At 39.9% G+C, this 144,179-nt stretch overlaps 5 protein-coding genes and 2 long non-coding RNA genes across 13 annotated transcripts in view; 2 read left to right on the forward strand and 5 right to left on the reverse strand.

Moving 5' to 3' along the window:
- Positions 1–4,453: 4,453 nt before the first annotated feature.
- LOC110674563 lies at positions 4,454–4,845 on the reverse strand. The gene is made up of 3 exons (XR_002498988.1): positions 4,793–4,845; positions 4,654–4,716; positions 4,454–4,583 (listed from the first exon to the last, which is right to left on the reverse strand). It is a non-coding gene; the product is annotated as an uncharacterized LOC110674563 (long non-coding RNA).
- A 7,237-nt stretch (positions 4,846–12,082) lies between these two features.
- Positions 12,083–13,059, reverse strand: LOC110674564. Its single transcript, XR_002498989.1, has 4 exons — positions 12,752–13,059; positions 12,620–12,688; positions 12,481–12,543; positions 12,083–12,410 (listed from the first exon to the last, which is right to left on the reverse strand). It is a non-coding gene; the product is annotated as an uncharacterized LOC110674564 (long non-coding RNA).
- A 1,733-nt stretch (positions 13,060–14,792) lies between these two features.
- On the reverse strand, positions 14,793–18,483 carry LOC5573866 (alpha-2-macroglobulin receptor-associated protein). The gene is made up of 2 exons (XM_001654856.2): positions 18,141–18,483; positions 14,793–16,811 (listed from the first exon to the last, which is right to left on the reverse strand). Exons 1-2 carry the CDS (start codon positions 18,333–18,335, stop codon positions 15,873–15,875), a joined length of 1,134 nt encoding a protein of 377 aa, XP_001654906.1. The 5' UTR covers positions 18,336–18,483; the 3' UTR covers positions 14,793–15,872.
- A 15,302-nt stretch (positions 18,484–33,785) lies between these two features.
- Positions 33,786–82,559, forward strand: LOC5573867 (F-box/LRR-repeat protein 7). Of its 7 annotated transcripts, XM_021854321.1 has the most exons (6): positions 40,003–40,143; positions 49,516–49,634; positions 49,837–49,863; positions 50,601–50,925; positions 69,274–70,264; positions 82,217–82,559. In XM_021854321.1, the coding sequence occupies exons 2-6, from the start codon at positions 49,539–49,541 to the stop codon at positions 82,350–82,352; spliced, it is 1,575 nt and encodes a 524-aa protein (XP_021710013.1). In that variant the 5' UTR covers positions 40,003–40,143; positions 49,516–49,538; the 3' UTR covers positions 82,353–82,559. The 7 variants fall into 7 exon arrangements, with proteins under 7 accessions (XP_021710041.1, XP_021710024.1, XP_021709999.1 ...); XM_021854307.1 differs by lacking the exons at positions 40,003–40,143; positions 49,516–49,634 and adding an exon at positions 38,793–38,996; XM_021854315.1 differs by lacking the exon at positions 40,003–40,143 and having other exon boundaries at positions 49,308–49,634.
- Positions 82,560–85,518: 2,959 nt separating this feature from the next.
- Positions 85,519–104,350, reverse strand: LOC5573868 (prenylated Rab acceptor protein 1). Its single transcript, XM_001654854.2, has 3 exons — positions 104,132–104,350; positions 103,826–104,032; positions 85,519–86,096 (listed from the first exon to the last, which is right to left on the reverse strand). The coding sequence occupies exons 1-3, from the start codon at positions 104,215–104,217 to the stop codon at positions 85,805–85,807; spliced, it is 585 nt and encodes a 194-aa protein (XP_001654904.1). The 5' UTR covers positions 104,218–104,350; the 3' UTR covers positions 85,519–85,804.
- A 126-nt stretch (positions 104,351–104,476) lies between these two features.
- On the forward strand, positions 104,477–106,293 carry LOC5573869. The gene is made up of 2 exons (XM_001654853.2): positions 104,477–104,661; positions 104,732–106,293. Exons 1-2 carry the CDS (start codon positions 104,617–104,619, stop codon positions 106,217–106,219), a joined length of 1,533 nt encoding a protein of 510 aa, XP_001654903.2. The 5' UTR covers positions 104,477–104,616; the 3' UTR covers positions 106,220–106,293.
- Positions 106,294–134,580: 28,287 nt separating this feature from the next.
- LOC5573870 (WD repeat domain phosphoinositide-interacting protein 3) overlaps positions 134,581–144,179 on the reverse strand; it is a 19,020-nt gene continuing 9,421 nt past the window's right edge. The window contains exons 2-4 of the mRNA XM_001654852.2: positions 135,328–135,950; positions 135,044–135,266; positions 134,581–134,983 (exon numbers count right to left, since the gene is read on the reverse strand). Of these exons, the coding sequence (XP_001654902.2) occupies positions 134,877–134,983; positions 135,044–135,266; positions 135,328–135,950 (953 nt within the window). The 3' untranslated portion in view covers positions 134,581–134,876. The remainder of the gene's footprint in view (positions 134,984–135,043; positions 135,267–135,327; positions 135,951–144,179) is intronic.

Raw genomic sequence — 144,179 nt, forward strand, 5'->3', positions numbered from 1 at the left:
CTATCGATGAAGCTGTCCAATTGTCACTTGATGTACGAGCGATCAACCAGAAAGCTGGATTTGAGCTTAGGAATTGGCAATCCAACTCCAAAGAAATTTTACGACGTATTGGAGAGAAGTGTCATGATTCGGTGAAGAATTTTGCTGCTGAAAAGTCGACTCCAACGGAACGTGTTCTTGGAATGACCTGGATGACAGATAATGACGTATTTGTGTTTTCAACTCAATTTCGAGAAGATCTACTCCCTCTTCTATCATGTGATACCGTACCAACCAAACGTCAAGTTTTGAGAGTGGTAATGAGTTATTTTGATCCGCTTGGAATCATTTCCAACTATACCATACATGGGCGAATACTTCTTCAGGACATTTGGCGTTCCAAAGCCAACTGGGACGACCCTATCACCAATGAAGACTTTGTGAGTTGGCAGAGATGGGTATTGCTTGCGCCACAGCTTACCAAAGTTAAAATTCCCCGATGTTACTTCCCTGCATATGATCCAAACAGCTTTGAGACGTTACAACTCCATGTTTTCGTAGACGCTGGAGATCAGGCTTACGGTGCCGTTGCTTATTTTCGTATTGTGGATAGGGGGATACCAAGATGCGCCCTGGTAGCTGCAAAAGCTAAAGTTGCGCCACTCAAGCCTCTCTCTACCCCACGAAGTGAGCTAAATGCTAGCGTCATCGGAATTCGACTCATGAAGATGATTGAGAAGAACCATTCATTCACAATCAACAAACGCTTTCTGTGGACGGATTCAACAACTGTTTTATCCTGGCTTCACGCAGATCCTCGTAAATATCGCCAATACGTAGCACTGAGAGTTTCAGAAATACTATCGGAGAGCGAAATTAGTGAATGGTATTGGATTGCTACATCTAAAAATGTTGCTGATAAGACAACCAAGTGGGGTCACGGGCCTGATTTCGATTCTGAAAGTGAATGGTATAGTGGACCAAGCTTTCTACTTCGGCCGGAAACCGAATGGACTATCAAACAGCCCCATATTATGGATCCACCAGAAGAACTCAAAGCCATCAACGTTCATCGAGAAACTGGCTATGAGTCGATAATTGACTTCGCCGAATTTTCCCAATTAGATTCGTTGCTGAGAAAACTTGCATATCTTCACCATTTTCGACGATGTTGTGTCAGCAAACCAAGGTCCCCATCGGCTACAGGCAAGGTGATGTTAAATCAAGAGGATTATGATGCAGCTGAAAAGAGTTTATGGAAAATCGTTCAAGCGCAAGAGTTCCACAACGAAATTTACACGCTGAAGAAAAACGCTTCTTTGCCGTTGAACGAACGAGTTCGTCTAGGAAAATCGAGTCCGTTGACGAAATTATCACCTTTTATCGATGAGGACGGAGTGCTTAGATTGCAGAGCCGCATTGACCCAAATGCAATCTACTATGCTTTCATCCTCCGTAATCCTATCGTTTTGCCCAAACAAGGCCACGTTACAGAACTTCTAGTATTGAAGTATCATCAACGGTTCGGTCACGCTAATGTAGAAACCGTTGTTAATGAGCTGCGACAAAGATATTACATACCAAATCTTCGGGCTGTCGTAAAGAGCTTAGTAAAGCGATGCATGTGGTGCCGAGTGTATCGTGCAGTTCCAAGTCCACCGAAGATGGCAGCGCTGCCTGAACCACGAGTGCAACCTTACATACGACCGTTTTCTTTCGTTGGACTGGACTACTTTGGTCCAATGCTCGTAAAAAGAGGTCGCACAAATGTTAAACGTTGGGTAGCATTGTTTACTTGCCTCACCGTGAGAGCAGTGCATTTAGAGGTGGTGCACTCCTTGTCCACGGAATCCTGCAAAATGGCCATTCGTCGCTTCATAGCTCGCAGAGGAGCGCCACGAGAGATTTTCAGCGACAACGGCACTAACTTTCGAGGGGCCGCTCGAGAATTGGCAGAAGAGATCAAAAATATCAATGCTGAAGTTGCAGTCACTTTCACAAATGTGGATACGAAATGGACCTTTACTCCCCCGTCCGCACCCCACATGGGAGGAGTGTGGGAGCGGAAGGTCCGTTCTATAAAAGAAGCGTTTAAATCATTGTGCCATCGTGATAAACTTGATGACGAGGAGTTTTCAACATTTCTAATGGAAGCGGAAATGATTGTCAATTCACACCCACTGACATTTGTTCCGCTAGATGAACCCAACCAAGAAGTACTGACACCAAATTGTTTCTTGCTGATGGATTCCAATGGGGCAAATAATGCTCCCAAAATAGCTCTTGAAAACTCTGGGGCACTGAGAAGGAACTGGAAACTTTTAAATCATCTACTAAATCAATTTTGGAAGACCTGGATAAAAGCATATCTACCGACCATCGCACGAAGGACCAAATGGTTTAATGAGGTACGTCCCCTACAAGCCGGAGACTTAGTTATCATCGTCGATGAAGGTGTCCGCAACGGGTGGCTACGTGGACGTGTGATCAAAGTGTATCCAGGAGGAGATGGACAGGTCAGGAAGGTGGATGTTCAAACAGATTCAGAGATTCTTAAAAGAGCTGCAACTAAGGTGGCCTTAATTGACGTCCAAGATAATAGTAAGACCATTCTGCAATAGGTATTACGGGGGGGACTGTTACGACGTACAAGCGATAGGCCCTGTAGGTAGTTAGATCACATCAAAGCCAAACGAGGTGATAATGTTTATGGTTGAGAAGCTGGAAGGAAAGATATATGACTCAGCGTGCATACAAATTGAATTATTACGTGCTATAGTGTAATGTATGAATTCCCTAAATTGCCTTATAAATTGTATTCCTAAAGAAACCTACATCGAAGAACTTTGTGGCAGTGACTGAATTAGTATTTTCATTTATTTTTTATAATTATGTTCTACCTATAGCAAATAGTACCGAGAGAAGAAATCATCCGTAGGTGCGTTTACACCGGTTGAGTTGGAAACCAATTTGTAAGAATTCGTTAGTTTGTAAGCATTGTCAAAATCTAATATCGCAATATATTTCAGTCGAGTTGCTAGTTAAACACAACTACGGGAAGTTTTCACAAGGTCTAAGCCCTCAAAAACGCCCTTTGAGTAAGAATTGATCGCCGTTTTTACGAAATATGATGACATATTTCAGTGAAACATTTCAACAACATCTCCATACAAAATACGTGTGTTTAGAAAATGGATCTGTTCGGAATTCAGGACAAAGCGGTATTTGATTTACGCAAAATAATGGGACAACATTTTGCTTTAAAATTTTGAACACTGTGCTCATTTTGTCTCATATTCCGAACATGTTGTTTCATCTCGAACAAATAATTTCGTAGACGTGAGAGAATTAGAATTTTATTTGAAAGTTGAAAACAAATTGCACTGTAATTAGTTTTAAACAAGATCAATCGAAATACACTATATTCTATGTAAAATAAACCATCTGAGCTGGTTTTACTGACCATAAATTAAAGAATCATTACAACTCCCAGAGCGTAATTTATCGAAGAGGATTAACGCCGAAAAGAAGAAGATTGTAGTGAAGATACATGTAAACATTTATCTGACACAACTTTGCCGAAGACCATTCAGAAGTTTCAGTAATAAGTTAATGCTTTCTATCCAAACGAAGAATCTCACAAAGTTCGACGAATCTGTGATATATCAAACATTATCTAAGTAGAACTAAGCCTCAAGAGCGCACGGGAAAACATTATAACCGTTTGAATAAAATACTTGCTTTTTTACATACTTATTCCCATACAAACCTTGGAGGGCTCATGTAGTCCTAGTTTTCATCCAAATGAGTTCAATTTTGGGAAAACATTCAAAATTAGACCTAGAAGTAAATAAGCGGTATGAAGCCAAAACGATATGATAAATCGGCCAAGTACACACTTTTATTTGAAAATCGACCTCGGTAAACGGATTGACATCCGCTATTTTGTAAATACTTTTACCGAGATTTCGAATCTCAGTTACATTTTCCAAAATTTCAGAACAACATTGTCGGCATATCAATAAAACAAACACCAAAAATCGGTATGGAAAATCAACAAATAATTATAAATTTAATGTTCTGCAAACAATTTCAAAAATAATGATACACAAAATCGGGCTCTTCTGGACTGACATACCATTTTGCTTAATTTCACACATCCTGAAAAATCGAATTCTGTTTCATTTTTCAAAACCTCTTAGAAATGGTTAGTATTGCGGAGCTTATATATTTTTGCTCGGACCTAGTTGATCCATCTCGCTTAAGGAGAAGATTAATCGAAGCCAAACTTGTAATTTTCAAGAGCACGGATCTGGAGAACCAAACTTCCGTTTGAGCTGAAAACTTAATCGGTTGGTCACTAGCTGCTGGTGACCAATCGATTAGGGTTTCCGTGCTCTTGAAAATTTGAACTTTGGCTTCGATTCATCTTCACCTTAAAGCTTCTTTATGCGTCATTCTTCTTCTTTCTGGCGTTACGTCCCAACTGGGAGAAACTATGCTTCTCGGTTTAAGGACAATGTTGGCTCACCATACAACAAAGAGCAGATTCCGTTTTTATAAACCGTTTATTTGAGTTCAATGTGGGGGCGGTTATAAAATTCCTGGATGAGAGGAGAGTAGCTATGTAATAAAGAGTTTTCATAAAACAATGCATCTACAAATTTTACTCACGTTTACTACGCGCTCGGAGTCAGACAACAATTGATACTCTGACGGTTATTGTTGCATGGATACCTAAAGTTAATTTTAAGTTAATATCTTTTATGGTTGATTCAATTATACTGTACAAACGAAAATAATAATCACTCACCAACTAATTATTTGTGTGATTTTAGATTTAACTGCCGTAATGAATTGCTCGCCATTCGTTTAGGTTAAGCTAATAGATAAGTAGTTTAGAATAGAAATTCAGCATGTTCAGTTCATAATAATTCACTCTTACCGTACTAATAGAAAATAGCTTATTAACTTTTATCATTAACTAACAATAGATTAAGATTTTACTAACTTTAGACATAAGTTTGTTTTAGATTAAAGAATTGTGCCAATTTGTCTTTGTTCACGCCTCGTTATTCTAATTTCTTGCCATCTCATCTCCTTGACAGTTTGCCAAGTCCATATAAGTACTACAGTTTCCCTTTGTAATAGTATTCGTAGAAGCGTTGCCAGTCCGGTGGAACTGCGCGTTGACAACACTCCCCCGGGGTACGCCAACTTCCGGTTGGCTTATAATGCTTCGCGGTGAACATCAAGGACTGCCAGCTTCGTAGCAGGCCGTTCGTACACTCCGTTAGCTGTTTGAACGGTGGCAGATCGGATGCATCCATCTCGTCCTTTGTTGGTCAGAATGATTCGTCCCTTTGGCCAACAATTTCTGGAAAGTCTTGGGTCAGCGATGACGACTATGTCGCCGATCGAAAGCGGCTTCGTGTGCGCAAACCATTTTGTCCGCCTGGATATTTCTGGGAGATAATCACTTACCCAGCGTCTCCAGAACTGATTGGCGAGTATCTGAGAGGTTCGGTAATTGCGCTGTAATGTAGAACCACTATCATCTAGGGTTGAAAGAGGTTTAGACCCATTCGATGACCCGAGAATAAAATGATTTGGGGTCAACGCTGGAGCAGAATCGTTGTCGATTGGTACATGGGTCAGGGGCCGAGCATTCACGATATTCTCTATTTCCGTGAGTGTGTTCCTTAGTTCTTCGTCCGTGAGCTTTGATGCAGGACGAATTGCCATTAGGTTAGTCTTCACCGTACGGATCAATCTCTCCCAGCAACCACCCATATGAGGTGCAGCAGGGGGGTTGAAAATCCATTCTGTATCAGGACTCACAAATTCGGCCATCACAGGTTGGTTGATTGCAGACACAGCTTCACTTAATTCTCGGTTTGCACCGATGAAATTTGTACCTCGGTCACTATAGATTCTCCTCGGAGTACCCCTGCGAGAAATGAAGTTTCGTAGACCCATAATACATGAGTTAGTACTGAGGGAACAGACCAGCTCAATGTGGATCGCTCGGACGGTCAAGCTGGTAATCAGCATTTCCCAACGTTTTTCCGTCCTCCTACCGACGACCACCTCCAGAGGACCAAAGTAGTCTACCCCGACATATGTGAAGGGGCGCGTGAACGCTGCAAGTCTTGCTGCTGGAAGGTCCGCCATGAATGGCGGTTGTGGAGCCGCATTTTCGTTTTTGCAACGCTGACAACCTTTGCGTGCCTTGGTGAAGGCGACTCGAATGCGGGGGATGTGAAACTTTTGTCTCAGTTCGTTTATAACAGTTTCGTGATTACAATGATGGTATTTGTAGTGATAGTGCATAATTACTAGCGTCGTGATGTGGTGAGTACGTGGCAAAATAATTGGCTGCTTGGTGTCGTGACTGACAAATTGACAAGCGCCGATTCTGCTTCGCATCCTCAGAACTCCCTGTTCATCTAACCATGGGCTCATTTGATACAGCGGACTAGATTTTGGAAGAAGTTTTACAGAAGAAATTGAGCGTTGTTGCTGCAGAGTAGTTACTTCGTCAGGGAAACCTTCTTGTTGAGCAACACGAAATAGATACGCTTCAGCTTTTCTGAGTTCCATCATTGTCAGCGGTCCTAGAAAAATTTGTTGCTGTTTCGCTTTCAGTCGTAAGTTAGAGATGTAACGAAAAACAAATGCCATGCTGTTTCGTATGCGCTGCCAGTTCGAGAAGTTGTTGTACCGAATAAGTGAAATGTGTGGAGCCGTGCGATGTACCATCAAGTGTGGACGAAGCTCTGTAGTGGGCGGTGAAACTAGACGAGGGGTTTGAGGCCATTTTGTTTCTGAACACCATAGAAAATCCGGACCGGTGAACCATCTGCTGTCTGATGAAAGATCCGGCTTTCCGTCCCACTTAGTCCCATCGTCGGCCGCGTTAAGCCTGGTCGGTACCCATCGCCATTCCTCTGGCTCAGATGTTTCGAGAATCTCACTTACTCGGAAGGCTACAAATTGTGAGTAGCGACGATGATCTGAATTGATCCAGTGAAGCACGTCCCAAGAATCTGTCCAATACACTCGTCGAGTAATCCGAAGCGTTAGAGAGGAGATGATGGTCTGCGCTAGTCTTGCTCCAAGAACGGCACCTTGAAGTTCCAACCGAGGTATGGAAAGGAACTTTAATGGAGCTACACGAGCTTTCGAAGCTACAATAGAGCACTGCGTAGATCCGTTGTAGTCGAATCGAAGGAACGCTATCGCAGCAAACCCGTTTTCGCTTGCGTCGACGAACGTGTGGAGTTGGATGTCGGTACAGCTGCTTACTGCTAACGGAGAGCTGTAACAGCGTGGAAGGCGGACGTTTTCTACTTGGGGAAGAACGCTTGTCCACAGCTGCCATTTCCTGTACACATCTCCTGAGACTTCTTCGTCCCACTGCACCTTCGATCTCCACACTTCCTGTAGCAAAATTTTGAGGAATATTAGGAAGTGTGCGATAAGTCCTAAAGGATCAAAGATCGTCATTAAGACCCGGAGCATTTCTCTTTTGGTGGGCGGTCTTTGGCCCGTTAGAAGAAGTGAATCGTATCGGTTCCACCCTACTTTGAATAAGAATTCATCTGTTTCCGTACTCCACCACATTCCGAGGACTTTCTCGACGGCAATTTCGGAGGAAAGATCCATATCCTTCTCAGCCGTATCACCTTCGTGCAGTGCCGTAAGAACAGTTCTGGAATTGCACATCCAATTGCGGATCTCAAAGCCACCTTGAGAATGCACATATTTAACCTCTTCCGCTAACCGTATTGCTTGATTTTCCTCATCGACGCTCACTAACATGTCGTCTACATAATGGCGCTTTGTTATTGCTTCCACAGCAATTGGATGGGTGGCCCGAAAACGTTCTGCATTTACGTTTTTGACGTATTGGGCACAGCTAGGAGAACAGCTGGCCCCAAAACTCATTACTTGCAACACGTAGACAGCCAATTCGCCGTTCTCGTCTGTCCAGAAGAATCTGTGACAATGTTGGTCCTCGGTTCGCATCAAAATCTGATGGAACATTTCACGGATGTCTCCGGATAATCCAATTCGACCTTGGCGAAATTGTAGGAGTATCGCCAACAGTGAGCATAGCAGATCGGGGCCCTTTAACAAGGCGGAATTCAATGAAACGTTGAATGATTTGGCGGCTGCGTCCCACACCAATCTTATCTTTCCTGGCTTGTTGGGGTTCGTAACAGGGAATATGGGCAGGTACCAGGTGCGCGGGTACGACTGTTCAAGTTCCTCTGGTGTCAGCTTTCTGGCGTATCCTTTGACAACATATTCAGCAATTTTTCCGTTGAGAGTCTCTGCTAAGTCAATATCTCTGTCCATTCGCTTTCTGAGCTGTTGATGCCTACGCAAAGCCATCGCTTGATTGTTTGGCAGTCGTACGTTGTCGTGTCTCCAGAGCAATCCTACTTCGTAACGATTATCGAGAAGTTTTGTCGTCGATTCGAGCAGATATTTGGCGCGTTGATCTTCGGAGGAAAGGAGAAGATTCCCATTAGGCTTCGCGACACCAAGACTGTCCAGCGCAAAGTATGCCTTCATAGCCTGGTGAAGCTGGTCGCCTGAATCTTGATATTCAGAGCATACGTGGACCATGCACTGGGCGGACCCTCCGGCGTCACGACTCAACCTTCCACAAACCGTCCAGCCAATACGGGTCTTGACACCAACAGGGTCCTCGAAATTTCCTTCTTTGCATTTGAGTACTACTCCGACAGAAACATGCTTCATTCCTATCAGAATACGTGGTCTAGCCTCACGATATGATTGGATTGGCAGCCCACGCAGATGGGGATACAGTCGCTTCAATTCTGCAGCCTCCAATGTTTGAAATGGTAATAGCAGTTCCTTGACGGTCCTAACAGATGTAAGGGGGAACCTTTTGTGTTGACTATGAACTCCAGCGATGTCCAGATCGACAACTCGGGAGCTACCTTCGTTTCGTTCCGCACCGCCGGTCCATCGAAGGCAAAGTGGTAGAACGCCACCTTCAAGTTGTAGTTCTTCTGCCAACTCCTCATCTAATAGTGTAAGCTCCGATCCTTCATCAAAGAACGCATACGTTTCGACTTTTTCCATAAAGTATTACCGGTAGGTAACGAAAAAGAACGGAACTAGAAGTTGTACGGTGGACGTTGCAATCATGTGTCTGGGTACCGATTTTTATTTCGGATGACTGCTGTCCGGACGGCTGTGTGCACACGTTTGCACTCGTGGTCGCTACCTTTTTATCATTGTGAAGTAGCTGATGATGCTTCAGTTCACACCCATCCTTTCCACATGGTTTCACCTTACATACTCCTTTGTGACTGCGGAGACATTTTCGGCAAAGTCCGCTTTCTCTAACTGCAGCCCATCTTGATTCTCTGGATAGTTCTAGAAAACGCCTGCATTTTTCAACTGCCTTGCACCCGCCTTTGCATATAGGACACGTCTCGTGATCCATTCGACCCGATGCTGGCTTGAATTTACCCGATGAAGGGTGAACGCTCGATGATTCAGAATGGGCGTTTAGGAAAGCATTTCCTTTCTTGTTTCCACGAGAATCGCCCCGAGTCGACTTTGACTCTAAACCAACTGGAGGAATAGCAATTGTGCTTGCTGCTTCGGCTAAAGAGTAAACCCAGTTTCCAAACGCTGCTAAATTCACCGCTGGTAGAGTTTGGCGGTAGCGTGCCCAGTCCAGCTTGATGGTTGGTGGAAGCTTGGCAACGAGCTGATGTAACAGAGAGATGTTGTATAAATACTCTTCCATCCCACATGCGTCGACCGTCGCACAAAAGTTACGGACGTTCACAGCAAACTCAACGATAGTTTCAAATTTATCCTCTCTCATAGCCGGCAGATGGTTAATTTTTGAGATTAACGAATGTACAATCGACTCCGGCTGACCAAAGAGCATACGCAGAGTATCGATTACACGCTGAACGTTTGACGGATGCATGAGCAAACTTTTCACCGCCTCATACGCTTTACCCTTCATGCACTTCTGCAGTCTGATAATATTCTCATCATCAGTAAATCCGCACATCGCAGTAGTATTAGTGAAAGTTGATAAGAATATCGGCCATTCTTCGGGTTGTCCGGAGAACGGAGGCAAATCTTTCGATATCGCTTGTCGGGCAGCGAGTTGTTGGCTGTTCGGTGCTTGATACTGGTGCGGATTTGGGTGGGAAACGATTATCGGAGATGGCATACGGTTGCGTTCAGGTGGCGGGTATACTGAAGTACCCTGAGGCAGTGGCAGGTACGATGGACGATAAGCAGGAATTCCGACTTCACGTGGTAGACTGGCGGACGACCTATTAGCATCGCTGAAAAGTTGGCTAGCATGGCTGGGTGTGCACCTAGGGCCTGGTCTCATGCTGTACTGAGGCGAATTTGGTTGTTGAACGGACAGGTTCGTAAAAGGTAATTCTTCTACATCCTCTGCTACTCTTACTGAATTGGAGTATTTCGTATGAAGCTTGCCATCCTGAAGCAGGGTATTCGTCTTTTTTATCCAACTCTCGACTCTACTGGAACCTGTGCCATACGACGAACCAGAGCGGCTGCTCATTTGCTCGAGAATGCTATACTTCTTCTGTATGTATTCTCGCTGTAGTGCATTTTCTTCATCAAGTCTCTGAAGTTGCAGCATCAGTGACTTTTGTGTAGAACTCGACCTTATGGTCCCGGCCGGAGTTCCCTTCGGCTGGTTTTCGCGTTCTGCATTGGATTTCTGTAAAGAATCAAAGGCTGACACATCTGCGGTTTCTTCTACAGCTGGCGGTAAATCGGAAATGGGAGCTTCCTTTCGTGAAGCGCTCCTTGTGGTTACTCGTAACGTGTTCGTGGGTCGTCTTATCTCCGAAGAAGACGCCTTTCCATCGCTAGGTTTGCGTTGCTTATTCTGACTGCCGGTTACACCACTCGTTGATGGTGTGGTGTATAGAATGTGCGTTACACAAAGTGAAATAAAACACTTCTCCGTGTATGTTCACAAAATAAAATGAGATCGCCCAAACCTATTTGTTATGAGCTTTCATTTGACGTTTCAACAGTGAAAGCTCACCTTCGGTATCGTTTCGTTCGTGTTGGGCCGAAATGATGCGATGGGAACATACGCAGTGTTCATTTGTATTGGTGACTATGAGCATGAAATGAGCGTTCAATCATCTGCTCAATACCATACCTCAATGAGAAAGAATGGGAAGGAATGAAATCGCATCCAGTAGCAGATGCGAGAAAGCAGGACTAGCAGGGCTGACTGCTGTATGTATGTATGAGTATTGAGAATGAAATGCGGTTGAAATGTTCGTCGGCTGGGATTTAGCAAATCAGTTTGTAAACGGATTTTGCGGCGGATAGACGCTTTTAGATTTACGGTGCGGCCATAGTAACGCGTCTGCGTCCGCGAACGCGATGCGATCAAAGGATTTCCTGTTGTTGATATTCTGCTTTGCGGGCTCGCACACGCGGACGCAGACGCGTTACTATGGCCGCACCGTAAATCTAAAAGCGTCTATCCGCCGCAAAATCCGTTTACAAACTGATTTGCTAAATCCCAGCCGACGAACATTTCAACCGCATTTCATTCTCAATACTCATACATACATACAGCAGTCAGCCCTGCTAGTCCTGCTTTCTCGCATCTGCTACTGGATGCGATTTCATTCCTTCCCATTCTTTCTCATTGAGGTATGGTATTGAGCAGATGATTGAACGCTCATTTCATGCTCATAGTCACCAATACAAATGAACACTGCGTATGTTCCCATCGCATCATTTCGGCCCAACACGAACGAAACGATATCGAAGGTGAGCTTTCACTGTTGAAACGTCAAATGAAAGCTCATAACAAATAGGTTTGGGCGATCTCATTTTATTTTGTGAACATACACGGAGAAGTGTTTTATTTCACTTTGTGTAACGCACATTCTATACACCACAGATGGGAGTTGTTGACCACTTGTCAAGGTTGTTTGCTGGAGCCCGGTTGCATCGGCGCATTCGGGACAACACCAGCTCACCTTCTCAACATCTTCTGTCACTCCCACGCATGAAAAATGATGCCATTCATGGCAGAGATCGCACTGCACCATAGCACTATCGTCGGGTTCTCTACAAGATTTACAAGACCATCCTGGGCGAGTCTGCACCACTTCTTCCGTCGTAATTGTCACCACTGGTAAGCTTCCTACTCCGGCGGGAGTATCACTTCTATCCTTATCCGATCTATCGCCTTTCGATCCACCGTATGCGCCTGATTTGCTGGTATTGCGGCTAGACATTTTGTTCGGCTGAACTAAACGAATTTTATAATTTGTTGGCTCACCATACAACAAAGAGCAGATTCCGTTTTTATAAACCGTTTATTTGAGTTCAATGTGGGGGCGGTTATAAAATTCCTGGATGAGAGGAGAGTAGCTATGTAATAAAGAGTTTTCATAAAACAATGCATCTACAAATTTTACTCACGTTTACTACGCGCTCGGAGTCAGACAACAATTGATACTCTGACGGTTATTGTTGCATGGATACCTAAAGTTAATTTTAAGTTAATATCTTTTATGGTTGATTCAATTATACTGTACAAACGAAAAAAATAATCACTCACCAACTAATTATTTGTGTGATTTTAGATTTAACTGCAGTAATGAATTGCTCGCCGTTCGTTTAGGTTAAGCTAATAGATAAGTAGTTTAGAATAGAAATTCAGCATGTTCAGTTTATAATAATTCACTCTTACCGTACTAATAGAAAATAGCTTATTAACTTTTATCATTAACTAACAATAGATTAAGATTTTACTAACTTTAGACATAAGTTTGTTTTAGATTAAAGAATTGTGCCAATTTGTCTTTGTTCACGCCTCGTTATTCTAATTTCTTGCCATCTCATCTCCTTGACAGTTTGCCAAGTCCATATAGGTACTACAGTTTCCCTTTGTAATAGTATTCGTAGAAGCGTTGCCAGTCCGGTGGAACTGCGCGTTGACAACAGACAAAATGTCGAAAGACAAAACGTCGAAAGACAAAATGTCGAATGCCAAAATGTCGAATCCCAAAACGTCGAAAGGGATAAAACATCAGGTGATCTCGGTCTCTAGTAGCAATGGACGTCACACTAACATTCCTTCCCCTCCCCGATGACCGTAAGGACGTGGCCGGAGCCGTTATTGACATCACTAAGTTTGGAATTCTCGAAATTGTACATTGAAGATGGTATGCTACTCTCAACCTGCATCTATTGGTTCTCTGTACAATGTTGATTATTCCGGTCAATCACGGAGTAGCAACTACGAATTGTACGGTCTCAATGCTTATTATGCTTAAATGTGAGACAAAAAAAAGTATTATAAGTTCATACATTTTACTATTGGGTAATTCAAAATGTCTTCGATTAGTAGTAGGATAGAAGCACTGGTTTTGGCCATACGTCAGTTGCAGCTACAGTAGATTATAAACTGTTTTGCATAGCCAATCAGCATGCAACCTTTTTTTGTTCAGTGGATCACATTCACATGATAGAGTTACATTCATTTAATCGTCCTAATTAATTCGAAACATAAGAAAACAATTCATTTTTCTTATAATTTCAACTCTCGTACACCTAATACTCCTCATTTGACCACTCTCATAAGAAATCAATGTGATTGACCAATTTAGAAACCGAAATTAAATCACTGGCCGAAACTGGTTCTGGTGGCCTATATAGACCAACAAGATTTTCAAAGCGAAAAAATGGTTTTAGCTCTGTTTCGATATTCTACATACATAACATGGATTGAAAGCGTGCATTTGACATATTATTAGTATAAATGCGGCTCCTCGTATAATTTTTATTGACATCTTCTCTTAGGCTGGTCAAAACCGGTGCTTTTACCCTAATACAATTTTACTTTTATTTTATCAATAATACACAATGATAGCAATCGCAATAACAAAACACCTTAAGTGTCTAAGGTTGCATAAAGCTTAATGTTTCATAGCATTAAATATAAGGTGACCTACATCTGAATCGTATCATCATTTTTACATTTATTGTTTCACTTTTCTCCAAAAAGTGGGGAATGGGAAAGATGTACATTTAGTTAAAACCTACAACTTTGCTAAAGTTAGCACGCCAATCAGTTGAAAATCTTTTGAGTGACATTTTGAGTTTTTTAAATCTATTTTTTAAGTTAATTTTCCTAATTTACAAAAATGTCATCCTCTCGGTTTTGCCAGCAAATTTTTCTAATGTATGGCCTTTCGAATGCTGCTGAAAGAAAAAAAAATTACGAACCAACTCCATGAGTAGTGGGCATCTAAAGATGTCACAGTTTTCACTGAACTTTGCTTAAAATTTCAAAATAGTTACAAACTTGCAATGTTCAGTAAAAATGTGTATTATCACTTCCTCTACAATTCTTCTGAAGACCACATTCACGTAAAGTTAGATCAGGGTCCACCCTAAGTTAAAACTTTCAGAATCGATTTACTTAACTCAAATGAAGAGTTAGAACAAAAGTGTCTTCGGCAAAGTTGTTCACAATAACATACAAGTTTGCAGAAAAGCGCAGCCACAAATTTCATTAAACAAAAAGTTTGAGTAGAAATTTATACCTAAATAAGGGGCACCCTATTATTTTTTCTTTAAAGATGCATAATTCAATTACAAATAACTTCTCTGAAGACATCGAACGTCTAAAATCGACGAGAACATAGAAAACACTTTTTTCCTGCTAAAATGTCGAGTCGGATCATTGTGCAGTGGGCATTCTTTCAAACATAAATAAGCACGAAATGTGAACATTAATATAGAAAAGTTATTAGAAGATCAGCTGCTCGCTCTAGAAAAAGTTAAACTAGTACACAAATCTGGACAAACAATAGGAAAGGTTTCTTCGGCATTAGTATACATGGCTTTGCAGGTCGCAGGTAACCTCTATTACTCAATTACGCCCATCAAAATAACTAACTGAAACCCAAATGTGATGGGCTTTTCCGATTTTTTTTCCTACACATAATACTCCTTGGATTTTGATTGTTTTGTGCTTTTGCCTAGTTGAGAATGACATTCGATACATACAGTCTAATCTCCATGAACCGATATTGAAAGGACAGTCGATTCATGACACCAAAAATATAATTTTTAGTAGTAGAACGCTAGCGGCGCTGTTGTCCCTAAATTGAATCAATTTATTATGACATTTAATTGTAGTTTTTTATGCGTTGCTCAGTGCCATGGCGTAGAGGGTGATTTCTTCTAATATTTAAAATTTATGTGACACTTTGAGAGCCGGTACTCACGCTATCACTTCGAGGAAAATTCGAGGTTGGTAACACGAAAAGTCGTGACATTAGCATACTCAGGTTTTAATGATTCTACTAACATAATTCTTTTGAAAGTTGTTTCGAACTTTACTAACGAGTCAAGGAACATCGACTCATGGAGATTTAACTGTGTTCATAATGCGAGCTTACCTTTTATGCTATTTTACCGTAATAAACCATATGCATAACAATTAGTTTGTTTTTTCTTTTCTGATTTATTTTGGCACATAAATGCTAGTCAATTTGTTCTTGGATGGCTGAGTCCGAGATAAGTCCGCTGCCAAAATGATTCACCTCCTATTCTAAACAACTTATGCCAGAATGATGTCTCTACCTCCCTTAATATATTGCTTCAATAATTCGAGTGTAAATATCTTTATATCAAATTTGATGCCATTACTGTAGATCATGTCAAACAAACATTTTTTATTAACATCATAACTGCCCACATTCGCATAGCATTCTCATGTTTAACGAAAATTCCAAAGAACATGGGACTGTTATGCGAATATGGGCAGGTAATCATTCTAAAGCTCAAATTCGGAACATAATCTATAGCTCTGCATGCTTCAATATGCGCTTTTCAACCTCTTCCTGTAGTTTCTCAACTTTCCTTGTCTGCTTTTTAATATTCTCCTCCATCATTTTGTGCGTATCAGCTTTATCGCCGTGTTTCGCGTTTTTGTGTTTCTCCATGCTCAAGGCGTGCTCCGCATGCATGTGTCGCAATTTCAGCAGCCGGCGCTCATAATGCAATAGTTCTACTTTCAACGAAGCCAGTTCGTCTGCTGTAAAATTCGAGTGCACAGCGATCTTCCACAGCCCTTGCACTTTCGGTTCAATGAAATCCTGACTATCGGGTCCCTTTGCGGCGATTCGTTCCAATCTATCGAAGTTATCTTTGATATCTCGGTGCTTCTCTCTCAGTTGATTAGATTTGTGCAGGTAAGAGTTTTGCTTCTCCTCATTTTTCTGTTGAGCCATGATATCGTTGCTATCCTCCTCAGCCGTACCTATTTCATTGAATTTATCGTGCTCATCTTCATTCACAGCGTTCTCGTGCACTTTGCCAGACTTGCCGTCATCATGGTCTAATTTTTCCAGCAAGTTGTAATAGATATCAATCTTCTCTTGATGGTGTTCAAATTCCTCTTTTAAGGCATCTAGTTCTTCCTTGGTAAAACCTGACGTTTCAGCCTTTTCCCAAAGTTTATTGAGTTTTTTATCTTTGAATAAACTTTTGTTCATATAGTTGTCCACTTTTCCGGAGAATGCCTTGTATGGTTTGTACTTTTCTGGATCCTGAGTATCATCGAAGTATTCCAACAATCCATAGGTGCTCATGATTCCGATCAACTTTTTTCGTAGCTCGGCTTCCTTCAAACCTTCTTTGTCTTTGTGCTGGGAATTCAGTTGTTTCCATGCTATTTCTTCTTTGTCGTGTATTTTTAGTTCCGTGTACAAAGATTTCAGCTTTGGTTCAGTTAAGCGCTACAATTGAAAAGAAATTTGATAGAGTCATATTATGACGAGCTAAATATTTAAAATAAATGCCATTTGTAAAAATGTAAAAAAAGTAAAGGACATAATGCAATGCACAATTATCGATGGTTGAAACTAGTTCATCGAAGACATGCCTTATCTTAATATATTATTTTGTGTTAGTATTGTTTCAGATAATCGATTACTCACATACTATGTATCTTTTTAGAACTATTCATTGTTGTCCATGATTTTAATTGAAATTCTATCAAATTTGAAGGGAAACACAATTTTTATTTGAAGTTGATCGAGTTTAATCAAATTTTGTAAGAAAATATATTATTAAAATTTTCAAACAGCTGTTAAAATCAAACTAACAAGCTCTCTTCCAGGCTAGTCCATATTGGTACAGCATACAACATGGCTGTCCTGAAAATTTGTTTGCATATTTATTACATTTGGCTTAAATGCCCTCAACGTGGTTTTTGGAAGTAAAATTTGTATCTAGCATGAGTCCTACATACTTAACTTCATTCAATAATGTTATTAAGCATGTCTACTAGAAGGTTTCAAAGTAAGAAGAAAACATATCCAAACTTTTCTGCGATCTACTACAGATGACACGCAGGCTTCGTCCTTTGTGCCATCCTCAAAATTTTCGACATCCCTGAGGTAACTCAGGCAGGTCAGATGTGAAAATATTTATTCATAAGTTGAAACACATATTAGATACTTTCTAATTATTTTTGTTTTTTGTTGAGAGATTGTTGTACAGAAAATCCATAATTTCACTCCAAACAACATACACTCCCTTAAAAAAGCTTGGGGACACCCAAAAAATTAAATTTTAAAAGGGAAATTAAATGGCTATTTGTGCGTTTTGAAAAATGTAACAAATTCAAGTAAAAATTTGATAAAAAAAAAATTCGAAAATCATTATGGTTGAGAACCCAACAAAGTAAGGGGCTGTCCATTAATTATGTAAGGGTTTATGGGGGGAGGGGGGGTTTGAGATTTGTTACGTGCCATACAATTTATTTTTTATTTTCATACAAAAAATCTTACCGTGAGGGGAGGGGGGGTTGAAAAACCCCGAAAATTGTTTTACGTTATTAATGGATCGCCCCTAAGAATAACTCCTCACCTTCCAAATGAGCCATAGAGAGTCTCAATCAGACGAGTAATTACAGAAATATTGATAGTTAAAATCTCAATATTCTTTGGGAGTTACCAAAAACTTTCGTATGGAAGTGTATATTATATCTACTGTTAGTGATTCTATCATTTCAAATTAAAATTATTTTTTTAGTATATAAACAGCAAAAAATCAGAACTTACATGCTGTGCCTTCGACCAGACCAGATTAAGTTTGGCCATTCGATAAGGACGCTGAATGTTGCGAAAATCCGGCTGATAAACTTCCGAATCTGGCAGTGTATTTGCCTTTTTGGAATACTTCTCTGCGGCTTTCTCCGCTTCAATCCAAGCGGGCATTAAATTTACACATATTAGAGCTACTACTAGAAACTTCATTATAATCACAACTTTGCGACTATATTTGATATAGTTCGCAGTTAATTTTGATAAAATATAAAAATTTAGAAATCCTACTTGGAAGTTATGACTGGAATCGACTCCAGAGTTTCGATGTCGGCATTTATACGTGACGATAATTTTGCATTCATCTGGATTGACAGCAGTTGTAAGAAAGAAAGCAGATAAAATCCAGTTAGACTCTAATTCACTCATCTGATCACAGCGCCAAATAATACAGCAGTGGGCTTGGTAAGAAATCTTATTCTAATAGGAAATGAAAGGTAAAGGAAAATGGGGCAAGATAACCACTTCAAGAAATTTATTTATTTATTTATTTTCCTACTTTTTCATCCAAAGTCATTGTTGATGGAAGTTGCACGATTTGAGTTTAGTTTTAACGTAACTGAAAAAATTATTTGGACATGACTTTATTTCATTTTCAGTTTTTATGTTGTACTCGGTAAGTGCTGTAAAAATGGCTAAATTGAGTTGGTCGCAAATAACCAAATATTTTTCTAAATCGTCTGGTTTTTTATATCTTCTGTAAACTTTGTGAGCTTTTTGTTTTAGATTTTTCAAATTTATGATTTGCTTGTTGAACCAAATTGGATTTTTTGAGTTGTGATTCCTTCGTTTCTTCTTAACAGGTACTTCCTCCCTAATGGTTTCCCACAATAAATTGTAAAAGATCTCTATTGCACATTCAATATTATTTTGATTTCTCAAAACAGATTGCCAATTTGCTAATATTAGTTATATCTAATATTAGTATAATTGGCTCTACTATAATCGAAAATATTCTCATACACATATTCGTGAGGAGTATGATAAATATGCATAAACATAGAATATTCTATTGCCGAGTGAAACGCTTCATTTTTCCATAATGGTGAAATTGACTCACTTAAACAGAAATCTTCATGCATATTTGTCAATAAAAAATCTAGGTAACAGTTTTGTTTATTTTTTACGTGATTTATTTGATTAAAGCCTAAGGATGCAGTTATGTCAAAAATAAATTGCAAAGTTTCGTTATCGCCAACAACAGGGAGTAGAATACTCTCGTTTTCAAAATCAGGAATGAAATCTGCATTACGTTGATTGAAATCGCCATAAATATGCACCTTGTTTTCGGGAGGAAGTTGAGTTATGATTTCTTCTGCTATCAGGAAAAAACTCTCGTATGTTGACTTACAAGCCTGATCTGGGGGAAAGTAAACTGATACAAAAATATGAGTTTCATTACCAATATTTGATTTAACCCACACATGCTCAAATTCTTTAAATTTAGGTGAATCAATGATTTCAGAACTGAAATTTGATGATATTGCAACGACGACTCCTCCGCCCGATCTTCTTTGTGTCAAAAGTAAGTCACGATCATTGCGAAATACGTTGTAATTGCTACCAAAAATTTCTTCACTTTTCACATCATCATTCCAACTTGTTTCTGTTCCCAAAATAATTGAGTACTATGAACTTAGTATATTTTTATGAATTTCATTAATTTTAAAAGCACTTTTCATGCGATTAAAGTTCTGACAATAGATTAAAATTTCAGTTGACTGTGTTTCAGAAGAAATTATTGGTAGTTCGTTATTTAAGTCTGTTAAACCACATGGTGAATTGTCATTATTATTTGTTACCAAGTGATGATTAGCTTCACCGGGTTGAATTGAATTATTTTCTGCCTCTGAAGGGGTCCGTCAATTCCGTAGAAAACACGAATGCCGGCATGCACCACATGCTTCACAAGATCCACCAGTTGAAGATCCTTCCGTCGTCCAGTTCGGGGGTGGTACTGCAACGGACTGCCAGGGCGCCTCCCTCGCCGGATATGGGTTTAAAATTTCTCCTCTTTTAAACTGCATGGTTGGTCGATAATTTGTTGGCGGTCTTGAGAAATGATGTTTCGCTGCTGCAAGAAGCTCTCTGTCAGGAGGAAGTTGATGACTCCTTTCCTGGCTATTGTTGAAGGCGAAATTTCCGTGATTCTTATTCTGTTGTTTGCTTACTTTGTGATGAATTTTGGATGGGACATTATTATGGCAATAGTGATTAATGTTCACGTCGTTGTTGTTAATGTTGTTCTTATTACAATTTTTGTTAGCGTTCCTGATTCTCCGCTTTCTACGCTTTTTCGCTTTATCGGCCATATTTTGCTGCCTTTTGTGAAAGCTTTTGCGCATGTCATATTGCGTCCAATCGGCTTTCCAAACTTTTCTGTTTCCAAATAGGCGCCTTCCTGACACTTCAGCAATTTTGTTATTCAATTCGGCTTCCAAACTTGGATATTCTATTGATGGTGGAGCCGACGTATTTTTATTTATTTATTTATTTATTTATTTATTTACAGTCTTCGATATTTTAACATCGCACAGACTAAAACTTAATTACTTATTCTAGATTTGAACGCAGATTTACGCAAATTAAAATCATACATGGGATACACATCATTAAAAACTTGGCAGCAAACATCGAGTGGGTTGTGTTGTCCATACTGTGTGCGATGTGCCGATCGTCGAAAGAAGTCAGTACGCCGTATCGTTCTACCTGGAGCATTGAAACGAAGCTTTTCCAAAATATCCGGACAGTCAACGTTGTTCTCCAGTAGGTCGAACACGAAAAGCCTCTGAAGATATGTTCTCCTAGTTGCCAACGTCGGAAGACTGATGAGTGCGCATCGGTTTTCATAAGCAGGGAGTCGAAATCTATTACGCCATGGTAGTCTACGAAGCGCAAACCTGACAAAGCATTTCTGAACACGTTCGATGCGGTCAATCTGCACAGCGTGATACGGGCTCCAGACCACAACGCCGTATTCCAAAAGGCTGCGAACCAACGAGATGTATAATGTTTTCAGGCAGTAAATATCATTGAAATCCCGAGTGTTCCTGATGATTACACCGAGTACTGCGTAGGCCTTAGCTATCACCGACGATATGTGCTCGTTGAAACGCAGTTTGTTGTCCAGGGTGATACCTAGATCTTTAATGGTTGAGACTCTTTTCAACGTACAGCTTTGCATCGAATACTCAAAAAGAATTGGAGCGCGGATTCGTGAAAAGGTAATGATGTTGCATTTTTGTATGTTAACCTCTATTCCGTTTCTCTCGCACCAGATCAGAACTTTGTCCACATCTGCCTGTAGTGCACATCAATCCACTGGAGAGGACACCACACGAAAAATTTTCATGTCGTCAGCGTACATGCTTTTCAGGGATTCTAATTCGCTGCAAAGATCATTCACGAAGAGTACGAAGAGAAGAGGACCGAGATGGCTTCCCTGAGGAACACCCGACGAAATGCAAAACGGATCCGATTTAACTGTTCCAAGCTTTACGGAAGCAGAGCGTTTATTGAGATACGAAGAAAACCATTTGGTCAGCCAATCAGGAAATCCAATCCGCTTAAGTTTATTATATATTTGTCAATATATTTGCGGACAAAGACTTCAATTCATCGAGGATGTCCAGCCCCAGCATTGGATTTGAATTCATCGCGCAACTTGCCGCTGTGTCAATTGATAATTGATTTAATTGACTAATTTCGTCGTTTATGTTGCGCAGGTCAGTAGATATATCGGATGTCACCGTTTTTAGCGTGGAGTACATATTTTCAGTAGTTGCCGTTATTGCGGTATCAAGAAGGCCGGTAATATGATTCTTGATGGCAACGACACTCCCAGCCGAGCTACTGTTTTTATTTATTGCTGCCAGTTCATTTCTCACGCTAGTAAGCAAAATCTCCATACCTTCAATAGCTTCGTGGACAACATTTGGTTTTTCTTGATGAAGCGAGAGTCTGTGCATCACTTCCGTATTGGCATTCAGCTGTTTTTCGAGAACTTTTTGTTGCTCCAATAGTCCGTTAAAATCCAACTTCGCCTGGATTAGCTCTTGACAGGATTCACAGCATGGAAGTACGTAAGAGTTAAAGTCCACTACCTTCCTGTCTCTTCTCCGCAGTGAACCCCTCTGCACGGTGACACCAATGCAGTTTGCATGAAACTTCCGCGGGCAGCCTACGCATGACCACAAGACCGAGTCGACAGAAGTGTCGCAAGCACAAATTTCGCAACTCATTACGCGTGACAAAAAAAAAATGATTCGATTATAAACAATATCGCGCACGGCACCTGTAGCTACTTAAAGCTGATGTAATAAAAATTTAATGACGAATGAAAATGCGCACAGGTGGGCTGGAGAGGGCTGGAGCAATTAACAAACGCGTCCGAACTGGTTGACGACTTAAACAGAATGCATATGTCATATGTATTTTAAAATCAGCAGTACAACACGACGTTTTTATGGGAAAGGTTTATCACAAAAAGTAGGCATCGCTAAATCTTTCACCATTCGAAAATATAGGTTTTTAGCTTCCATTTGACGTGTTCCTCAAAAAAATCCACCGAGGGATCCCGAACATTTTTTTTTTATTTAAAATGTTTGTTCTTCAGAGTACAGTATTTTTAAATGTAATCATTGTGAAAGACAGTTTCGTTGGTCTTAAGCTCGATGAAAGTTTCATTTCCATGTGAAAGCTCACAAAATAAATATACATACATATATATTAAATTCCATTTAGTAAAAAACAAAACTGTTCTATGCGATTTTGAAGATTTAATGAGCTATAGGACACGATTAGATATGATGGAAGTTTTATTATTCACTTATTCGTACTGTGAAAGTACATCGAACCGAGCCCTGCTCCCTTTCATGGTTAGAATACATTATATTTCTTCTTCTTCTGCCTGGCATTACACCTCTGCTGGGACATAGCCTGCTTTCAAGCTTAGAGTTCGTTGAGTAACACAACCGTAATTATTATGAGATTCATAAAAAGTAGAATGGATCAACATTACAACAGCGCGACTTAAGCTGAGTATAGCAAAAACCACAGCACAAGTAGGTAAGTAAATATCTTTAAATATAAAATTATAAAAGTATTCTTGTTCACACTTCATTCGCAGCGTTTCGGTTCTTAGTTACATACCCCGGATAATAATTCAACACAGTTTTCAACAAACTGAAGGATTCATCTCCTCTCGCTTATTATCTCACTACCAAACTATTAAATTAAGCATCTTTGTATATCATATTAATTGTGAAAAAGACGAATATATTAACACAGCAGCAAGTGTTATTAATTTGTAAACATGATTTAAAAGAGCTCTATTTCGTAACAATTTTCTTCAGCTTGAATTTAACCCTGACATATGTAATTACCCCCGAATGGGTCATTACCCCGAACACCACTACCCCAAATGAGTCATTACCCCGAATAGAATAAAATATATTGCAGTATCTTGTTTTTCTGACAAAAAATGATGACGATACTGAAATAATGCAAACTATTAATTAATGGGGCGTAAAATTCGTCGGTAAAATTTTCATCGTGTGTTGTTCTTCTTCCATATGTTAGCTTTTCTTTCGGAATGTCTTATTGGCAAATTATCTTCTTTTTCTTTCTGAGCCAGGGCCTATTTCTCAGCTCATTCTCATTCAAATGATTCAAATATTACGTAACGCAACATTTTAGACCCACTCCCTTCCTCCCCCACGTAACAGCTTTTGTGTGGAAAATTTAAAAATGTTTGTATGGACCGTAACACTAAGGAAGACCCCCTCCCTCCCCCTGTTGTGTTACGCGTTGCGTTGCGTTTAAACGACACATAAGCACTTTCACAGTTATTGACTGAGAGATTTCCTTGCCAATTGACCAGTTTTGTATTTGTGCCTCTATGCCCAAAAACATCAACACCTCAATATGTTCTTTCTGGACAGCTGCCCGTTGACCGCTATCCCATACTTCAATTTTATTTATCCAATATTTTCGTTTCTTATGAATAATGGTTCTATAAGTTGTTACAGTGATTATTCGCGTCATAGTTGCATGCATTTCATCCCAATTTTGCCTTCTTTAAAGTTGTCATTGGAAAAGTTAGTCATTAATATTTTCATATGAAACAACTAATTCATTTAATATCTTTACAGCTTTCATTGAAATATTGCGGCGCTTATATTAAATCCACATCCAGCAGCGGCGGTAACGCGCTGAAGATATGCGCGGAATTCAAACGCAACGTCAAAATTCAAGTAGGCTTGGATTTTTTCGTCCTTCAAGGACACAAATGTTTCAAATTTGCTAAATTTGAAACATTTGGTGATTTTCATTATCACTGCGACGGTATATCGACATTTTCAGATAATCGCATTACGTGGATATGGTCTTATCCACTGGTGTACTAAACTGACTCGGTCGAAGAATTTTGACACTAGAGCGGGTCCAGATCACGTGGGGATCATACGGGAGCGTGCCCCGCTCAAGTGTCACAATTCTCAGACCGAGTGAATTTAGTACACCGGTGGATTAGACCATATCTTGTAGAGCACAATAAAGGCTCTAGTAGAAATGGATTATTGGTCAAAACTTGAAAAGTAGGTTTTGTTTCTGAACAAATCAAGAAAAACAAGAACGTCCGTGTATCAGAATTGACAATATGAAGAAACGAACGTTTTTATTTTCCTAGAAATTTGTATGCTCGAGAGAAAACTGCGTTAATCCGTCAGGCGCCGTCCACAAATTACGCTCTAGGGGGAGGGCGTTATGGTTCATACGAATTTTTATTTATTTTTTTTTTTTCATGCTAGATGGTCAGATATTTTCAATTTTAGCGTTATGTAATAAATGGACGCTGGTCTTTAAGTGGGTCTCGTAGAACAACTCTTGCAGCGATAATATCAGGATGGTCATCCATTGTCATCGTAAAAAACCATTTTTTTTTTTTGGATGATCTTCATGCTGGTAGATATCCAAATATTGCGAGTGAAAGAAGTGGGTAGCAAAAGAAGACTGTACTCCATCTTAATTTTGCGTAGCTAAACTTTTCATAATAAATTCAGCCATCTTTTTGAAATAAGCAGTTCTTCAGAGCATTGCATTGTATTTGTGTGAATCTCACAAATATTGAAGGACAAAATCAAACAAAACTTAGTATGTAAGAGTTATTTGCTGAAAACTTAGCTCTTTTTTTATCTTTTAATATTTTGTTTTCGTTTAAGGCTCAAAAGGAACTTTACAATGATCTCCATACTTTCTAATCAGAATTAATCTCAAAATGTTATGCATTCGGGGTAATGGCGTTCGTGGTAGTGACCCATTCGGGGTAGTGGCGTTCGTGGTAATGGCCCAGTCAGGGTAATGGCTTTCGGGGTAGTGGCGTTCGGGGTAGTGTCATAGAGTCGGAAAAGCTACGTGAAATTGTTATGATAAACGTATTTTTTTAAGATGGTTAGTTCGATCTCAAAGGTCGAAAATTTATTTGTTACGTACAATATAAAAAAAACATTAATGAACGATTGGCGAATAAGTGAGCTATGGCATATAAAATACGCAAGATCACATAGGACAGTTATGTCCATTACAACATGTAATCTTATATATCTTTGTTATATCAACTTTCATTTGAAATTTGGGCAACCACCGGGCTTGAGAGAAAAAACGAACTGCCTTTTATCATGAATATAGTTGAAAGTAATGTACCATGCCCACACATGCCCCGGATCACTTTGGTGTTCAACAACGGAAATTAGTTTTTTAAGCAGAAACAAAAAAAAATGGGTGAAAAACTTGGTGTGGATCGAAAACAGTTCATGTCTCAATGCAGTATTACCAAAACAATCTTCAAAAAACATAAAACTTGAGCAGCAACTTGTTTAGAAATGAAATATACTTCCAAAAAAGCACATTTATCATGGTTTAATGGTCATGGCAGGGTGTCTCAATAGTGTAAACAATCTAAAAAGCGCCTTCGGGCTTTATTCATTGAGCCATTCTTAATTCCTTTCTCTACTGTCCATAAAAGGGCATTTTAACTTCTGTTTCCAGATCCAACACTGCAATGGACGGTTTCGCGCGTGTTTTCGTCGCTGAAGATTTTTTTTCCTGTTTCGGAGCGTCTTGCTGGGTATTGCTTCGTGAAGCCCAAGCAGGACAGTTCGGTTTTGCGTCGTCCGATAGATTTTGCTGACGGTTTCGCGCGTGTTTTCGTCGCTGGAGATTTTTTTTTCCTGTTTCGGAGCGTCTTGCTGGGTATTGCCTCGTGAAGCCCAAGCAGGACAGTTCGGTTTTGCGTCGTCCGATAGATTTTGCTGACGGTTTCGCGCGTGTTTACGTCGCTGGAGATTTTTTTTCCTGTTTTGGAGCGTCTTGCTGGGTAGTGCTTCGTGAAGCCCAAGTTCGGTTTTGCCTCGTCCGATAGATTTTGCTGACGGTTTCGCGCGTGTTTTCGTCGCTGGAGATTTTTTTTCCTGTTTCGTCTTGCTGAGTAGTGCTTCGCGAAGCCCAAGCAGGACAGTTCGGTTTTGCGTCGTCCGATAGATTTTGCTGACGGTTTCGCGCGTGTTTTTGTCGCTGGTGATTTTTTTTCCTGTTTGGAGCGTCTTGCTGGGTAGTGCTTCGTGAAGCCCAAGCAGGACAGTTCGGCTTTGCGTCGTCCGATAGATTTTGCTCACGGTTTCGCGCGTATTTTCATCGCTGGAGATTTTTTTTTTTTCCTGTTTCGGAGCGTCTTGCTGGGTAGTTCTTCGTAAAGCCCAAGCAGGATGGTTCGATTTTGCGTCGTCAGATACGTTTTGCACACGGTTTCGCGCGTGGTTTCGTCGCCGAAGAATTTTTTTCTCTTTTGGAGCGTCTTGCTGGGTAGGTATTTGGGAAGGCCCAAGCAAGACGGTTTGTTTTCGGGACGCCAAGAAGTTTTGTGTTCAGTCGAGGATGGATTACCAACTGGTGAGTTCGTTTCATGCTTGTGATAACACATTTTTTCTTGAAAGCGTAACTTTTAAGGTGATTATAGAACGAAGCCACACCTCAAATTTTTAAGAGCACAAGACTTGAGAACCAAAAAGCACTCCGCGTTGAAAATTTTTCTCATTGGTCACCACCAGCGAGCAAGCAGTTTGATTGATTTTCAACGCGAACTGTTGTCAGATTCTCCAGTCATGTGCACTTGAAAATTCAAAGTTTGGCTTCGTTTTATAATCACCTTAAGTAATATTAAAACAAACTTTGTATGGTTCGTCACTATAAGTGTCGGCATCATGCTTTTTTCTTATACAATTTCAATATACATATAATTTTCTCCTTTTGACATTATTAAAAATTATCTTTTGAATTGTTCGACATTGTGAATGTTGACGTATTTTTTAAAACTTCTACCATATCGAGACAAAATGCACAGTAATACTCATATGTAATTTTCAAACAAACTATGTATAGTTCGTCACTACAAGTGTCGGCATTATTCCTGTTTCATATAATTTAAAATATATACATGTAATTTTCAGTTTTCGTCATTAATAAAAACATCTTTTGAATTGTTCGACATTATAGATGTTGACGTATTTTTTGAAGCTTCTACCAAAAACTTCTCGAGACAAAAATACAAAACTAGCTTTAAATATAAGTCGTATATTTCCCCCTTGTCCATGGATCGCATCATCGACCAGAGGTGACTCCCAGATCTTTTCCTCCCTCACTAATAAACACCCTTACCGTGGTGATTGGGGAAATGCAGAGGTATTCTTGGTCTCTAGAAGCAACAATCATTACACCCTAACATTCCTTCCCCATCCCAATTGACTGTAAGGACTTGGCCGGCGCCGTTATTGATCAATAATATTAGATCTACTAAAATTGCACTTCGAGAGTAAGCGGAAACTCCCATCCCTTATTCATTTGGATCGTAGTGCAATTCTTACCAGTTCCGATCAATCACGAAGTAGCAAATATTGACATGTACAGTCAGTCTATGCTATGCTCTATGCTATGCTATGTTTCCAGATCCAACTCTGCTATGTTGTGCAGTAATATATAATGCTTTGTTAACTTTCGCCAAATCATCCAATTCAAATGCATTGAGTTGAAAATCTGATTTTGCGCACTGATTCGTAATAAGTCACAATTTGATCCATAATATGAAAATTAATTCATAATATAGTTTTCATAAACTGATAGAATTTTTCATTTTTATGCAATTCTAAGCAAATATTACACTCAAAACAATTCACAAAGCGTAGCTCCAATTTGAAACGATTCAATTAGTGCTTTTAAATTCAAATTTTAAGTTTTCTATGTTGTTTTATTGAATTTCATAGATTGAACTCAACACTATTTGATCCATAACTGTGGGATCATGGTACTTCAAGGAACATAAATTTAAAATAAAAAAAAAGGTTCAGGATTCCTCGGTGGATTTTTTTGGGGATCACGTCAAAAGAAAGCTAAAAACCTATATTTTCGAATTGTGAAAGATTTAGCTATGCCTATTTTTTTGTGATAATATTGTTCTACCAGACACGCCGTGACACCAGTTTTTTTCGCAAAAATCGAAACAATCTTCATGAAAATCTATCATTGAATCTACACACTCCGAAAAAATCATGCGATTTTACGTCTTTTGGATGCACATAAAAGAAGCGAGCCAAATGACGTGAATTTGTGTCACATTTTATATATGATGGTGTCTGATTCGGGAAATGTCAATTATTGCGGCATCGTTTTCATGTCCTTCATAATGTGAAATTACATTTTTCTTTCAATACATATTTCAGAACTCATTTTTACGTCATTTCATCACTTACATCATGTGTCATTCAGTCATAACGTGAATTACGTCCGGAGTATATTTCATTATTTTTAAGAGTGTACCTATCTGGAATGCCGTAAAATGATTTTTTGTTGATTTTTATTTGAATTTAAACAAAAAAAAGGTTTTGAATTGCTGATGATTGTATGATAGATTCTTAATGTTGAGCCTTGAGAATTATTTAAATAAAATCATGATTTTGTGTATTATATACCTATGATTTATTCACTTTTTTGTGTACTCTCTGTCTGGTATATTGTAACAAACTCAGTTACTTTGAACTTTTTTATTTCACAATAATGAATACAAATTAGATTTAGAAAATATTAATGGTGTTGATATCGAAGGCGACCGATCGAACTGCGGTTCAAACCTACACTGCCGCATCGTCAAGCAAGTGACCGTTCGGTGCATTCAACCAGGGGTTAATAAATCGTTCTGTTACAATATATGCTGCTGTAATCATTATTTGATCTGTTTCCGAGCGTTTCGAATGCCGCTGACGAAATAAATTTCAACAATCATTATTGCCAGAAATTTCTTCATTCTAATAGATGACAGACTTTGCTCCTCATCTCGTATCATCCTCATCATCTCATGCGTTCATTGTACCCTTTCTTCTAAAAACGTTTGATATTTTAAGGATCTACATATAATATATATTTTCTAAGACAAATTTTAGGTATTTTCTTATCATCTCTTCATATGTTTCTTCGGGAAACTTTCAGGCATCTTGCAAGTTTTGTATTATCCCATCATAAATTTCACCAGTTTTCAACCTCAACCAAACTAAAAATAAATCCTCTTGAAATTGATTCTTAAAATTCTTTCAGAAATTGAAAAAATGTTTTAGGAAGCATATACTACGATGAACTTTCAAGAGTTTTCCTGGGAATCTCAAATAAATCCCTCCATAGGTTCATTTAATAATTCCTTTTATATTTATTTCAAATTTTTACATAAAATTTGAAAGCTAACTTTTGAAAACACTCTCGGGTATTACATAATAGAAGGTATGAAAAACAACGAAAATCTGATGAAAAAATACAGTGGGATTCCGTTTTTGGCAACAAAGTCGAAATTTTCAGTTGCCAAAATCGAAACCGTGCCAAAATCGGAACCTATATTTTAAATTTTATTTTTCAACTATTGGTTTTGAAAACACCATTAGAATGTTATTACATGATCCTTATGGAATCATATGGCATCGAGACTTCGGAACGGTTCACTTCGTAGCAGTTTTCCGTAGGGTTGTACTATGCTATGAATCTATAGCACCGTTATGTTAATTGTGACAAACGTTTTACATACTTTTTCAATTATTTTTTTTTTTTTGAAGCTTTATGTACACTTTTACTATAAGTAGGCGTAAAATCAATAATCGCATAAGTAACCTTTATTCAAAAACTCGACATTTTCTTAGAACTGTTAAAGAATACGAAAGAAAAAAATAAAATGTATTACTGTGTTCTAACAAAGACGTATTTACAAAACAAAAGCGCTGAGTATTGCAAAACGACATATATTTTTTAATTAGATGAACATTAAAAATCAGTGTAACTTTTAGGCTTTAGCGGAAAATTTTACAAAATTCATTCAGTTTAGAACTGTTCCTTTAATGTTTTTGGATAAAGCATTCCATAATGAATGATTGACTGTAGCCAAAAGTGTAAACATAAAAAAAAACTTAAACATGAGGTGATCCATAAATGTGGCTTGTAATTTTGAAGAATTTAATTTTGCTTGAAATGAGTTTTAATTGAGCTTGACATATGTTTAACATTTACCTTATGAGATCAACAGAAATTTACAGGATCCCGCTATGAACCCTCAAGAGCCTGATAGGAATCTTCAGGTGCACGTAAGGAATCTACAGGAAAACGCTAGGGTTCTGAAGCATCTTGCTGGAAATTCATAGGATTTTTGGATTCCGCTGCGGTATTGCTGAAAATTCTCAAGTCTCCGATAAAAATTTTCAAAAGTTTATTATTATTGGGCTACTACTAGCACTCCTCAAATTCCTCTAGAAACCTTTTCAAAATCACCAAGATTTCGCCAGAAATACTCAAAATATCACTAATAATCCCCATTATCCCGCTAGAAAATTAGAGGACGCTTTAGCAACCTTAAGAGTTTATTAGGGATCTTCAAATTCTGGACACAATCCTCAATTATACATTCTCAGGATCCCGCCAGAAACCCTCAGTGTCCTCTATAAATCTGCAAATATCCTCAAAAATCCGTTAAAATTTCTAAAAAGTCCATTAAGAACCGAGAATCCTCAAAGGATTCTCATATACCCAGCTCGTAAGGAACATTTTGATTATATTCAAACCCATATCATTGATTAAAAATCTTGTATAATATTCTGGATCGTCTCTTAACAAATCTAGCTTCTTACAGAATCTCTAACAAAGAATGAACGCAGCTATAAATAGTTGACGCAGAGAGATCAATATTCCTACCAATACCACAGACAAAAATTTAAAAAACTGGCAATCGTTTTTATCGCACGCTTCAATGATATTATTGAGAATAAAGTATAGTTTGGACTGTGTTCGTATTTGTCATGGTGCTGGTGGAATTCTTGAAAAAATAATAAAGAATGTAGTAAAATATGCATTCTTTTCATACCGTCGTTGGGGGTGACAATGGGTCAAAAAGGGATATGTGCGATTTATATTTTGAATAACTATCGCAATTTAACTCCAATAAACTTCAAATTTGGTGTGTATGTACTTTGATGGTACATTAACAACTGTTCAAAAAATTAAAGACAAATATTTATTCACAGCGGCATCACAAGTGAATGAAAAATGACCCAATCTCACCCCATAGAGGGGGTGACATTGGGTCACTATAATTGAAATAACTTGTTTTTGAGAATATGATTTCAAAACCATTCACAACTGAAAAATATTGACAAAAAACGATGCAAACAAGACAAAAAGATATCTAAGATGTTTCACAAGTATGATAAACCCACTTAAAAGAAAGATTATACTGAAAATTTAAGAGCTATGAGAAAAAATATGTAAACCCAACATTTATCGTCAAGTTTACATAAATTTTCTTGGTTTTTCCCGCAAATTGTCTTCAGAGTCTCATCCCCATTGCTATAAAGCCCATTCAGTTTCCCCAAAGGTGTACTGATACAGTGATTATTTTAAACCTTCGCAAATTGTTAAATTTCGGTGTGACATTCCACGATCAATAAATTTCAGGCAGAAGTTGACGTCATAATCCCAGTATTTCAGCGATCCAACTCATTTGTACTTCCGCGAGATGTTTCTATTATATGAAAACACTGATAATTAATCAAATTTAGAAAAAAACACCCTTGTGATAAAAATTTACGATGTTGCTGCGCACGAAACACAGTTGCTGGTTTGAGAAGTTGTCAAAATGCGTTGTATTGTTATTCAATGCACGGAATACTCAAGTAGACTTGTTTGATGTTTCAGAGATGCTGTATTTAGAAAGAATAAACACATCTTAATGAAAAAAAGAGAACACCCGGCACCGTAAAATATCAAAAAAGTGGACTTGGAATTTCATTTACTATCGTTCTTGCTTGACCCAATCTCACCCCCATTTTCAATGTTTTAGACACCGTACCGAAAAAAATTATTTTTTTGTGGGAAAATCAAACAGATTCCGGAAAATACCTGTGATGTGTAATAAAAAGACTTTTAACATTCTACTAATACAACGATAGAGGCTAGAGTACATGCGTGATACTTTGTACAGGAGAAATTTTATGTTGTAAATTTTATCTAGTTTCAACATGCAAGTTTATTGATGTAGTACACAAAAACTACTATTTCTAAAAATGTATATTGTTATGAATTATGTGTAATAATATGTTCCCTAACATATGAATTAAAAATTTAAGTAATATCAGCGTTATTGGCTGACATATTTCACAAAACATATTTTTCCGTTTTGACCCAATGAACGTTTATGGGTAGTTTTTGTTAAATAACTAGGTCAAAACATGTTTTTAATTAAATTTGTTGTACACACAGTTCAAACAACTAAATAAGCTTCAAAAGCATGAAAAAAGGTTCCATGGATTTGTAAACAGTTTTTTAAGATATTATCTCAAAGGTTTTTTTTTTCATGAATTCTTTCAGGTTTTTCTCCTCGAAGCTTGCAATAATTTGTCAGATTTTTTTCAGGATTCCCCAAAGAGTTCGACTAGAAATCGCTGTAAGCACACATTTATGAATTACCACAGCGTTATTCAAGGAATATATCCAATGATTCCTTATAAAGGAAATGCAGTTATTTATCCCGGAGTGTCTCTAAGGAAATAAATTTTAAGGTGTTTAACCTAGGATATAGATTTTTTTACTAAAACTACTTCAAAAATGAGACGTACTGAGGCATGAAAACAACTCATTCCTCTATAATGAAGTGCAGTACTGTTATATACAATGGCGTCTCAAATTTCAACGAGAGAATGTGAGTAACGTCATAATTTTCTCAAAGTCCGTTAGTATTTTCTTCCATCATGTCGAGAAGGAAAACACTACTCTAAGTTGCATAACTAGCCCATCATCCATGCTCTTCCTCAACTTTTCTTTCCTCATCCGTTGCGCGTACCCACGCTTAAGGAAAACCGTTTGTTGTGCCGGACCGGGAAGGCCATGCCCGTACTCATCTCCAATGCAGTACCAGTAACATAGCACTATGACAGTATTTTGGCGCGTCTTCGACCGCGAAAGTATCGAACCTGAAAATTTTCCCACGCCGCTCCTACACTTAGGTACCGGGAAAATATTATTTCAAATCTAGTCAATCGTCTAACGCGGTCGTTCAACACAGAAGATGCATTCTTACCAGGAGCATTCATATTCCTACGACTTCGATTGGGAACAAAAAGTGAGCGATAGAAATATTCACTTATTAGATAGACCTAGCGAGAAAGCAATTAATCAAATAATTTTGCCATCCCCGCGTTTCGATCAAACTGAACCGCAATATGGGATGCACCAAGAGTGCATGTGATGCAGCTAAGTGGTTGTCGAATAGTGTTGATTAGGTGTGTGATAGATATGCGACTAGGGGTGGCCGCGGGGAGATGAAAATCAAAATAAAATAATTTATTAATAAAATTCGGTAATACCTTCGAATTCATTGGTGTTGAAAACAGTGTCTCGCTATATTGGAAGTCGACAAGCACAAATCAAGGAATTCATTTCAAGCAACAAGGTGGGAAATGAGGATCAGATTAGTGCCAGTTTAACTTGCATTCGGATAAGTTCCGTTGGAAAGGCGATTCCTGAACTGAAAAGACAAAATAAATCATCATTTTTCTCGAATACTTAGTGCAAACTAGTGAAGTGCAACCATGAGTACATTCAAACAGCGACAAAGTATTGCAAACATGTTACTGGGGACCAATGTCAATGCAGATGATGACCCGGAGCATAAAATTGTGTTCAAATCCAATTGTGTAAGTCTCCGAAATGATCACGTGCGACCCAAAAACTGAAATTAAAAAAACACATAGTGTCCTTGGTTGAAGCGAAGTGATTGGATAATCGTATAAGGAAAAATGATCATTGTGCTCCTATTACAACGTAACCCCAATGAACTTGGCTTTGGATAGCGGAGACGGCGGATTCAATTCTTGGTTTGGCCGAAAATCTTTTCGGATTGGAAGTTTTTTCAACATTCTTGTCGTAGAATACCATTATGCTTGATTCACAAAGGGGATCATCCAAAAATGACGTACATTATTAGGGGTCTACGAAAGTGTGACAGTGCGTGTAGAAGGTATTGGAAAAAGCAGAGGGGAATCTAGAATTCTAAAAAAAACGATGGACGTCATATTTGAATCGTCCTAGTACATATTGATGCGATGGCAGGCAAGGAGAGCCCTTCAAATAATGGCAGTTACTGTGTTAGTTGGATCTAGTTTCATCGATAATGAAGAATCATGAAAAGAAAGAAAATGTGTATCCAAGCATGATTTTCCTCTATACTAAATAATTAGTTTGTTTCCTTAAAAAGTCAATAAAACGCTTCTTGAACGTCATGTCCCAAAACGGATTGTGCTACTTTTCCCCAAATGGCATTTCATGGACGTTAGTTCCCTGAATGACCCTCTTCCTCGAAAAGTAGTTTTTTTTCTTTAGTGCAGCTCAAAAAGGTGTAAGAATAGTTTTCGTGTCAAAGTGAAGAACTAGTAAGAATCATAAGCAATCAAAATAATAAAGAAATATTCGGTCATTCTCGACTTAACACATATTTCCAAAAAGTCGAAGACAGTGAATTTCGAAAGAACACAAATAGTTCCTTAAAGCAGCCAAGTAAGAAGGAAGGCCAAAAAGATCAAGAAAATCCATTGAAAACAAAAATAAAGTGCAAATTTAGCACAAGAATCCATATATATCAATAAGCAATAAGGCCGATATAAATTTGATTTTTACTTTTTCTAGGAGACCCTTTCAAAATGTTTGGGGAAAATTTTGCATCTAGAGAAGACAGCTTGCAAAATAGTTTCAAAATTTGAACATGATATATACCCAAATAAATTTACTTTTTTCCTTAACCGTCCAAAGGTCGATGAAGTAAAAAATCAAAATATATATGTATTGGCTTTATGCAAGTCGAAACAACAATTAAAAAAATACAACTATCAACTACAAGGATAGGAAGTGTTCGTAAAACTCCAATCTGAGAAGCAGACTCTGTCCTGATTGTGACATAACGACATAAACAGAAGAGCAAAAATATGGACAGATGTTTATTGGCGTAACTAAAGGTCACTTCGGCATGGGGGTTTTTTCTCGGCCAAATTGTCTGAAACTTTACAATAAGAAGCACTTCAGTACGACGCATATTGTAGCCAAGAATAGGATCCGGCTCCCTATTAGCTATGTTTTGGCATAATTTATTTATTGAATTTCCTCCCCCAAGCTGAATGCTCGTACATTTCTCTCAACACTGCTCATGAGATCTAAGGCAAGTCTTTGCCCATCTTTCTTACACAATTTCTCCCAGTTTCGTCTCTTCTCGATAAATGTGCCCGTTTATGGTGCCGGTGGTAACAAACGGCTTACTGTACCGTCCGCACTCGCAGATCGCCTGCCACATCAAGTACTTCTTCGCGAATTTGTCCATTTTTCTCTTCCGGCACTTTTTCGGAACCTCCAAGCGGGACGTACTGACAAAAAACTGGCTAAAGCTTGAAGGATACGCTGGGTAGGGCATGTAGCAAGAATGCTGGACAACAGCCCTGTAAAGATGGTGTTCGCCATGAATCCGGTCGGAACCAGAAGACGTGGGGCGCAGCGAGCTAGGTGGATTGACCAGGTATACCATGAACAGGAGAGCGTGGAAGGAAGTGAATTGGCGAAATATTGTTGGCAAGGTTTTATCAAGCTGATTGAGCGTCGCCTGATGGAAAAATTTTGAATATACTGGCACAAAAATGGTAGCCCTTAATTTACTGAACTTCAAACAATACATTTCGGTTTGGTGTCGATAGATACTTTTGTTGCAAAATGATAGGATATAAATCACAACTGTTGTACAAAGTACAACAGCGCGATAGCCCGAAGATTAAAATCAGAGGTCAAGTTATAGAAGTTATCGGCACTCAACACTGTAAAGTTTACAGTCTGTAAAGGATAATAGCATATAAGTACATAAATACTTAGAATTCCATTGCAAGCTCCAAATTGATTATTTATCTAATTCTCGACATGTAATAAGAGCGAATAAAGTGGAACTGGATAGAAGACAAATAAAATCGATCGATCAATCATGTTTGTAACTAATTTGTGGCTATTTGTCACCCGCTGTTCAAATATAGATATATCGTCTTATTGAGCCAGTCTTATCTCACTTTTCATCAAGTCACAGCTTCCACTCGCTGAATGAAGACATCAACATCGTTCAAACTATAGGATTTCTTGTGGACAAAAGTCGACAAAAATTGCTCTTGATAGCTATTTGTAGTATCATATCGATACAACATGAAATAGTTTAAAAAAAACTATACATTATGAAATTAAAAAAAGTATTTTTATGACTTATTAGTTTGAACTTCCATTGTCTTTAATTAGCAATAAAAATGTTTTGTCCACTCCTATCAGTTCCACTTTCAATTATTTACGAGCCGACTGGAATACATATTAAACACATCGATAGTAATCTTGATGTTATTGTCTTTGCACACAAGACCTGATATTTACATTACTCTCGAAACTTTAACAAATTCCATTTTTGAAGCAAGGATCATTGTAGCTCCTAAATGTGAATTAAAATTCGAATCCGGGATTACAGACGATGGTCTTAAACACATAATCAGTCTAAAAATGTGAGTAGACGGCTATTTCAACTCAATCGCGATCCTGTTATGGAGAGTTATATAGCAGGATCTGCAAAAAGAAATTAAAAACGTTGCACTCAATTAAGAACCAAAAATTTTAAAAACAAAATATTTCAATTAGACTCTGACTTTGAGTACTTTTGGAAATTATACAAACATTTTGAAAACCCCTCAGAAGCCGATTCCAGCATTGGAAGAGGAAATCAAATTATTGCTAATTAATTTCTAAAACGCACAAGAACTTGTGACGCAGTTTGAAAGCGTGTACAATTTCAATTTAGGACTCACTAGTCCAATTGAAAATCAATTTACTCAGGATTTGGAAAGCATTCTCAATCAAGATAACGTTTTCGAAAATTTATCTGTGACTGATTTGGAAGAAGTGAGAACTTTCATCAAAAAAAAATTAAAAATATTAAAGGCCCTAGCGATGATGGAATTTTTCACTTTTTCATTAAGAAACTTCCAAAGAGTATAATGATAAGCTGGTTGATGTATTGAACAATCAATGTTATATTATGTACTTTGTTTGCAGATAATACAGGCCACTCCGACAAAACTTGCGTGTCAGCTTTAGTAGATTGCAAAAAAGTTTGGAATGTTTTTCTTACTTGCAAAAATAGAAGATTTCTCCTAATGCTTCCAAAACTCAACTTATAACAACTACCGAAAAGCTAAACATTACATATAGTTTGCAATTGGATTAAATGGACAAATTGATGTGAAGTTTTGCGGAAAAGTTACTCGTCTTCTCAGTGAGAATCGAACTCACGACTCCCTGAGTTCGATTCTCACTGATAAGACGAGTAACTTTTTCGCAAAACTTCACATCAATTTGTCCATTTAATCCAATTGCAAACTACATACATATATGTAATGTTTAGCTTTTCGGTAGTTGTTAAACTTCCACTCGACTGGTTAGCCGTAAACCATGATTCATAATTAAAAACAAGTATCAACTTATAATATTCCCACATAAACCGAAAGCTCTTTATTTGAAACCTTCAAGTAGTAGGTAAAGCTAATTGAAAGCGTTTTTTCTCTCTTATAAGCAACTCTCCTGTAAAAAATCTAAACTGATACGGGAAATGAAATGAAATATGTTGTTAAAAATGTAAAAAAAACTTGATTTAGTGCTACCAAATTGGGATGATAGTGTTGCCTAACACAGAACACCTAGATATAAGAAATTAATGTAATATTTGAAATGATACTAATAAGGAAGTAAAAAAATGTTTTGTCCACATTGTACCATTAAAATCTTGCATAGTGAATAGTGTCAGGTTTGTTCTAATGAAAATCTAATCTCACTACTAACTCTCACATTGGCGTGACCATAAATAACAAGTGGAAATCCGACACAGCCCGGCAAATGCCGAACGTTCACGCTGTGCTGTGTGAAAGTGGAGATCAATGACGTTCAAACGATCCCTTACATCAGATAGCGAGAATCACTTTATTTTGCACTCTGTCCAACGGTGGACAGACTTTCCTCGTCATCCTCGCAAGCGCTAGGCTAGAAAATTATTTCAACCTCATTAGCAAAATGAGTGATTACGAGCAGACTTTTTTCGAACGAGCAGCTGATCGAAAAGGTGGTAACCTAATATTAATGGATGCTTTGCTTATAACTCCTATTAAAATGCGGAAGCGTTCGTCACAGGTATTTGTTGGTGTTCCCCAGGTCCCCCTGTCGTTGCTAACGAGAGAATACATCCATACTTGCTGAAGTAATAACATTTATTGTTCACCGCGTACGTGACTAAAGTGTTAGAGTGGGACATCGTGATAATTTTTCCATTGTATTTATATTACATTATTCGAAACGGTGATATTAACGTATAATTAGGTTACTTAGAAACTAGATAGATTAAGTTAAAGAAACATCTGAATTCTTGTTACTGCTAAGATTAAAATGGCAATAAATCTTTCTACTGGAGATTTGAAAGGAGCAAATCTTTGAATTGGTTCTATAGTTAAAGTACGTGGTTTAACTACAATTGTGTTGTTTCACCAAATCATTTCGTTAACGATTAACCTTGTCTCTAACCATTTGTTTTATGGTTAAATGTTATAAGAAAATGCAATAATTCACATTCCAAATAATCAGCGAACTGATTTGGAAAATTAGATATAAGAAACTTATTTTTTATGTACACATCACAACAGTGCTTTTCGAATTTATTGTTCTATCTCCCTGTTAAGTTATGTAAAATATATCGAATTTTCTAGGTGCAAGCGTTCCATCATTCTGCATAGTGTTTCAATCATAAATTGTTTATTCTGGAGAAATTGACAAGATGTGTTTTGACCCTACAATGCATATTACCTGAGGCACCGATTGCTCAATCAAAAACCGTCCGATCACGAGGTTTTTATTATGAGTTTTCAAAATTCCTTCTCCCTCGTTTCATATAATGCACTTAATAAAAGATGCTACCTCGTCAGTCTTCACACAAGAAATCACGTGATTAATGGTATAAACACTGAACAAAAAAAATCTATAGATGATGCTCGCATGAGATTACAAGTCCTAGTCAGCAGAGTCTTTTTTAAACTTTTGCATCATTTTTCAACCGTCCTCTGGCTACGAGTCGAAGGTGTGTGTAACATATACTCAAATCGATTACCCAGGCAAAACCGCAAATCCCATGGAGAATCAATTCCATACTACCAGTTGAACATAGACACAAGCCGAGTGCGTTTTCTTAAATCTTCGTGATTGAATACAACTGACGTGCAACTAAACTGAAGAACATTAGTAGTGATAGTGAATAGTTAGTTTCTAGTTTGGCGCTATCTTATTATCGGTAAAAGTGATGTATATTAAAATCTGCTACTGTGATTAAAGAAAATCGAGTCTAGCATACTACATTACAACTAAAAATTCAAAAAAGATCGAACTTTATCGACTCCCACATATACGATGAAGTCACACCCTGCTAATACTTGGGCGGGTCCCAATATCGTCATTTATCGATAATTAGAGATAGTTTATTACAATCAATCATGCGCTTGGGCAGATGGCAAACGTTCTGCTACTTAATCGAGTGATTTGGCACCATTCCAAAACGAGGTGATTGAATTAATATTATGGCTACCAAAGGCAAAGAAAAATTTTCACACATTTCCACAGAATTTTTCTACACAGGTACACCTGTATCTTGTGAACATGTAGAGTATTTGTAAACAATATTCAACAATGTATTCGAATGGTTTCAACCCCACTCTCTCTCGGTGATGAGCTGCTGGGGAATGCAAAACATATGGAAAATCTCAAGCTAATTGAGATATTAACATTCGAACGTTTTAGAAAGCCATCACTCATTTTGGAGCTTCAAAAATGAAATAATTTTTAATTTAGCGGATAGTGGTACACGGAGAGAGTAAGTTTTTACCATAGATCGTGAATCTTTTAAAAAATCTCAAAAATAGAAATACGGATATTCATTATGATTCCGCATACCGTAAAATCAGGTTAAATTGGTCATTTTACCACACGGATTCATATCTTTCAAATGGGGAACTGATATCAATGTAACTTATTCTATATCTAGCGTGTCAGGTGTGGCCCATTTAGAATTGGAACATACACAAATTGGAATGATTTAGATATAAATCAACAAACACTCAAAAGTTGTATTGCATGTACGCTTCAAAGGAAAAATAATAAAAATATATTCACCCTTTTAACAAAAAAATTTCGGACTTTTCCCGAACCGGTGCACAGTATTTTAACCCTAGCTTTTTGACTAGTTCATTCCATTTGTTTTGCAGTTCGTCGGTGTTTTAGCAATAATTCCATTCGCTCTTGACTTCCGCTTCATAATAGCCCAAAATCTCTAAATTTACTACAGTCAACTCTCCATAAGCCGATGGAGAAGTAACCATCGAGCTAGGGAGGTATCGAGTTATAGAACACAAAACCAGTGCAAATGCGACCCAAAGGACCATCGAGGTAGCCATGAATACCAAAATTTACTATGGTTCTCTAACTCGCTATCGAGATACGGAATATCGAGTAAGGGAGAGTTGACTCTATATTAATAGTAATAATCTATCTGGCATTCCTTTATAAACGTCAATTCTTTAAGGGATTTTTAAAGAAATTGCCACAGAGATTCCGAAATTTTCTACCGAATTTTTCAAGTATGTTTTGAAAATTCCTACAGAAATCATTCTAGGAGTTTGTCAAGGTTTCATCCAAAAATTCTACTTTCTGAGCATTTTCCCTTGCAAACCACTTAAGGGACATCTCGGCGCATCCTTGGCCAAGAAATCCCGAGGATTGCGCAAGTATTCTTTTGCCAATAAATCCAAAGATTCTTCCAAGAATTGTCATACAATCAACTCTCCTTAACTCAATATTGAAAGGACCATCGACTTAGGTCGGAGGTATCGAGATACAGAACATATATTTTTCAAATCATAAACATAATGACAAAACAAAACTTCAAAATAATAGTTTTGACGTGAAAATAATACAATTTTACCACATTTACCTATGTTACACTTTTAAGCGGCCTGCAAAAAAAATGTATAACCCAGAAATGGGTGATTTTTTTGCGATTTGACGAATTGGAACAGGAATATCGAGGGTGCAGAGATGGACGATTTGGACGTGGTCTGCCACTTGCTATTGACGCTGGGACCGAATTTTTCCACCGTAGTTACAGCTCTCGAAACTATGCCGGACCAGAAGCTGACGATGGAATTCGCAAGGGAATTCGTAAAATGCCGGCTGCTAGACGAGGAGATAAAGCAGAAGGGAGCTGGTATCGATTTGTGCACTGAGAAAAACGATGCAGCAGCGTGCAGTAGAACGAAATCCGGATCGTATCAATCGAGGAAATTATCGATTGTCCGGAAAAGAAGAAGAAGAAAAGTTCCAGCCAGAAAAGTCAGAAGAATTTTAAAGCAAATGTAGCTGCATCTGATGATCGAAATGGTGTTAGTTTTGTTGGGGTCAGTGGCGATCTAAAGCCAGGGAAAGCGAAGTGGTTCATTGACTCTGGTGCTTCTGACCACCTTGTGCGTGATCGGGATTTGTTTAGGCGGCATCCAAAAATTACGTAACGCTCTAGGGGGAGGGGGAGGGGGTAGGCCCAAGCGTTACGGCTCATACAACAATTTAATTTTTTTCATACAAAAAGCGTTACGGAGGGGGGAGGGGGGTCAAAAATTTTCAATTTTAGCGTTACGTAATAATTGGACGCTGCCTTACCGAGCTACATCCGTTCAAAAACCAATCTAAATCGCAGTAGCCAAGGACGGTGAATCGATCGATTGAAGCAAATCATTGCGGCACGGTAAAAAGAAGCAAGGTATTATACTCCGAAAAATGACATTTGGCAGTGACGTCATTCCTATTGCAAACTCGAACGAGTGCAAAAGATAGCAAGGCTTGCTCTCTTTTACTATCATGTAAGCCTCATGCTTGACGATAGGAATGTCTAGTGGTGAAAACATTCGTCACGTGTGTTGGAGCAATAGAAATATTAGTAGTAGAACGCTAATGGCGTAGTTGTCACAAAACTGTTTTCAATTTTTATTACCTCAAATTATGGTTTTGCATTGTTTGTTCTATACCATGATGTTGTTTTGGTTCTTAAAATTAATCTGATACTTTGAGGCCCGGTACTCAAGCTGTCAGTTCGTGGCAAACTAGATGTTGGTAACACGAACAGCAGCGACATTAGCATTTTAAGGCTAATGCTTCTACTGTTGGAGCTTATTCACTCCGACGTGTGCTGTCCATAACGCCGGTTGGCCTGTACGGATCGAAATACTTTGCTACGTTCATCGACGATTGGAGCCATTTTACGGCGGTATACTTGATGGACGATGGACTCCAAAGACAAAGTGATGAGTTGTTTCGAGCAATATGAGGCGTTCATTACGGCCAAATTCGAAAGGAGAATTTCCAGATTGAGAAGCCACAACGGCGGTTAGTATCGTGAGAAACGTTTCAAGGTGTTCTGTAATTCGAAAGGGATCGTGCAAGAGTTCACTGTGCCGTATACTCCTGAGCAAAATGGGGTGAACGAGCGCATGAACAGCACGCTAGTTGAAAGAGCAAGGGCTATGCTGCAGGATTCAGGAATTGATAAGATTTTCTGGGAGCAAGCCATTCAGACTGCTGCATATTTGGTCAATAGGAGCCCGACAAATGCACTGACTTCGCACAAAACTCCGTTCGAAATGTGAGAGTCACGAAAGCCAGATGTTTCGAAGTTGAGAGCTTTCGGATGTCACGTGTTTGTGCACGTTCCGAAGGAGCTTCGAAAGAAATATGATACCAAGTCGTGGCAAGGAGTATTCTTAGAGTATTCACCAAACGGTTATCGTGTCTGGGATTCGAGGAGCAGGATTATATTCGCTCGTGATGTGGATTTTGTGGAGACTTAAGTGTCATCGAAAGTTGTTGATAAGGCAAACCGTTTTGATGGATTGTTGTACGTGCCTCGGAGAGTCGAAGAGTTGAATGCAGATCTGGAAGGCAAACTATCGGAAAATTATGAAGCACGAGAAGTTTTCAACGAAGAAAAAGCTAACAGTAGAAGTTCAGAAGAAACAGAAACAGAACCAGGAAGTAATCGTCCTAGGCGCGATAGGAGACCCCCGGAATGGCATAAGGATTTTGAAACCGAGTATGCCGGAAAAGCTTTGAGCGCTCTAAATTACATCAATAATATTCCAAACACAATCGATTAGCTGAAACAGCGTAAGGACTGGAGCTTCTGGAAGAAGGCGATTGAAGAAGGGATGGACTTGTTGAAGCGCAACGATACCTGGACACTGACTCCTCTTCCAAAGGGTCGGACTGCGATTACTTGTAAATGGGTGTTTCGAGTAAAGCGTGGTAGTTGAAAAGCAGAGAACAGGTACAAAGCCAGACTGGTGGCCAAGGGCTTCAGTCAGAAGAAGGGGTTCGACTACACAGAAACGTATTCTCCAGTGGCGAAATTGGACACCCTTCGAACTGTTCTGGCTTTGGCGAATTGAGAACGTGTGCATTTACATAAAATGGACTTTAAAACTGCCTTTTTAAACGGCCAACTCAACGAGGAAATTTACATGGCTCAACCAGCAGGATTTGAGCAGGGGAACGGCCTGGTTTGTCGCCTGAACCGGTCCTAGTATGGCGTGGAACGAACGATTTCGTTTTATCGTGAAGTTAGGATTCGTATACAGTGAGAACGACCAATGTCTGTGCGTGCGAGGCGAGAGCGTAATTTCTGCGACGAATTTGAAATGAAAGACATTGAAGAGGAGAAACAGTTCCTTGGAATGACCATTGAACGAGAATCGTCCAGGAAACTCATGTGAATTCATCAACGAAGTTATTTAGAAAGTATGCTGCAACGTTTCTAAATGACTGAAAGCAAACCAAGTTCCACTCCAATGCAAAATCGTCTGCGATTATCGAAAGGATTGGAGGACCAGAGCGTTATCGCGAGCTTGTTGGCTGTTTAATGTATGCTTCACTGACAACAAGGCCAGATTTATCGGCAGTCATCAATTATTTTAGTCAACATCAGATATGCCCAAACGCATTAGGTGCACCTTAAGCGAATGCTTCGCTACGTCAAGGACACACTGGATGTTGGGCTCATGTTCAAGGACGTTGATCAATCTTTTTCATAAAAATTTCACTTTTTTCGGTACGGTGTCTAAAAACGATTGTGTGTACTCTTTCATCATTAAGATGCGCTTATTTTTTCTAAATACAGCATCGCTGAAACATCAAACAAGTCTACTTGAGGATTCCGTGCATTGAATAATAAAGACACGCATTTTGACAACTTCCCAAAAACAGCAACCGTTTTTCGTGCGCAGCAATATCGTACAATTTTGTAAAAATGATTTTTGTTTTTCAAATTTAATTATTTATTAACCCACCGTCGGTCGCCCTAGTGTACTGAGTACACGCACTTTGCGAAAAGTCGAAAAACACGATGAAAATCCCTTCAAATTGATCCGGGTGTTGGTCCTATTCCAAGATCTACTCTTCTTCTTGCTTGTAGAGAAGAAAATTTTCGAAAAAATCAACGAAAAGTATTCGAAAACATCGTGTTTTTAACCTAAGTTTTTAGGCGTGTACTCAGTACACCAGTGCGACCGCTCGTGTAACTTTTTTTTACCGGGCCCGTCACACGAGCGGTCGCATCGTGTACTGAGTACACGCGGAGCAATTTTGATTGTACATCCAAAGCTAGGCAAGATAGAATATGGATGTCTTCGACAAATTTCTTCAGTCCAACGGTACCAATTGGTCAGTGGACAGAGAACATTTTGGAAACATCCTCATCTTCCTGTGGCCATCGGATTGTGCCCCGGGGGAACCGATGTAGTGGACATTTCGCAATGCAACATCTCGTACACAAATATCTCAGGATCTAGATTTACTTAATCATGAAAATGACGTCTTCAACTAAGTTGTTTATTCTGTCCAAGACTGAAGCATGTTTAACATCCCATCAGAATATACTTCAGAATTTCAAGGACAGTCAACTTTCCAGTCGATACTCAAAAGATCATCGACTCATGGAACAGATATTCTTAAGAAAGCTGATAAAAGGGAGCATTATAGTAATTATTATTTTTTTGTTTTAAGTATGGTTTCATGAGTCGATATCAAACTATGGAACATCGACTAATACAGGTTTGACTATATTTAAAAATATGACGATCAAAATCATTGCAGCCTGCAGTTGGTCGCATATATACGAATCGGTCGTTAAAAAAATGATCGATGGACACCTATGAGAATGTGACGCTTTTTTGTCTGTGCTGCAATCAAAGAACTGTCAATGGTATTTACAATTGAGCAATAGGCTTTTTCACGAGACGTCTCAAATCAGCTGATTCGGAAGGCCTGTGTCAGTTCTTCTATGCAAATGCCGAACGTGTCGGTGGTTCTAAAAGGTAAACAAATATAAAAAAGATCAAAAATTATAAAGGCGAAATAGGTTTTCTAGAAAACATCTATTCTGTGAATTCAACTGAATTTTCTGATAAAATTGTCAATAGCATACTGCAGTAAACGTAGTATTTTTCTGCTTTCAAACAGTATATTTTAAGCACATTGATTGGTTTAAATAATGCGAATAATAGCCTTAAAACTGGTGCTAGACTTAGTACTCGTGGCTTTTCATTTCTACTTCCATTTGAAAAAAAAATGAAAACGCCTATCAAATATCTGATGAGCCTATGCATGCTATAAAACGTTTGACTTTTTCTGTGCGCGCTGTTTTCGAGTTGCCCGTGAGAGAGAGCGAGACAGCTCCAATATACGACGCACAGTAAAAGTTAAAAGAACAAAAGAACTTATGGCACGTACAGAGGCTCATGAGCGGCAGAAAGCTGTTACACAAAAACAAAGATGGATGTGGTCCATTGATTACGTAAGAGGTTATGGGGGGAGGGGGGGGTTTGAGATTTCTCACGCGCCATACAAATTATTTGTAATTTTCATATAAAAAATCATACCATGGGGGGAGGGGTGGTCGAAAAACCGCCAAAATTGTCTTACGTAATTAATGGACCTCCCCTTAGTGCAAAGTGATATGAGAAACTCGGTTTCTCATGGCGACTCACAGGATGGCACGCACACTACAACATTGTTCGAATCACCTCGAATGTGATAGTCATTGCCTGTGTTGTTTACAAATCCATTCAAAGTGCTCTTTGTGCTAGTATTACCATATTATGATTATACTAGGACAAAGAGCACTTTAAATTTAGTAAGTGAAATTATCGGTCACGGCGATAATCATAAGCCTATCTCTCAAGCTGATTTTCGGAGGAAAAAGATGTGCCATAATATCAAACCCGACCAGTACTGCGAGAGTGTGCTCTCACGAGATGTGCAGCAACAAATTTAGATTATCACCAGCAACGAGAAGTTTGCGTCCTACTTTTCTACTAAATATAAAAATAATATTGTTCAACTTGAATCTAGAGTTTGAAGTAGAATGAACCCTATATGATTAATTTTATTTTGTGCTTATCTATTAATTTACTTGTAGCGAAATGTTTTAACATTTGACAAAACGTGTATTGATGAGCCCAAATGATCAGTATCATAAGATGTTCAAAAAATTAAATGCTCACTGGCGCAAGGTTAAATAATTCAAAATATAATTGCCAATAACATGTGAGCACTTTCCTTACCTAATAAATTTGATGAAGACGTCAAGTTTTAAAATAATCGGGAACTTGAGATTCTGCATTTGAAAAAAATTACAGAGGAGCTCTTTCTCTAGCCTGATGGAAGTATTTGAAATCTAGCAGCCCATTGCATTTTGAATTGAATGTGGAAGAATTTTGAGTAGGTATATTTTACACTTAATACGTTCGTCCATGACATACAGAACAACTTCATCAAAGACACCATCTTTGTAATCTAATTTTATTTTCCCAACCAGGATCCTGAAATAATTCAATTCGAAAATTTCGTTTTGTGGAAGAATTCCGAATCAAACTGCATATCACATGTTTAGTCCTTGATCTACTAAAAAACTTTGCTGAAAACACCATCTTGCTAAAATATCTTAAGATATTGGCGATCGAAATACAGCATGATCACTAGTGCCATATGGTGGTAGAATTTCAAGTTGGGTGGCATATTAAATACTAGACCTTGACCTATACAACACTTTTGTCGAAGACGTCAACTTTATAGGTAACCTGGATCCTGAGATATCTGTGTTCGCAAAATATCATGCTCACTAGCGCCATCTATTGAAAAAATTCCAAATCAAGAAGATCATCACATGGTATCCCTTGAACTACTGAACAACTTTGCTAAAATTACCATCTTTCTAAAAAATCGGGATCCTGAGATATCCGCGATTAAAACATTGCATGCTCACTAGCGCCATCTTGTGGCAGTTTTTCTTGTTAGGTAGCTCATCATATGTTAGTCCTTGACCTACTAAACAACTTTGTCGAAGACATCATCTTTCTAGGTAATCAGGATCTTGAGATATCGGTGTTTGAAAAATTAAATGCTCACTAGCACCATCTGGTGGCAGAATTTCGAAACAAGCAGCCTATCACATGTTAGCCCTTGATCTACTGAACAACTTTGCCGAAGACACCATCTTGCTAAAAAATCTAGATCCTGAGATATTTGTGTACGAGATGTTGCATTGCGAAATGTCCACTACATCGGTTCCCCCGGGGCACAATCCGATGGCCACAGGAAGATGAGGATGTTTCCAAAATGTTCTCTGTCCACTGACCAATTGGTACCGTTGGACTGAAGAAATTTGTCGAAGACATCCATATTCTATCTTGCCTAGCTTTGGATGTACAATCAAAATTGCTCCGCGTGTACTCAGTACACGATGCGACCGCTGGTGTAACTTTTTTTTGAGCGACTGACGGAAGGTTAATATTTTCATAATGTAGAAACACCTCACGGAAGTACAAATGAATTGGATTGCTGTAATACCGGGATTATGACGTCAACAACTGTATGAAATGCATTGATCGTGGAATGTTGCTCCGAAATTTAACTATTTACGAAGATTTAAAAAAATCTCTGCTTCAACACACCTTTGGGAAACTGAATAGGCTTTATGGAAATGGGGATAAGACATTGAAGACAATATGAAAGAAAAAGAACAAGAAAATTTATGTAAACTTGACGATAAATGCTGGGTTTACATATGTTTTCTCACAGCTCTTCAATTTTTTGGTATAATCGTTTTTTTAGTGGGATCATACTTGTGAAACATCTTAGATGTCTTTTCGTCTTGTTTGAATCTAATTTTATCAGGATTTTTCAACTGTGATTGTTTTGCAATCATATTCTCAAAAACAAGTTTTTTCAAATACTTTAACTTAATGGACAGTTGTTAATGTACCATCAAACTACATACACACCAAATTTGAAGTTTATTGGAGTTAAATTGCGATAGTTATTCAATCAATAATTCGTACATATCCTTTTTTGATCCATTCTAACCCCCCAACGACGGTACCTGTTAAAATTATTAACTACTACATAAATGAAACACCGTAGAAACACGTAGAACACCAGATGTAATGAAGAGTTTAAAACTCTGCTAATAAAGAAAATAAAAAAAATGTTAAATCAGCTTTTTTTGCTTTATATCCTCATAAAATGATCGAATTCATGCTCCACCTTCTACCATGTCCACAGTTCAAAGATAAGTGAACTCTTCAATTCAACATGGATTCATGGAGTGCAATCAATATATCCTTCAACCTTATTCGTGAAGAAAGTTTCAACCACGGTTTCAACAGTTACTATCGCAAAATTAGAACTGTGAGTAACAACTAAATATTTTGATAAATGTTCGAATTGTTACTACAAGTCAAATGTTGTTGTTTTTCCTAATATTCATGTAGCACATGTGTCATATTCGTCGTTTCAATTATGTTATCTGTCGTATACTCACTGTTCGTAGCCTTATGCAATACTTAATCTAATACACAAAATATGCTTTTTGCCTGCGCTTCCATTTCAGATCTTCCTGAACAGCATCTTCGAAACGGTAAAATTTTAATTATCTAATTTTTCAGTGGGCCGTTTTTACCGTCAGGATAAGTTAGCGTGGCTTGGAATTCTCATGTGTTTCATTGTTTCTTTGTTTACCTTTTTCCAAAGTATGTCTTGTACACAAATATCTAATCACCGTGAATTGTCGTGAATGTTAAAAAGCGCGTGCGCGCTCACGTGCAACGTGAAAATCACACGCGCGAGAGATTTAAAATTAGACTCCACTCTCTGTACAGCTACGCATACCAACATTGTATGGGAAAGATGCGTTCGACTTCTGCCACCTGATACTGTTTGGTTCACCAAGTTCACATTCCCCCAGATATTAATATGAGCTCTCCCGCTCTTTGTCCACACGAGAGCCGGAGTAGACATTGTTCAATAATTTTCACACTAATACGAGGACGACGGACTTTTCTTGGTGAAATTTCCAAGATCTTTCATACACCTTTTCGTTTAGGGTCAAATTTGTGATTTTTGTTATAGTTTTCCTGTATTTACACGGCCTTCAGTTATAAACTACGATGGATATTTCCAGTGATGTTTGGAATCAAGTCGCTCTAGAAGCGTCCCAGCTATATTTCACCGAGGACGGCAAGAGCCCCTTCGCCAATACGGTCTGTGTGTGACAGTTCTGTGAAAAAATTGCTTTTTATGGGCTTAATTCACATCTTTCATTATATAATATGAATTTCTATTGAACTGGATACTAATCTCTTTCGATCATTCTAGACGATCGAGAAACTACCGGATAAGGTGATTTTGCATATCTTTTCGTACCTCAGTCACCTGGAGATATGTCGAATGGCGATGGTCTGCCGTCGTTGGCGTACGATCGCATACGATACCAAGCTATGGAAGAACGTGTCCCTGAGACCTGAAGTGTCAGGATTGCATGTGGGCTCCTTGGAGCAACTACTGCAAATGATATCGGTGCGCTTCAGTGCATCACTACGCTACATCGAGCTGCCGATCGAGCTTATCACCCACACTGTGCTGCACGAGCTGGCTAGCAAATGTCCCAACTTGACTCATATGTTGCTGGATTTCTCCACAGGTAAGACGTTTTTCATAAAATAAGCATTTAACAATAGTATGACTATTTCATTTGGTGTTGTACAAAAGTAGTTTTTAATATGAAACTTTTCTTTTTAAGCTAAGGACTGTTCATTTAAGAAAGTGGACACGTGTTTTTTACAGTAAACTGTTTATTTTCGAACAAATTCATGAGTTTACCTAAAATACATGGAAATCAACGTAATTTCGATCAAATTCACAAAAATTTGAACATTTATTGAGCATTGCTGGAGAATGCTCTTACTTTTCTTTTGATAACTCCCATAAAATTCTGCACAACTTTTTTCGGAACTTTTCGAACTGCTTTTTGAACTGCTGACCACATTTTCTTGAAAAAATCGATGGAGCTTGCTTCTCTTCCATCCTTCTTAAGATGCCGTTTGATTATTGCCCAATATGTTTCAATGAGCCGTAGTTCTGAGCAATTTGATGGATTCGATCATTTTTCTACAAATTCGACTTATTCCTTCTTGAGCATTTCCAAAGTAGCTGAAGCATAGTGAGCTGATGCTAGGTCTGGCAAAAACAATGGAGGCATGGTATGCTTTCAGTAGATGGGCAGAAGCCATTTTTTAATGCATTCAGTTCTGTAATTTTCGCCGTTGATTGAACCCGTCGTGAAATATGTAGTACTTTCATACCGCAGGAGCAAATTGCTTGCCATATCAAATCATTTTTCCCAAATTTTTCTGTTGGGGTGTATCGTACGTCGTCATGAATATCTGTTTTGGCCACAGAGTTGAAAAAAATCAATTTGGACACTTCGCGATTTAAGCCAAATCTCGGAACGGCAGTTTTTCTGTACACCATTTGTGCAGAAAAAAATTGAGAGTGGCCATGTCAATTCGACCCATCGTTTAGAATTTATAACTTTTTTATGTCAACTTTTGTCTGCTGTCAAAATAAACACTTGAGACCACACTGAAACAAAATTTTATTTGTTTTTATGGAATTTTTACACCAAAATGCTAATATTTAGGTGTCCACTTTCTTAAATGAACAGTCCTTACAGCAAATATTTCTTTAGTATCCAGCAGTAGAAGACATGTACATTGCACATTTGATACATGACAATTATTTTTCAATCTCAGGCTTATATAAGTATTTCACGGCTTACGTTTTTGTATGCCTTCAGAAAGGATTCGAGGTAAACGAAACTATTTACCACCTCGAAGGTATCACCGTTCATTGTGACGCTGGTTCCTAGGTGAGTCCTGATACGTTTCACGCGTTCACAACTTTTGTAGCTACGCGTTACATCGTTCAAATTGTCCTCCAATAATATCCGCAGAGCAAACAAATTGACTGGACCTTAAGAAAATCGTACCTCGGCTGCTAAAATCAGTTCTCTGCATGACACTCTCAAGCGCAATGTTAAATAACAGGCACGAAAGTCCATCAACTTATCTAAGCGAACTGGAGTGAACGCCTGATATCTCCGTGCAACTCTGCACACTGTCCGCTGTCGCTCTTATCTGTATTGTAAGCTTCCCGGGAAAGCAGTTCTCGTCCACGATTTTCCTTAGCCCTACGCGGTTGATACTATCCTATATCGCCTCGAAATATGTGAAAAAGGTGGTGGCACGGCATCATTGAAGGATTTGATGTACAGTAAAGATCTGATCCGTTGTCGACCGACCTTTCAAAAAAAAAAACATCTTGAAAACTTCCCACGAACTCGTTTACAACTTTTTAGGCCACAAAATGGCTACCGCTTGGAAGTTCACAAACTCAAGTTTGCCGCTTTTCTTGTAGATGGACTCTTCCGGGTAGCTGTTCTGTCTCAGAGAGTGTCTATAAGCTGGTGCAGACAAATTTCCAGCTTCTCCGGATCTTGATGAGTTTAGTTCCGATAACTTCCCTACCAGCTATTTCATTGTTCTTAAGCTATTGAATGGCATCCTTATACATCCAATGTATTGGCGTAGACATTCCATTCATTTTCTAGGTCCCCATTGCCTGCACTCTCAGCACCAGGTGTTCATCGAAGTACTGCTGCCGCCTTTCGATCATCCGTTCGTTCATCAAGATGCTTTCTTCCTTATCCCTGAACATCTTGGTTCACAGCACGAAGCTTATGCGGGATGCGTTGAGTCTCTGATACAATTTTCACTTTCTTGAGACTGACACAACTGGTCCATGATCTCACGCTCCACTTTCTCCAGGTGGCGTTCTCTTTCCAAAAAAAATGTCGGTCTGATGTGTTTGTTTCTGTCTATAGCTTTCCACCTTCTTATTCTCCAGAATTTGCTTGCACTTTTTTCGTTTCGTGGATTCCGTCCAGGGATGAGAAAAGTACTGGAGCAAACATTTACCGCCTCTACATTTACATCTTTCTATACAACCATCAAAATCCAAAGCAAACCATGACGGTTCAAAACAAAAAAATGTCACGGCTCTTCAAAAATGTAATCTTCTTCTTCCTAACGTTTTTCAACCCCGAATGCGAAATGACTCGAGCACAGTGGTGACACGATTTTTGCGGTTTTCGGGGTTTTGCATTTTTGCTCGATAAAGGCAGTATGAAATTGAACTTGTTTATATGTATCGTAACGGAATGATTGTGGTCTTTCTGTTAGAGCTAATAGATTTCAATTAGTTGAAAACACAAGCAAAATATTAGCGATTGAATGATTTAACACTTTTTTCAATCATTCAGCTTGGAATGGCTGCCCGAAAATGGTCATAGTGGAGAGACAAAAACAGTCAAGCAGTGTGTGAACCGTTGGCAGCGCAACGCCTGATGGTATTGATGCTGCTGCTGCTTTGTGTTTTGGTGGAATGGCAGAATCGATGAACTGTGGTGAATTGTGGTCACAGTTCCCAAGACTGATTCCGTCATGCGTGCCCAACGTTGCTGCAACGTAGATGGCTGCTCTCACTGTACTCCAGCAGTCCTGAGATCCAAGGAGAACATTTGTTGCAAACTTAAAGGGATGATCTTCAGCCTTAATGCTGTAAAAGCGGAAGATCTTACCATAAATCATTTCAAAGCTGTATCAATAATCCGCAGTGGAGCTTGTGAGAAAAATATTTAAAAACTCGAAAGGTTTGTGGTTAGCATCTGTTGAGTTATCTTGAACTGAATTATCCTTGAAATTTGTCTAAGGATTTGATAAGAAATAATCCCACATATTCGCCAAGAATGCCACTTTATTTCGTTCAACATATTTTTCTTGAGATTTTCATGGAATTTCTTCAATATCCGTTCCAATCATTTATAATATTATATTCTCGTTTCAGGGAGTAGTCCAAATTTCTTCACAAAGTCCTTAGAAATATTTCAAAGTATTTTTTTTTGTCTTTTCCAGAACTTAATCTTTGACTCAAGAATTTCTATGAAATCCCTACAAACATTTCACAATGAATTTAGTCAGTAAACTCTCAACATATTTATTATTTTTATAAATTGATCCCGATAAATTCCAAGGGATTTTGCCATTAATTACTTCATAAAGTTTTCCCTGGAAATCCTTGATAAGATGCAACCTGCGACCAATCAAATTGTTTGTTCAGAGAAACCCATTAGAACTTCTCCAAGAACTCGTTTAGATGTTCTTCCAGATATTCCATTCATCGGAAGTTACAGAATTCACACCGAACCAGGAATTACATTGAGAACATCTCCAGCATCGTCTGGAGCAGGGATGTTATAAGAAATTATTCCAAGAATTTTGCAAGGAATTTGCTTTGAATAGTTTTTAGAGATTATCCTAGCATTTTCCCAAGAAATGCAGATTTGTCTGCTTAAAGGAAGTTTTCAAATTGTTCAGAAAATTGCTTCTTTTTTAGAAATTCTCCCTGTTATTTCTCGAAGTATTCCTTTTCCGATTGTTCTAGTAATTAATCCAGATCCCACATAAAACAGATCTCATTATAGTTCCTGCAAAAATTTCCTCCGGGCAGGATCCTATTCGTGGCACTATTGATTAACTTCTGCAGTGTGAAACACCACACTTCTATTTGCAAAGTTTCAAATTAGAAGAAGATCACGATTTTGTGTAAAGTTTATGGATGGTTTTAAAATTGATACCAAGCATATCTTTCCATTCGAATGGATTCAAAAGTAAAAATCGGTACATTAAGTACAAGTGAAAATTTATTGAAAACAACTTCAAAGGGCTCATGGATGTATGTATAATATCTAGTTGTATTACATCGAGTGTACATTATAACGAGATTTGACTGATTATATATTTTGCATATCGCTGTCTGCCAATTTGCGAAACATTGACCATAAACTAGTATTAACGTATCGAAGGGTTCCGGATGATTTGCAATATTATCGCACTTGAAGAACATCAAAACATATGAGGTTTTCAAACCGTTTGGAAGTAAATTGATTGGGTTAAAATGATTGAACTCGAAGAACATAGTCCCTGTGCCAAATATCGATGTTGTTTTTAGCTATCAGTAGTGAATCTGTTAGAAATAAGAAAAAGTATTTATATGAACAGGAGAAGTACACATCGTGTGGTTGTGCTATACCAGATAGCCAAAATCTATCTCTTGATGAATTTAACGTTTTAAAGGACTGCCGATTTATAAAGGACATTATCATTATTAGAGGTCCAAGAACCGATCAATAGAAGAACTTTTTATCTTTTAACCGAATGCGATCACAGAACCTCATCCAGAAATACCATCAAATCTTGCTTTGACACGTTTGTTGTTTTTTTGATGTTCTGAAGCAAACTGCTGCCCCTATTCTGGCAACGGTGTTTATTTGTTAGCCACTGAAGTATAGCAATCCAATCATCGTCCACTCTACTGTAATATATTCTTTCAGCAATTCAATTTACAATTGATTGGATGAAAATTATTAATTCATCTTCTTTATAATATTTTTATATAGAAAATCCATATTGATTTAAATACCGTTTTGATTCATATTACGGACATTTAAGGCCTCAGTGAAGTATAACCCAGCATAGAGCATACAAAATTAATCATTTTGTATGATTTCTTAGCGTTATCGAGCGTCGGAAGCCCTTAACTTTCGAATGGCGGGTAGACAATACGCTTTCGCAACTTGAATAATTTTAAATAAATCAAAATGTGTGGCCTTGTCATGATTCTTATTCCGGACACTTCCTTACTTTTGCCTCATATTCCGGACACTTTGATTCGAATTCCGGAAAGCTCATGATAATCATTAATGGAACAGTCAAATCATCAATTGATATCGTCAAATCACTAAAGAGACATCTAAGGTAGTTGGGCATTATAAATTTTCAAAGTTATTTATGGTAAAAGCTTACTAAAACGAGCCTCGAAATTGTGAATTTTTGAACGGCAAAAATTGAAACATTTCGTGTGAAATGTTTCCCATACAAAGTAGAGTGTCCGGAATTTGAAGCTGTCCGTAATATGAATCAATACTGAAAGATCTTTGAACTATTTTCTAATGTACCCGTGGAAGAGTTTATTTTTTAGTATTTGGAGGATATCTGATAAAAAATATTCTAGAGAAGTTACAGGAATAATTCCTAGAGGAATTAATGCGGGATCTTTTAGAAAAATAATAAACATTAAAGGAAATCAAAACATAGCATATTGGTACTTCTAATTACACACTTCGAACTCTTGGAAATTTATAAATTTCTGAAATATATATATACATATATATATATATATATATATATATATATATATATATATATATATATATATATATATATATATATATATATATATATATATATATATATATATATATATATATATATATATATATATATATATATATATATATATATATATATGTGAATTTTTGAACGGCAAAAATTGAAACATTTCGTGTGAAATGTTTCCCATACAAAGTAGAGTGTCCGGAATTTGAAGCTGTCCGTAATATGAATCAATACTGAAAGATCTTTGAACTATTTTCTAATGTACCCGTGGAAGAGTTTATTTTTTAGTATTTGGAGGATATCTGATAAAAAATATTCTAGAGAAGTTACAGGAATAATTCCTAGAGGAATTAATGCGGGATCTTTTAGAAAAATAATAAACATTAAAGGAAATCAAAACATAGCATATTGGTACTTCTAATTACACACTTCGAACTCTTGGAAATTTATAAATTTCTGAAATATATATATACATATATATATATATATATATATATATATATATATATATATATATATATATATATATATATATATATATATATATATATATATATATATATATATATATATATATATATATATATATATATATATATATATATATATATTTCAGAAATTTATAAATTTCCAAGAGTTCGAAGTGTGTAATTAGAAGTACCAATATGCTATGTTTTGATTTCCTTTAATGTTTATTATTTTTCTAAAAGATCCCGCATTAATTCCTCTAGGAATTATTCCTGTAACTTCTCTAGAATATTTTTTATCAGATATCCTCCAAATACTAAAAAATAAACTCTTCCACGGGTACATTAGAAAATAGTTCAAAGATCTTTCAGTATTGATTCATATTACGGACAGCTTCAAATTCCGGACACTCTACTTTGTATGGGAAACATTTCACACGAAATGTTTCAATTTTTGCCGTTCAAAAATTCACAATTTCGAGGCTCGTTTTAGTAAGCTTTTACCATAAATAACTTTGAAAATTTATAATGCCCAACTACCTTAGATGTCTCTTTAGTGATTTGACGATATCAATTGATGATTTGACTGTTCCATTAATGATTATCATGAGCTTTCCGGAATTCGAATCAAAGTGTCCGGAATATGAGGCAAAAGTAAGGAAGTGTCCGGAATAAGAATCATGACAAGGCCACACATTTTGATTTATTTAAAATTATTCAAGTTGCGAAAGCGTATTGTCTACCCGCCATTCGAAAGTTAAGGGCTTCCGACGCTCGATAACGCTAAGAAATCATACAAAATGATTAATTTTGTATGCTCTATGCTGGGTTATACTTCACTGAGGCCTTAAATGTCCGTAATATGAATCAAAACGGTATTTAAATCAATATGGATTTTCTATATAAAAATATTATAAAGAAGATGAATTAATAATTTTCATCCAATCAATTGTAAATTGAATTGCTGAAAGAATATATTACAGTAGAGTGGACGATGATTGGATTGCTATACTTCAGTGGCTAACAAATAAACACCGTTGCCAGAATAGGGGCAGCAGTTTGCTTCAGAACATCAAAAAAACAACAAACGTGTCAAAGCAAGATTTGATGGTATTTCTGGATGAGGTTCTGTGATCGCATTCGGTTAAAAGATAAAAAGTTCTTCTATTGATCGGTTCTTGGACCTCTAATAATGATAATGTCCTTTATAAATCGGCAGTCCTTTAAAACGTTAAATTCATCAAGAGATAGATTTTGGCTATCTGGTATAGCACAACCACACGATGTGTACTTCTCCTGTTCATATAAATACTTTTTCTTATTTCTAACAGATTCACTACTGATAGCTAAAAACAACATCGATATTTGGCACAGGGACTATGTTCTTCGAGTTCAATCATTTTAACCCAATCAATTTACTTCCAAACGGTTTGAAAACCTCATATGTTTTGATGTTCTTCAAGTGCGATAATATTGCAAATCATCCGGAACCCTTCGATACGTTAATACTAGTTTATGGTCAATGTTTCGCAAATTGGCAGACAGCGATATGCAAAATATATAATCAGTCAAATCTCGTTATAATGTACACTCGATGTAATACAACTAGATATTATACATACATCCATGAGCCCTTTGAAGTTGTTTTCAATAAATTTTCACTTGTACTTAATGTACCGATTTTTACTTTTGAATCCATTCGAATGGAAAGATATGCTTGGTATCAATTTTAAAACCATCCATAAACTTTACACAAAATCGTGATCTTCTTCTACTTTTTTATGTTTAATATTTAACATATTTTTTATTAGTGATAATAGTTGATGCCTGCTTCGAGAGGGTGGTTAAAAAAAATTTCGTGATATACAACTCATATATTTTTTTTTTTTTATCTTATCATTTATTTGGCAGGCTCAAGCGCTCTTAGGCATTACGGAGCCGGATTCTATTGATTTATTTTACAAAATCATATTTGCTTCTTATTATCTAGGTTAGTTTTGGGGAACCGTAAAACTCGCGGTTTGGTCGAGGTTAAGGAGTACAATCATTTTTGGAAGGGATGGGAATTTTGGGTTTACTCGTTGATCTTCAACAGCAGCATATTGTAGTGGCGTTATTGGTGCTGATCAACGCAGAGTGGACATGACGACAACCTGTAACGGTACAAACAAACGGGTTTCGAGGGAAACAAGGTGGACATCCAAAAAACGGGAAGGGGTATACGAGGTGGACAAGCGGAACAAAAAAAGCATATTATCAAACAAAAACGTCGATTTGCTTCAAGAACTTGTAAACAAGTAACATGTAGTCAAAGTCCAGTCTACCCAACACATCTCTAATGTCTTCCTTGTCTGGTTTTCCTCGGGCCCTGAGAGATATACATAGATTTGATCTGGCAATTCCGTATTCGGGACAGTACCAGACAACATGGTTGATGTCTTGGTAACCAGCTCCACAACCACATCGATTATTATCTGCGAGCCCTATTCGATAGAGATGCGAGCCTAACGAGTAGTGGTTGGACATCAGCCGACACATTATCTTGATAAAGTCGCGACTCATGTTCATCCCTTTAAACCACGACTTCTTTGACACCTGCGGGAGAATGGAATGTAACCACCTGCCCAAATCCCCTTTATCCCATTTTTGTTGCCAACTGAGCAAGGTCTGCTGACGAGCAATTGTGAAAAATTCTTCAAAGGCGATTTGTCGATCATAAATATCGCCTTCCATAGCGCCCACCTTGGCGAGTGCGTCCGCTTTCTCATTGCCCGGAATCGAGCAATGCGAGGGGACCCAAACCAAGGTGATGGTATGATTCGACAAAGCACTCAATTTAGATCGTATTTCACTGAGAAAATACGGTGAGTGCTTTACCGGCCTCATTGAACGTATAGCCTCGATGGAGCTGAGACTATCCGTAAAAATGAAATATCGATCAGAGGGAAGAGAGGCAATTCGCTCGAATGCATAGTGTATAGCCGCTAATTCTGCGACGTATACTGAACAAGGGTTCTGAAGTTTGTGGGCGGCGCTATGAAATTCGTTGTATACACCAAATCCAGTGGAATCATTTGTTTTTGATCCGTCAGTATAAAACGTTCTGTCGCTGCTGACCTGGCCGAACTTGTTTGCAAAAATTAGTGGTATGAACTCCGATCGGAGCAGATCTGGAATTCCATGGGTTTCTCGCCTCATGGTCAGATCAAAACCTACAGTGGAGTTGGAGAGATTTGGGAAGCAACTACGATTGGGAGCATTCAAAGAAGGGTTAATCTCCAGACTCATGTACCAGTAGTACAGTGTCATGAATTTTGTTTGAGGATTTTGTTCGATTAGCTTTTCAAAATTTTCAATAACCAATGGGTTTAATACCTCACAGCGGATGAGGAACCTGAGGGACAATTCCGCGAAACGATCTGATAAAGGAAGGACTCCTGCTAATACTTCTAAACTCATTGTATGAGTCGAGTTCATACAGCCTAACGCGATTCGAAGACAGCGATACTGGATACGCTCAAGCTTCAGAATGTGTGTTTTCGCGGCGGATTGGAAACAAAAGCTACCGTATTCAAGGACCGAGAGGATTGTAGTGCGGTATAACATTATCAGATCGTCCGGGTGGGCTCCCCACCATGTTCCGGTCAGTGTGCGCATGAAGTTGATTCGTTGTTGGCATTTCTGATACAGATACTTTATGTGCTTTCCCCAAGTGCATTTGGAATCGAACCAGACCCCAAGATACATATGTGAAAGACCCTGAGTTAGTTCCTTACCCATGATTTGAAGCCCCAACTGTGCTGGGACATGCTTCTTAGAAAAGACAACCGACTCAGTTTTCTCCGGAGAGAATTCGATACCCAGCTTTAAGGCCCAAGTAGACAAATTGTCTAGAGTATCTTGCAGTGGTCTTTGCAAATCATCCGCCCCTGGTCCTGTAACAGAAACAACGGCATCATCTGCAAGCTGTCTTAGCGAGCAATTTCCCACGAGACAATCATCAATGTCTCTGACATAAAAATTGTAAAGAAGGGGGCTTAAGCATGAGCCCTGGGGGAGACCCATGTAACTAATTCGTGAAGCTGTTGAGGTACCGTGAGAAAAGCTCATACGTTTCTCAGACAACAAATTGTACAAATAGCTGTTTAATAATGGTGAAAGCCCACAGTCGTGGAGTTGGTCTGAAAGGACATCTATGCATACTGAATCAAAAGCTCCCTTAATGTCCAAAAACACAGATCCCATTTGCTCCTTTTGAGCATAGGCCAGTTGAATTTCTGTCGAAAGCAGCGCAAGACAGTCGCTCGTTCCTTTACCTCTGCGGAAACCAAATTGTGTATCTGATAGAAAACCGTTCGATTCAACCCATTTGTCAAGCCGATGAAGAATCATCTTCTCTAACAGCTTGCGTAAACAGGACAGCATCGCGATAGGGCGGTACGAGTTGTAATCCGACGCGGGTTTTCCGGGCTTTTGGATGGCAATCACTCTCACTTGTCTCCAATCATCCGGAACAATGTTGCTTTCCAGAAACTGATTGAATAAGTTCAACAAGCGCCTCTTCGCGACGTCTGGGAGGTTTTTGAGCAAGTTGAACTTAATCCTATCCATTCCTGGGGCAGAATTGTTACATGCAAGGAGAGCAAGTGAGAATTCTAGCATCAAAAAGGGTCTATCAACTTCGTTTCTTTCGGTCAAGTTAACGCGAACCTTTCCGTGTACTGGAACGGAATCAGGACACACTTTCTTGGCGAACTGGAAGATCCACCGAGAAGAGTGTTCTTTGTCTTCATTTACCGCTGTCGCGTTCCGCATTCTTCTCCCGACGGTCCATAATGTTGTTATAGAAGTTTCCCTAGAAAGCCCGTTTACGAAATTACGCCAGTATCCTTTTTTCTTCGCTTTAACGAGGCTACCAAACTTGCGTTCAAGAGAGGTATAGCGCTCATAGTTTTCACGAGAACCGCGTTTCCGGTATTCTTTAAACGCGACGGACTTTTCCCGATATACTGCGGTGCACTCATCATCCCACCAAGGGGTGGGTGGCCGTCTTCGAACTTTCGCTCCCGGTATTGGTCGACGCTGTGCTTCAATAGCACTGTTGATAATTAACTCGGATAAGAACTGATACTCTTCCAACGGAGGAAGAGCATCGACCGACTGCTCGCCATCGGAGATCGCTTTAGCATATTTTCCCCAGTCAATGTGCTTGGTGAGGTCGTATGCTACGTCGATCTGGCGAGCCTGACACGAATCATTGGAAATTGAAATTTTGATAGGCAGGTGATCACTACCATGGGGATCTTGAATTACTTTCCACGTGCAATTCAATGATAATGAATTCGAACAGATTGAGAGGTCTAAAATACTTGGAGGAGCTGGAGGTTTGATACGTGTTGCTTCCCCAGTGTTTAAAATAGTCAAGTTGAAGTCGTCGCATAGGTCGTATATCAAGGTTGAACGGTTGTCGTCGTACATTGACCCCCAGGCTGTACCGTGTGAATTGAAATCACCTACAATCAACCGTGGGGCTGGCATAGCACAGCAGATGGCTGTAAGCTCTCTGCGAGATATCCTGGCACTAGGCGGTAGGTACGTACTTGCTATGCTAAAGCTTTTTCCTCGTATGGTAACCTGACATGCAACTACTTCAGTGCCTGTCATCGGGGGAAAATCAATTCTATAAAAGGAGTGGAGCTTGTTGATCCCCAATAATACCCCTCCATAACCATCCCCACGATCTTGGCGAATAATGTTGAAATCGTGGAAAGAGAGATTCTTATCAGAAGTTAGCCATGTTTCACTGAGAGCAAATACGTCACAGCGTGTGCTGTGAACTAAATACTTAAACGCTTCAATATTTTTAGTAATGCTTCTGCAATTCCACTGTAGGATTTCGACCATATCCCCGACCTCATTGGATGTATTATCCATCGAAAGATATGAACGATTCAAGAATCGGCCATTTTGAAGCCAGACGCTTCAGAAGAGGTTTTATGAAAGAAAGTGCCTTACTAATAAGGTTTCTTATTGCGGGAGAGACTTCCATTACTTCGAAGATGATTTCCACGATCCCAGAAAGCGTTATTTTGTCGGAAGTTTCGACATGTTCTTGTCGAGATGTGAAGATGTTTGTTTGTTGGCTTTCCGGGCGAAAAACTGGGACATCTGGGGTTTTAGATGATCCCGGAAGTGAAGGGAAATCTCCAGGTTTGAATTTAAAACCTGGGGGAGTAACTTTAGTGGTATTTCCGTCACTTCTTGACTTTTTCAGGGAGAGTCGAGAATTCTGTTGAGCAACAGGAACATGAGAAGGCTGCTGACGGTGCCTTCGTGCTATAGCTCGCTTTCGCTTTGTTCCTGTTTGTATAACATTATATTCTTCACCCGCCTCAGAGTCAGAGCCTTGGTCATCATCAGGCAGGGTAGTAAAGAGGTTGTTACTAGCGATAGAGTGGGCTGGTGGAACAACAGTCGGTGCGATCTTCTTTAGCATTTCTGCGTAAGATTGCTTTGACCGTTGTTTTAGAGAGCGTATCTGATGTTTCTCCCGCTCTATAAACTTCGGGCATGCAGTGAGCTTATGTGGAGCTTGACCACAGCATGAACACTTGGGATCAGAACTGCAGGCACCCTGCACATGTAGCTCACCGCATTTTGCGCACCGTGGCTTGTTACAGCAGAAAGGTGATGTATGACCAATTTGCTGGCACTTATCACAGTGCATAACCGTCGGTTTATAGAGGCGAACGGGCAACCGAAGTTTCCCGATCACCAAGTAGTCCGGAAGCGCCGATCCAGAGAAAGTTACACAAAACGAATTCGACGGCTGTTTTGTGCCATCAGGAGCCACCTGGTTCATTTGTCTGGCATCAAGTATGGCGACCGGAGGGACGGCACGGTTTTTAAATCCTCCAACACCAGATTTGATGTCAGCGCAACTCAAAAACGGTTCGGTGACCACTCCTGCGATCTCAATTTCTCGACTTGGAAGGTATACTCTGTACTCCATCGAGAAGAGTTTGTAGGCAACAATCTTATTGGCCTGTTCACGATCACTAACCGTGACACGCAATTTGTCACGACTAGGAGCATCTACTGATTCGATGCCCCGAAACGACTTTGCCAGATCTTTTTCTATTTGCAATTTGTTCAATGGTTTGCCTTTGGGCCGAAAGAAAACCAGAAAGGGACCCTTAGATCCGGGTGGATAGGCTTTTAGGCGGGGGGTCGCTTCCTTAACAGTACCAGAAGAGGAGAAGAGCACCAGGGGTTGGCTTACATTACGTGTATTGGAGGAGGTATCCATCGGCACTTGAGCAGAGGCCAAACATTCATATGACGGAGATTCAATCGATTCACCATCTTCCGAGGGGATAGGACTAGATGAACCGTTTGTACGGAATGCGTATCCTTGCGGGGTGATAGGGAGGGTGGGTGAGACTTCGTTGGTCTCCATTTCCGTGATATTCTGCGGAATCGATGTTAGAACGACATTTGACCGGTTTGGATTTGATTCATCATCCGAGGATATTTCGTATTGCGACGGACCCCCGCCTTTATCGTTTGGTTCCATTGTGGGGTGAGACTACCCCACCAGGAAGAATTCAAAATCGTATGTGCAATCAATTTTTAGCACCCAGCAGATAGATTTTGAACAATATTTGCACTTAACAATAATAATAACGAAATAAATAACAACTTATTGTAAATTTAAAAGTGCGGTTAAGTTCGTTTGCACTTCAGGTGAATCAATCACCTTAAAACAAAAGAAAAAAAAATGAACAAAAAAAAAATAATAATACTGAGGTAGACAAATTTACCTTTAGGTAAATTAATCACTAATAATAAAAAAATGAAAAAAGAAAAAAAATATTTACAAAAAAAAAAAAAATTAGTAAGAAAAATAATTAACGCAAAAAGGCAACTACACACTGGTAGGTGAGTTGATCACCGGCTAGCGTCGAGAAGAAAGATAGGCGGGCAGACAAAAGAGATCGGCAGAACGAAATAAATACCTATTCATCCAATGTAACCGACTGGCTTCTCTGCACTGCTGTTGTTTTTCGTAAACACGTGCAGATCCGCAGATGAATGTATTGTCCGGGACTTGCTGTTCGCAACGATAGGCACCCGGTAGGCAACACAGCAACGATGATTTGAGGCCTCTTCTGTGCTGCTGTTGCTGATGCTGATGATGATGATGATGGCAATGATGGGGATGACACAATGTTGCGACGAATGGCCTTCGGTAAAGCTGGACAGTCCAACCAATAGGCTAGGCTAAAGGCTGGCTGCTTCCGTGATCCGAAACGCGGATGATCGGTTCTTTCTACTGGAAAGTGTAACGCCGTAAAAACCACGCAACGCGAGGGGAAAAAACGGTTCACTTCGCTGAGAAAGCAATTTGCTTTGAACGATAAGGAAACTGCGCAAAACACAACCGATACTGGCTAGCGTTCGGAAAGGAATGCGAGCTTTTGTACAACTCATATAGCTTGGTATAATTTTGAATTAACTTACAATATGTTTATATCTATTATTTTTTTAATGAATGCCTACACTGGCAACACTTTCGATTCATATAAAAACATATTTATGCTCTTTCATATTTTGTGTAGTTAAAAAAATACCCAATAGAATCACCCATAAGCCATATCGTTTTCTTCCCTTATCAGTAGAAACAGTATTTCCTTATATTATACATTGTTAGCATTGCCCTTATGTTTGCCCTTACTATCTACACGACTGGAGAAAATATGTGGCCTTTCTCCATTTTCGTGGTAAAGGTGGGAATAGCGTCAAACGGTCAGAAATCAACATGCAAAAAAATCTAGATTATTATATAACTGTACTCATGAGTTTTACCCTGATTACGCCTCTGGTATAATAAATATACATTTTAAATATGGATAATTATTCATTCTGTCTGTAACTACTGCAATCATCATTAAAATTATAGTTTTAATTGAATAAGAAAATTTTACAATTATATTCGATATGCAAAAATTTGCACCTTTAAGAGCCCCTCCTGGCTACACCACTGGCTCATCACCCGAAAGGCTTTGGATTTTTCCATATCTTGATATATAGAATCCAACTAAAATAGTCCGGTTAAAATCCCCGGGAGGCGTGATCGTGACCCTCCCTTGTTAGAAAAATCCCTGATTTTTTATTTGGCAAGTATTTTTTCTCAATGGATTTTTTTAGGAATTCACGGTGAAATGTATGTAGTAATTCTTGGATAAAATTCTGAAGGAATCTTAAAAAAATATTTTCAACGGTGTTTTGAGGAGATAATCAGGAGTTCTAAAGAAAACCGAAACGAAGTTCTTATATGAATCTCTGAATGAATTTCGGTAACCTGAAAATATAATTTCATTCTTGGAGTGTTAAGTGGTATTAGTTCTGAAATAATCCTAGAAACTATGTCAGCAAAAAACACTAGATAATAAAAGTTTCTTTATAGTTTTCTCAGAGAGAACTTTTTGGAAAATTTTAAGACAAAATTTCATAAGGATCTCAAAAGAAAATCCTCCGCATTCCTCAGTATTCTTTAACATGCGTCACAGAGTCCCAAAACACCCAGTTGTGTAAACGTAACGTAATGTAACGTGTAAAAAAAATCCTGACGATATCCGAAACACCAAAAACAGAGAACAAAATTGGAAGAAATTCTAAAACAATTTTGATTTGGATACAGAAATAAACATAGACACTTTTCCTGAAACAATCCAACAAAAGGGATTCCGAATACAATTCCTGAAGGAAAAGAAAATAAACGAAGGAATCTGTTGAGAAATTTAATACATCTTTAATGGAATTCTTAGAAATAAAAAACTTTGAGGAATCCAGGAAAAAATACAAAATTAATAAAATGCTTCAAATTTTAGTATAAAATTCATCATTATGGTTTTTAAAGTTTTACATTTGATAGATTGCATAACCGAAAGAAAAACTAAAAACAGATTCTGGATAAATCTTTAAAGGAATCGCGACATTTTCTGGGTTAATTTCTGACGGTTTCTTGGATATATACTCGGGAAAACTATTCTAGAGGCGCTTGCAGAAATTCTGAAGTTACTTTTAGAACAAATGTTGATGAAATCCTTGAATAAAATGTATGAACTTATCATTAGAATTTATACTAATTAATGGACATGTTAGTCAAGGATTGAACCATAATTTTTTTTGTACATAAATTTGCGCACTGTTAATGAAAAAGGAGGATGGATGTTCATAATATTTTAACGTTTCATGCGAAAAGGTGCAGATGTTACGTATAGTTATCGATTTGGTGTAAAATTCGTAAATGAACTTTCAACGTCGCTCGCCCCTCCCTGACGAAAATCCTGACTACTGAAGTTACACAAAATTGGTGATGATTCATTCAAAATTGAGCTCAGCGATGCTTCAACCCAGGCGAATCGATAAATAGGAGTAAAATTCCTTAGCCTAGTGGTTAGAGTCCGCAGCTACAAATCAACGCCATGCTGAAGGTGTCTGGGTTCGATTCCCAGCTGGCACTAGGGCGATGATCAGCCTCCTCAACATCTGGAACACACACTGTTGTGAACCGCTCCTAACATGAAGTACAGACATTTCCAGGACTAAGAAGTGGTGAAATCTATGTAATCTAAACGAATTTATTCAGCAGCCTTTGTAAGTTTTCTAGGTGAATTCCTGCAGAAATCTGGAAAATCTTCTGAAGTAACAGTTGGAGAAATCGATGGAATAAATACCAAAAGAATCTCTGGTGAAAATCCCTAGAAAAAATGGGTGAATTCTCCAATTAAAATTACTGGAGAAATCAGCCCAAAACTGTTAAGGATTTTTTACAGAAAAATCTGAAGGAAAAGAATTCTCCCTCCCCAATTTTCTTTGAGGAATATTTAGGACAATTTCTGGAAGAATATGTAGAAACATTTATGAATGGAACCCTCACATTTTTTTTTTTGAGGTTTTCCTCGATGAATCTTTTAAGAATTGCCTGAGGAACATGTTCCTATGCGACACTTCTGGAGCCTCTAGGATCAACACCAAGGTTCTCTGCAAAGTTTATTCCACGATTTTTTTTTGCAAAAAATGTAATCTTTCAAAACAAAAAGGGTTTATTCCAGATTTTCATTCTACCTGTAAGAACTTAAAAAAACATCTGTATTTCATTTCTTCAATAATTTCTTAAGAGCTTTCTAATAATCAAATAATAATAGCAAGTTTCCCAGTATTTCATCTTAGTTTTCCATAGATCTTCTTCTTTTTGGCCTTACGTCCCAACTCGGACAAAGTCTTCCTCACAGTTTTTGCATGTGTATATCGTGTGGCAGGTACGAAGATACTCTATGCCCTGGGAAGCCGGGAAAATTTCCAATCCGAAATGATCCTCGACCGGTGGGATTCGAACCCACGACCCTCAGCTTGGTCTTGCTCAATAGCTGCGCGTTTACCGCTACGGCTAATCTAGGCCCAAAGTTTTCCATAAATGATACTTTTGAAACTAAAGTAGAGATTTAGTAAGGATTCCACAAAAAAAAACGTAAAATTCTTACTTAATAAATTCAGCTCATGTTATATCTGCAGAAATTACTTCGGAAATGTTTCAGATATTTTTCTTAGCACTGGATTTAGTCAAACATCAACTTTTTCTGTAATCCAGACAAGAAATTGAACAATTTTGGACTTAACTTATTCATTGCGTAATTACAAAATCATTGGTGGTTCGTTAGGAAAATGTCAGAAAAGTGAGTTTATCAATCTACCTTATCAGAAGATAAATCCATCGAGAAATTAAAAAAAATGATCTAGGAGACCATTCTGCTGAAAAATCAGTCTAAAGCTCTTCCAATGATAAAATCTCTTAAACCAAGACCGGTCACTTCGTGTAATGAGTACATGCAACATGAAAAAAGTTCGCTTCCTATGCACAGCAAGAGCGTGATGCAGAGGGTGATGGATGAAGGCGCCACAGCTTTTGAGTTAACCTTCCAGTTGTGGCGTGGTTTGTCACCATCGCCAGGCTGCTGTAGAGTATGGAAAGCAAGGTTTTTTCAACTGTGTTTCACAAAATGCAACAGCACGGCTACTGATGTGTTAAAAGAGACCTGCTACAAGCCCCAGTTTCGAAAATTATGTTAGTTCTGAATACATGTTCTGGATTTTTTATGAATAATAATCAAATTAAAAGCACATCCCAAACCATGGTTTTCATTTATTTTCCTTACATTACAGCTATGCAGCTGCACGACTTCAGCGAGATGCAAGCGTTCCCCGCTAAACTGCGGTATATGTGTATTTGCTTGTCCGAGGTGATCTTCATGGAGGGTTTCATGCGCAAAATCTACAACTTCATCAACGGTCTCGAAGTTCTACACTTGATCGGCACCTACGAAAAAGGCGAAGAAGAAGAGGAGGAAATCTATGAAGTCATCAACGTTCACAAGCTGAAATCGGCTACGCCGAATTTGCGAGTGATCAATCTGTACGGAATCAACTTCATCGACGACTCACACATTGATGCTTTCAGCTCTAATTGTATCCAACTGGAATGTCTGGCAGTCAATTACTGCAGTAAAGTTACTGGTTCAACATTGAAGCCTCTGCTGGCCCGCTCTAAGCAGCTCAAGTGTTTGCTGATGAATGGCACTGACCTCAAATCGGAGTACGTAATGCAAGCCGAATGGGACAAATGCTCCGTCCAAGAGCTAGACATATCCGGTACCGATCTGTCCACGGAATGCTTAATTGACTTATTGACTCGTATCCCCTCTCTTCGCTTCATTAGTGCTGGCCAAATCAATGGATTCAATGATTCAGTCCTCAAGGCATGGGCTGAAAGTGGCAACCCAAAGACTTTAGTTGCTTTGGACATTGATTCTTCAGATAACATATCCGATGAGGCTTTGGGCAGATTCATTACACGCTATGGAGCACAGTTGCAAGCATGTGTACTCTCGGGAATGACACATATTACAGACCAGCTGTGGATGACCATTCTGCCCATTTTGGTCAATGTGAAAATCATCGTGATGGGAACAACTGAAAGGTTAATCGGTAACATACATGTTGATCAGCTGATGGATACTATTGGATCGTCCTGCCCAGCGTTGGAGAGACTGGAGCTGCGTTGGGATCCTGAGAATTTGCGTTTTTCAGATAAGAGCCAAAAAGCTATTGATATGCTTCGTGTTAAATGCTTGAAACTACGCTGTTTGGTTCTGAGGTAAGTCCTTTAAATATATTTTATTACGTGAATACATCTTTCAGATGTGAGTCTTATGCTTGCCAATTTATTCTGATCCACTACTTCCACTCACATTTCAGTTCAAGAGCTACAAAATACTAATTCACTGCAGCTTTCCTGTAGAACACGCAACTTTTCAGATCTATGATCATTAGTGTGAACAAGAGCAATGCTGATGCGGCTTATTTTTCAAAATCTTCCAAAACCGAAAATTCGTTATCTCTTCTGAATTCAAATCACACAAATTAACCAATTCTTTTAGATTTTTTTAAATAAATTTTAGAAAAGATTGTAGAACATCAAAATTGTCAAAAATTATCACATTTGATTAAAAGTTTGTTTTGACTAATTTATTTAGCAAAAACTGGCCAAAACCATGATTTTTTCACGAGAAATATAAAGCTTGTCACTTGCTACAAGATAACTTGCGACAGACATGTAGACGTTTGCTTTGGAATGGGTATTATCCCACCAGTTCAAAAAGTATATTGGGGCTCTCAAATTTGGATGTATAGTATTACACTCAACAACAGAACCACAGAACTTATCTTCAGGATCAGTTGTCGAGCTGTGCTGCACGAGTGTCCAAGCACTAGTATTTTTTTTTCAAATGTTTGTCTCATGCCAGTGAGATGCGATCCACATGTGACAAGCTTTTGAAATTTTTGCCAGGTTAACGTTAATACTAAGTTGAAACTGGTTTCTGTCATTTTCTAAACCTTTGTGAAGGTCTTAGCACCAATTTTTTATGACAGAAATATTTTTGCTTTCATTAGTTATAGCAAGATGCTTTATAAACTTCAGTTATTTCCGTAAAAATATAGAAAAAACAAAAAATAAATTCCATGTACAAAACAAGTTTTAGGTATTTTTTGTTGAATAACCTAGTCAAAACTATTTTTGAATGAAATTAAATTGGTCTCAAAATCATGCAAAAAGGTTTAAATCGGTTGTGTATTCATGAAGTTATGATTTTAATGGTGAAATTTTGATAAAGTGAGGAAAAATTTGAAAAAAAACTGCTTTTAACTAAGTGATCTTATAAATATTTCTGCCAAGATTTTTAGTCTGACAAGACATTTGGCTTGGCGAAATTTTAACGAACTCCTGCGATGGCCTTCAATTGGCTTCTTAAAAGCTTATTGCAAGAAAAAGAAATTATTCCAAGCAATATGCAATGAGGACACTTAACCTTTCTTTGGTAAACTTCTTGGCAAAAATTTCAAAAATTAGAATGGAAAGAGAATACCCAAATACCCAAATACATCTCTCAAATGAGAATACCCAAATACATCTCTCAAATCTAGTGAAAATCTTTTGGATTTCGAGCAGAACTTCATTGTACTATTGTGAATTCTTGGCTTCTTGGCAAAAATTTCGAAAATTAGAATGGAAAGAGAATACCCAAATACCCAAATACATCTCTCAAATGAGAATACCCAAATACATCTCTCAAATCTAGTGAAAATCTTTTGGATTTCGAGCAGAACTTCATTGTACTATTGTGAATTCACAAGCCAGCAAGAAGTGTCTCAACTACCTGTTTTTCTGTTGATTTTGACAAGATCCTTCTCAGAAGTTTATTATCGGACTCTTAGAAATATGTTTAGTAAACTCTTGACAAGATTCATAGTAAATTTAGTGGGCTCATACATCAGTCTAAAAATGTACAACTTACGAAGTTATGCGAATCGCTTAGTTTCAATGCTATTTTTAATGAATTACAACATGGCTTTTGGGTGTGCCTCCTAAGGGTATCTGCTGTTTCATAATGAAATCCTAGAAAGGCATTCATAAACCTTTATTCCGAGACCATCCATTTAAAGGGTCCGCGGGATGTTTATAGATCTTCAAAGGGGGTCGCAGCTGCAAAAAGGTTGAGAACCACTGGCTTAAACGGTGTCAATTATGATGGAAATCATTCTCCGTTTGAATATGGAAGTTACTAATGAAAAGGCTTTTGTGTTCAGTCCTCTAACTGCTCGTCATAATGATCTATGGAAAAGTAGACAGACTCATCTCATGTGAAAAGTTTTGCCGATAACCACATTTTGGTGGAACATAAGGATAAATTTCTATTACACAGCGTAACAAAAATGAAATTTTTGTGTATCTTAAGGATCAAATTAAGTGTCTCTAGTAAATTTGGGGTCGCTAAATCTGATGTCATGCTCAGTCATGTCAACACTGCTTTCATTGATGTTTACATGAAATTTTAAGTATGATTTATCATATTTTTTGTAATCTAATCCACCAAGCATGTAAAATAGATTTTTTACTTTCATTCCACATATAATTTAGTTGAAATTTAACGATAAAATTTTAATCAAATCGATTTTTCTACACGCTAGCAGTCTTAATACAAAATTCTTCGTTTTTTTATATGACAAAAAACAATATTTACATTTACAATTCCGTGGCAAATTAAGCAAATAAATTGCCATACAAGCTGCCAAACTTGCATGCAAATTGGCTTAAATAATCAAATTTTGAATTTTTAACATCCAATATCTCAAAACTAAACGTGCTGTGATATTTTTGAAAACGGCAATGTATTCAGCAACCCTTAAGGTGAAACAACTCGGAATCCAAAGATGGTCGCCACAATGGCCGACTTGTGCCCCTACTCACGTTTTCAAAGGCACTAAACTGGAGAAATTGTTGGCAAGCGTTCCTGATCTTCTTATTTTGGATTGGATGCTTTCTTCGGGAGATTTGTGCGTTTGACGTTTTAGTGCAATTTTAGAAGTTGATTCCAAGCTGTTTCACCTCAATTAACCCTCTAATACCCAACCCCGCCTTTAGACGGGGTACACTTTGGAATTTTGTGTATTTTTTCGTAGCTCGGAAATCAAAATGATTTTATTTTTGGCTTAAACCTTGATTCATAACACGCATATAAGAAAAGTTTTTTATGACTTTTGAAACTTTTTTGTATTTTTGAACATTGTTTGAAAAATTGTATTCTTATATAACCTACAAATGCATGGGATTCATTTAACGTGTAATATAAAAATCGTACCTTTTATATTTTTCTACTATCAGCCTATCACAGAAGAACAGCTTGATGGTATTGAAATAAATTAAAACTTGGTTTCCAGTTATTTACAAGAAAAATTAAAATATTTCCAAACAAGAGTACCGTAAAAACAATCAGTAACTAGAAGAGGCTTCAAGAAAAAAGGATAAGGATAGGGTTGTTCAAAAATAAAAATTATGAAAATCAAAAACCAAAATTCATAGATTTAAAAATAAATCACGTTTTGGGCGTGTTTAGAATGGTTTTAGATAACTAAAATGATATTTAGATCGAAAATAAAAATTTGGGATAAAGAGGGTTAAGTAAATAGCATTATTTTGATACTTGAGACAAAAACGTGTTCCGCAGTGGCTTTGATAACAAAGTCTAAATCATGCTGAGAAGATCATTCAATTCCTTTCAGAGCAACACTGCTTTTTTGCTGTAGAATATAGTAGCCTGGATTACTTTGATCAGCTTTTATATGTTGATCCCGCCAGGAGCTCCACGGTTTCCTGTCGAATGGTTTGTGAAGCATGCGGCATACAAACCCACTTTATGATGATGAATAGAATACAGTACTGACCCGATTTTGTCAACCCCTTTTCAATCCGTTATTTTGCTCTCCTTTAATATTTAAACAAGTTGTCAGAAGTTTTTCTTCACTATGTTATGCATATTCATAATAACTTGAACTGGTTTGCAAAAGATTTGTACAAAAATCGGTTATGAAACTGTGAGAGCGAATAGTTGTCCACAAAAAGGGGCTGACAAAATCGGGTCAGTACTGTAACAATTTATCGTGACGTCCAATCAAAATGTGGTCTTCGGCAAAGTTGTACCGTGTACCCCCTTTGGTTTGACCACATTTACTCTTAACACTTTTTAATTTGTACCCCGCTAATTTGCACATCATTTAGATTAAAAATGGTTCAAATGTCATTCTGCTCATGGAACGGAGTAAAGTGGAATAAAACGTTGCGAAATGGAACGCAGAATCAAAACAAAACAGCCAAAGAGGTAACCAGAATTACGATTTTCAGTAGTATGTAGGGTGACTGAAAGTTCAAATTAAAAATGAACCCCGATGGTTTGAATGAAGTACCGTTCAAATTTGTGGGGCTGCACGGTAGCTGAAAGGATTTGACTTGAAAAGTAATTGGGTCCTAAAATTTTTAATGAAATCTTGTTTTTATTCAATAACACGAAAGAGCATCTTACTGCAACTCCTTTAGCAATATTTCCCGCTCAAATAACGGCTGTATCATGTTTAAACTTTAATTTAAAAATTGGGTCCATAAATGAACCTTGACACTTAAGATCATGTTTGACGTTCGCTTAGTCGACAAAAACACCACAGGGGTTTTAGTTTTACCACTGGGGTTGATCCTATCTGACATTTCGGAAGGGACACGGAAAACAAAATACACCCAAAATTTGAGTTTAAGCCAAGGAGTGTGACAAAATCTAAAAAAAATGTTTTTTTGGACTCAAACCAACGGAAAACATTAGAAAATTGAGTAAACATGTGTTATTGCGCTAAACTTAAGCGTTTGGCTTTAAAATTGGGACAGGGCTTTAGGACCCTATTGTTTAATTTTCTAGAAAATATCACGACGAATAAATAGAGGGCTGAACACAAAAGGTTGGCATTAATCATAGTAATCTCAATCCCTATATAAACTTCAAAAGGCGTATACACAGTTAAATTTCTTCCTTATCAGGAAGGGAGGATGCTATTTAGCATAATAAACATTGTTTAAGCATAGTGGCTACCTATGCTTAACATTTAAAACTTTGCATCAGTAGAGTGATCCACGTTTTCCACAATTTCCCAACTTGTCCCACCTTTTCATCTATAGGAAGACCGCTATAAGAAGGGAAACACAACAATCCTTCCCTGAGTAACCATAATACTCAAGCTGCAATTTATGCATTTATACCGTTTATGTGCAGTCTAGTCTAGTCAGTCTAGTATTACTGTATATATACATTTGAAGTTGGAAAGCGCCCCACTAGAACCATATTGAGTAGTTATAATTTATAACATAAACTCGACAATAAGTTGTTTCCTTACTAAATAACATATTCAAATTTATCCAAATCAAAACTCTGCTTAAAAATGTATGAGGAAACTTTGAGCATTCAAATTGGTAAATGGCTGGGCCTGGCGTACCATTGCCCGGTCAACCAGTCAGTGATTTTGAATAGCGATCGATACCGATTCGTTTTGAATCGTTGGCGATCGCCATCGTTGGACAAAGATTTATAAAGAAATTGGAAAACTGGTTGGTCGGGTGGTACCTCGCGAACCTGAAGGAATAAAATAGATCCCTCTGTGCGGTCCTTAGCGTCCTGTCCAGCAACTCCTATCCCTACCTCCTCGCGGTACTGGCCGGGGTACGCGTAACCTTGGGGAAGATCGGGTAACCAACTCCCGGTGGAAACTTTGGTCGTATGCTGACAGCCCAGACAACCACAAGTCGCATAACAGTCTACGAAAAAAGTCGTTTATTTATACAAATTGCATCACACCCGCACTACAAGGTGAATGAAATCGTTTGATTGATGGGTTTCCTCGCATAAAGCGTTATTTTCTGAGTTCATATGTACCTTTTTTTCGTTCCGTATACTCGTACAAAGTTCGTCGGATCAATCCGTAGCAGCTGTCAAATGAACTTTGTTATCATAAATTAAGTCGCATAAGAGTACAAATTGATTCGCAATAAAATCGATACACTCGCATTGCATGCTATTTTTCATCATATAAAAATGCACGTATATCGCCTCCACTTTTGTACGTATAAGGCCTTTTCGCACCATCTTATATGTGAAACTTTCGACATATAAGCATCGCATAACACAAAAGGTGATTCCGTTATACGTACATTCTGGTTGTCTGGGAGGGAAGGGGGGGGGGTGGTTTGCTTTTGCTTTTGCTTATGCAAACCTTGAGCGTCTGTACTACATGTTAGGAGCGGCTCAGAACAGCGTCTGTTCCCCATGTCAGGGGCGGCTGATCATCGTCCGAGTGCCAGAGAAGGGCTCTGAGATAAACTGCGCACTATGGCCCTCCGAACATTTAGGGGGATTGGTCCTCCGGAAATCTAGAGGGTTGATGTCAGGCCCTGCAAGCCAGCCGTAAAAACATCAAGCAACGAATAATCAACGAGAGAATACGAACCGGGACAATCGGCGAAGACCACAGCGACGTTAAGGGACTAGCGATTAGAAGCTCGGTACGTGGAACTGTAAATCTCTCAACTTCATCGGGAGCACAAGCATACTCGCCGACGTGCTGAAGGACCGCGGATTCGGCATCGTAGCGCTGCAGGAAGTGTGTTGGAAGGGATCAATGGTGCGAACGTTTAGAGGTAACCATACCATCTACCAGAACTGCGGCAACACACACGAGCTGGGAACAGCTTTTATAGTGATGGGTGATATGCAGAGGCGCGTGATCGGGTGGTGGCCGATCAATGAGAGAATGTGCAATGTGCAAGTTGAGGCTCAAAGGCCGGTTCTTCAACTTCAGCATAATAAACGTGCACAGCCCTCACTCCGGAAGAACTGATGATGATAAAGACGCTTTTTACGCGCAGCTCGAACGCGAATACGACAGCTGCCAGAGCCACGACGTCAAAATGATCATAGGAGATCTAAACGTTCAGGTTGGCCAGGAGGTGGAGTTCAATCCGACGATGGGAAAGTTCAGCGTCCACCGGCTGACGAACGAAAACGGCCTACGACTAATTGATTTCGCCGCCTCCACACGCTCAAAAAAGAGTTCTGGAAAACGTGAACTGTCAAAAATACACCATGAACTACCACAAAAGGTCACATGAACATGATCTAGTTCAGGGTGTATTTTTGCTTGTTGACGAGTTCACGTCTTCTGTTCATGGATACGAGAACGGATTTTTTTCTGTGCAAGAATGGTCATTCGTAGCACCTACTTCCAGCACAGCCTTCCATACCGATACACCTGGAGATCACCACAGCAGACAGAATCCCAAATCGACCACGTTCTGATTGACGGACGGCACTTCTCCGACATTATCGACGTCAGGACCTATCGTGGCTCTAACATCGACTCCGACCACTATCTGGTGATGGTCAAACTGCGCCCAAAACTCTCCGTCGTTAACAACGTACGGTGCCGACGACCGCCCCGGTATGACCTAGAGCGGCTTAAGCAACCGGATGTCGCAGCTGCATACGCGCAGCACCTCGAGGCTGCATTATCGGAAGAGGGTGAGCTGTATGAAGCCCCTCTTGAGGACTGCTGGAGAACAGTGTAAGCAGCCATCAACGATGCAGCTGAGAGCAACGTCGGGTACGTGGGACGGAGTCGACGGAACGATTGGTTCGACGAGGAATGTAGGCAGATTTTGGAGGAGAAGAACGCAGCTCGGGCGGTCAATAAAGCTGCTGGTAAGGATGGTATCGGAGCTGAACTCATAAAGATGGGCCCGGCGAGGCTGGCCATTTGTCTGCACCGGCTGATAGGCACAATCTGGGGAACAGAACAGCTACCGGAGAAGTGGAAGGAAGGGGTAATATGCCCCATCTACAAGAAAGGCGACAAGTTAAATTGTGAGAACTTTCGAGCGATCACCATTCTAAATGCGGCCTACAAAGTATTATCCCAGATCATCTTCCGTCGTCTATCACCTATAGTAAGCGAGTTCGTGGGAAGTTATCAAGCCGGCTTTGTTGACGGCCGATCGACAACGGACCAGATCTTTACTGTACGGCAAATCCTCCAAAAATGTCGTGAATACCAGGTCCCAACGCATCACCTTTTTCATCGATTTTAAGGCGGCATACGATAGTATCGACCGCGTAGAGCTATGGAAAATCATGGACGAGAACAGCTTTCCCGGAAGCTCACGAGACTGATACGAGCAACGATGGAAGGTGTGCAAAATTTTGGATCCCGCCGGGGACTACGACAAGGAGATGGACTTTCGTACCTGTTGTTCAATATTGCGCTAGAAGGTGTTATGGGGAGAGCCGGGCTCAACAGCCGGGGTACGATTTTTACGAGATCCGGACAATTTGTTTGCTTTGCGGATGATATGGACATTGTCGGCCGAACATTTGAAAAGGTGGCAGATCTGTACACCCGCCTGAAACGCGAGGCAGCGAAAGTTGGATTGGTGGTGCATGCGTCCAAGACAAAGTACATGCTAGCTGGTGGGGCCGAGCGCGACAGGGCTCGCCTAGGTAGCAGTGTTACGATAGACGGGGATACGTTCGAGGTGGTCGACGAGTTCGTCTACCTTGGATTCTTGCTGGCGACTGATAATAACGTTAGCCGTAAAATACGGAGGCGCATCATCAGTGCAAGTCGGGCCTACAATGGCCTCCACAAGAAGCTGCGGTCAAAAAAGATTCACACCCGCACCAAATTTACCATGTACAAAACGATCATAAGGCCGGTAATCCTCTACGGGCATGAAACGTGGACGATGCTCGAAGAGGACTTGCAAGCACTTGGAGTCTTCGAACGTCGGGTGCTTAGGACTATCTTTGACGATGTGCAGGAAAACGGTGTGTGGCGGCGAAGGATGAACCACGAGCTTGCCCAACTTTACGACGAGCCCAGTATCCAGAAGGTGGCCAAAGCTGGAAGGATACGATGGGCAGGGCATGTTGCAAGAATGCCGGACAGCAACCCTGCAAAGATGGTGTTCGCTTCGGATCCGGTTGATACAAGAAGGCTTGGAGCGCAGCGAGCTAAGTGGGCGTATCAAGTGCGTATCGATTTGGCGAGTGTGGGGCAGAACCGAGGATGGAGAGATGCGGCCACGAACCGAGTTTTGTGGCGTGAAATTGTTGATTCAGTGTTATCTGTTTAGCTGTTAACTACATAAATGAATTGAATGAGCATTCAAAAGATATGATATCCTTCTTCTATGTGAATTTGAAAACGTGTTGATGAAATCGCAAGTTGTAGTGGATTTCGACCTGTTTATTTACATGTTTTTTTATATGTTATTTTCCCAATGTGGAACAAAATAAGTTTCCAAATATTTATTAAAAAAAATAAATGAACTCAAAATGATTTCACAATTGGTCGGTATTTAATTAGACTGGGCCAAGAGCGTTTACTCCACATATTCGGAATAATAGAGAATAGGATACGAAATCGTTGTATTTGGTGGTTGTGCGTAAGTTGTACTAGCCTGATGAGTAAAATACGGAATGACAAATCATTGCTCTCAAAGCGGTCGAATTTCGCCCCCGAATACAATCAGTCGATGAATATGGTACTTGCGAACGATATTATTCTTCTTCTTTCTTGGCATTACGTCTTCACTGGGACGGAGCCTGCTTCTCAGCTTAGTGTTCTTATGAGCACTTCCACAGTTATTACTGAGAGCTTTCTTTGCCACAGTCGCCATTTTCGCATTCGTACATCGTGTGGCAGGTACGATGATACTCTATGCCCAGGGAAGTGAAGGAAATTTCCATTATGAAAAGATTCTGGACCGACCGGGAATCGAACCCAGACAGCTTCAAAGATGACTTTGCTTTGTAGCCGTGGACTCTAACCACTCGGCTTAGGAAGGCCCTATATACTGGAGCTGAAAAAGGAAATAGCTATCATCCAACGCACTATAGCCGAGCAGAGTGATCGCACTGCTACTACAACATCGATCAATGATAGTCTTCCTTTGGCTAGATCTTCCCCGAAGTCAAATAGAAAATTGATGCATGGCTCGAAGTGCTCTAATGATGATTCCTCAATTTCATCTATACCTCGGGACAAATTTTGGCTATTCTTCACTCGATTGAGAAATACTGTGAGCGAAAATCAAATGCTTAGGATGGTGTCAACTGTTATCGGATCGAAAAATGTTACAGTGAAGAAACTTGTCGCTGACTGGATGGACGTTTCCACTGTAACCAGTGTCAGTGTGATGTCTAGTGTTGATGAGATTTGTCGCGTTTATTTTCGTAAATGTATTGTAGAGAAAAAAAGAAAACGTTTGTAGATAGGTTTAAGTAAGATGTCCCGAAAGCTCCCACGAACGCAGCCAACACAGCTCCACCCTATAGAAGGACGAGTGTAGTACCGCTAGTCACCACCAGGGCTGCGCTAAACCACACGAATGGGCGGCCATGGGGGTGGCCATGATGAGGCGGATCGATGACGTAGATGGACATGGGTCAACGGCCAAAGGTTCGGGGTCAATGTTCACCAGCAAGACATAGCATAAGCCTGGTGATCGTTGAAGGCAGCAGTAGTGCTTTCCAAAAAGTTATAAAGTTATAAGAGAAAGTTTGAAGAAGTTTAAGAAACTAGATATTTTGAAGAGGAGAAAGGAAGTGAAGTTGAACTGGACATCCAGGTAAATTTCCGTCCCCAGATAACCCCGAACCTAGCCTGACCGTACCGCGTCTAACTCCCACCATTTTGAATCCGTCGTGCCCACAGGACCTCGCGGTTTTTATTTAAAAACGCCATTGCCGTTTGAGCCATTCCACCGTATCCTACCTGCGTTGACCCTAGGCGGCTAATTCAGGAGTGAGTCCGTGAAGCCCTGTACCCCAGAACGACCACCAAGTGCGCTTGGAAACCCAGGCTTTCCAGTGAATCCACGGATCACTGAAGCCTCGAGTCCGTCACCACTCTCGAGGGGCGCACGGGACAGGCACGAGGTCGACGAGAGGCTGCAGACGAAGGAGGAGAAACGAGAAGGAAGGAGTCAACCGCCCCCTGGCCCGGATAGCGGAAATAGTTCTAGTGGTCAGTGAAGGAGCAGCGGAGAAGGTGCTGCAGTGCGCGGGGCCCCGAAGAAGTGAAGGAATTGTAAGGTAGGATAGGATAAGAAAGTGGGAGGCGTCGTCCGGTGTTGAGGACGGACGCAAGTAAAGAGAAGGAAAGATTAGGAGAGAGTGGGGAGTAGAAGAAGTAGGACGTCAAGGAAGTGGAAATAAAAGTGTACACGAGACCACGAAATAGAGGGAGTTTTAGTAGAGTCGATCTGTAAGTGTTTTCTTTCGCGGAGTGTCACGAGCGTAGCGCCGACCCTGAGGCTTGGAGACGGGGGTCTCATCTAGGCTGGGAGTAACACGGCCTGCAAGTTACACCACATTGCCGTATGTTTCATTCAAAATTGAAATTGAAGCAGAATTCAGAAATGTTGCTATGCGTCGCTCTTCTAGGCCCATTGGAGTTTGCTACAGAGAATTCTACAACGAATACGATATCTGGGAACCTGAATAAGATGATATATTTGGTATAAGTGTGTTCCATCCATAATCACGTTGTTTTTGTTTTAAGACTTTTTGATTATATTTTGTGAAGCAAAGTGTTCATTCATGTCGGAAAAAATAGAGAGATGTTGTGACCCGAATATATTGAAAATTATCTGTTTGTTTCTGTTATGTATTATGTATTATTGAATACCTACCTTAAATTAACCATGAAATAAAGAATTTGATTTTTTTGGGCAAAATTGGAGCTTATCTGTTTGATGTAACATCTGTATAAAAATTACATAGAAAAGATCAGAATTATTGGATTCCTTGGCCTATATTTACAAAGCCAAAATATCATCTAGTCCGGTCTGCCTGACAACTGACTGATTATAGGACTGATTACGCTATTCATGGTGTCCATGGTATAATCATATTATTCAAAAAAAAAATCTCTTCCCTTTTATTTGACGATGAAAGGGAAATGTGCTATTGGGGGTTAAGCATTCAAGCTTTCATTTGTTGGGTGTTACGGAGAAAATTATTTTTTTGATAATGTTTTCTCTCATAGACACTGTGTCTTTGAAAGAAATTTTTTTTTTCTTGGAAAGCATTCCGATATGAATACTCTACTCTATTGTGAAAACAATCTTAATAAATGATCGATAACTAAATAACAATTCTCTTCATTATCTTTCCAGTGACGGCCGCTACTATGAAACTGTTAAGGCGAATTTCGAGCGCGCAGATCGTACAACGGTGGTGCGGACCACGACAAGCTGCCGCGTTTCGGCTTACCACGTGCTCAGCAACTACAATGATTTGATTTTCAACTAAAAGTTTATAGAGATTTCTCGTTTGTGTTCATGTACATAATTCAGTCCAACATAATCGCTGAACACATCTCTATTCAATCATGAATGAAAAGGTAAAACAATATTAAACGAACTAATACAACCCAATAATGAATGAGAAGGAGGTATATTTTATTACATATGTAAACCAATAGGATAATAAAAGATAAAGACGGAATGTTTGTTAGATTTATGTTTCCATTACCGGTTTATCGAGAGAATGTTAAGAAACGCCTCTTCCCACTACTTAGTCTCGTTTTTGCATGGAACCTTGAAAAAATAAACAAACGATGTGGAGCGAATCTAGAGACGCGAAACTCCGAGAAGTAAAACATGACACGTATAGATGTAGCGGTAGTACTTCAGACCAGCGTGTACTAACTCGGTTGAGGATTGGCCACACACGGCTAACCCACACTTTCTTGTTGAAGAAGGAACCGCCACCAATTTGCGAATGCTGTGGGACAGTCCAAGATGTGCGACACCTGGTACTCCAGTGTAGGAAGTATCATAAAGAAAGACAGAAAAATGATATAACCATAACTAGCCTCCAAGACGCCTTAAGCAACGAAGAAATGAACACAAAAAATTACTGGAATTTTTACAAGATACTGGACTATGTAGACAGTTGTAATGAAATTTAAATTGTAATTCAACAAACATTCATGGCCGACACGAATGCACTCTCTAGTGTAAAGTGTCGTAAATACACAAACAAACAAACATTACGATGTCATGGCCAGAAATGACGGTGATTTTACAGTCTTGGATAATACATTCGCAACTTTTTGATTTTACGTACAGAATGGTTTGAATGTTTGATTTGAATGAAATTTTCACAGTTCTTCAGACATAACTTGAAATTCAACATATATTTTTGAGTGATTTTCACGATTTTTACCATCACGAGTTTGAAACCAATAAAAGTTTGAATGAAAGTCTTATGAGCGTTTTGTAAATACATGGTACATTTGGTGCGGAGGTAAATCTTTAAAGCTGCGGTCAACTTCTTGTGGAGGCCATTGTAGGCCCGACTTGCACTGATGATGCGCCTCCGTATTTCACAGCTAACGTTATCGTCAGCGTCAGCGAGGATCCAAGGTAGACGAACTCGTCAACCACCTCGAACGTATCCCCGTATATCGAAACACTGCTACCTAGGCGAGCCCTGTCGCGCTCGGCCCCACCAGGCTAGCATGTAGGGGTGATCGGGGTAATATGGGCCGCCTAAGGAAAACGTCATATAATGCATAGAAAAACAGCAAAAAAGGTTTAAATGCAAGTGACTTGTACTATAAAATGTTATCTTCCATGTTACGCCGATAATTAATGTTAACATCAACTTGCAAATTATTTCAAGAACTTTTTGGAAAACCATGTTTTTCTACGTGGTCACCAACCATATGGAGCATTATGAGCCACCCTACGGGGCAGTATGAGCCACCACACACATAGTAAACAGACCATGTTATACTAGTACTAACTTGCGATACTTGGTTCAACGGAATTTCTAGCAAAGTGTTCCACTTGTAATGGTGTATAAAGATGACTATGCGGTAAAAAATAATCTGGTATATTTAGGCAATGCATTTTTATGTTCAAAACATCGTTTGTTTTGCTTAAATCTAAGTGGCTCATTTTGCCCGCCCCTTCATCTTGAAAATAATATATTGTTTTTCAATAATTTTGTTTACGAACATTTAATTTCACTCACGAACTGTTCATTATGATCAGAAGTTTCAATGGATTGGTAAAATTTACCAGAATTTTAAATATAATTGTCTTATAGGATTAATTAAAAACTGCCAAAATTATAAGCTTTTCATGACGAAGGACAAATTTGTACATTTTTGTAAATATCTTGAGTGCTCAAACGAATATTCTTACGGTTTTTATTGTGGTGGCTATCTGAGGCATCCTTTAGAATGACACTAGACATTAAAACACTGTTTTTAAGGTCAAAACCGGGGTGGCTCATATTGCCCCCATTGCCCCTACTTTGTCTTGGTCGCATTCACCACCAGTCCAACTTTTGCTGCCTCGCGTTTCAGGCAGGTGTACAGGTCTGCCACCTTTTCAAATATTCGGCAGACAATGTCCATATCATGCGGGATGCAAACATATTGACTGGATCTCGTAAAAATCGTACCCCGACTGTTAAGCCCGACTCTCCGCATAGCACCTTCTAGCGCAATATTGAACAACAGGCACGAAAGTCCATTACCTTGTCGTAGTCCCCGGCGGGATCCAAACAAACCGGATCCTGCAACCTTCACATAATTTTGCACACCTTCCATCGTCGCTCGTATCAGTCTCTTGAGTTTCCCGGGAAATCTGTTCTCGTACCCATAGCTCTACGCGTTTAATACTATCGTATGCCGCCTTGAAATTGATGAAAAGGTGATGCGTTGGGACCTGGTATTCACGACATTTCTGGAGGATTTTCCGTACAGCAAAGATCTGGTCCGTTTTCGATCAGCCATCAACGAAGCCGTCTTGATAACTTTCCACGAACTCGTTTACTACAGGTGACAGACGTCGAAAGATGATCTGGGATAATACTTTGTAGGCCACATTTAGAATGGTGATCGCTCGAAAGTTCTCACAATCTAACTTGTCGCCTCTATTGTCCCAGATTACCCCTTCCTTCCACTTTTCCGGTAGATGTTTTGTTTCTCAAATTGTGCCTATCAGCCGGTGCAGACAAATGGCCAGCCTCTCCGCCAGCCGAAGAAGATGTAGAGTTGTGAAGGAGAATGTGGGTTCGTGACGGACCTTGGGTTCAGGTTGGCCGACAGTGCTGAAGAATCGTTGCCTGTTCTGTGGCGTAGTTGGTTAACGCGCCCAGTCTAGCGTATTGGGAGTCGTGGGATCGAAGCCTACCAGAACGATTCCATTATTTTTCACAATTTTACATCTCAATTTGTCCAAATTTAATCCATAATAGACATGACAACCCTAGTTGCGCAAAAGACATTGTTGTTAAACCAAAATCAAGCTGTGCAAAACTCAATCTTAAATTTCGATTGAAATGAATCGAATCTTGTTAATTCGAATCTGTGACATGACTCCAATACACTAGGAGGGTTAAATGCTTAAGATATTTTTAGGACAGTTTCAAAGCTAATAAAAATAAGTAATTATAAAAGTAAGTGCTGTGATATGCTTATCTTTTTATTATCATACAGTTTTTGCTCCAAACAAAAGTGATGATAAACATCGTATATTGAACAGCATGGCTTAATTTGGTTGGATTAATGTGCAAAAAAATGATAATATGGTGTGCTTCCAACAAATATTGTTAAGAGATTGTAATGTTGAACAACATTCCAATAGTGTTCGAAGGGTATATATATTGACTGCAGCGTTTTTAGACTACCTAATTTCGTTTTAGAATATCAATTGACGCTTGTTAGTTGTTCCTCTGCACTTCGTTTAAACCGTTTCTGTCAGGAACGATTCTGTGTCCTCCGTTACGATCGCGTCGATATTGTAGAAGGCCGCATGTAACGATATCACAAAGAATGAAGCTCCCAGAACCCAAAACATCACGGCACCAGCTCCCGCGAGGTATAGTAACGGAACGGAAGCAATATTGACCGCTATACACTGCTGATTGGTGTTCAGTTGTCGGGAAAAGAAAGCTACTGGTGCGTTGGCTTGTTTTATTTTGTAGCACGCATAAAACACTCCGCCAAGAACGATCAGGATCAGTGGTGACGTCAACCTGCAAAGAAAAACTCGATTCAGTCTAATGATAATATACGTGGCGCGATTAATAGCGGGTCAATATGACCCAAAACACTTGGAGTGCTGTTTTTTTTATTAGTTACTCAATTTGTGATTTTTTTATTCACATGTTTGTGCGTTCCCGCAATTTTTGTTGCTGTTTTACGCATGGATATTGTTTTCAAATGCCTTTCTTAAAAAATGTGTTTAGAGTAATTTTCTTGAAAATAATACGTTGTGTACGTTGCCATACTGACCCCAAATTAAAATCGCGAAATTTCTAAAAACGCACGGATCCCATCATTTGTTTATGGCTTTTTTAAGCAATTATATTTCAAATATGTTTTCCTATCTTTAAAATTTATACGTTCATAGGGGCCTTCCATAGCCTAGTGGTTAGAGTTCGCGGTTATAAAGCAAAGCCATGCTGAAGGTGTCTGGGTTCGATTCCCGGTCGATCCAGGATCTTTTCGTAATGGAAGTTTCCTTGACTTCCCTGGGCATAGAGTATCATCGTACCTGCCACACAATATACGAATGCGAAAATGGCAACTTTGGCAAAGAAAGCTCTCAGTTAATAACTGTAGAAGTGCTCATAGGAACACTAATCTGAGAAGCAGGATCTGTCCCAGTGAAGATGTAATCCCAAGAAGAAGAAAAAGAAGAAGAACGTTCAGTTTTAGAAGCGATCCATGTACAATTTTCCACGAAAATTAGGAATATGTCGCTACCACGCATTCATTCAGTTATCCTAATTGAAAACAAAAACCATAAAATTTCTAAACGACATAAAATTTCTGTAAACCATAAAATTTCTAAACGACATAAAATTTTGAAACCAATTTTTTTTTATGGTATTTAGTTGGAGCTGCCTGACAGCTTAACTTGTCAAGGCTGAATATCGGTCTGGCTGTTGCCAAGTTTCCCCTCTACCAGGACCAATACTCAGACGGACTAGGCTATGGTTCCCACATGAACACTGATTATTTATTCGTATTGTGACGTGATAGTTTTTGAAAAATACTCATATTCCCTTGCTTCTGAGAAAAGGAAGCATTGTGAAAATCAGCAGCTCCATCAGAATTTGTTTGAAATAGTAGTGTAGTAGTGTCATTACTAATACTGTCAAGTCGAAATGGATTTGAATAATTTGTCATTTAAGTGCTATTCTGATTACTCCTGTCTTTTACGTAAGATTAGGGTCTTGAATGTCAATTGTCATCAAGTCTCAACAAAATTAGGCTGTTTAGTAGTACACGCAGAGAATTGACAACTATTCAAAACAATAGTTATTTTTGTTGTTTTTGAAAGCGTTTTCAATTTGTTGTAATCAAACAAATTGCGTTGAAACAGCAATGATGATTATCAAAATAATACAGAAATATTTTCGAATGTACTGACAGCATTTTAAATCAGATTTATTTTCAAAACAACAACAAAAATCATGATTTTAAATTGAAGATTTGTTTGTTTCAAATATTTCATTTTTTTATTCTGATTCAGTGTTTCAAGCTAAAGACCAGACCTTCCATTTTGTTTCTTGCTCTAAACAGAGTTAAAGTAAAAATGTCGCTCGTGAATGAGAAGAAAATTTGCATAAGAGATGTTCAATATATCAACATATTTAATAGTTTCAGAACATCCAAAATCATAATCGAAACCTTTCTGGGTAAGTTATGACTATTCTTTCCTAAATTTTAAATCAAATAAGCTAGTTTACATTATTTTAGTTTTCTTCTATTTGAACCGCTGGATCTAACTCCGCGGAAGGAAATTGAGCAGATGAGTTAAACCCCTTTGCTTGCGATGCGGAACAAATTCGTTCGCTAATTACAAGCAGGTACATATAACATATATAAGCTTTTTGAGAGCTATAGTCGTTTTAGCTCATCCCACAATAAAGAAAAATAAAGAGATAGGGGCCACGACAATAACGAACAATAACAAGATTCAAATAAAAATATTATAATATCAAAAAATCACAGAACTTTGTTTTAAAAATAAAAAGTTTTATTTCAAAGCAAAAATATTGTTGTTTCAAAAAAATATATTTTTTAAACAAAAAAATATTTTGTTGAACCACTTTGAACCCAGCTGTCAAATTCAACAAGAAACATTGTTGAACCAAATTGCTAGTAGTTATTAAAACAATGAAAAACAATTATAAGCCGGCAAATAATGCAGAAATATTGTTGAAATGATTCTGAATATATTTGATATCAAAATAGTTTTCTCTGCGTGTAGTTCAAGTTAATTTCATTTTGTGTTGTTAAAAATATGTATTGGTCATTACATTCATATATCCTTGAAGAAAAAAGTCACTTTCCTTGCCTGTTCAATTTCTCGAAACTTGCAAGTGTACCCTAATGATCGATCTCAGCGTCTTACTTTCTATAGTCATTTTTATAGTGAATATTTAAGGGTAAAGTTACCTTAGGCTTCTATTACAGTCTCCTAAAAAATTCACTTTTCGGAAGCAAATGCAATACTTCACAACGCCTACTTTCTACTTGTAAATTTTGCGAAAATGAAGCTGGAATTAGTTTATTTATACCATTGTTGCAAAAGAGGTATTTCTTATTATGACAATGTAAAAACTATATTAAAATAAAATTGTCGCCACTTATTTCTACTCAGCGATCTACTAGTCATTTTCCTCAGAGTAATATTCCCTACGTCGTATTATTATTATTATCTTTATTATCGAGATTTTCAGCCATAGGCTGGTTCATCTCCTGGAGTAAAACATTTAAGAGGGCTTCGTAGTGAGAGGCCCACCTGTCATATTGTTACATAGTATATAATCTACAATAGTATTTCAGCTTAATTACATTGATATAGAGAAGTTTTAGTTAACAAAGTCCGAAACAGTCAGTTTGAATAGCAAGGTTCTTAAGATATATGAGCTCCTATTCTGGATCAAATATGTTGATATAACTCAGCGTCTTTTATAATAGAGCAGCTTCGCTGCTCGGATCGTTTGCCAAGGCGTCTCTTATGCTGTTGGGAACAGCATGGTTGGAACGGATGTTTTGATAGACGGAACAGTTGATGATTAAATGTTCTACAGTCATGGTTGCGTTGCAAGTGGAACATGTTCTGCGAAAAGATTCCCCATTTCCCATGTTGTGGGTGAGACGAGTGTGTCCCACTCGTAAACGTGAGAGAACTTGTTGGTCATGCCGGTTGGTGGTGTCGGTCCATCTTGTGGTTTCTCCTTTGATTTTCCTGATAAACAGCATCCTTGAGCTTATCCATTGCTGGGCCCACGCCAAACGAATTATAGATTTGCACCAGATTCTTAGGTCCGCTCCAGGAGTCAGCCTAGTAAACCTACGACTAGTTCGACCTCTGGCGGCGAGGCGGTCGGCTTCAACGTTACCCTGGATACCAGAGTGTCCTGGGACCCAGAGAAAAACTGTTCTAGGTAGACTTCGTCTGGATGGCCTGGATCCAAGGGTGATGTGATGAAAAAGAATTGATGGTGTTGAGAACGCTTGCAGAATCTGAAACCACACAGATCGGTTTGGGTGCTGGTGTTGTACTGGCTAGGAGAATAGCGGCTGCCTCTGCCGAGAATATTGAACACTGATCAGGTAGTCGAAAACAGTAGGTTTTCCCAGTTTCGGCAACCCCAAAACCGGTCCTGTCCATGGTTTTGGAGCCATCTGTGTAACGAATATGGTGGTTATGGTATTTACTGGATAGTAACTCGACGACGTGCGCTCGCATTGCAGCAGGGTTGTTTCCAACTTTGAAACGTTTCGAGACGGAGAGATCAACCTGGAGGTGTGGAGCGTCCCATCTTCTGGCTCCAACCCAGTGGACCTGTTCGACCGGGGGGAGTTCCTGATGGGTTAGGTTTGCGAGGGCTCTGTTCCCCTCCCTGAGGAGAAAGACCTCCTGATTTCCTGTCGTTTTTTCGAGGTAGCTTATAGCTCTGCAACACAAGGTTTCCGTGGCTAGATAACGAAAGGGTAGGACTCCGAGTTCTACACAAGCCGAATCAGCCGGGGTTGATGGAAGTAAGCCTGCTACTATTCGGATCGCTTGGTTGTATGTCGGTGCAAGATGTGCGAAGAAAGAGTCTGATGCTAAACAAAACAACTCAATGCATTAAAACAGCCGACTGTTCACGACGGCCTTGGCTACTCTGAGGAGTATATCTCTATTGCTGCTCCGATGTGGCCTTGATAGAGTGCGTAGAAGGTTTAGCCGTATTTGGCAATTCTTTTTGGTCTCCTTGAAGTGGTCTATGAAACGTAACTCACGGTCCAGTCTGAGCCCAAGTACGACGATTGATATCTTGAATGGAATGGTACGACCGTTAGATTTGACTGGTGTTCATAACATCCGATGGCGTGATCGACAGATATGGGAGATGACACTTTTTTCTGCTGATAGGGTGAACCCACAGTTTGCAGTCCACCTGGATATTGCAGAAACCGCTGCTTGAAGTTTTCGCCTAATCAGCTTTACGGAACGGCCGACAATTACCAAAACAATATCATCATCGTAGATAAAAATGTAGATTTCTTTTGGTAAATTATTGTAGATGCTGTTCATGAGGATTAAGAAGACGGTTACAGCTAGAACAGATCCTTGGGGGATCCCTGTGTTTTCGGCTCGGGTCAAAGAGCGATGGTTACCAATGATAACTTGGAAGGTTCTACCGTTCAAAAAATTTTTTAGGAAGTGCAGAATATGGCCGCCCATTCGGCCAACTGGTATATAGCACGAGGGGTCCAGGCGCGATTGTATGCTTTGGCCAAGTCTAATGATGCGATGTCGGCGTGGAGATTCTTGTCAATTGCATCTTGAAGGACGTCGCCCAGTCCAGTGAAGTAGGTCCCTATTCCGTGGCCAGGCCGGAAAGCGTGTTGCCTGTGATCAAGAAGTTCGTTGTAAAGACAATTTACACCGTCTTCAGCCAAAGGCTGTACAGACTGAACAATCACGAACATTAGGCAACGGACAACACATAACACCCAGTAGCCCAGTGATGAATTTATCGTTTGACGAAAAGTTTCCATCGACTGGAGCGGGAATCGAACCCACGCTCGAGCCACAATACGCCTAAACGACTGACGCCGCTAACCGCACGACCACGTAGCCCACAGAAGTTCGTTGTCTTCCAAAAAGCTACTCAACCGACGGTTCACCATTCGCTCCAGTATTTTGCTAATACAGCAAGTAAGGGAGATTGGCCGGAAATCACTAGGAGAAGTCGATGCGTATTTATTTTTCGGGATCGGCACAATTAGGCTATGAGTCCATGATTGAGGTAGAGTGTTTTGGGTCCAGGCTTTGTTCGAGTAAGATCACTCTTGCTTCTGTTGTAAGTTGACGAAACAGTGGGTAGCCAAGTTCGTCGGGGCCTGCTGATTTGCCTTTACTACGCATCAAGGCAAAGTTAAGTTCGTCTAGACGAAAAGGGGAATTGATGGGAAGAGGAACAGTGTCCTCCGGGATTTTCAAGTTACTTAAACTGCTCATAGAAACTTGATTCCGCCGAGTGAAATCGTTGTCGTAAAGATCGAGTGATGAAAGAGATGCAAAATAGTCGGCCAGGGCATTGGCTATTACAAATGGATCCCGTGTTATACCGCTAGGCAGTCGTAAAGTCATTCCCAACGATCTTCGTTTGCCATTCAAGGCGTTAACTCGTTTCCAAATCTCAGCGGCTGTTTGGTTGGAATTTATTCCTTCCAGGAAATCTTCCCAGCTCTTTTGTTTTGCATCCCGGATTTTTTGACGACACTCGTTCCTTTTTGCACGGTAGGATTCCATAGCACGGTGTTTGTTAGGGTGGTCTACGGGGAGGCGTTTAGCGGCCCGGAGAGCTTTTCTCCTTGCCTTAACAATTTTCTTCAAGTCCGGAGACCACCAAGGGAGTGATCTTCGACCAGGGTTTTCAGTTGTTCGAGGGATAGTCAGTGAGGCTGCATTGTGGATTTCATCTAGTAGGTCATCAATATTGTTTGGAGTAGAATTACGAAGTTTAGCGTTTAACAGTTCCTGAAATTGAGGCCAGTCCTGAAATTCTTTGTGGTTGCTCATCCACACGGATCGAAATCGGGTGATGATCACTGCCCAGTGGGTCTTCACCAGCTATCCAGAGAAGTCGATTTACTATGTTTGGGCTAGCTAAGCTAATATCGATAGAAGAGTTCCTTTGGCCTTTGGTGAACGTTGTTGCTCCGTCGTTAAGGACGACTAGTCCAAATGCTTCTGAGACTTCCATAACCAGCGATCCTCTGGTATTAGGAACAGCGCTCCCCCACTCAGGATGGTGACCATTCACATCTGCTAGGACTAGTATAGGATTATCCACACTTTCAAGAACATTTGTAAGTTTAGACTTCAGGTACGCAATTTTCCCGTTGGGTAGATAGGCCGATATGACTGTTAGTGGAAAAGGGTATTCTAGTCTAGCTCCCACAATAGGCAGATCGGTGGAGAGATCAAGGAAAGAGTGAGGAATAGTAGCTAAGATACCAATTGCTACTGAATGGTAAATATTTTGGTTAAGCTTACTGTCCCATCTATATTGGCCCCTTAATGAACGATTAAGACCATCTACGCTAACCTTGTGCGGTTCTTGAATAGCCAAGATGATTGGCTGTTGATCTTTAATAAGCATCTCAAGGTCAGCTAGATTTTTGTAGTAGCCATTTATGTTCCATTGAATTGCTAAAGGAGCTTTCGAAGGGATTCTATTTGACGAAGCTTGTGCCATCCGAGTCGATGTTGTTCTTGGTTGCTGTACACACAGGGAGTCGGAATCAACTCCAGGTTTGTGAGTCGTTACGATAGACCTTGCAGTTTCTGGATAGGCTATTGGAGTAACAGAAATTTTCCTGGCTCGGAATGAGCTAGAAGTACTAGCTGTTGGAAGGTCGGTTCCATCCCTATGCAGCTGAAGTAAATCGTAAACTTTTGAATCAGATCTAGCTATTTCCGGTAGTGGAGCCCTTCGAGATCTAAACAAAGCATCTTGAACATCTACTGCGTTGTTGTTGGGGGTGAAAGATTTTTGAAGAGTGTTCGCTAGCAGAGATACACATTCTTGCGTTTCCATCTGGGTGTCGATATCGGTTAACATTGGGTGCTTGGCTCCCGCGTTGTCCTTAGGGGTATAGGAGTTACCTCCCTTGTCCGTCCCTCTTCCGGTCGCGACGGAGCGCCGAGGGTTGTTCGTCAGTTCCGGGGTGGGGTAGACGTCCACACTGACGAGGCCTCGACTACTCGGTGGCTCCACCGGGAAAATGCGGCGGTTTGTTTCATGTTGTTTGCTGAATGTGGGATCAATCAATTGCCCTGATGAGAAGGTGATCGGGACCCTAACGAAAGGCGGAAACACGAAAGGCGGAATCACGAAAGGCGGAAACTCAAAAGGCAGACTAACTTAGGCGTGTAACAAAAGGCAGAAAATAACATAAGGCATAATCTAAAAAGGCGGAATCATTTTAAAACGATTTCAAAATGCTTACTTTAGCTTCCAAACAATAATTAGACTGAGCTGTTGAGGTTCCCAATCATATCAGCGTTTTCAAAATCACTAAGCGGACTTAGAACTTAGAATTTCTTTTCAAAAACGGTGTTTTTTGTTTTTCAATTTATATGTAGGTATTGGCCAATTAATACATGACAGGTAAATACCGTCCAATGCCCTCCATTACGCTGCGGTGCCACTATAACCGAGAAATATTATCTCGCACCATGTTGATGTTAGGTGAAATAACCGTCGCCTGTTTCTATTTCTTTTATTTATTGTCGCCTGTTTCAGCCTTAGGTTTGCGCTAAATTTTCGATAAATCTAGTCAATATTGTTGCTTTTTCTTCTGTTGCACTACGCCCCCACTGAGACACAGTCTGCTTCTCAGCTTAAAGTTCAATGAGACCTCCACCGTTATTAACTGAGAGCTTTTTTTGTCAAAGTTGTCATTTTCGCATTCTTATATCGTGTAATTCTACGTCACTAGCCCGAAAGACACTTGCTCGAAAGTAACATTAGCCCGAATGTTGGACATACACGGTGCCCCGACAGACCGTTATTATGCAAAAAAATTGTCCATCAATCCTGAGCACAGGGCTCGATTTCTGAGGTTATTTTGCTCCTCTGGACCAATTTTTAAAAAAATCCCTAGGGGGAATCTCGAGCAATCTTGATTTGAAGTTTTAGATCTAAAATTTCAATATAATCCTCATTAAAATTTTGCAAAAAACTTACAAAAACACTCATAAAGTTGGCCAAACTGTTCTCAACTAGTATTAAATTGTTACCGTTTTTATAATTAGACATTAACAACTAACTAAACTTACCAGAGTGGCTTAAGGTTTTTTTTTCATAGATTTCTATAGTTTTTATACTTGTATAGTCGATTTAGAGCTAGTATCAATCATTTGTTTCAAATCTGGAATAATTTGGTACAATACTTATGAACATACACGAATGTCTTTCACGGGGCCGCTGACCTCCACCTGAATGATGTAACTTTTTCTTCCGGCATTCTCACTAAATGACCAGCTCACTGAAGTTTGCCTATTTTATTCACACAATAGTTTTCGCTCCTGTTCTCAAATAAATGTGGTTTTAGAGCCAATAATAAGCGTTTTATACAGGGCATATTGACAATTGTGATTCATTTAGGCATGCTTGCATTCATCGTTGTTCTATTTGCATTTTTATTGAAAACTGATTTAGTTTTCGAAACACTTTTCAGTGTTCTGCGATAAAGGGTCGCGAGGTGTTTTGCCGAAGTTGTTAACGAAATAATTGATATATGTAATCAGATAAGCCTTTATCAAGCAACAGTGTAGAAATGTTATTTCCCCTTGCAAGTTGGTCCCTAAGCTGGTAACATTATCCATAAAAGGAGATATTCACAGCTAGTACACGTGTGTTATCATTATTATCATGCGTCAAACTCAAAATACAGCAGATATATAAACAATGAAAACTACTATTATTTTGAACGATTTCGCCTGGTGCTTAACTTTTTAACCGGTAGTGTGAAAATTAACAAATTATGTGATAATGAAATTGGCTATATTTGTAGTTTACTGCCAAAATTTCATGCCGATTGCTCCTATGGAAAGAAAGTAACAGAATGCCAAATTTGAGCATTTTGTATGGAAATCAGCTTACACTACTATTATTCTGAACACAACTGTACATCTCCATCAAGCACTGCTTCAGCACCAACAAATCTGAACTTCCTTCTTTGTATACATGCAACCATATACGTTTGGGTAGAGTACATGATATGACAAGCTTATCCTAGTTGTCCACCTTTAAAATAGTGAAACTCTGTTTTACTGCACTGCGGACGATTTCAATAAAGTCATCGTCTGCAAAATCAAGGAGTATATGCGACAAAACGCAATATTGAATAGTAAATTCTGAAACTCATCTCCTTCCATTCCATGTAATTTTCCAAAAAAAAAAATAGGCTCCTCGTCTACAATTCTTACACTTCATTGTATTTGCCAGCCTATCAGCTTTATGTTTTATTTTTAAGCCTTTGATATTACCTGCAGCAGAATTTCATTACTGAGTCGATCGTGATCTAGAAATAAATATACAGATTGACGATGAATTCCGAAAAAAATAAAACGAAGATTGTTGCAGGTATATAGAGTGGAATTCCTGGTGATGCTAATCTAAAGTATTAAATACTCATTAAGGATTTGTTTGAAGTTGTTAAAGACTTTGTTAATTTTCGAACACTTGTGACATATGACAATCATGTTTCCCGTGTAGTTATAATCCTGTTGTGACTGGAGTATTGAAAAGGATATTTTTACACAGAATGGTGAGGGCAGAACTCGGCGGAAAACTAGACGTAAACATCAAGAGTAGTAAGTAGTAAGTAGTAAAAACAAATTTTTTAAGCAAAATAAATACGGCAGACTTTGGTGGGCTGGTCACTTAGTGTGAAAGTCGAAAAATAAGCTGTAAATTACTTATATTCAGCATTGAATGCTTCACGTTTATCGAACGTAATATCAATTGTATATAAGAATTTATTGCTTAGATTTCATTCTATTGAACTAAGCTAACTGGATTAAGCCATGTAAAAACATACTTAATCCACTCTGGTATGTTAAGTCAGTTTTAAATATTTCTAATTATAACAATGGTAACAGTTATAGCTAGTTGAGAACCGTTTGGCCAACTTTTTGAGCGTTTTTGTAGGTTTTTTCAGTGCTAATGCCAAATTTTATTAAGTATTATATTGAATTTTTAAGTCAAAAACTTCAAATCAAGATTTCTCGAGATTCCTCCTAGGGATTTTTTTAAAAATTGGCTCAGAGGTGCAGAATGACCTCAGAAATCGAGCCCTGTGCTTAGATTTGATGGACAATTTTTTTGCATAATAACGGTCTATCGGGGCACCGTGACATAGTCTATTCTTTAAAAAAGAAATATCTAATACATTATCAGTGATTTGTCCTTCTTTTAATCATCGGCTATTCTTTCTGGACTTATCACCTTGAATATGTGTGGCGCCACAAGCCACTTAAGAGCCAGTTGAAATTGATTCTTCTTTGAAACATATACTGTTTTTTCGCCTAATATTGTTGCTTGTGATATTCAAGCTGATCATATTCGTGTTAATGTTATGGCACAGAAAAACAGACGCAACAGCTAGAACAATTACCCATTTGAAACTTTGTCTCGCAAATGTTACTGTCTAATGCTGAAAATGCTGTGCTTGGCAAACCGAGAATCAGGTGGCAGTAGTGTGCAAAAGCGATACGAGCGCTAAGACTGGCCAATCGACCAACCATAAAATATTAGAATTGTGCACAATTTTGCTGTACGATGCACATAATTCGAATGTTCCGTCTGTTTGTCAGTGGTTATAGAATCCTCGCATTCCAAAATGCTTCATAGAAGTGCCTTTGTAGTTATTTTTCCCAATACGGTGCTATAATAGATTTACTACAAACGCCATAATTCGGACCATCGCATTGGCTCATGGAAACATCGAGTCATGGAACAGAAATGCTTTGGAGAGTTAAACAGAATACGAAACTATTAAGTCATATTCTTTACTAAATTTGATTTGTAAACATGTGACATCATTCCTATCGTAGCATTACCACCCGGACAACTAGATCATTTTTTACAAATTTGTTCGAGGTGGATAGGAATGACCTAGGGAAACACTTATGTTATGTTATGTTATGTAACAGTTATGGCCATAGTGGTTCCCTATTTGGCCATATGATAAATTTCGAAATCATTCACATTTGGAATCTTTTTGAATGGTTTACCATAACGACATATTTAATACCTTACGAGACACAAAAAATAATTCAAAATTTGAAAACAATTTTATTAACACATATAGCGAAATAGGGAACCATTACGTCCATCACTGGTACACCTACTCTATATCACCTTTTTATTATTGTACACCGTAAAAACCTGTTTGAGGGGACCATCATATTAACCATGAAATTTTAGTTTTGGTTTTAGTATGATATCATGAGTCGTTATAAAGTCATGGAACATCGACTCATGGAGGTTTCACTCTAAAAACAAACCGCAGAAACACATAAGGCTAATTTAAATTTGGCGAACTTTTTGAACCAGCAGAGCAAACGGCCGGCCGTTTGCTCTGCTGGTTCAAAAAGTCCGCCAAATTTAAATTAGCCTTATGTGATTCCGCCTTTCGTGTTTCTGCCTTTCGTGATTCCGCCTTTTGTGCGTAGTCGCCTTTTGTTAGTTCTGCCTTTCGAAATTCCGCCTTATGTGTTTCCGCCTTTCGTGTTTCTGCCTAACGTAGGACACCCTCGGTGGCTCCACCGGGAAAATGCGGCGGTTTGTTTCATGTTGTTTGCTGAATGTGGGATCAATCAATTGCCCTGATGAGAAGGTGATCAGATGGCTTTTCTGTTTGCTGTTGAGTTTCGAGTTCGTTGCTGCTATGCTGGTGGATTTTTGCATAGTCCTCTTAACTTTCGAGTAGTTTTTGCGATTAACGGAATGATGAGGGATCATTTTGTTCGTTAGTTTCTATCTCACGTGGCGTACGGATTTAAAAGAGGACTAGAATAAACAGTGTTAGGAGTCTGAAATGTAGCCAGAAGCGTTTAACATCGGCTCATCCCCAGAGGAGATTTCAATGTCGGCAGTTTCTGGTGAATAATCCGACGGGGTTTCAGTTGCCCAGAGGTTGCCTGTAGGAGAGGCAGTGTTTTTTGTGCGTTTATTGCGAGATTCGTAGCTGTCGTAGTTAGTAACTTTCTTTTTCGCACTGCTTTTTTAGCGTCCATTGCTGGCTTGGTATTGCTCAGTTCTGTGGTACCTTTTGGGACTAACAGACTGTCAGTTTTTTTGGGTATGTAAATGTCCCGGATTACAGCTATTTCCTTGTCCTTCCTGGCCAGCTCGGTTTCCAATGAACGGATTTTTTGAACTAGGTCTTTGATTGTTCCATGTTCCTTGACCAGGGTGAGCCTTTCTTGTGGCGTAAGTTTTAGTGTTGCTTCCAACCTCGCAATCTGGGCGTCTTTGTTCTGAACTTCCGCGAGTAAAGCTTCTATCTTTTCATCTTTGCGTTTCATCTCCTTCAAAGCGTTGTCCACTTTGGCGGAAAGTTCCTCAAAACGTTGCTCCTTACTAGCAGCTACAACAGAGGCGACCGATTTTGGATTATGCTTTAGATCGTACTGTCGTTTGGCCGCTGGGTACGATATTCCCATGTCTACGCGTAGATGTTGAATCTCTTCCTCCTTGACGTAAGATGGGCATTTTCTGCTTGCCAGTGGGTGATCCGTTGTGTTGCACCTTCTGCAGAAAGCGGAGCTGGAACATGGATTTTCTTTGTCGTTCATGTGGTCACCGGAACAATTACCACATGTGGGTTTGTTCTGGTGTTGACAGCGAGTGCGCGTGTGGCCGAAGTCCCAGCAGCAGTAGCACAACATAGGGGAGGGGTAGGAGGGTCGGGTACGGCAACGGATCCATCCTACGTAGATATTCTCGGGGGTAAGTGTGCCTTGAATAGTAAGGATAATGGTGGGGGTATTGATAAGCTCATTCCCATTACGCCTTGTAATTCTTCTGAGTTCCTTGACACCTTGAGGCTTCAGTTCTTCCATCAGTTCGTTGTCGGAGTACACACGAGCTTCGCTACAGCTGATGACGCATTTTGAAACATTGAGCACTGGGTGTTCAACGATCTTTATGGGGAATCCATCGATGAGCGCTGACATGTTTTTCAGTTTCTCGACGTGGGATTTATTCCGCAGCTTCAAAACATATGAAGCACCTCGGGATTCCGGATAGGCTCCGTCCACTTTCGCTCCTAAGTAGCTTTCAACCGATTTCCTTAAGAGAATCGGAGATTGCGGGAGGCTTCCCTGAACTGCTTCCATTCTCAACATGACTAGCTGACCGTGATTTCCATTGGGATCACCCCAATCAGGAAAGAGCGGTCCAGTAAACTCTCCATCTCGACGATTAGACGGACCCACATCCCCTATGGGGAAGGGGTCAGTCCCCGACGGCATGTCGGTGGACCGATACCAACACTATTTTGGTGACACCGATCACTGAAAAAAAATTTTACCCGCACACTGCTGAAGTGATCTTCGTCGCACAGTATACCACTCAACGAGCGGTTTTTGCGTTTGATAGCGAACAAAGCCAAGCTATCTTATTGTTCGAATTTATCACGCCACACAGACGGAACCGAGATATTATTGCGTCTATGCCATATGAATGGATCATTAAAATAACCAAAACGGCCTCTATGAGAAGTACAGATAGCGCCACCGTAGCCTTGTGTGTTTGACAGAACAGCAATTTTGTCACAATGTTAAATCCCATATACAGTGGCGCCTTTGTTTTGATGCGGTGAGCACTTGCAAAAACTACATTCAATGATCCATTATGACGCGGCTTTAAGCAAAAAATCAAGACTAGCAATTCAAAAGGCCTCATCTCCAAAAAGTAAACAATGAGAAAAACACAATCTTGTTTTGTCAAACAATACATCAAAATTATATTATGAATTTATGCATTGTATGTTATTTTATCATCCAGAAAGTCGCTGAACAAACTGATTTATAGCAATGAATATTAATTACTATCATTTTAGCAAAAAATCCTACTCAAAAAACGAGTCAAAGGAAATGAGGCTTTTATTTCACCAAAAGGTATTAAGCCCTTTGTGCCCATAGACGCCGGCCGACGCTGATGAGGCCAGTGAGTTGACGCCTTTGTTTACTCTAACATGTGTTGAGGCCTTCTAGTTGTGGCTTCTTTTTTCATCATCTTGTGATGTGGTCTTTTGAAAATCATCCAAAATTGATGATGAAACAAGAAAATTGAAGTGTAGAAGAGTGTTAAGTGATGAAGTAAGGTACAAGGAAATCTCTACAGCAGAAAAAAGATTCGGGCGGTCGATTAAATATGTGATTTATTAACTCCCTCGTCATTCATGAACATAGGGTGTGCTACGCGAGTTTGTCGTCAAGAAAATATTGGTTCAATATTGCAATTGAACGTTATTTTTCATGCAATTGTAATCAAATCGTGTTTTGTCGATAATTAGTGAAGTACAGACAGGCTGACGCAGGTATTATAAGGTAGTGTGATACAAAATACATCAGTCCACAGGAACCCGACGGAAAATTTGATCATGTTCATCATTGCGACAAGCGCTGTGTAAAATAATACAAAGCGTAATCGCTCCGTAGCATAACTTACTTCTACTTAGTAAATTGAACCGTTTTTCGTTCTCTAAATTGCAATTTTGATGTTTTTTTTAATAGGCCTCAACTCGGTTTCAGTCGAATATAGAAATGAGGCCTTTTTAGGAAAAGGCCGCATTTGCGATAAATAACCTGATTAGTGGAAAATGAGATGGGGCTATGTATGAGTATGGCTATTGTATGTTTCAGTAAGAATAGGCTCTTATACACTAAAATCAGCAAAAACCTGATTTGTTTACATTTTGGACTTGAGGCCTTTTGAATTGTTGGTCTTGAAATGTCAAAATGTGATACCACCACTACAGGTTACGCCTTTGGTTGTTTCCACCATATGGGCTAATGGATTATGCCCTCCCATCGCGGCAAGGTCGCATAACCAAGGGGAGGGGTGTTTAAAGGATTCTGTCAGAATCTAATCTAATATTATTTGAGAATCCTTTTTTATGGAACAATTCCATAAATATGCGAGAATAAAGCATTGGATTCTGTGAAAAAATGTTCTCAGCCTTTCGTCAGAACCCAAACATATACACATTTTAAAATTTCGTTCTATATACTGAAGAAATCTGCTCTGCTCAGATTCTGTAAGAAATTCATTAACGATTATGTGAAGACCTTTCTGAAAATAATGTCCCATATTCGCTGATAATCATGGCTAGGAATTTGTGTAATCTCCTGGGATTTCAAATAAAATCTTGCTCTACCTTTTTTGTTAGAATCATGACTGAGTTTTCCTTGAAATTTTTTGTGTGAATTCTGTATAAAATTCTATAGGCTACGAATTTGACTAATACATATTTGATATAATTTTCTATGCTTCTGATTCAGTGAAATTCAGTTCGGTCATAAACTTGAATTGACAATGTTTGTTCGAACTTGATAGACAAATCAGTTTTGTTCCTTGATTGTTAGCAAGATTTCTTGTGTTTACTTCTCATAAAAGTCCATAATTTTTTAAAGGAAGCTTTGTAAATTATTTACACCAAGTAAATTTAGAAGGATCAAAAAGAGTCTATAAAATAAAATAGTTTTAAATAAAAGAACCTCAAATTGTAACAATCAGTCCTGAAATGTTCTAATATCAAGTTGGTAGAGCAGCAAAAAGACTAGTTATGATGAAGATCTCATAGCTCTTCGCGGGCCGTACGTTGGGCAGGCCTGAGCTAGATATAAGAAATGAATGTAATGTTTAAAATGATACTAAAAAAGAAATAAAAAAAGCAATCGAACAATATCCATAAAATTCAATCATAAAGCTAGTTAAAACAATTATTTCGTTTGAAAATGTTGCTCCACAGACAAACAGACGTAACACTCTTATTATTTCCATCGTACAGCATAATAGCACCAAATCCTAATATTTGGTAGTTGGCCGACTGGCCACTCGTGGCGCTCGCATCACTTTTGTTCGAGTTTGACGTTTGTTCACTACCGCCACCTAGTTCACGGTTGGCCAAAATGAAGTATTTTAGCATTGGGCGTAAATGTTCACGTGACTATGTTTATAGGTGATAATTGTTCAAGCTGTTACGTCTGTTTGTCTGTGGTTGCTCCTTTGTGCCTGATGGTATCCGTAGTGGAGGGTCCCATAAGAAATCAATGGATTGCAGCATTCAAAGAATCATGCTAAGAAATTTATTTATTTATTTGTATTTGATCCATCTGACATAACATTTGTCTTAATGAATATAAGTTAAACTAACAAACAAAACGAGCAACAAACATCAACATTACATGAAATGCACACTTTACTATGTCTAAAGTATTCAGCAAATCGATTACGAAGCGTCGTCGATGTTAAAATCTAAAAGATGATAAATTTCGTTGAATTTCGTTGCCATATATCTAGTTAGGTCATGCTGTCCGTATAGAGTGTTCCGACTGCCGAGACTGACAAAATTCCGTCTATGCAGATTCCGCTCCGGAGCGTAGCTCTCCGGACAATACCTCCACTAAAGGAACAGTGTTCCTAATATTAGTGCAAGGAGTTTTGCAAAAACTTTTTCATTTCAGAAATTTCAATATAATAAATAAATTGTTATATATTATAATAAATTTTAATTATAGAAGGATTTGCAATCTATCGACTTACGTTAAAATCACTTCTTCTTCTTCTTAGCATTACGTTATCACTGGGACAGATCCTGCTTCTCAGCTTAGTATTCTTATGATCACTTCCACAGTTAATCGAGAGCTTTCTCTGCCAAAGTTGCTATTTTCGCATTCGTATATTGTGTGGCAGGAACGATGATACTCTATGCCCAGGGAAGTCATTACGAAAATATCGTGGACCGACCGGGAATCGAACCCAGACACTTTGTAGCCGTGGAATCTATCCAAATGGCAGCTTTGGCAAAGAAAGCTCTCAGTTAATAATTTTGGAGGTGCTCATTGAACACTAAACTAAGAAGCAGGCTCTGTCCCAGTGAGGACGTAATACCAAAAAGATGGTGGCTCATAAAGCACCGTAGTTCAAATCCACAAATATTTTTCAAAAATGCTGCCAAGAAAATTCTATGAAACCTTTTTACAAAATAGAACCGTGGCATAAAACGAGACACTTAAGGTGAAGATGAATCGAAGCCAAACCTCAAATTTTCAAAAGCACGGATCTGGAGAACCAAACATCCGTTTAAGCTGCAAACTTAATCGATTGGTCATCACCAGCGAGTGACTAATCGATTAAGTTTTCAGCTTAAACGGATGTTTGGTTCTCCAGATTCGTGCTTTTGAAACTTTGAGTTTTGGCTTCGATTCATCTTCACCTTAATACTACGTTTTTACCTGGTTGGACTATTGTAATTGTAATCGTAATTTATTGGCAAAACGACTAGAATTTTCAACTCTAGATCATGTCAAGGAACTAACTATTAATTTGCTTTGCAAGACCTTTTCCTTAGGTGACCTTTACTGATCCTATCGGCCCTATGTCTAATCGATACTACTCTGTGCTAAATTGGCGAAATTGGCACAATATACATGAATACTTACAGGCAATAGACGATCAAACCAAGAAAAACGAACAAATAATTGCTCTGGAAGTAGCCCAAATTCCGGATGATTCGATTAGTGAGACGTGGTACATTTGCGACGGTTTTGAAGTTCGATGTCTGCAAAAACTCCGACCAAGGCCGGACGTTCTGTCGGGTGAGCCGCAGCAAATCCCACATATTAGGAATGCGGGCAAAGCTGGCAAACCTGAAACAACATCGAAAATTTATTTTCTGACTGGTTGAGTCATTTATCGTACGATCATCGCAAATGGATGATGACACTATCGGATTCTGTCTGACTTACGAGGACATGTTAAAGCCAGTTTTGGGCTCCTGTTTGGGCGGTTCCATATTACCGCTTACGTCGATATGAACGTCCGTTTCTTCCATTATGGAACAATAGACAAATTAAAAACGTTTGTGAGCTATTTCGTAAACTATGAACAATAATTTAAGCCCGTTGCTGCTTGGCCACTTCGTCCCGATTCGTTTTTTGACGTTTTTTCGCTTCTTTGTTTATATACGCAAAAATTGAAGACGTGATGGGATATTTTATGCACGAATAATAGAAATCACCCAATAACGTTAATAACCTTCTTTATCACAACCCTGCACGTCACAAATAGTACCCGCAACTGAAAAAAAAACCGCAGTCACAGCTGCATGCAACACTTTGTTGACATGCATTCGACGCGATGCATTTTTTTGTTTGATAACAAAAAATGTCTGTTGTTTGTTGTACTTTAAACTCGATGTTCCCATGCTGCCTTAAAATTCGAATGTTTTAAAATGGAATTCGCTCAGCAACAAGAATTACCAACCCTGCCATCAGATGTGAGTATTGTTTCAATTTTAACCATCACGTGCTATTCGTTACTAATAGCTACTTTTAAATCACCTACAGGTTCTTTTGCTGATATTCGATCAGCTGAATTTCCGGTCCCGGCTGACCGTTTCTTTGGTTTGTCAGCAATGGAATCAGTTGGCATTCGCAGCCAAATTCATGCATAGATTGTGCATATCACTGGATATTCGAAATCTGGACAGCCTGGCTAGTGCTGCGACAGTTTTACGAATATCCAATCGGTCGTACAAAAATATGAAAATTGTTTTTCAAGGATGTAGACAGCAAAGCTTAGAATCAGTTGTACAGCTAATTAGACCGATGCGCGCCTTGGTTAATTTAGAAATGGTGTTCTATTTCTACTGTTTCCAAGAGAAGCTGCACATCGTCCTACAAGAATTGCTAGAGAATCGTCCATCTCTGGAGGGGATGTCGTTCGAAATTCGAGGACGGCTCATGAACTGGGGTGGCGATTTATTACCGAAACGATCACACGCTTCATCGGCCGTAATTGACGTAGACGAAGATCCGAAAATCCTAACATCTCTTACCAGCTTAACCATCAAGAGAAACCCAGACATGTTCAATCCAAGATTCTTCGAAATGCAACTATCTCCGTCGTACCTCACATTTCACTCTCCTCCAAAACCAGAACTGATACCTAACCTGCGGCACTTGACGATGACCTGTGAAACCCATGAACAACTGCAGCTCTATTCTAGTTTGTCCGAGCAACTAGAAACAATATCAGTGGTATCATTCGATCCCCATGGACTACAAATTGAGTCATTCCTGGAACTCAATTTCCCGCGGCTCAAGGATTTAAAACTGTGTTCAACCAACCTGCCTCATTTTAGTGCCCTGACCAAATTCATTCGGAAGCTTCGAAAGATTCAAATACTGCAACTGGAAGACGTTCTAATTGATTCCGAGATAATTGATGCCATGTTCGAAAACTGCACGGAACTGCGACAACTGGGATTGCATATGGAATCCTTAAATGCCGGTTGTCTGAAGAATATCCCCGTACTTTCAAACCTAGAGCGATTGATTCTCGTGGGAAGAGAACGAGTCAAGTACGGAACATACGAAGATTATTTCAGAGGATGCATTGGGCAGCTTCCAAACCTCAGGTCACTTTCATTCCAATCATTCAGTTTCGTCTCGAATGAATTTGTTTCCAGTTTGGCACGAATGATTCGCAACCTGGAGGAGTTGCGGCTGCATGAGTGTAGAGCCAAAAACAACATTATTGGACCGATCTTCGACCGTTTTCAAAACCTCACTCGATTGGAATTTGTTAAAGTGACCCATGGTGGAGCCCGTCCGATCTGGCCTCCTAAACTAGTGAACGTTAGGCTGATCAATTGCGCATGGATAACTAGCGATCATCTCACCAAACTAATCCAACGATGCCCCAAGCTCAGGCACCTCAACATCTATGGATGTGGCACTTCGAAAGATATGCTGCAGAAGATAACTGAAATCGTTCCGTCGGGCTGCTTCGTAGAACGGACACATAATTTTGCTCCGTCGATAGTGAGGTGATGTTAGTAGGTAAGTTAAGAAGGCGACTGTTTAAAATAATTAATATTTTAATACATCCTGATGCCTACAATTTATTTATCCATCAAATCCTTATCTACGGTTCTCTTACGTGGGTTTCAAGCTTTGTGTCTGATTCTTGATACGTTTTCGGATTTCGACTATGTATGTAGCTGGAAATATATGAATGGTCATGGAATTCAATTTCCGTCCTAGAAAGGGAATTTCACTTACTTTACTGTGAGATTTCTTACGCGCCATACATATTTTTAATTTTCATACAAAATGTCTTACCATGGGAGGATGGGGGAGTGAAAAACCCCGAAAATTGTCTTACGTAATTAATGGATCGCCCCATAGACGGTTTATATAAAGCTAGCATTGGGCCTTCCTTAGTCGAGTGGTTAGAGTCCGCGGCTACGAAGCAAAGCCACGCTGAAGGTGTCTGCGTTCGATTCCCGGTCGGCCCTGGATCTTTTCGTAATGGAACATTGTAGACTTCCCTGGACATAGGGTATCTGATGAAACTATCGAAGTAGGCAATCATCGTTTGAATGCACCAGCACCGTTTCATGTGCAACCACGGCAACCACCGCGTGGCGACCACTCACGCGTGTAGCGTGCTGCTTAGTTTTTAGTTCAGAGCGAACCGTTGTTGGAATAAGTTATTTTCTAATAAATCTGTTGAACTTGTAAACGCGTGTTTCAGTTCTTACGGTTTGGCTTATCAGGTATCAGGAGGTAAGCAGCAGCATTACTTTGGCTGATGGTAACAAAGTCCTATCTCAACGGGCTGGCTCTGGAACTATTACTGCGGTTGACGAAAACGGCAAGCAGTGCACCGTGAAGTTGAAGCAAGTTCTGTATGTACCAAAGCTGAAGGGAAACCTGTAGTCAGTATGCAAGATGACGGATGAAGGCTGCACGTGCACAGTGGTGTTCAATCGTACCGGATGCAAGGTACTTAAGGACGTACATGTGGCAGTAATCGGCGAACGATATCTGTATCAACTGAAGCAGCGGCAGTTGCAGCCACACAGAATCGGGAGAATTGCCAGCATTCCTGGCATAATCGTTTGGGCCACCGTGATCCCAAGGCGTTGAAACGTATCGTTGATAGATGATACGATGGGCACTGACCTCACCATGGTCGATTGTGGAATAGGGTCAGTATTTACCATCTGTAGTGAAGCCAAAATGAATAGTGCACATTTTCCTACTTCAGAATCGCGTGCTGATGCTATCCTGGACTTAATTCACACCGATATATGCGGGTCAATGGACATGTCAACACCCAGAGAAAATCGTTATGTCATGACGATAATCGACGATCATTCCAGAAACTCGACGCTATATTTGCTGAAAAATAAATCAGAAGCGGAGGAAAAAATTAGAGAGTTTGTTCAACTGGTCTCCAACCAGTTTGGGGAAAAGCCACGTGTCATCAGATCCGACAATGGCGGTGAATATTCAAGCGAGTCCCTAGGAAGATTCTTGAGACAAAATGGTATCGTGTTACAGCAAACTGTTCTGTTTAGCCCCCAGTAAAATGTATTGGAGTGAAGCAGTTAAAACTGCCGCCTTTTTGCAGAACCGATTGCCACCAACATCAATTCCCAGGACACCACACGAAATATGGACTGGGCGACTACCATGCTACATAAATGTACACGTTTTTGGTAGTGAAGCGATTGTGCACGTACCAGCTGAAAAGAGACGAAAATGTGACTTGAAAGCTAAAAGGATGATATTCGTTGGATATGAAGAAAATCGATTTCGGTTCTTGGATACAGCAACTAGCAAAATCACCATCAGCCGGGATGCCACATTGTTCGACCACTGCCCTGTGAAAGAAACGATTCGCAGCGATGCCCCGAAACAAGTCGAGCAACATGAACTTGTTACGGAGGTACCGCTTGGACCATTGATGCGGCAAGTAACAACACCGTTGGACGAAACCGTCGAAATGGAATGTGAGTTCCAGGGTTTTTCGGATGAAGAGGAGCTAGAAGAAGGCATTCCAGTTGAGGAGGAGTTTCCAACTGCAGAACAACCACGTCGGTCGAGTCGTAGCACTAAGCGTATGCCACTATTGCGTTACAATCAAAAATTGCATCTAGCGAGTTCATGCAACATCGAACCAGCGAGTTTGAAGGATGTAGTTGGAAGCCCGGCCAAGCAACAATGGGTTCAAGCCATGCTACAATCACATGAGGATAACCATACATGGGAACTGGTTGAGCCACCTTCCAACCGGAAGGTCATAGGAAGCAATTGGGTGTTTAAGCTCAAACGTAGCAGTTTTGGTTCCATTGTTCGTTACAAAGCACGCCTCGTAGCACAGGGCTACAATCAAAAATATGGAGAAGACAACGAAAAAGTATTCGCACTTGTCGTGAGGCACCCCTCACTCCGAACATTGCTGTCTATCGCTGGTAAACGTGGTTTTAGGGTTACCAGACGTACTCTTTTTAGAGTACATGTACTCTTTTTTGTCTTAAAAATTTGTGTACTATTCTTTTTGCTAAATGGGCTCAATTGTACTCTTTTCTAGTTATCACTGACGATTGCCGAACAAATCAAATCATATATTGAAGAAACCGGATATTTCCCATGAAAACAAGGATCCAACGATTTTCGTAACATTATAGCTGATTCGAATTGGTACGATTAGCTCAATAATGATCATCACATATTCATAAGCTCATATATATCTCTGAATATAGATATAATTGACCTAACGGTAAAACTATTGTTAAATAGTTAGCTAACTATTGATTTTTAGTTTATAGCTTATTATTGATTATTGATTTAGTTTTGAACTATTGGGAACAACTTTTGCTCATGCACTTTTATCAGCACGTCGTTTTCCAATGGTTCAATGGTTGAACACAGCTGTGGGAATGGAAGAATTTAACTTTAAAATATAGTGCCTAAAAGAGGAAAATAATTTATTAAACTTATCAAGCTTGCGTCTTCTATATTGCTTCAACAATTCACTAGAAAAACTCAATTTAATGACAATACTCGAGATCCTTTTGAGATTCAAGGTTTGCAAAAGCGTTATTCTCAGTTCTAGTTTCCTGTACAAACCAATATTGTTCTACGTTTGATATAGATCATTCTTGCTGTCGGGTCCGGAACCCACCTTCGAATTCTGGCAAAAAAGGTCCACACTCTCGCCTAGGCTCCAGTTGCCGACAATAAATTTCGTGGTAACGAATTGGCGCAATTATCTCCAATCAACCGTACACTATGTCACCTTCTAGCCGCTAGCCACAACCAGGGCAAATTGAACGGTATCTTCCACACTGCAGTACCAGTTTCCTCACTACGAACACCTTTTGTAGCTCCAGAACTACTTCTAATTAAGCCACAGCAGAACCAGATTCTACCTCCGTCACTTCGTCACACACCTGAGTCACTCCGAGCAGACGCGGGAATTTCGTTCTACCGATCAAAAAAGAACACCTCTTTTCTCAACTAAGAACTATATTCTACGTAACTTAAATCTAATCGAATTCACGGGTAAATAATATAAAATGCGACCGATCGCGCCGTGAGACCAAAGTGGAACTGAGAAGTGGATGCGTTTGATATCATCATCAGAGCAAGCCATCCATCCACCGTGCTCTGATGAACGATATCAGTGACGTCATCCACTGAGAGAAACAACGATCGGCTTGGTCAGTGCGAGAGCACCCCAGCCATCGTTGGTTGTCTATCATCGCCGCATCCAAGCCTCGGATAAATGTTCTCCGCACCGCAATACGCTGGACAAGGACAGCAGCAACAATCGCATGGGCATGATGGAGATAAGAGTCGTCTGTCCATCTATCCATCCGTAGCCGTCTAGGCATAGCATGGACTGCGACGACCTATTGTCCTTCCGTCGACTACTCCATCGGTTGAACAATACCGTCTGGGTTTTGGGCGAGCTGTCTGGATGAGCAAAACAGCAGAAACTTCCACTGGCGTGTCTAGGGGGCGATGCGCCCAAACATTCTCACCCACCCTGAAATTCCATGAATTTCTGAAAAGAAAGAAAAAAAAACTCCTCTTCGGCTAGGACGGGAGATGGATTTTGGATTGGGAAATGGATTTTGGTTTTGGGATTTGGAGTAGAATTCGTGCTCGAGGATTGGTTCCGGCAAGAGGCAGATTTTCTCCACCGGTCGTTTTAGATTTCCGGAAGCGGTTCTCAACGTAACAACGCGTACTACGCCATCAGCTCCGGGGTGCGTTTCCTCGATTCTGCCCAACTTCCAACGCATGGGCGGCAGGTTGTCGTCGCAGATTACTACCAGTTTTCCAACTTCAATACTAACTGGCGGTCGCCAGCGTTTGTTTCGTCCTTGAAGTTGGCTCAGGTATTCCTGTCTCCAACGCTTCCAAAAATCCTGGACCTTCCGTTGCACCAGCTCTATTTGGTTTAGTCGGTTCAACTGAATGTCGGTTACGTCGGTCTCTGGGAGAGCCTGTATTGACGAACCGATTAGAAAATGGCCCGGTGTGAGAGGCTCTAAATCACTAGGATCGGTTGAGAGTGGAGTGATTGGTCTAGAGTTGAGGCATCCTTCCACCTGGACCAACAGCGTAACCATGTCCTCTATGGACATTGGTGTGTCTCCGATAACTCTCTGCAGGTGGTACTTCGTGGAACGAACCGCTGCCTCCCAAAGGCCACCGAAATGGGGACCACTTGGAGGGCTAAAGTGCCAACGCATTCCTTCGTCCAAACAAAAGTTGTTGACCTTCTCCTTGTGACCCTTGTCCTTCAACAAACGCAGCAGCTCTTGCAACCGGTTCCGGGCACCCACAAAGTTGGTGCCGTTGTCCGAAAATATATCGGCACACTTTCCTCGCCTTGCTACGAACCGTCGTAACGCCTGGATGAACCGATCCGTCGATAAGTCGGAGACCAGCTCTATGTGGACAGCCTTTGTCGCAAGACATATAAAAATGGCTCCGTACGCTTTCACCGCGGTACGTCTAGGACCTGGCCTAACGTAAACTGGTCCGAAAAAATCTACGCCTGTCCGGGAAAATGGGCGCGATATCGTGACTCGCTCAGCCGGCAGCTCACCCATGAACTGCTTCACTGGAGACGGTTTGGCTCTGAAGCACTTGTGGCAACGATGAACAACCTGGCGGACGATGCTTCTTCCATCTAATGGCCAGTATTTCAGCCGAATGGTGCTCAATAGCAGCTGAGGTCCAGCATGAAGTAGTCTTCCGTGGTATTGCTCAACGAGAAGCCGAGTCAGCCGATGCCCCTTTGGAAGAACAATTGGGTGTTTGAAGTCCTCATATTCTGCCGAATGTCTCAATCGGCCACCGAGACGAATTAAACCATCTGCGGAAATGTAAGGATGGAACCAGCGTAGTGACGATTTTAGTGACACTGGTACTCCTTCTGACAAGGCCCGCCATTCATCGGCGAGGGCTACCTTCTGAACTTGCCGAAGGATGGTATATTACGCATCTTTAAGTTCATCCGATGAGAGAAATCCACCTCTTCTCTCCGCCTTGGGTTTCCTGAGGAGCTTCATCAATCGTTGCCAGATTGCAGCAGTCCGAATCATCTCCGAATACGATGAAAACTTCGCAACATACTCCTCTACAAATTCCGGAGCGGTTGTCGCTGTGACTACTGTTACAGTTCGACGCTTTTCCTTTTCCACCTCCTCGGCGTTCGATGAAACTGTTGAGTGTGGCCATCCTTCTGGACTTCCTAACAGCCAGTCCGGCCCGTGCCACCAGAAACGATTCCCTGAGATATTCTGCGGTGTAATTCCTCGTGAGATCAGATCAGCGGGATTCTGAACTCCTGGAACATGCCGCCATTGCCAACCCTCCGTCAACCGTTGAATTTTCGCGCATCTATTTCCGACGTACGGACTCCAGGTAGATGGAGTGGCTACTAACCAGTCTAAGACGCACGTGGAATCCGTCCAGAAATGTACATCTGCTGGTAGTCTGATTGCTTGGTTGACCTTTTCGAACAGCTCCGCAGTTAAAAGTGCTCCACATAGCTCCAATCTGGGAATTGTCTGGCAACTCAAGGGTGCAACTCTTGATTTAGACGCGACCAGACGAACCAGAACGTTTCCGCTTGAATACTCACTCCGTACGTAAACGCATCCACCGTACGCCTTCTCCGAGGCGTCCGAAAAGCAGTGAAGGTCAATTCGTTCAGTCTGTGGAACCATAACACACCTGTTGATCCTGATCTCGTTGAGAATCGGTAGTTGTCGGTGATAACTTCGCCATGTCTCACCCACCGTGTGAGGTAATGGTTGATCCCAATCCAATCGCCTTCCATCCTCGCTTTCTAGGGTCCACAATTGCTGCATAAACACCTTGAATGATGTGATTGCAGCTCCTATGAGGCCTAGTGGATCGAAAAGAGTGGCGATGGTCGATAAAACCTTACGCTTGGTCAAGGGTTCTACGTCTTCTAATGCTGGAATCGTGAATTGGAATCGCAGAGTGTCGGTTCTCGGCATCCAAGTCAATCCGAGAGTTTTTACCACCGGGTCTGGGTCTAGACTGATCTCCGTGATAGGAATGGCTAAATCCTCCGTTCCAAGTCCATCCAACGCCTCTGGGTAATTGGAAGCCCATTTACGAAGCCTGAATCCTCCGGCATTCATAAGTTCCTGCAGCTGTACCCTCAACTGCACAGCTTCATCCACGTCGTTCGAACCAGTAATTACATCGTCCATGTATGTATCTTCCCGGACTGCCTTAGCCGCCAGCGGAAATCTTCCTTCCTCATCATCCGAGAGCTGCTTCAGGACCCTAGTCGCCAAAAAGGGTGCCGGTTTAGTTCCGTAGGTGACGGTGTTCAGCTCGTACGTGCTGATTGCCTCCTCCGGTGATGACCTCCACAGAATCGATTGCAGCGGTCTATCTTCTTCACGAACCAAGATTTGGCGGAACATTTTCTCAACGTCCGCGACAAGCATCACCTGTTTCGTTCGGCTCCGCATGATGATTGATCGCAGATCATCTTGAATGATCGGTCCGACCAGTAGCGCATCGTTCAACGTCACCCTTGTGGACGTTTCACTCGAAGCGTTGAATACAACGCGAACCTTGGTGGTAGTACTGGCTTCCTTCACTACTGGATGGTGTGGCAGATAGCAGCGTTTCACCGAACCTGGGACATTCTCGACCTTGCTCATATGCCCAAGCTGAAAGTACTCCGCCATGAAGGCGCAGTATTGCGTACGAAGATCTGCGTTTTTCGCCAATCTACGCTCCGTAGCCTGAAGACGTCGAACTGCGATCTCTCTTGATTCACCAATCCGCTCCAAAACGTCTTCGTCAGTCGGTAGAGCGATAGTGTAACGGCCATCCTCCCCCCTTTGTACGGTATGAACAAAGTGCTCCTCGCAACGCGCTTCTTGTGGCGAATAGTTTTCAGCCGACCCGACCTCCTCGCAGGACCAAAATCGGGCCATCAACTCCTCTAGACCTTCTGAAGCCGACACGTTGCAGCTAAAGTTCACCGACTGATTGGGAACCGATACTCCACCGCAAACCACCCAACCGAATACAGATTCGTTGAGTGCTGGCAGTCGCTCTCCTAACGATATCTGCCGTCCATTCCTGAAGAAATCGAAGAATGATTCGATTCCCAGAACCATATCTACCGTCATGGACACATTGAACGATGGATCAGCCAATTCGATGCCATCTGGTAGCCTCCAGCTTGAAACGTTGATCGTAGATGTAGGTAGATTGACTGTCACCTTCGGTAGAACGAGAAAGTTCATCCGTCGGGAGAAATCCGAAATACGTGATCGAATGGTGGTTTCGATCTGCTGCCTAACGTTGGTCCTTGCTTGGCCGATTCCATGGACCTTGACATCTATCTTCCCGCGGGTTACCCTTAACCGCTGACTGAGCCTCTCCGTAACGAAATTGCTCTCTGACCCTGAGTCCAACAGAGCGCGTGCTGGATAGCGATGTCCACTGTTGTCCTCGACAATCACGATAGCCGTCGCCAGCAGTACCTTGGAATACTGGGCTGATCCGTGAGCCACCACGGCATCGGTGGCCGCCATGTTGGATACTTGCGATGTAGAATTACCCGTAGTGCTGGAACCTGGGGTTGCCGTCTCCGTTGAATCCTGTTCATCCCTCGAATTGTTGGACCTCGTCGGCTTCGGTGCCACTACCAACTTCGAAGAATTGTCCTTGTCAGGCCTGAAGCACACCAGCGAATGATGACGCTTCTTGCAATACCGGCAAGAGAACTTCGACTGGCAATCCTTAGCGTGGTGACCGGACTTGAAACAGTTTCTACAGAGAGAATTATTTCTGAGAACTGCCTCCCTTTCCGATTGCGGCATCCTTTGGAATACACTGCACTGAAACAGCTGGTGATTGGCACTGCAGGCAACACAACTTGCTCCGGATGTTTGGACGGTGTTGAAGCTCGTCTTGACCGAAGATGTCTTGAACTTCCCGGGTTGGTGGAACTGAGCTGAGTTCTTGGACTCCGATTGCTTCCCTGGCAGCGATTCCAGCATACGGATGCGTCGCTGGAGATATTCGGTGAGTTCAATCACCGTATCCTGTTGTTTTGTAGAAGAGAACTCCTCCCATCCTCTACGTGTCACAGGATCCAATCGCGCAGAGAGAATGTTGACCAACAATAGGTCCTTGTAATCACCAGGCTGGACGACGTTATCTAAGGTCTGCACGATCCTCTCGAAACCTTCCACGAGAGTATGCAGATCCGATGAGGATTCTTTGGTCAAGCTGGGAAGCTTGAAAAGGGCTTGCACTTGGAGCTTCTTCAGGTGTTTACTGTTATCGTATCTCTTCTGTAGAAGATCCCAAGCGACCTTGTAATTGGCGCTAGTGATTTGGAGAGAGTCGATCAAATTTTTCGGTTCTCCTTGGAGGCATCCTTTGAGGTAGTAGAGCTTTTCTACCTCAGGGAGATCCGCCTTGCAGTGGATGACCGAGGAGAAAAGGTCGCGGAAACTGAGCCACTCCTCAATGTTTCCACTAAAAGTTTGAAGCTTGATCTGTGGCAACCTGACATGATCAAGATTACCACCACCGGACGTATTTAGGAACCTAGCCGACGTGTTCAACTCCACTGGTTCCTGCTTCAGCTTGATCGCATCCAGTAGAAACGCTTTCGCATGGTAGTAGCGATCGCTGAAGTCCTTCCTCTCCTTTGTGTACGGATTCTTCTCGCTGTCGTGGACGGCATGAGTTTTGATTTCGATGAGATACTCGGAAAACTTCTCCCACAGGTCGTCCAGTCTTTCCAAACGAACTGTCATTTGGCTGATGGTCGCATCCTCCGGCAGATCGTCAACGTAGCTCCAAATATCGTTGAAGGTTTGTTGAACATCGCTCAGCTTCGCCACCAGGACCTTGTACGATGCCAGCGACATGATGACTCGGCGAAATCAATCGGTTGTTGAACGGATGAAAATGATGGTGTAGTATACTGCGTAATTGCCTAGCTTCGCTAGGACATATATCGTGCTCTAACTAACCTATGAGAGTGATACAGGACACCCTACGCAGTCGGCGGTATTCGGCCACACAATGTTGTGACAACAACGTCGATTGTTCGGAATCTCGTGGATTGGTGTGAATAGAGGAGAGAATCGTGGCGGTAGTATCCAAAAATTGAACTTCGGCTGCACATATACTGTTCGACTCACCTAACCAAGTGAACAGCGTCACGGGTGCAGCAATAGGGTAAAATCGTCCAACTTTGGTAGCAAAGCGTAGCCAGATGTGGATCAAATCTTGTTCAATTTCATCAAGTCGCGTGAAAGGGAGGGAAATTAACTATAGTATCCAAAAAATTGCTTCGACGGGACATATACCGTGCAACTCACCCGGAGAAAACAACGGTGTACCAATGCCCGTGCCAAATGATGCCGAACGTATCCAAAAAACGTTCAATTATAGTTTATATAGCCTCAATCATCCGTAGTATATAGCAGGGATGTGTGGGTGTAGATGTCGCAAGCCAAGGAGGATAAATTTTATTTAAAATTGTGGAGTATCCAAACGCCCACGCTTCGGCGGACATACACTAAATGTTCACTAACCTGGATAACGCTCCACGTTGCTGCCTCCTTGCTTGAGTCCACCCGTCGGTCGTGCAGGCGATGAGTAGTAATCCGATGAATCGATCAGCACCAGCGCCGATTCCAATCCGGGCTGATAATCGTATACCAAGTATCCACAACTCCAGAGCTTCCTATCTGGTTAAGCGGAACGACGATCCTCGTAGAGTGATGATGGCTCCGTAATAGCGATGACAGTGTGAGTGAATAAACCGGTGTTAGCAAAGGGAAATGCCTAGCTCCGACAAGACATACACTAAGTGTCTAATTAATTACCTGGAAAACCCACAGGCGGAGCAAACTTAGTGTTGCCTTCCAAGTCCGATGCTAGCAGTCGCCGTCCCGAATCCTTAGTACAGGAAACCAACAGGGCGGCGTCCAGGCTTGGCTTGGCTTGGGTACGCGCCAAGAGCCTATTCTTCTTTTGTCACGAAACTCCTTTTCATCCACGGAAAGGATGGCGATTCGCTATTACAGCGCGGTAACAAAGCGTCGTAACGTGAAACCGCGATGGCGGAAATCCTACACGCTCAAATCCGTGACCACTCCAGTTCAGCACTATCCGGCTCGAAGGACCATATGTCGGGTCCGGAACCCACCTTCGAATTCTGGCAAAAAAGGTCCACACTCTCGCCTAGGCTCCAGTTGCCGACAATAAATTTCGTGGTAACGAATTGGCGCAATTATCTCCAATCAACCGTACACTATGTCACCTTCTAGCCGCTAGCCACAACCAGGGCAAATTGAACGGTATCTTCCACACTGCAGTACCAGTTTCCTCACTACGAACACCTTTTGTAGCTCCAGAACTACTTCTAATTAAGCCACAGCAAAACCAGATTCTACCGTCACTTCGTCACACACCTGAGTCACTCCGAGCAGACGCGGGAATTTCGTTCTACCGATCAAAAAAGAACACTTCTTTTCTCAACTAAGAACTATATTCTACGTAACTTAAATCTAATCGAATTCACGGGTAAATAATATAAAATGCGACCGATCGCGCCGTGAGACCAAAGTGGAACTGAGAAGTGGATGCGTTTGATATCATCATCAGAGCAAGCCATCCATCCACCGTGCTCTGATGATCGATATCAGTGACGTCATCCACTGAGAGAAACAACGATCGGCTTGGTCAGTGCGAGAGCACCCCAGCCATCGTTGGTTGTCTATCATCGCCGCATCCAAGCCTCGGATAAATGTTCTCCGCACCGCAATACGCTGGACAAGGACAGCAGCAACAATCGCATGGGCATGATGGAGATAAGAGTCGTCTGTCCATCTATCCATCCGTAGCCGTCTAGGCATAGCATGGACTGCGACGACCTATTGTCCTTCCGTCGACTACTCCATCGGTTGAACAATACCGTCTGGGTTTTGGGCGAGCTGTCTGGATGAGCAAAACAGCAGAAACTTCCACTGGCGTGTCTAGGGGGCGATGCGCCCAAACACTTGCTAAGTACTAAAAAAAATAATTGATAGACTATAATATTGCCAAAATTTGAACGGCTTTCTTATAAAAAAAAACGACTAAGCAAATCTATTTACTTAGAATCAATGTCATTAAAATTAATGTGAGCAACTACTTGAGATTAAAAATTATACAAAAATTATCAAAACAAGGAAATTCAGGTAAACACGTTAGTAAAAAGCGCATTCACAAAATTTTAAGCTATTAGGCTAAGTGTACTCTTCAGTACTCTTTTAAAAATTGTACTTTTTTCGGTAAGAGCAAATATGGTAACCCTACATGGTCTACATTTGCGACATTTTGATGTTAAAACGGCGTATTTGTATGGAGAGCTACACGACGATATATATATATATATGCGCCAACCACCAGGATTTGCACTCAAAGGGAAGGAGAATCTTGTATGTTGACTTCAAAAAAGTGTTTACGACTTGAAGCAATCCGCTCGCTGCTGGAACAACCGTCTGCACAATGTTCTGATCGGGCTGGAATTCGTGCAATCGAGAGCGGACCAGTGCATGTACAGCAGAGTTGTAGAAGGACGACGCATTTATGTGCTCATCTATGTCGACGATATCCTCGTCGCAGCGGATAAACTTGAAGACATTAAGCGGATTCATCAAGATTTGAAGAAACAGTTCCAAATTGCAGAGCTAGGAGAGCCACGAGACTTTATGGGGACGGACATCGAGCGCTGTGGTAGCATGTACACTGATAGGCAAAATAAAGTGCCCACCTTACCAGTTTTCGAATTTCTCTCATTGATTTAGATCAAATTAAAGTTAACACACTTAAATCTTTTTTGATATTTTATTTTTGATATCCTTTTAAAGTTGCACTTACGAAATTTTGATAAAAAAAGAATTTCACTCAAAGAAAAAGAAAATCAATTTGTATTGAAAAATAAATAGTGACAAAATAAAATGCCCACTTCCTTCTTGGCCCCAGAAAATATGATTTAAGAAACATAAAAAGCAATTTAATAGTTAATGTGTCCTCCTTTGGCCTTAAGGACTTGCTGGAGGTGCTTCGGCATGGTTTTCACCAGGTTTTGTAGGTGTTGTGGTTCTAGTTCTTCCCAGGCGCGCTCCAAGGCATCAAAATAATTATTTTTGTTGGTAACACCAGTTTTGTCAACCCTGGCATCGAGAATCGCCCACAAATACTCGATGGGGTTGAGGTCTGAGCTTTGTGGAGGCCATTCCAGCGGTTTAATCCGACAAGACTGGAAGAAAGACTTGGTTTTCTTGGCAGTATGCTTCGGGTCGTTGTTCTAGAGAAATATAAATTTCTCTTCATGGCCCGTCTGGATCAGTGAAACCTCCAGATTTTCCCGCAAGATGTTGATGTAGGAATCTGTCGTCATTATTCCGAAGCTCGAGCTGTTTAACGGAAAGCGGCGGGCTCGTGTGTGGTGCAGAGCGCCACATCCAAGTAACGGTGAAGTATGGAGGAGGAAATGTGATGGTCTGGGGGTGTTTTTCATGGAGTGGAGTAGGAAGCCTCGTGAAAATCGACGGAATAATGACGGCAGATTCCTACATCAACATCTTGCGGGAAAATCTGGGGGTTTCGCTGATCCAGACGGGCCATGAAGAGAAATATATATTTCTCTAGAACAACGACCCGAAACATACTGCCAAGAAGACCAAGTCTTTCTTCCAGTCTTGTCGGATTAAACCGCTGGAATGGCCTCCACAAAGCTCAGACCTCAACCCCATCGAGAATTTGTGGGCGATTCTCGATGCCAGGGTTGACAAAACTGGTGTTACCAACAAAAATAATTATTTTGATGCCTTGAAGCGCGCCTGGGAAGAACTAGAACCACAACACCTACAAAACCTGGTGAAAACCATGCCGAAGCACCTCCAGCAAGTCCTTAAGGCCAAAGGAGGACACATTAACTATTAAATTGCTTTTTATGTTTCTTAAATCATATTTTCTGGGGCCAAGAAGGAAGTGGGCATTTTATTTTGTCACTATTTATTTTTCAATACAAATTGATTTTCTTTTTCTTTGAGTGAAATTCTTTTTTTTTATCAAAATTTCGTAAGTGCAACTTTAAAAGAATATCAAAAATAAAATATCAAAAAAGATTTAAGTGTGTTAACTTTAATTTGAACCAAATCAATGAGAGAAATTCGAAAACTGGTGAGGTGGGCACTTTATTTTGCCTATCAGTGTATTCCGTTAATCTGAAAAGATATACCGGGTACCCCTGTTGGTTTGACCACATTTAATCTGAACACTTTTTGTACCCCGCTAATTTGCACATCGTTAAGAATAAAAATGGTTCAAACGTCATTTAGCTCATGGAACGGAATAAAGTGATATGAAACGCTGTGGAACGGAACGCAGAATCAAAACAAAACAGTGAAAGAGGCAACCAGAAACACGTTTCTAGGGTGACTAGATGTTCAAATTAAAAATGAGCCCCGATGGTTTGCATGAGGTACCGTTTAAATTAACGGGGGTGTACGGTATAGGAAGACTGTTAGAAAGGTTCGGAATGCAAGATTCAAAATCAGCGAAAACGCCGATGGAGGCTAGCTACATCAGCACAGAAGCAGATAGCAAACCATTGAACGACAATGATCATTATCAAAGTTTAGTTGGAGCTTTATTGTACATCAGTGTTACGGCGAGATCTGACATCGTTATTAGCGCATCGATCTTGGGACACCGTGTAAGTAGTCCTACTGATTGGACTGCAGCGAAGAAAGTGCTTCGCTATCTCAAAGCTATAAAGGGCAAAAGGTTATATTTCGGTGGACATGGAAATGACCTGGTAGGTTTCTCGGATGCAGATTGGGCAGGAGACGTTGCATCTAGAAAGTCGACGACAGGATACGTGTTCCTATTAGGAGGTGCAATAGTATGGAACAGCCACAAGCAAAGTAGTGTGTCGTTATCGTCGGTGGAGGCGGAGTACACCTCCATGAGTGAAGCATCGCAGGAGGTGACATGATTGAGACAGCTACTTGAAGACTTCGAAGAAAGACAACGCACTCCAACCGGCATTCACGAGAACAATCAAAGTTGTCTTAGCTTCATACAGTCAGATCGGACTACTAGAAGATTGAAGCATATCGATACACGTCAAAAGTACGTTAAGGACCTCACCGAGAAGCAGATCATCCAATTGAAGTACTGTCCGTCTGAGCTCAACCTGGCAGATATTTTCACCAAACCTTTGGGACAATTGAAACTGTATGGATTGAGCAAATCTTTGGGTCTGGCGGCAACAATCTCAACAATTCTTGAGGAGGAGTGATGAAACTATCGAAGTAGGCAATCATCGTTTGAATGTGCCAGCACCGTTCCATGCGTAGCCACGGCAACCACCGCGTGGCAACCACTCACGCGTGTAGAGTGCTGCTTAGTTTTTAGTTTAGAGCGCCTTTTTTTTAAAAAAAGGCCTCTGTGCTCATGGCCACTACTGTGCCGGAATCAGTTAATTTGTAGCTTCTTCTTTACCGATACAGATCTATTTTAAACTTATCTATATTTACATCTTACTTTCACTCACTCCTACTCTTTTACTCTCACACCGAGCAGGTAGGAGAGAGCTCTGCTGTTAGTGAGGCTAGCTGCCTGCGAAGAGGGTCAGTTTGTCTCAGTCACCATCTGATACTGACGGAGGATGGATATTAGACTGATGCATACACTTCTAGCAGCGAAATAGAAGTTGTAGAAGCAATCAGAGTGAATTTGTTTGTATCTCTAACAGACTAGGTCTACGTAGTGTGTGAAATCCCGTAACCTCTGGGTATCATTATAAGTCTATAGCTGTTCTGACCTTTGAACTTAATTCAGTTGTTCACAAAAATCTCACAGCTATCTTTTTGTTGGCGGTTCATTTATAGATCGGAACCACGTTATTTACATAAGAGATTAATCATTTATGAATATTAAACTGCTTTCGATAAAAGTCAATACTGACCTTTGCAAACAATATCGATTAGTAATAAGCAGAAAGTTCAAATGTGGACATGACAGAAATTTTATGGGAAGAAAATATTATCAATGCAGAATAAAACGATGAGCTCTTAAAAATACGAAATGTTTTGATTTCGATGAATCAAAGATTTTCGAAACATAAGGCATATGTTGAAAGATAGTAAAATTGTACCTAATAGAAATGTGCGTCCTTGAAAGCATGATAGTTGCCATCATTTATGAAGTTTAATGCACAGACCTTTGAAAGGCATTTGATTAGTGGCCCTAACTTGGGGCTGTTGATTTATATTTGCTTTAAGACGTCCAATTTCAGTTGAATCCTGAACGCATTGATGCTCTGTGCTAGAGTTGGTCTTGTAAAATTAGTAAATTTAAGCGCTTCGTAAACGAAGAATGAGCTCGACACCACTGTTTGCGTTGTGCTACTACAAACACCAATAAATCGGTGCTCCAACGAGCGAATGGAAAACAATTTCGAATTGATATGCTTTTTTTATGCCATTTGTGCAACACAATTATCTAACTTATACAATCAACAAGCCTTAAATCGCGTCTCTCGCATTGTAGAACTCCAGGGGATAAAGAGTTGCTCTACATCATTTTTTTTTTATTTTATTGATAGCAATTCTGGTTATCGATGCTGTTCAGGATTCAAGTGGTCATAATGGTTTACCCAAAAAGCTCTTGCCGTGTTTTCGGTGGAAACGTAACGGATCAAAATTAAGGTACCGTGGGGCAAGTGGGTAATGGATTTCGCTTAGTTGGGATTCTTCAAATCTTAGAGACCTAAAATTAAAACAAATGAGGTCGTGTATATTTTTTAGCTTGACTCCCACCAAATAAAAGCAGTATGCTGAAATTTATTTTTATGTAAAATTGAAGAAAAAAGTACAGAAAAAGTTTTTGAAAAACGTCTCCTTACTTTTCACTTGCCCCACAAGTTTATCGTTTTGAACAATAAATTCAAAAATTAACAGTTATATTTACGATTTTTATTACCTTTAACATTTGTTAAGGCGTCCCAATGAACAATAACATAAGTAACATGTAAACAAAGAAAATTTTATTCTTGTTTCTTGAATTTTCTTCTGTTCAGTTATATTTGTTGACATGATTCGACAACATTATGACTGCAACATTTCCAATGATAGTTCATCATAGGACAGCAATTGCATTTCTGATCTGTAGAATTTACACCGCTCGTTATTTGTTAAGAAAATCGAACCCGAAGAGCCGGGAGAAATCAAACGGAATCCTTCAATCAAGTATTTAGAAACTTTTTTATGTGGATACACCTATATCCCATTTTTTTTTGTTTTGAACTAGCTTTACATACACTCCACGAGATTTCCGTGCGTTCTCTTATATTGGATCTTTTCAATCAACATCTTCCTTTTGATCGGCTGTCCGAAGTAAACATATTAATATCGTAATATTTGGCAACCTTCTTTCTTAGAGAAGTTCCATGATTTGGCCATGATAATAGCTTTTAACGCTTTAAGTATAGTGTTTCTTGAATTATCAGCACATTCTGTTGTTCTATGATAATTGTGAACCTTGTATACTTATAGCTACCTAAAGAGAAAACACAAATTCAATCTCTAATGAGAAACTTTTCACTTGCCCCACATAATTAGAAAATTGACGGTGTTTCAATTTAGTTATTTTTAGGTCTATGTCGAATTAATTCTAAAACTTTTTTTATTGTAATTTAAAACTGTCAGAGGGGACAACTTAGAAGTGGTGCAGAAATTTATTTTCCGCAACTTTTTTCCACTGAAAATATTAAAATAAGATTGCACGCCACCAACTTGTTACGGAGTGATAGTTGACAGGTTAACAATCTTTCGCTCTATTATGCAATAATGGCTGAATAATCTCAGAAATCTCTTACCTATCGTAATGTTATCAATGGCCTCAAAGTTTTACGCATGAGTTTAAAACGTTAATTCATATATTCAGTTAAATATACCAATTATTTTCACTTACCCCATTTACCCACTTGCCCCGCGGTACCTTATCAAAAATCCTGATGCAAAAAAAAGCTGTCTATTTATTAAACAGGAGTTTGAAATAAACGCAAGAGTTTTTCAAATAGTCTTCAACTGTTAACAAAAAAATCTGTGTCTTATCTATTGTACAATGAAGGAAATATGAATATTTCTTGCTATGCTCTCCTTATTTAGTAGACAGTAGAGAATCAACTTGCAATGAAGCATTCATTAAGGTTATGCAATCCTGCATGATGAAATAAAATTATACTTATCCTAAATGATGAAAAGCATTTGTTGAATTGAAATGTTGAATTAAAGTGAAACTGCAAAGCATTCATGATATCGATAGAAAGGGTTATTACTTCACAGTTATTGAAAAAGTGCAAAATAACTTTTAAAATGCCAGAAGGGTAGGCTGTCAGTCAAATTAGTATAATGATATAATGCTAGTGGTTACTTCGGTATTCTCCGTGAATATTTTTCGTGGCCACAGTTAACTAAAAAAGCAGGTGATTGCGTCAGCCAGCAAGAACTCTTTCTAATGATCTATGGGACGTCGATCTAATTTATATTGATGTCACAAATGTTGGCTATATGTCAAATTTTGTGTTATGGGGATTCCATTAATAATCCAAAATGCTAATAGGCTGCCAATTAAAAGATCAAATCACGAGTTGAGTAATCCATTGAAATTAGAATTATGAAACCGTATTTATACTCCACAGAATCCAGAATATCTGAAATAAATTATAAATAAAAAAAAAGAAATGACACATTTAATTCAATTAAAAAAGAGTATATAGAAAGGAGAATGTAAGGAAGATAATAAGATGCAATCCACGGTATACTCAACAAGGTAGGCTATTCCCACGTGTAAACAACGATTTTCAATCAAAACATGTGTCGTCATTCCTATCGCCAAGCATGAGGCTTACAGGATAGTAAAAGAGAGCAAGCCTTGCTTTCTTTTGCACTCGTTCAAGTTTGCGATAGGAATGACGTCACTGCCAAATGTCATTTTGCGGAGTTGTAGGGGGTGGGATTTCGTCTCACTAAATCCGGATAGCAAACACCTTGATGTGGATTGTGTAAGCTTCAAGCTACAAATATCATTTTATTACTTATTTGAAACATTTGATAAATACAATGTCTACTCACAATTTTAGTGAACGTTCTGTGGGTTTAGGAAGAATCGTATCAGCTACCCGAGATTCTATGTTTGCTATAAGTACAATTTGCATGTTAGTTTTAAGTTCATTGTGTTTGATTGAGCTACTTACAACAGTTTTTAATTTCTAGTCACTAGGTTTAAGTTCAAATTCAACAGCAATTCCGTACTAGTATTTATAAGATTAAGAAATAACTCAATTAGATTTTAAGTATAATTTTTAGGTGATATTTTCCACAACGGTAGATCAACGTGATGACTTGCAAAGATCCTTTGCTCGATCGTTTGGCATTTCTCCTGTCTTCTGTCATGTATGACGGCTTGATCAGGTAAGACCAATAGCAGCGTCGCCGCACCGAGGGGTGTTGTCGGCACATACCCCCGCCCGTGAACCTAGGTCATGTCCCTGATCCTTCCGAAGTCCTATAGGTTCACGTTTCTCTTCGACGTCTAACACCGCTAGCCTCACAGCAGGTCGGCGCAAAACTCCGTTGGCTGTTCGCACTAGCGCTTGACGAACTCTTCCATCGGAACCGACAAAGGTTTTCTCTACTTGTCCCCTGATCCACTGAGTTCGTCCAGATCCGTTTACAACAAGGACCAGATCTCCTTCAACTATATCCTTGGTTTCCTTGAACCACTTACACCGGCGTGTTATTACTGGTAGGTATTCTTTTACCCACCTTCTCCAAAACTCTCCAACTATGTATTGAGCCATCTTCCAACTACTGCGGAGTGTAGCTCGTTCGGGTATGTCAGCTGGCTCTATTTTATTACCCGTGGAACTGCCCAAGAGGAAATGATTCGGCGTCAGTGATTCTTGGTCTGCTGATTCTAGCGGGATGTACGTGAGAGGTCTGGAATTTATCAGCGCTTCTGCGTCGTAAATAATTGTCTCCAGCGTTTCGTCGTTAGGTTTACGTGGATGTTCGAAGACTGAGCCTAAGGCTGTTTTTACCGACCGGACCAAACGTTCCCACACACCACCCATATGCGGAGAGGCTGGCGGGATAAACTTCCATTTGGTATCGGCGTTTGTGAAGGTGACCGCGACCGCTTTGTTCATAGCTTCAAGTTCCTCCTTAAGCTGATTGCTGGCCCCTTGAAAACAGGTACCGTTGTCCGAGAAAAACACAGCTGGTGAACCACGGCGTGCAATAAATCTCCTGATAGCCATGACGCACGACTCTGTGGACAAACTAGGTACGACCTCCATATGGATAGCTCGGATTGAAAGGCAAGTAAATAGCGCAATCCATCGTTTCGCTTGAGATCGACCAACCTTAACATACAAAGGCCCAAAGTAGTCCACGCCGACGTACGTAAAAGGTCGCACGAACGGTTCTAGCCTTTCTCCGGGGAGCGGCGCCATTACCGGCGGATTCGGTAATGCTTTGTTAATCCGACACCATGTGCAGTTTTTCGACACTTTTTGCACAAGCGATCTCAGATTTGCTATTTCAAAGTGTTGACGAAGCTCATTGATCACGGTTTCGCGATTGGCATGGCGATAACGGCGATGAAACCAGTCAACGATCATGTTTGTTATCGGGTGCAGCTTAGGAAGAATTACCGGATATCTTGCTTGAAATGGTAGGTAATCTGCTGCTCCGATGCGTCCGCGCATTCTCAGGATTCCTTGGGCGTCCATGTAAGGCCAAGTTTTGTATATGGAACTGGATTTAGCAACATTACCATGTTTGGCATCCGGGGAACCCGCCGTTTTCATCAACTCTTTCCGTTCCTCTGAAAAGGTCTCTATTTGTGCCATTTTCCACAGAAGAACCTCAGCACGCGCTAGCTCTTCTTGGGTTAGAATTTCCCGCTGCAGCTTTTGGCCGACATTCTCTCGTCGTAGGCTGTTGATAAAACGAACAATGTATGCAGTTGCTCGTTGTAACTTCGACCATTTGTTGAATCGAGAGTATTCTATGAGGGTTTCAGGATTCCAATGTGTCTGAACTCTTCGTAGCTCTTCATGGGTTGTGGTTGTAATACGTTGTTCTGGCCACGATACTTCATTCCATCGTAGAAATCCAGGTCCCTTAAACCAGACACTATTAGAATCTAAGTTCGGTCCATCTTTCCACTTTGTGGCATCATCGGAAATGTTGGACCTTGATTGCACCCATCTCCACTCTTGCGGTTCGCTCAATGTTAAGATTTCACCAACTCGTACCGACACAAACTTGTGAAATTTGCGATGATCAGACCGGATCCACGCCAGTGTAGTGGTTGAGTCGCTCCAGAAGAACCTTCTAGATACAGGAAGCGAGTGATACTCAACAATCGTCGTGGCGAATCGTACTCCAAGGACTGCCGCCTTCAGTTCAAGTCGCGGAGTGGACAAAGTTTTTAGGGGTGCCACTTTGGTTTTGGAGCCTACCAGCGCTACCTGCACATGGCCATCGTGTACCAGCCGAAAATAAATCGCGCAAGAATAGGCGATGTCACTAGCGTCCACGAACGTATGGACTTGCAGTTCATTGATTACTGACGGATATGGTGAAAAGTAGCACCGCGCAATCTTTAAATCGTTCAGTTTTGGAAAAAGTTCAACCCATTGCCGCCATTTTTTATTGAGTTCGTCGTTGAGAGGCTCATCCCATCCCGTTCCAGCCGCCCATGTTCCTTGTATGATAACCTTTCCGTGGACGAGGAAATGTGAGATAAGCCCGAGGGGATCGAAGAGACTCATTACTACCTTCAGGACCTCACGCTTGGTAGGAACATGTGTTTCGTCGAGAATTGAGTGGAGATCGTTTCGCAGATTGAAGGAATAGGAGAAACAATCATCGACAGGATTCCAGGTCATTCCTAGCACGGACTCAGTAGTGGAGTTCCTTTCTAGCATCAAGTTCTTCGGCTCGTCATCGGTTGGTTGACCTATTTCCCGGAGAAGTTCTGTTGAGTTAGAGCGAAAGCCTCGAATCTCGAATCCTCCCAGCGAGTGTACTTGAGTTACCTCCTTCACTACTTCCACAGCATCTTCAAGGGTCGCAAAGCTGTCCAAGTAGTCATCCACGTAATGTTTTTTTACGATTGCGGTGGCGGCACGTGGATAAACTTCGGAGAACTCCTGCGCGTTAAGGTTTTTTACGTATTGCGCGGCAGCGGGAGAACAAGTCGCGCCGAACGTCGCTACGTCCATGATGTAGAGTTGAATAGGTTCCGTAGAGTTGTTCCGCCATAGGAAACATTGTGCTAAACGGTCCTCTTCGCGAATTGAGAGCTGGTGAAACATCTCTTTGATGTCACCGCAGACCGCAATGGGAAATTGACGAAAGCCACTAAGCACTGCTGGTAATGGTGTTAAAAGATCAGGACCCTTCAAAAGCTTGGAATTGAAGGAGACTCCATCTACCATGGCTGCGGCATCCCATATTAATCTTATTTTGCTAGGTTTCTTGGAATGAATGACCACTCCAAGCGGCAGGAACCACATACGTTTGCGGTCTGCCCTTTCAAGCTCCGAATCAGTGGCAATGTGGGCGTATCCTTTTCGTAAGTACTCGGCAATTTGCTCCAGAACACGATTCTTCAGCAATGGGTTCTTTTCTAACTTACGCTCCAAAGACTTCAACCGCCGAACTGCCATTGGATAGCTGTCGGGGAAATTCGGATCGTCTTCTTTCCACAGAAGTCCAGTTTCAAATCCCCGTCCTGTCCGTCGCGTGGTTCGTTGTAATATTTCAATCGCACGTCTCTCTTCATCCGACTCTAGTGTTTCGCTTAGCCCCTTTATTCCGGCATCTTCCAATGTAAAATAGTCTCGGAGCTGATCGTTCAATTGACAGTCACTATTTGCTGGTCCAGCTACATGAAAATGAACGACAGCTCGCGGTATAGATGTTCCAGCTAAACTCCCGTAGACACTCCAACCCAATCGGCACTTAGCAGCTATCGGGTCTTTAGGTCCACCTTCGCGGACTTTTAACGGAACGGCAAGGTGAAGATTATCCAAACCAATTAGTAGCTTTGGCCGGATCAATTCATAATCTCTCAGTGGAAGTCCCCGTAAATGTGGATAGCGGTTGCAGAGATCGTTGTAATTCATTGTTTGAGAAGGCAAGACTAAACAACTGACTGTCCTAACTTCGCTCAGCTTATAACGGGTTCGACCATTTTCACCGGTGATATCCAGCTGAATTCGTTGGGAATTTCGTTCTTCCCGTTTTATGTTACCCGTCCACTGAAGGGTCAACGGTTCTACGTGACCAGATACGCCTAGACGGTCAGCGATGGTTTCCTCCAAAAATGTTGTCGACGATCCCTCATCGATGAACGCAAATACGAGTTCCTTCTGCGATCCCGCATATAGTACCACTGGGAGCACCCGAAACATAGGGTACGATCCATTGTTTTCCATGAGATGATTGACAGAGACATTACGAGGTGGAAACGCCGAAGAGGAGTGAAGGAGTGTGTGGTGTTTTTGGAGACATCCCTCAATCCCACACCCTTTCCAGGACTTACACGGCCACTTTCCGTGGCTATTAAGGCACGTACAACATAGTCTCTTTTGATGGACGACCTCCCACCGTTTACCGACATCCAGTAATTTAAACTGATGGCAATCCACTACGCGATGACCATCACGTTCGCATGCTGCGCATGGCTTACCTGATTTCACTGGTTGATTTACCATCCCTGGAGCAGAAGCTGCGATCGACGAATGGGTGTGTAACAGACTTCTTTCTCTTACTCGTTGTTCACCCTTGGAACGGCCGTGGTTCGGCAGTTCAAATGTTACCTGACTTGCTGCGTCTACTAATCCAGTCATGAAGTCACCAAACGTAGATAACGTCGCATAAGGTTGTCGGCTTTTATAGATGGCCCAGTCCATCTTCAGTGCTCCGGGAAGCTTTTCTACCAATTCTTGCATCAGCACAGGGTTTGCCAAGTGCGTGTACTGCTTCGCTGCCTTCAAGTGGTCCACGAGATTTTGCACCACTAATCCGAATTCTACCACAGTCTCCAAGCGATCGTGTCTGGGTGCAGGAGTACGATGAACCTTTTCAATAAGCGTCCGTATGAGAAGCTCTGGTCTACCATACAGTGTTTGTAGGGTGTTGATCACTTGACGGACGCTCGATGGAAGTAGAAGTCTACTCCGTACAGACTCAAGCGCATGTCCTCTTAAACATCGCTGCAGTCGAATCAAGTTTTCGGCATCGGTATAGCCGCAGGCCGCTGTAGATTGCTCAAAGCTACAAATGAATATTGGCCAATCTTCGGGATTGCCAGAGAAGTTCGGTAATTCCTTCCCCATCACTTGTCTGGCAGCTAGTTGGCTCGCACTGAGCGTCACAGGAATCGTAGATGGGTCTGGATCCATATTTCGCTGAGGCAACGAGTATGGCAATTGTTGATATTGCCTGTCCATATTTTGTTCTAGTTCCGGTTCTGCAGGAGGCATCGGAAACTGTCGTCCAGCATTCGGAAGTGAGTCCATCGGATGATTGACATAATATGAATGGAAATCGTGGTTGAATCGTTGACTGGCTGAGTTTGCATTTGTTGCTTGCTTCTGCGGTACGTCTTGATTCGGCTTAGGAATCGCACGTTCGTGAACGTCTTCAAATCGGTTGTAATTTGGAGCGCCGATCGAGAGCCGAGAAAATTGCTGGTCCACATGCGACTGCTCATTCGGGTTTTGATGTTCAGCTGTGTTGGTGAATGACGGTTTTTGATTGATCACTGGTAATGCTTCTCGGGGTACACTCCTTAAGGAATCGATTTCATCTTCAGCTCGTTCGGGGGGACATTGTTGCAACCACAGGGATACTTGTTGTTCAGAATCCGGAATTGTGCCACCTCTGCTGCTGCACTCACTCAGTTGTCGTGCAATGGTGTTTTTTTTCTCGAGCGATTCCTTCCTAATCATCTGCTGCTTCCTTTGGTACTCCCTTTCTTCCTGCAATTTACGTTGTCGTAGCTTGGCTTCAGCTTGCAAAAGCACCTTTTTCTCCTCAAGCTGGCGTTCCTCTTCTTCCATCTCTTTCTTCCTAATCGCTTCCTGCGCCTCCAACTCTTGTTCCTTTAGCAATTGCTCTTCTTCGACCAGCTTCATTTGAGCCTGCAAACGGGCAGCTCGGACACTCGAAGTCGTGCTGTTTGCGCTTCGAGAGAATTTCGATGCCAGTTGAGTAACCTTATTAACCGGCTTCAGTGCAGATTTGGCAGAACGTAGGGATCTGCCTTTCGATGGAGGTAGTTTGTGTGTAAGAGATGAGGACGTACCGTAAGGGGTTGCTTTCGTCTTTGCATTGCACTCCTTGCAAAGGTAGGTTTGGTTCTTCACCGACTCGTCTACCCCTGCGCAGTCAAAGTGTTCCCAAAGATTACAGCTGTCACAGGCAACCCACTTCTCGTCTTCAGCATCTGCCCTGGTGCAGGACTTGCAGCTGTATCCAGCGGGTCTCTGATGTTCCTCCATTCCACGACCCCGCGTAAATAAAATTCTTGAAGATTTTGTAGGGGGTGGGATTTCGTCTCACTAAATCCGGATAGCAAACACCTTGATGTGGATTGTGTAAGCTTCAAGCTACAAATATCATTTTATTACTTATTTGAAACATTTGATAAATACAATGTCTACTCACAATTTTAGTGAACGTTCTGTGGGTTTAGGAAGAATCGTATCAGCTACCCGAGATTCTATGTTTGCTATAAGTACAATTTGCATGTTAGTTTTAAGTTCATTGTGTTTGATTGAGCTACTTACAACAGTTTTTAATTTCTAGTCACTAGGTTTAAGTTCAAATTCAACAGCAATTCCGTACTAGTATTTATAAGATTAAGAAATAACTCAATTAGATTTTAAGTATAATTTTTAGGTGATATTTTCCACAACGGTAGATCAACGTGATGACTTGCAAAGATCCTTTGCTCGATCGTTTGGCATTTCTCCTGTCTTCTGTCATGTATGACGGCTTGATCAGGTAAGACCAATAGCAGCGTCGCCGCACCGAGGGGTGTTGTCGGCACAGGAGTATAATACCTTGTTTCTTTTTACCGTGATGCAATCAAATAATCTATTGATGCAATATTGAATGGTAAGTAGGCTTTGAGAAATGTGAACATGGAAACAGACAAACAAACAACCTTTCAGTTATTGCTCTAATTTTGGATTGCACAGACGTCTCTCAATTTACTACAGCTTCCACAAAAGTTTATTCGTTTCGACACTTTTCCACAAAAACCTACAAAAATTCCTAAGCCGATTGTTTCATTTATTCCAGGCATTTTCGTAAGGATTTTTTCAAATATTTATCCTCGATTACTTTCAGGAATTGCTCAAAAAATTCTTCAGGCATTATTCGATGATGTCTATTATAAACTTTTCAAAGAACTCCTCGATATTTTTTTTTTTCTTGGATTTCTCATTAAGTTCCTCCAGATGTTGTTCTTGGAATGTCTCCAGCATATCATCAAAATATTGTTGCTGTGGTTCAAACATTTCTGTAAAAATTTCCAATTTCCATAGATTTTTTAAAACTTTATTCAAGGTTCAGGGATTCGAACCAACTACTTCAATTATTTTCTTCAAAACGTCTTGTAGAACATTATTTGGAGATAATATTTGTTTATATTTTAAGGTTTCTCTTTCCTTGACACGAATGCACTCTTCTGGTGTAAAGTGTCATTAATGAAAAAAAAAAACATTTAGGAGATCTTTCATAGATCCTCGAAGGAATTCAAGGAAGTCGTACTTAGAACTCACACAAAATTACTCCATGATTTTCTTTCGAATTCATTTTTTTCCAAAACAATCTTAAAATTTAGTTTAAAATTTGGATAAATGACTAGAAAATATATAAAGATTTCAATGAAAATTCTTCAAAAAGAAAAATGGAGGAATTACTGTATGAGTTTGTGAAGATACTCTAAACGGGAATGAGAAATTAGAAAAAATCCAGATTGGATTAATGATATAAAACATTTTTTTCGGAAGAATTATTTAGAAAGTTCATGAAAAATTTCAAAACAAACTCCTGAAGAGATCTGCGGAGTAATACGGGAAAAAAATCTATAGTAAATCAAGCTGTTATACTTGTAATGTCATGAGAAATTACAAAAAGGGCCGTAGAATTATACATAGAAAAATGTCTGTTCAACATAGAAATCAAACTCTCATCTCGTGCTTCCTGTTAGGTATCTCTTATTATTCATAATATATGTATGGTCTCTTTTTTAGACACTTCTAGGTGTCTAATGTAATTATTTCTAATACGATCATACTTTCAGCCTCAATTTCCCCAAATAAAAAAAATGCAAAACGCTCTCTAGAAAAAATATTGTGGGTACGTCAATGAAGTCCATACATCTGAATCCCATTTTAAGAGAAAGATTATGAGTAAGGCCCTTTCAGATCACTGGATAAACATTCTTGATTTTCGTGGTAAACAACAAAAAAAAAACATTTTTTTTCCTAGATAATTTTATTTAAAAAAAAAGGGTTTTTAATCATCTTTAATTAACTATTCGTATGTTTTGGGAAATTTCTTTAACCTAGATTTTTTTTTTAAACCTGGAAAACTTAGGGAATTACATTTCTGTAAATGAGTAGACACCCTGATTTGCCTGCTGGATACGCTCGGAAAACTCCTGTAAAAGAATCATCCTTAACAAGCTGACGAAGAGTACGGAGAGTGAGCACGGGTTGTCGCAAATGCAGTTTGGATTCCGCAAAGACTTATCGACGGTAGACGCAATTCGAGCAGTACTCAAGTGTGCTGAAAAGGCGCCAAAGCAGAAACGAAGAGGAGATCGATACTGCGCCGTGGTTACGATAGATGTGAAAAACGCATTCAACAGCGTCAGCTGAGAGGCCATCACCGTAGCACTGCACAGAATCCAGGTTCCCGACTATCTGTGCAAGATCCTGAAGAGCTACTTCCAGAGCAGAATACTGTGTTAAACAAATGAAAGGCAGAAGTCAATGCAAGTTACAACGGGCGTCCCTCAGGGTTCCATTTTCGGTCCAACTCTTTGGATGTACGACGGAGTCTCTTGACACTGCGACTACCCAGGAAGGTGAAGATTGTTGGTTTTACGGATGATGTGTCACTAACGGTGATGGGCGAGACGCTGGGAGAAGTGGAAATGTCAGTGATGGTAATAATTGATGCAATCGAGGGATGGATGAGCGAATTTCTTCGAATTCGATTTCTTTCACAAACACAATGGCACCTTCTGCTGTGTTGTTAATAGCTACTTTAAAACTACTCCAGCAGTCCTTAAGAGCGGCTTCGGTGAGCTCTCCCTCATCCGGCAATGCAGCTTCAAGGCTTTGCGCGTAATCAGTTGCGACTTCGGGTAACTAGACTATCATCTGGAAACCGTGGCGCGGGCTTCAGTACTGTATGTTGATCACAACGGAATGTCTTTGGCGGACTTTAACCATCACAAGGTAGTGATGCGAATCGATGTTTGCGCCGCGATAGGTTCTGGCGTCGATTATATCCTAGCAGTGCCGTCCATCAATTAAAATGTAGCCAATTTGTGATTATTTTAGTCATTTCATTGCAGATAACTCCGTAGTCACAAAATAGGTTATTCTCGTTTTACCATTGTGTACTAATAGCAGACTATTGAGCAGAAAGTTGGTTCAATGAGAATGTAATATTAGTATTAAGAAGAAAATGTCATTATTTAAGTTTTCCAACAAAAATATTTACTGAGTAGCGTAGTTTAATAGACTGTTCGTACTATTAGCTGACATACAATAATATTAGATAAGTTTAAATTCATATGTTATGAATGATGCTGTATATCCAGTATTCACTAATCGATCTCTTTTCGACTGTCATCTAGACAGCCTTCGCTCGAATATAATAGTGTATCTAAAATAAAGGCGCTGTTCCTCCTTTTCAGAGTCAGTAGCGTCCATGTTAAAATAATATTTCCGTTCTTGAAGACACCAAAATTCCATGCACCCAGAACATGCTTATGTGTGATCGTCAGTCATTTCTAGAAATTGAGAGCAAACTTCCCGACTACATTCGCCTTTGCTGTTGTAGACAAATTTGTAGTAGTGTCCATCTGCGCATATCACTGCAAAGAGAAATTAAATCAGTTACTATCTGTTCAAACATATAAGTTTATAGTAAATACCTATAACAGAGTTGTTTTCGGAGCCAAATGCGCATATACATGGTGGTCCTTGCGGAATCGAAAATTTGCAAAACGACCATTGACTGGTAAAATATTTCGTTAGTAAACTGGATGATTCTTTGCTCTTCGGTTCATCTAAATTGAATACATGGATGGTGCCATGGTCTGACGAAACTACAACCGCCGTAGACTGATGGTTAAAGTTGATACAGTAGATTTTTGCCTAAACAAGAAATGAGATACGTAATGATCGTTTACAAGTATATATACGAGTCTATATTTACCTGATTTGAGCCTCGTCGTAGTTCTGCTACCTTTGACCCATTAGACGTATCAAAGATGCGAATCAACGTGCCGCGATCACTGGCTGTGGCAAGCCTCGTTCCTTGCAAATTAAGTGCAATACAACTGATTGCAGTTTCGTGGGCGACAATTTCTTGTGGAGCTTTTTCCGTATTTGCTAGATCAACAATCTGCACGTGGCCAGTTCTTCGACCGGGAAATGCCAGCAAAGATTTATTGCTATTAGGACAGAGAACGCATAGTCCTTGTGAGTTTTGGCTAGTTTCAAACACATGCAACTGGTTCGGCGTCTGGGTGAAAGTGTACACTTTGATGATTCCTTCCAGAACTACTACTATGCGATCCCTCCGCAGGCGGACACTTTTAACCGGTGCGTTGAAATCCAGTGAAATAGCCGGTGCTTTATTGCTGTCGTCCCAAACGAGAACTTTGTTTGGGGGATACAAGGGACGTATTCCGCCTCCAACAAGGGCTAAATAGTTACATCGAAATAGCATCTCCACGTGACCGATTCCACCATCTGAGAAATATTGGCGTTCCTTTTCCTTCAACGGATCGGTGTTGTACACACGGAAACCATTATCCGTGGCACAAGCGAAACAGCCTGAAAAAATAATGTTATAACAATAACATGGAAACACCAAAGGACGTATTCTAAGTAGGGGAAGGCGGGGCAGTATGGTTATACGGGGTATTATTGGCCACCCTTCATTTAAGCTTAAAAAACCGATTCGGATCCCGATAACCTTAGGACCTCATAAAGTATGCTTCAACTAGCCAACTCCGTGAAAACCATGATAAAATCTTATTTTATACTTCATATATTCATGAAAATTTGAAATGTTTATGCTACTACGAAAATCTTATAAGATTTTGGATGTAAAAATAAGCTTTGCGTAAAGTTTTGTCTATTGTTTTATTTATTTTTTCTCAGCAGTTCATTCTCCCACTATGTATAGGCATGATGTGCATGAAATTGTATAGATTCTAAAACATTTTCAACAAAAACAGAACTTATATAAAACATAGAGGAACGGGGCAACATGGTCATAGCCAGTCAAAACTATTTTATCACGAAAACAGACAATCAATACATGCCATTTTTGCAGTTTCATTGCAATATCATTAAACCGCACGTGATTTTGATTAAAATTAGAAATTTTTAACTAGTTAAACTTATTTGAACAACAATGTTTGAAAAATGAAGCTCTCAGAACCGTAATTTATTGAATTGTCAGCAAAACATACAATTTCATGATTCAAACACGAGGTACAAAAAACTGCCATTGGGTCCTGTCATATAATTTTCATAGCAGGATCGCGAGTGCGTTGAAATTGCCTTCTCCTCACGTTTTTAAGACGGATCAAGAATTTAAGATCATCGTCTGTTATCACGGATTCAAATTTTACTTCACATTTTGGAATTGCAATGCTCCTGACTTCAACAATGGAATTTGTTAAAGTTTCAAAAGTATTGTCAATATCAAGTTTTGTTTGTGAAGAAATGTTAACATCAAGATTAGAGTCAATATATGTTTCATATATATTCCAACCGGCTCGAAAATAATTGAAAGTGGAGATATTTGAAATGTAACAAGGACATGATCAGAATCAAAATCAGCATAAGTAATTAATTGGCTACCAAGATGACTAGAGTCGGTTAAGACCAAATCAATCGTAGATGGTATTGAATTGAGAAATATCCTGAAGAGCACTCATCAAATAAAATTCTGCCGTTGGAATTACTTTGATAATTATTCCATGACCGATGTTTGGCATTAAAGTCACCAATGACAAAAAAAAATATTTATTGCGAGTCAATTTTTGCAAGTCAGTTTGGAGCAAATTCATTTGCTGACCAGAGCATTGAAAAGGCAAATAGGCAGCTATAAAAGTATATTTGCGAAGCTGTGTTTCAACTGAAACACCTAAAGTTTCAAAAAATTTAGTTTCAAATGACGAAAACAGTTGATGTTTTATACGCCTTTTATACGATAATTACGATAAACAAAATTGCAACCCCCCACATGCCCCATCAAGTCAATCATTACGATAAACAAAATAGTTTGGATCCAGTTTTCAGTAATAACTGCTATATGGATATTTTTTAAGTTTGGATTCAGGTTTTAAATATGTTTTAATAATAACGTGCATATGTTATTAGCTGTAAAAAAATTAAACAGCTCGTCCTCTTTACCATTCAGAGAACGAGCATTCCAATTTAAAAATTTTAAATTATTATTTGAATTCATTAGAAAAACGTAATCCAATAACAATTTTATTTGTAAATTTTACACCAACTTGGACTGCTTCAGTCATAGTGGTGGCTTTGAACATTGCATCAATCATTAGATTCAATTGTTCAGTTAGAAAATTAAAATTAGAGGCAGACATATCACTTCAAGTGGGTACATTTGATGATTTTCCGTTAGAATTGTCGGTAGACGAAGAGGCGGAGTAGATGTCACCTGTAGGTGGCGGCAGGGATTTTTTTCCATTTGATTTGAAACAAGTAGAATGGGTACTCATAGTACGAATAGGGGAGGAGTTCAAATTACCAGCTACGATATCGGCAAAGGATTTCTCTTGGGTAGATACATTCGAAATTAGAAGATTCGAACGGCTACCCGACGGATTAAAATTAGTTTGTGAATGAGCATGATTATGATCTTCCTGATGGGTATGATTCCTAATCAAGCGATCGTTAACTGAAAAATTAGTATTGTTCGATACTCTACCAGGCAAATTCCGGAAACGACCGTTATCGTAACGGATATTATCTTTCATCTGCCTGGCACAAGCCTCGACGACTCTCCTTCGCGAAGGGCAATCCCAAAAATTGTACCCCCGCAATTCGAGCATATAAACTTGATGGTATCTTCCTTCGCTGGACAGACGTCCTTAGCGTGAGAAGAACCTCCGCAAATCATGCATTTAGCATCCATACGGCAATTGTTTGTTCCATGACCCCACTTTTGGCACACGGCACTGAGTGGGGTTCTGGTAATTTCCTCCAGGTTTCTGGAAATGTTCCCATGTCACACGGACATCGAACATAAGTTTTGCTTTTTCTAAAGCTTTAATATTATTGAGTTCCTTTTTGTTAAAGTGAACTAAATAGGGGGGTCCGTAGCCTTGAGGTTACGCTTCCGCTTCATATGCGGAAGGTCATGGATTCAATTCCCAGCCCCTCCACAAAAAAAAACCCGTCCAGCCACCAGAAGACGCCGCACGGAGGACCGTGCTTTGGGGGAGCACATCCATCCTCCGTCAGTATCAGATGGTGACTGAGACAAACTGACCCTCTTCGTAGGCAGCTAGCCTCAAACGACTTAGGAACACGGAAAAATGAACCACCGCAAGAGCAAAGGACTATGGCTTATGGAAATCGATTGGACTGAACAGCAGAGCTCTCTCCTACCTGCTCGGTGTGAGAGTAAAAGAGTAGAAGAGAGTGAAAGCAGATGTAAATATATAGATTAGTTAAAAATAGATCTGTATCGGTATAGCAGATACAGACGAACAGAATCCGGCACAGTAGTGGCCACGAGCACGGAGTACCTTAATTAAAAAAAAAAAAAAAAAAAAAAAGTGAACTAAATAATATTCTTGAGAAATCCTTTTCCGAAGAATGCCAGATTGGGTTCTCTTTTTCATAATGATTACTTGGACTGGGGAAAATCCAAGTAAATCATTTATTCCATTTTTGATCTCTTCGGGTGACTTATAGTCACTTGAGACACCTTTCAAGACGACTTTGAACAAACGTTCAGTTTTGTCGTCATAAGTAAAAAAATGTGCTTCTTCTCTTCGAGATGTTTGAGAAGAGATTCGCGATCTTTAAGAGTTTCCGGAAAAACGCGACAGTCTCTTTTCTTTGTGATATGGAAGGAAACCTTGATTTCCTGCCTAAATCCCCCAAATTCGGAACAACTGACCACGATGGGCGGAACTCTTTGCTTCCTCACTTGAATCAAAGAGCCTGGGCGAGAGGCTGCTTCGATTTGGTGTGCGGAAAATTTGTCTAGAGCATCGAACTGATTGCTCATTTCGATGCAATTATCAACAATATTCATTTCACCCTTGGAAGAAAGTTCGCATTCCGGAGAAAGCTCCTTTCTTCCATTCTTGCCAAGTTTAGTGACAGTTTTAAATCCCACTTTTTCGTAGGAAGTTGTGAATTCAGAGATTCACCCTCCCTTTTGTTTGTTGTTGCAATCATGTTTAATGAATAAACGAAAGAAGACGTGACCTTCGAGAAGTTTTTTCCCAAGACGGTGTCCAAGAAGGATTACCACTGCTAGCTTTCTCCAAAGGGTCCAACGAAAAATCGAAGGAACGGGTCCAAACAAGGATCGTAAAGGGATCAATAGTAGAAAAAATAGTACTGAAAAGTACTGTTTTAGTAGCACTGAAAAGTACCGTTTTTAATTTTAGCACTTAAAAGTACTGTTTTTGTAGCACTGAAAAGTACTGTTTTATTGCTTTAGGTAGTTTTAAAAGAAAAACATCCAAGAGCAGAGAGAATTCGTGTACGCACAGCACGAAGGTACGATTCGCACTGCCATGAAAATGCTAATTATGATCCCTCTTGTGTGATTCCATTTACAAAACTGTTCACATATCTGTAAATATTAATGCACCTCAGACCAAATACCTAACAATGCAGTCGAAGTTCCCTCGGTAAATTTTTAAAGGACTAAGACTGCTTTGAGTGTTAATTTTATGTTTTTCTGTAGGGAGTCCATTATACGCAAATGGTCCATGACCTGCATGGACTACCTAGAACAAATGAGAACAGATGCGTGAGTCTGGAGCATTTTCACCAGCTGAGTCGTCCCAACTAACCGGTCGGATTCGCTAGTTGGAACGCAGTCGTGTTTCAACCAGAGAATTCCCGCTTTATTTTTGCGAAGGTTTCAAATAATGACTGGTTCAGCACACCTTTGGCGAAACTGAGGTAGGCTATATGGCAATGAGGATGAGAATTTGAAGACAAATGAAGAAGAACTTGACTATGAATTCTTATTTTACATACTTTTTGCAAATAGCTCTTCATTTATTAATATAATTTTGCTTTTAAGTGGGTTTATCATACCTGTGAGACATCCAAATTGTTTTGTCTGTTTGTAGAGTATACCGGGTATCCCCGTTGGTTTGACCACATTTAATCTGAGCACTTTTTAATTTGTACCCCGCTAATTTGCACATCGTTCAGAATAAAAATGGTTCAAACGTCATTTAGCTCATGGAACGGAATAAAGTGAAATGGAACGCTGTGGAACGGAACGCAGAATCAAAACAAAACAGTGAAAGAGGTAATTAGAAACACGTTTCTAGGGTGACTAGATGTTCAAATTAAAAATGAACCCCGATGGTTTGCATGAGGTATCGTTCAAATTAACGGGGGTGTACGGTACTATAAATATATTTCAGCTACACACTTAGATTTTTCTCGTTGTTCGGTAAATTTTCTTACCGGAAACGTACTGTACAAAAATATTTAACTGAGGTTTCGGTAATGCAAACGAGATTACGAGATTTACCGAAAAACCTTAAATGTATAAAAAAATGAAAACAATATTCCTCTACTGTACCGAAATCGTCGTTTTATTACCGAAAAAAACTGTAAATCGTTTAGATCCGCCGTAGGCTGTAAGTTTTTACCGTACTTCAGTTCAATAAGCTCAATGTTTTACCGAACAAATGGTAATTTGAAAAATTCTGAGGTCACCATATTTGTCACTAAGTACTAATCAACAAAATCATATTGCATCTGTTTTTTTAACTACAATAGCGCGATGAGCGTCCGGTACGTGTATTCTGTAAGTACGACCTGAGTGTTTCTATGATGTTTTTTTTTTCAAGATGAAAATAAATGTTTTCATTGTAGTATACCATTTTTTTAAGGCACTTTGTGCTTCTGGCCACTACTGTGTCGGACTCAGTTAATCTGTATCTGCTTTATCGATACAGATCTATTTTCAACTTATCTATTGACTGTTTAACGATAAACTTGCGACGATCGACGCGCCACCATATTTCATAAAACGGAGGTTATTAGAACTAACTTGGAGGTGATGATTTGGAGGTTATTTGGCAATTTGGATGTTAATATCACCTCCAAACACTAGCGATTTTGCGGTGGAATGTTGACGTTTGATCACGAATATTTACATCTAGTTTCACTATCTCCTACTCTTTTACTCTCCCACCGAGCAGGTAGGAGAGAGCTCTGCTATTAGTGAGGCTAGCTGCCTGCGAAGAGGGTCAGTTTGTCTCAGTCGCCATCTGATACTGACGGAGGTTGGATGTGCTCCGTGAGGCGTCTTCTGGTGGCTGGACGGGTTTTTTGTGGAGGGGCTGGGAATCGAACCCATGACCTTCCGCTTATGAAGCGGAAGCGTAACCTCAAGGCTACAGACCCCCCTTATTGTAGTATACCTACAACTGCCAATTTACGTTTCCGGATTGCAGCGTCGCATTACGAGCACAACTACCCATGACAGAATCGATGGCACCGGTTTTCTTCAAAAAGGGGTAAACAGCCAGGATTTTTGTTCAATGTTCCACCTGAGCCTGCTGACGGTGTTCAATGGCATACCTTCATGTAAAGAAAACAGCAGAATTCGTGAAATAAATCGATTCATTACATTTGATTCTAATATAAACTTCATCACCGAAGTCGGTGATATTTTCTAAGTGTGTAGACGAAATAGTTTTACCAAATTAGGATGACAGTGTTACAATCATTAAACACTAACATTCCTCCGCATCTCAACTGACTGTTAGTACTGCCAGTGCCGTTATTGATCACGAATATAAGATCTGCTGAAATGTGCATTTGGAGAATAAGCGAAAAAACAATGGAAATAAAACTAAAGAGGAAAAATGTCGCTGTCGGAACATCTCTTGCTGGCGGAGATAGGCGGGGCTATAAATGTCAACGCTATAAATGTTTATCTTTATACCATAAAAACATGTAACATGTAACTAAATATTACTGCGGTATATTATTGCTCACTTTTTCATAACATCGTTCAGATGTTTCAGAGTTTATATTTCGCATAATTTTGGGATAACGCCATTGATGGTATAGTAACTAAGTGCGTAGCTATTTTTTTTTTTCTGCAAATCAATCAATAAATATCTAAACCTACACCAATGCGAGATAGAGGATGACCTTCCCTTCATCAGAAGACGAAATTATTTCTGGCATTACGGCCCCACTGGGACAAAGTCTGCTTCTCATTTATTAACTGAGCTTTATTTGCCATTGACAATTTCTGCGTTTGTATATCGTTTGGCCGGTACGAGGATATTATATGCCCCGTGAAGTCGAAAAAAATCCAAACCAAAAACATCCACGATTAATGGGATTCAAACTCACGACCCTCATTTTTACCGCTACGGCTATCTGGCTCCTTTACCCTATATAAGTTGTGCCCAGTGATGCCACATACACAGATTTATCTGTAATTACACCGATTTTTTTCTGTTCTTGCCTACAGATATCTGTGATCACAGATCACAGATTTTTGAGATAAAAAATATTTTTAAGATTTAAGGAAATTTCACGAGTTAAGAACACGGATTTGGAAGATATAAATCAGAAAAGCCATTACTCTGTTTGGTTTTTCTCAAAAACTTAAGTATTTTATATTTTAGAAGCTATTATGCACCTTTAACTTACTTTTAGAATAATAAGTTCAAATTAAAAATTGTTGATGAGAGCCGGAAAAAATGTGGCAACACTGGTTGTGCCGACAACAGCCCTCGGTGCGGCGACGCTGCTATTGGTCTTACCTGATCAAGCCGTCATACATGACAAAAGACAGGAGAAATGCCAAACGATCGAGAAAAGGATCTTTGCAAGTCATCACGTTGATCTACCGTTGTGGAAAATATCATCTTAAAAATTATACTTAAAATCTAATTGAATTACTGCTTAATCTTATAAATACTTGTACGGAATTGCTGCTGAATTTGAACTTAAACCTAGTGACTAGAAATTAAAAACTGTTGTAAGTAGCTAAATCAAAAACAATGAACTTAAAACTAACATGCATATTGTACTTATAGCAAACATAGAATCTCGGGTAGCTGATACGATTCTTCCTAAACCCACAGAACGTTCACTAAAATTGTGAGTAAACATTCTATTTACCAAATGTTTCAAATAAATAATAAAATGATATTTGTAGCTTGAAGCTTACACAATCCACATCAAGGTGTTTGCTATCCGGATTTAGTGAGACGAAATCCCACCCCCTACAAAATCTTCAAGAATTTTATGGTACGCGGGGTCGTGGAATGGAGGAACATCAGAGACCCGCTGGATACAGCTGCAAGTCCTGCACCAGGGCAGATGCCGAAGACGAGAAGTGGGTTGCCTGTAACAGCTGTAATCTTTGGAAACACTTTGACTGCGCAGGGGTAGACGAGTCGGTGAAGAACCAAACCTACCTTTGCAAGGAGTGCAATGCAAAGACGAAAGCAACCCCTTACGGTACGTCCTCATCTCTTACACACAAACGACCTCCATCGGAAGGCAGATCCCTTCGTTCTGCCAAATCTGCTCTGAAGCCGGTTAATAAGGTTACTCAACTGGCATCGAAATTCTCTCGAAGCGCAATCAGCACGACTTCGAGTGTCCGAGCCGCCCGTTTGCAGGCTCAAATGAAGCTGGTCGAAGAAGAGCAATTGCTAAAGGAACAAGAGTTGGAGGCGCAGGAAGCGATTAGGAAGAAAGAAATGGAAGAAGAGGAACGCCAGCTTGAGGAGAAAAAGGTGCTTTTGCAAGCTGAAGCCAAGCTACGACAACGTAAATTGC

The sequence above is a fragment of the Aedes aegypti genome, chromosome 1, assembly GCF_002204515.2.
Source record: "Aedes aegypti strain LVP_AGWG chromosome 1, AaegL5.0 Primary Assembly, whole genome shotgun sequence".
In the NCBI taxonomy this organism is placed as follows: Eukaryota; Metazoa; Arthropoda; class Insecta; order Diptera; family Culicidae; genus Aedes; species Aedes aegypti.

Bases quoted from the DNA above. Each gene is read 5' to 3' on its own strand.
- LOC5573866 (XM_001654856.2), bottom strand. From the start codon at position 18,335: ATGAAGTTTCTAGTAGTAGCTCTAATATGTGTAAATTTAATGCCCGCT. The intron at 16,812-18,140 runs GTAAGTTCTGAT...TTTCAATTGTAG, and splicing joins TCTGGTCGAAGGCACAGCAT to CGCTTAACTGAACCAAAGCT.
- LOC5573867 (XM_021854307.1), top strand. From the start codon at position 38,880: ATGAGTGATTACGAGCAGACTTTTTTCGAACGAGCAGCTGATCGAAAA. The intron at 49,864-50,600 runs GTAAAATTTTAA...CGATCATTCTAG, and splicing joins TGAACAGCATCTTCGAAACG to ACGATCGAGAAACTACCGGA. The intron at 50,926-69,273 runs GTAAGACGTTTT...CTTACATTACAG, and splicing joins GTTGCTGGATTTCTCCACAG to CTATGCAGCTGCACGACTTC.
- LOC5573868 (XM_001654854.2), bottom strand. From the start codon at position 104,217: ATGGAAGAAACGGACGTTCATATCGACGTAAGCGGTAATATGGAACCG. The intron at 104,033-104,131 runs GTAAGTCAGACA...ATGTTGTTTCAG, and splicing joins ACTGGCTTTAACATGTCCTC to GTTTGCCAGCTTTGCCCGCA. The intron at 86,097-103,825 runs GTAAGTATTCAT...TTTTCTTTGCAG, and splicing joins GGTTTGATCGTCTATTGCCT to GTTGACGTCACCACTGATCC.
- LOC5573869 (XM_001654853.2), top strand. From the start codon at position 104,617: ATGGAATTCGCTCAGCAACAAGAATTACCAACCCTGCCATCAGAT. The intron at 104,662-104,731 runs GTGAGTATTGTT...AATCACCTACAG, and splicing joins TACCAACCCTGCCATCAGAT to GTTCTTTTGCTGATATTCGA.